At 44.8% G+C, this 144,179-nt stretch overlaps 1 protein-coding gene across 1 annotated transcript; it reads right to left on the reverse strand.

The window, feature by feature from the left end:
- Positions 1–8,559: 8,559 nt before the first annotated feature.
- Positions 8,560–66,520, reverse strand: LOC310668758 (inositol polyphosphate 5-phosphatase OCRL-like; the record flags this gene model as incomplete). Its single annotated transcript, XM_083422091.1, is given in 15 exon segments — positions 8,560–8,657; positions 8,735–8,846; positions 10,477–10,604; positions 11,306–11,390; positions 11,914–11,997; positions 27,760–27,824; positions 28,719–28,791; positions 29,295–29,430; positions 59,130–59,239; positions 61,073–61,126; positions 62,776–62,861; positions 62,864–63,002; positions 63,106–63,222; positions 63,954–64,061; positions 66,122–66,520. Coding segments are annotated over 15 exon segments (1,794 nt in total).
- Positions 66,521–144,179: the final 77,659 nt, after the last annotated feature.

A 144,179-nucleotide genomic window follows, 5' to 3' on the forward strand; every position in this document is an offset into this window, starting at 1 on the left:
ATGTTGATATTTGTGGATGCTGAGAAGGCCTTTGATAATATTTCCTGGGAATTTATGTTAAAGAATTTAGAATATATGGATATGGGTCCAGCTTTTTTGAGTGGTATAAAGGCAATATATTCGGATCAGAGAGCAAAATTAATTGTTAATAATGTTACAACAGAACATATTGCTATAACTAAGGGTACAAGACAAGGGTGTCCTTTGTCTCCGTTATTATTCATTTCGGTCCTCGAAGTCTTTTTAAGAACACTAAGAAACAATGAAAATATAAAAGGTGTGAAAGTTGGTTGTAATGAATACAAGGTTAAAGTCTTTGCCGATGACTTGGTTATAACTATAGAAGATCCTGAGCAAAGTGTTAAAGAGGTGTTAGAAGAGATAGAACAGTTTGGTAAGGTGTCCGGTTTTAAGTTAAATAGGAAAAAAACCCAAAATAATGGCCAAGAATATCGACCAAGAGATAACAGAAAGAATACAGCAACAAACAGAGATGAATGTGGTTAAGAAAGTTAAGTATTTAGGGATTATGTTAACTCCCAGGAGTATTGATCTGTTTCAAAATAATTATGTACCAATATGGAATAAAATTAAACGGGACCTAGAGGTGTGGGGAAGAATGAAGTTATCATTATGGGGAAGAATTGCAACGATAAAGATGAGTGTGTTACCAAAAATGTTGTTTTTGTTTCAAACAATTCCAATAATTAAAGGTGTGACAATATTTAAGGAATGGCAAAGAATAATATCAAGATATATCTGGCAGGGCAAGAAGCCAAGAATAAAATTTAAGATATTAACAGATGCGAAAGACAGAGGAGGCTTCGCCTTGCCAGATTTAAAGTTATATTATGAAGTTTCGTGTCTTTGCTGGGTGAAAGAATGGATAAAGTTAGAAAATACACAATTGTTGGATCTAGAAAGGTATGATAACAGATTTGGGTGGCACGCGTATTTATGGTGTGAAAAGAACAGAGTGCACAAAGGTTTTGAAAACCACATCTTTAGAGGACCGTTGATTGAAGTTTGGAACAGGTATAAAAACTTTTTAGAGTTTAAGACTCCATACTGGTTGTCACCGTTGGAGATTTTGACTGTGAAAAAGGTCAATATGTCAGGGAGATGGATTACATATGAGAATTTGATAACAAAAGAAGGAAATAAATGGAAATTAAAACCATATGAAGAAGTTAAAAAAAATGTAAATGATTGTGTAATGGTTCTAGGGGTTGCTCGTGCGTAAGTTGCCGCCACTCCTGGCTAGGTTACCTGGTTGTACCCTTCCTGTCTGGACAGCCTCAAGTTTCGTGGCTGCCTCAGTCGCTGGCAGAATCCATCAGTGGGTGTTTCTTGAACCTCTTCCAGCATAAAAACTGTTTGAGGCCCAGTCTTCTCCCACTCTCCCTGCGCGGAGGTCTTCTGCGCAGGGAGGGTGTGGGCAGTGGAGTACCCGTACTCTCTCCGCTGGTCTCCGGCGATGAGTCCTGGAGCCACCTCTCCGATTCCCCCATCTGCCCCCCTTCTCCACTGGTGTTACACTGATTTCCTTCCCCAGCGGATGGGCTACCTCTTTCCCTACTGGGACCCTCTCCGGCATCCCTCTGGAGCCTTCTCTCCGCCTCCAGCTCCGATGGCAGTTCCCTGACATCCACCTCCCCCCCCCCAGGACCCCCTCCACCCCCGGCCTGACCTTCTGATCCAACCTCGTCCCTTTCCTCGGCCGACGATGCGGGGAATCCCCTGAAGGAGCTGTCGCCATCCTCCGAGGATTCAAAACCCGCTTCCCACCCACTCTAATACCTTCCCGCGGGGTGAGCCTCCCAGTCTGATTCTTCTCCCTCGGACACCTCCTCTCCCTCCTCTTCGGAGGCAGGAAAACCCACAAAGTCCTCTTTGTCGTCTGTGGTTCCAAATTCTTCCTCCCAGAATATCGCTAGTGGTTTTGGTTTATCTGGGAACAGGCTGTGGAATTCTTCCACTAGATACCCGTCATTGACCGCCTCAGCCGGGACCCACGCGTTTTCTGACTCGGGTTCTCCCTCCCAAGCCACCAAGTACTCCACCTGGCGTCCTCGCCACCTTGAATCAAGTATTTCCGTGGCTTGGTTGTGGTGTTCCCTCTCCTCTACCTGCGGGTGGATGGTGACTCCTCCCTCCCGCCCAGAAATTCCCGCCCTTCCCTGTAGGGTGAGAGTAGGGACCTATGGAACACCGGGTGTATCTTCATGCTGTTAGGCAGTTTGAGCTTGAATGCCACAGGGTTCACCTGCTGTGTTACCTCAAAAGGTCCCAGCCTCCTTGGTTGCAACTTCTTGCACCCTCCCTTTAGGGGTAACCCTTGGGTTGACAACCACACTCGGTCTCCCACCCGTATGGCCTCCCCCTCCCGACGGTGCTTGTCGGCCTGCCTCTTGTAAACTTCCTTGGCCCGCTCCAAGTTCAGCCTGAGCTGCTGGTGCAAGCCCTCCATTTCTTCCACAAACTGCTCTGCCGCAGGTACACTCCATCCTTCCTCCCCCCTCCCCGGGAAGGCCCTGGGGTGACACCCATAATTGGCCATGAACGGGCTCATTCCCATGGATACATGTTAAGTGTTATTGTACGCAAATTCAGCCAGCGCTAGTTTCTCTACCCAATCGTTCTGCCTCTCGCTGACGTAGCAGCGTAGGTATTGCTGGAGTATACTGTTTGCTCTTTCCGCTTGCCCGTTGGTTTCTGGGTGTCGCGCCGTCGAGAACCCCACCTCGACCTGCAGCAAGCTCATGAGCTTCCTCCAGAACCGGGAAGTAAATTGTTTCCCGCGATCAGAGAAGACTCTCGAGGGAGCCCCATGCAGCCTGAAGATGTGCTCCACAAACAACCTGGCTGTCTCCTCTGCCGTCACCGCATGTGAGCAAGCTATGAAATGGCACATCTGCATCAGTAGATTGACGACTACCATGACTGCTGTTTTCCCCCTTGACTTGGGCAAATCTGTCATAAAATCAATGGACACAACCTCCCAGGGTCTTCCCGGCGTGGGTAAGGGTTCCAGTAACCCTGCGGGGGCAGCCCTCTCCCCCTTGGCCCTTTAGCAGCGGTCGCACCCCCGTACATATTCTCGTACATCTTCCCTTACCCTTGGCCACCAGAACTGCCTGGTGACGAGCAGCATAGTTTTGTGTTGTCGAAAGTGCCCCACTGTTGGGTTGTCGTGGAGTTGTTTGAGGACCTTTCCCCTCAAGGTCTCCCCCGGTACATACAGCGCCCCCTTGTAGTACAGCAGCCCTTCCTTTTCCTCAAACCCTCCATGGTTTTCCCTTCCGTCCCAGAGTTCCCTGATTTTAGTTTGAGCGAACACGTGGTTTCTAGTAAGCCCGCCCAGTTCTCGTTGCCCAACCAACGCTCCCCCACACACCCATCGGTCCTCGGGGATCACGTGTCGTATCTCCGGCGGTCCCTCTCCTTCCATGTACTCCGGCTTCCGGGAGAGCGCATCTGCTCTTACGTTTTCTTCTCCTGGTACGTATCGGATCTCGAAGGAAAACTTGGAGAACTCCTGTGCCCATCGAATCTGTCTCTGGTTGAGTACTCGCGCGGTCCTCCAGTATTCTAATTTCTTGTGATCAGTACAAACCTGGATCTTGTGCTGCGCCCCTATTAACAGATGTCTCCATCGGCGAAACGCCGCATAGATCGCAAGCAGTTCACGGTCATACACGGTATAGTTTTGCTCCGACTTGCTCAGCTTCCTCGAGAAAAAGGTACACGGCCTCCAGCCCTGCTTGGCTCCTGGCTGCAAAAGAAGTACCGCCCCAATGGTTCGGTCGGACGCGTCGGTCTCCAGCCTCATGGGCTTCTCCAGATCAATGTGCAGGAGCTGCTCCTCCGAAGCGAACGCCTTCTTCAGTCTTTCAAAGGATTGCTGGGCACTTTCTGTCCAAGCGAACTTCTTCTTGCTACTGAGGCAACCTGTGATGGGCGCTGTCAAGTGGGCGAAGTTCTTGATGAACTTCCTGTAGAAGTTGCTGAACCCTAGGAACCTCTGCCCGTCCTTCTTGGGGGCCTTCCACTCCAACACTGCCTGCACCTTGCTTGGGTCCATAGCTAGGCCCTTGTCTGACAACTTGTACCCCAGAAACTCGAGCTCTCCGGTGTGAAATTGGCACTTTTCCAGCTTGACCCACAACTGGTGCTTCTGCAGTCTCTTTAGCACTTCCCTGATATCTCTGACATGTTGCTCCTCATTGTCTGAATAGATTAAGACGTCGTCCAAAAAGGCTACGCAGTTCTTGTACTGCAGATGCCCCACCACGTAGGCTACCCTCTCCCCATCGTTCTCAAAGTCATTATGCTGCACTGCCAAAGCGTACTCTATTTCCGTTCGGAACGCATTGTAGTCCTGGGGTTGCCCCCAAACTTGTCTACCAGCCCCGGTACTTTCCTTGCGATGGGGGTGGGTCTGACCTGTGCATCCTGAGCCCGCCTTTCATCCAGCCTCGCCGTTAGGAGAGCTACATGCTGTTCCAAGTCTCGGTTTCTCTCTACCAGACCTTGCACTTCAGCCGCTTGCTCCTCCTTATCTCTGGCTCCCCTGGTTTGGCTCATCGTGCTGCCTCTCTGGAGCTGCGCACAAGCAACATTGGAGACTGACGGATTGCTGTAATGGTTCTAGGGGTTGCTCGTGCGTAAGTTGCCACCACTCCTGACTAGGTTACCTGGTTGAACCCTTTCTGTCTGGACAGCCTCAAGTTTCGTGGCTGCCTCAGTCGCTGGCAGAATCCATCAGTGGGCGTTTCTTGAACCTCTTCCAGCATAAAAGCTGTTTGACGCCCAGTCTCCTCCTACTCTCCCTGCGCGGAAGTCTTCTGCGCAGGGAGGGTGTGCGCAGCGGAGTACCCGTACTCTCTCCGCTGGTCTCCGGCAAAGAGTCCTGGAGCCACCTCTCCGATTCCCCCATCTGCCCCCCTTCTCCACTGGTGTTACGCTGATTTCCTTCCCCAGCGGATGGGCTGCCTCTCTCCCTACTGGGACCCTCTCCGGCATCCCTCTGGAGCCTTCTCTCCGCCTCCAGCTCCAATGGCAGTTCCCTGACAGATTGGTTGCACTATTACCAGATAAATGCAATGTTTAAAAATGAGTTGTCGGACAGAGGTTTTCAAGAAAAGATATCGAGGTTTCAACAAGAAATCTTGAATAGTGATGTTAAAATTCTGTCAAAAATGTATAAATTATTACTTGAGTGGCATACAAAAGATGAGGAAGTAAAATCGGTTATGATTCAGTGGACCAAAGATTTCGGATACAATATACAATTTGATCAATGGATAAAATTGTGGAAAGAAGGAATGAAATTCACTGCATGCACTACAATAAAAGAAAATGTAATGAAAATGATGTATAGATGGTATGTAACACCAGTGAAACTTGGTAAGATGTATAAACTCAGCAACAAATGTTGGAAATGTAAGGAAAAAGAGGGAACATTTTACCATATGTGGTGGGAATGTAAGAAAGTGAAAGGCTTCTGGGAAATGATTCATAACGAGATGAAAAAAAATGTTGAAATATACCTTTACTAAGAAACCAGAAGCATTTCTATTAGGAATATTAGGGAATGAAATTAAAAAGAATGATGTGAAATTATTTAGGTATGCAGTGACAGCAGCAAGAATTTTGATGGCCCAGAAATGGAAACAGGAAGAAATGCCGACTAGGGAAGAATGGAGAATGAAGCTGATGGAATATGCAGAGATGGACAAATTGACCGGAAAAATTCAGAACCAACGCCATCAGAGATTTATCGAGGACTGGAATAAATTTACAGAATATATCAAAAATGTATGTGAGGAGCAACTAACGCTTGTTGGCTTTCAAGAAGCTTTGTGAAAAAGATTGATTGAAATGTTGCGGATTATGTTAACACCCAGGAATATTGACCTGTATCAGAATAATTACGTACCAGAATGGAATAAAATCAAAAGGGACCTGGAGGTGTGGGGAAGAATGAAATTATCATTCTGGGGAAGAATTGCAACGATAAAGATGAGCGTGCTACCGAAACTGTTGTTTTTGTTTCAGACAATTCCAATAATCAGGGGTGTGACAATATTTAAGGAATGGCAAAGAACAATATCAAGATATATATGGCAGGGCAAGCGGCCAAGAATAAAATTTAAGATACTGACAGATGTGAAAGAAAGAGGAGGCTTTGCCCTGCCAGACTTAAAGCTGTACTATGAAGCTTCGTGTCTTTGCTGGATAAAGGAATGGATAAAATTAGAAAACACACAATTGTTGGATCTAGAAGGGTATGACAATAGATTCGGGTGGCACGCATATTTATGGTGTGAAAAGAATAGAGTGCATAGAGGTTTTGAAAACCACATCTTTAGAGGACCGCTGAATGAGGTTTGGAATAGGTATAAAAACCTTTTAGAATTCAAAACACCATACTGGTTATCACCATTGGAAATTATGAGTGTAAGAAAGGTCAATATGTCAGGGAATTGGATTACATATGAGAATTTGATGGTGAAAGAAGGTAATAAATGGAAACTAAAACCATATGAAGAAGTTAAGGAAAATGTATATGATTGGCTGCATTACCACCAGATAAATGCGATGTTTAAAAAGACAGTGTGGGAAAGAGGTTTCCAAGAAAAGCAATCGAGGTTTCAGCAGGAAATTTTGAATACTGATGTTAAAGTTCTGTCAAAAATGTATAAATTATTGCTTGAGTGGCATACGAAAGATGAGGAAGTGAAATCGGTTATGATCCAGTGGGCCAAAGATTTCGGATATAATATTCAGTTTGATCAATGGAAAAAATTGTGGGAGGAGGGAATGAAATTCACTGCATGTACTACAATAAAAGAAAACGTAATGAAAATGATGTATAGATGGTACGTAACACCAGTGAAACTTGGTAAGATGTATAAAATCTGTAATAAATGTTGGAAATGCAAAGAAAAAGAGGGAACATTTTACCACATGTGGTGGGAATGTAAAAAAGTGAAATGCTTTTGGGAAATGATTTATAATGAGATGAAGAAAATGTTGAAATATACATTTATCAAGAAACCAGAAGCATTTCTACTTGGGATAGTAGGGAATGAAATTAGTAAGAAAGATGTGAAACTGTTTAGATACGCAGTGACAGCAGCAAGAATTTTGATGGCCCAGAAATGGAAGCAGGAAGAAATGCCGACCAAGGAAGAATGGAGAATGAAATTGATGGAGTATGCAGAGATGGACAAATTGACTGGAAAAATAAGGAACCAACGTGATCAGAGATTTTCCGAGGACTGGAGTAAATTTACAGAATATATCAAAACTGAATGTGAGGAGCAACTAACGCTTGTTGGCTTTCAGGAGGCTTTGTGAAAAAGACTGATAGAAATGTTGTTTAAAAAGAAAGGTTAAGATTAAGAGATATAATGTGCAATATAAATGTAAGAAATGTGAGACGTAGTGAGAGTATGGAGAATTCTCAGATAGGCTGATGGAAGTCAAAAAAGATGTTTATGTCAAAACAAATGTTAAATCTGGAAAAAATGTTTATTGGAAAGTGAATAAAAATTATTTATTAAAAAAAAAAGAAATGTTGCTTGAAAGATATGATAAGATTAAGATCGGTAAAGTGCAATATAAATTTAAGAAATGTGAGTAGTAGTGATAATATGGAAAATTGTCAGATAGGCTGAGGGAAGTCCAAAAGATGTATATGTAAAAGGTGAATGTTAAATATGGATGGAATGTATATTGGAAACTGAATAAAAATTAATTATATAAAAAAAGAAACCAGCAAAGGCAAGTGTGGCTCCCCTCCAAACACCAGAACAATCTCTGCACAACGGTTTCCCAATAACTTAAGAGTGTGTGTGTGCACCAAGTACAGGAACCCAGGACAGAAAAGCAGAAAGACAAAGTTGCAGAACTTGGGGTCGGGTGGGGAGCCCAACCCAACCCAGCTGTACCCACTGCCTCAGCTCCCCTCCTGCTGCCCAGCCTGCGCCCCCTCCTCCTCCCTGGTCCCTTTAGGCAGTGCTTAGTGTTTCATGAAGAGTGAACACCCTAGAACTCTACTTGGCAGAATGGGGACAGACAGCTGAACTATAGAGAGCAGGCTAAGGCGTACGTGGGCCACAGTGGCTGCCCTGCCCCTTCTTGATGAGCATCAAGGCTGGGGGGACAGAGAAAGAGGTCCTGCAATCCCAGGACAGGCCAGGAATCCCTATGCCTGGTACCCACCAAGAGTAGCACATGCTCAGCTGCAGCAGAAGGGGAGAGCGTGGACTACTGCGCAGGGACTGAGAGCAGCAGTGGTGGTAGTAGGATGGGCAGGGGAATGACTGTCCTCCAACAGGGTCCCTCCCCAAGCGCCCTGAACCTGCTGCCAATGCCCTGGAACCATGTGGAAAGCCAAGTGTGCAACCGTGTCAGGAGTCAAGAGGAAAAGGTGGAAAGGGCGAAGCACAGGGAAGGGAGCTGGCACATGGCAAGATGGCAGAAGGGGAAGGGCAGGCACCAGAGAACAGAGGCTGGGCCTTGCCTCTTCCCTCCCCACTTCGTCTCCAGTCACGCTTGGCACCTTGAGCAGTCATCCGCCCCCAGCAGGAAGCCCAGGAGGAAGCCGATGGGCAGAGGCCGTAGCAGGAGGCTGGCGAAGAGGGTGGCTGCAGGGAAGCGAAAACATGAGAGGAGGCGGGAGCAGGAGGAAGGCCAGCTCCCAGCCAGGACAGGCAGGCCTTACCTAGCATGTTGCCACTGACGTTGTTGCTCTCAGAGTATTTCAGCAGTGCCCGCAGGAAAGCCACCACGAAGCGGAACACGTTCTGGTGCAACCGCGGCAACTGGCAGATCACCTGCAAGACAGGGAAGGGCAGTTTGGAGTTTCAGTGCAGAGCTTTGCGAGAGGAGGGGCATGGATCACTAGCACGGTGTCCTTGTTATGTTTGCAGGTTTAAACCTGGCATAAAAAAAAAGAATGTTTAAAATGGTAAGCGGACTAGAATTCTGCTGGGAACTTTGGGGAATAATACAACTGTAGAGTCGGAAGGGACCACGAGGGTTAACTAATCGAACCCCCTGCAATGCCTAAGGTGGGGCTCGAACTCAGGACACTGAGATGAAGAGTCTTATGCTCTACCAACTGAGATATCTTGGGGGAAGGGCCATAGCTCTGCAGTAAACCACCTGCTTTTCATGCAGAAAGTCTCAGGCTCCACCCCCAGCATCTCCCAGGAGGGTAGGGAACATCCCTTGTCTGAAATCCTGGAGAGCCACTGCTTGTCAATTTCAACAATACTGAGCTAGATGGCCCAGGGGTCTGATTCAGTATATGGCCACTTCCTGGGTTGGAAATTCAAGCGAGGTTCACTGAAACAGGTGGGCTATTGTTACAACTCCTGGTCAGAAAGCAAAAAGGCAACATGTGCGTGTTAGGATATTTCCGTTCCACCTTAAACAGGGAGCAGGCTGTTGTTTGAGTCACAGCTTGCGTACTTCCGGCTCACAGGAAGTTTCTTTTTTTTTTTTATAGCTGTTGTTTTTCTCTCTCTGCGCCTGGACATCGAAGCAGGCAGTCATGTTTTTTCCTTTGTTCTGACCAATGCTGAATAAAGTTGTAAATAATGCTCTCTTGAGTGCATCTTTTGCTGTGCGAACTCTGCAAAGGGCGTGCACCAGTCCTTGGAATGTGGAAAGCTATTTCTGAGGCTTGTGTCGCTAATTGACTGATACTGCGTTTCTATGGGAGATTGATGGATCGTCCGGAGACAGCGTGGAGGCATGATGGCCTTTGTCTCCCTGGCAGTATCCCAACAATGCACCCACCACCCCCCTCCACAACCGAGAGGGATGGTTATCAAAGGAGACATCAGCAACCTCTGCAGTTAACAAGGCTTCCCAGACCAGACTAGCCCTCCTGCCAGTGTGCCGGTTTACTGGCTTTCAGGGATGTTTTAGTGGATTTCCTGTTACTCGCGGCAACATTTGGACTAGATGACTTTGGAAATCCCTTCTGATTCTATGCTTCTGTACACACCATAGACCAGCCAGGAAGAGATGTGTTGGGTGTAGTGAAGGGTTAACCTTCTGTGCCTCGAGACTGAGGGGAAGGGCTTACCAGGGAAGTAAGCCAGGATGTGACGAAAGCAGCTTGGAATGCTGTGTGAGTTCAGTGGAAATCGAAAGCAGCAGTTTTGCTGTTGCGTAGCTGCTAGCAGAGGCAGAAACATGCAGCTTGATTCAGATGGGATTTGATTTTGTAAATACTTGTTTTTTGCGACAATAAAGTGACTTTAGAACAGAAGCAACGTCTTGGGAAGTGCTCTTGAATCACACGCGACTGCTGTGCATATTCTGCTAATTGTTTTACGACCTGCAGAGGCTCGCAGGGGGAAGCGTGCTGGACGCCGAACAATAAAGCAATAAATCTATCGGAAGAGGTTATCGGAGCAGGTCAACCGAATAAGATGGGGCTCTTGGGCCGACCTGGCGACAGAGGTGGCTGTCATGTGAGCACTCAAGGCAGCGCTGATACAGTTCATAGCAAAGGACTGGCTCTGGCACTGCCTCCAGGAAGATGAGCAGAGCTTCGGCCACCGAGTGGTCACTGCCAGCTATTGACAGCCTGGCAAGGAAAGTGTTCTGTCCTGTTACCTGCAGCCTGCCTCCTTCCCAGGCTGATCCAAAGCAAGAAGCTTGGTCCTTATACATCTGGGCCCACCTTTCAAGTTTCCCCTTTTGGTGCAAGGTGGACCTTGAACCCGCAGCCCTGAGATTAAGAGTGTCACACTCTACCAACTGAGCCACCCCACTGTAATTATCCCACACCTCCCCTCTTGATGAAGCTGCCTGCAAAGCTGATCTGCCGAGGAAATGTCCTTCTGCAGGCATGGTTTCAATCCAAACAGCAAATACTAGTGGCCAACTCCAAAAGTGCGGTCAACAAACCCTGCTTGCCAAAGAACAATTGAACGCACCCTTGAAGCTCCTTTGCAGCCATGTCTTTACCTGTCTCCACACCTGACACCACGTAAGATGCTAGATGTGGGGCCTGCGGGCCTGTCAAGATTCCCCACCTCTGCTCTATCTAGCCAGGCTGATGATTTCAAATGGGGGTTAAATCTGTTAAGCTGTTTGGATGCATGACTGGACTTTACTGTGGGCATTTCATTTTGCTGTGTCCCAGAGCCTTAAGGATGGGGTGGCCTAGGAACCTAAGCCACCAGGTATATAAAAGTGAGGTCCACTCCAGCCAAGAGCGAAAGGAAACCACCAAGCAGCCCTGCTCCCCAACAATGTCCCCCAAAGAGGATACGGATCGTCTCGGGAAGGCTGGTGTCCAGGCACTCAGTTCTCTCCTGCACCTCGTCCTGCGTGCCCGGGGTCTGGAAGAGGTCCTCCTGAAGCAGAGTATCACCCATGCGTTAGGAAGGGATGAGGTACATCCTGGATAGCATGAAGAACAATCCAGCCCTGGGGTGCATAATGTGAGGTCGAGGAATGCCACAATGGAGAGAAGCCCATCACCAAGAGAGCTGGCACAAGGGCTGAGAATTGTATCCCGCCTGCTTTCCACAGTAGCATTCCTACTACCCTTCTGATGATTTGGGGCAATGGAAGAGTGAAATCATTCCCCGCTTCTTCTAGTGGCAAGTCTCAGAGAGCCGCTTTGCAAGGGATAGACAGACAATGGTTGTGAACACTTGGGTTCTTCTGAGCCGCTCTAAGGAATACCGTATGCTGGATGTCCCACCCGCTGCCGCTCCACCAAGGTGCCACTATACTCACAGCAGGAGTTTGTAAGAGCAAGTTGGTAGCTAAGATATAAATCAATTGTGACGTTTGGAACCTGCACACCCCAAAACTGGTACTGGATTCCAGCCCACACCCATCCTTTCAATGGTACAGTCCCCCTCAGCTCACCTGGTGGCAGGCATTCTTGAAGAGGTGGTCCACCAAAGCCAGATCTCCTCGGCCGCTCAGTGGAGTCATCACCATCCTGGGGTGCTATATCCAGAAACTGCTTCTCCTGGAGGTCCAATGACAAGCGGGACTGGCATGAGAGCCTGACAGAATGTGTGCCTGTATGCATTCTTTCCTTGCTCCAGCTGGGTGGACAAGTCTTGCCCTCTGAGGCCACAACTAGGGTTGGGCGATAGCTGGCTTTCAACACAGTGATATATCACTAGCTAAACATTGCAATACACCAATATATCACGATGTCTGAAATAAGATGGAGCTATGTAGAGGCATTGGCTGGCTTCACAGTTTTCCCCGCATTGTGATTTTTGCTGCCCCCTGCAGGAGGGCAGGGGAAAGCTGAACCGGCAGAGTCCACAGGGGCTGCAGGAATCTAGAGAAGCATTGTCTGGCTTCACAGTTCCCCCCCACATGGTGTTTTTTGCATAGTACACACACACATCATGATTCGCCATATATTGCCAGGTCAGAAATTATGAAACCAGTCTCACTATCTAGACTTCAAGCTGATTTCAAAATATATCTATATTGACATATCGCCCGGCCCTAGCCACAGCAAGCATCTCAAGTGGGAAAACAAAAAACAAATTGCTCGCACCCCAAATCCAAGCTCCCCCTCCCCCTATTAATATGCAGCTAGTAATCCTCCCACTCCGGATGTGCATTCACCCAAAAGCTTACTGAATATGGAGCTGTGGACATGACGTTTGGCTAACATTTTATTTAAATTCCTGGAACCTGCCCTGGGACCTTAGGGTGACGGGCAGGAAATAAGTAACAACAACAGCAACAGAACATGGATGGGCCTTCATAGGTTGATGGGCTGCAGCCCCAGCCAGTATGATGAGATGATGGGGTCACATGTTCACCACCCCTTGTCTAGAGCACGTTGCAGAGGCAGTGGTAGAAACTGAGCAACAGCTGGAGCCCCAGCCCACGACTTTGTCTGGGCAATGCAGCACACAGCAACTGGTGAACCATGCCTCCTGCCTCCTTCCCATCTTCCTCTCCAGAAAATCTTCAGGGTGGTTAGTTCTATCTCAAGCTACCACATTCAAGAGAAAGAGAAAGAGAGGAGGGGGGAGCAAGAGAGCTTTAGGAGCACAGCAGTGGCAAGCAGCCCATCACTAAAAGGAGTTGGCAAGGATGGAGAATTTGATCCCCTCATCCCCAGGGCAGCTGTTGATTAGGACCCAGTTCATCCCCCCTCCCCCACCGCCAATGTCTTCAGAGAGAGAGAGAGAGTGTGTGTATTGGTGTGGGGAATGACACATACTGTATCAGAGTCTTAGTGCAAGAGTAGCTGGTGCATGGAACTTCTGGGTTGGCGCTTCTGGCAATGGCGGATTTCCTCCGTCTCGGAGGAATCCGCTCCCTGGAATTTAGGGTCTGACCGCCACGGCGAGGCAGAGACCCACCAGAAACCACGAGCGGAAGAAGCTCGTGGACTTGGGATTCGGCAGGTATCTTTTGCGCCTCCCCTACTCGCGGGGAGACCCGGTTTTGGGGCTCCGGAACGATGTGGGGTGAGCGGCGCGGTACATTGAATCAACCGCTTCTTTCAAGGAGTGAAGCCGCATTGCTGTTGCCAGAAAGCGCCGACTTTTCCTGCGGACATTTGGACTATAAGTAAATATTCGTAAGTAAACAGAAAATTGGACTACTAAATATCTAAATTTGGCATTTGAACGTGAAGGTCTAAACAGGAAGTCCGCCTTCCGTTTTGTAAACAGATCAAAGCAAAGACGTTGCAAGCTAAAGCCTGGGGAAAATACCCTGTAAAGTACTAAATTTTCACCATTTAAGATACTGAATACCCCCTTGGAAGCAGGAGAAGAGGGGGGAATCTTTTGTGGACGGCTTAAACCTGCGGGAGAGTGAGGGAAACGAGATAATTTACCACTGTTTCGAGCCTGGGATCGGGCTGTCAAAAAGCTTCATTCTGAGAAAATTAATAGCTGGGAATGGAATACATCCTGATGGACGGTTGAATAAGAGATATATATTTTTTTTGCATTGTCCTTGTGGTACTTAAACAGAAGAAAAGTTGAACAGTAACTTTGATCCTGGATTTTGATTTGGAATAACAAGAATAGATACAAATAGAAACTGTTGCCTATAGAGGGAGCCTCTGAAACTGTTGCAATTTGTAACTGCGAAGTGGAACTTTCCACTAAAGAATCAAGGGCTGTGAAAGAGGCGACCTTGGAAAGTTTCTGGATAAGAATGGAAAAACAAGAAGCTCTAGTGAATGCATTTGAAAAAATAAATGCTCTGTTGGAACAATTACATGAGAAGACGGACTTGACGGTAAAGAAAATGGACATTTTGGGACAAAGTGTATTGGATATGGAACAAAAAGTGAACATTTTAACAGGAACCACTCAGGATGTGACTCAGGAACCAATTTTGAAACAGCAAGTTCGGGAGAAGAAGATGGAACAAACTGTTTTGGCACCTCAAGAAACTCAAGTGGAGGCCCCGGCCCCACAGAAACAAATTGATGGACATAAGTTGAATTCTGAGGTGATGGAGTTTGAGAGTCAGAATCGGAGAGACGGTGCCCCGTTTGTACTGAAGAAGGGAAGATGGGCAGATTTTCTGATGGAGGGAGGCACTGAGGGAGAGACGGGAAAAGTGGAGTTCTTCAGTCTCAAAGGGCCTGTGGAGTATGCCCTGGAACATTTATTGGATTACAACTTTGAATATGGAGTATGGGCAAATTTGCTGAGATGGGACCAAGGAGCTGCTCAGAAGGAAGCCCTTTGAGACTTAATATTTGGCACTAAAAGACAATTGCAGATAGGACAGGGGGAAGAGTTAAGAGCCTCGGACACAAGAACACCAGGTTGATGAACTATATCGAACTGATAGAAAAGACTGACAAAATCCGACACCAGGGAGAAGAGACGGTGGAAGAAGATTGGAAATTTTTAAAACATTTTTTAGTATAATATTGTATAATTAAGGAATGTTGGGAGATGGTGGAATGAATTTATATGACTTTAGTTGAAATATGATAAGGACTTAAGATTTTAGGATTTAAGGGTTTAAGACATAAGGTTTTTTTCTTACTAGATTGAAGTATAGATAAATTTTAAGATTTTGATGGGAAGATAAGGTTAAAACAGATTAAGATAATTAAAAGATAGTAAGCAGTGAAAGATGGAAAGGATTTGCTAACCTAATGATCAACTGGAATACAAAAAGGGGAGGTGGGTGGAGGTCGAGGAAATAAGTCATTGAAGGATAGAGATGTGAAAAAAAGATGTGTTTTTAAATGTTTGTGTTTTTTCTTTGGTTGGGTGGAGGTATTGTTTTCTTTTTTAGCTTTTTGATGTATTTTTTTAATTTTCAACTTTAAATATATATATATATATATATATTTAATATATATTTTCTGTTTTTTCTTTCCCCCCCTTCTATCTTTATAACTATAAAACTTTTAATAAATATAATTAAAAAAAAAAAAAAGAGTAGCTGGTGCATGCTAAAGAACACAGGAGCCTTGCTGGGTTAGATCAGCATTTTGTTCCCAAAATGGCCAACCACATGCCCTTGGGAGTCCATAGGGACACGGGGACAATAGCACTCTGTCCATCATGTTCCCCAGAAACTGGTAATCAAAAGCATGTGGTTTGTGATAATAGTGACAAGAAATAGCCCTGACCAGTAGCCACTGATAAACATATCCTCCATGGTTCTAAATGTCTACAGCTGTCCAAATTGACAGTCACCACTGTCTCCTTGTGGCTATGATAACACACCCAAGTAGATCTGATTTCGAGAGGAGTGACATTTCCCTGAGCCACCCCAAAGCAGCCACTACTGCTTCCCAAATGCCAGTGCTCAGGTGGTAAGAGTAAGCCAGAGTGGCATAGCCTGTGCAGCAGTTGCTGAGCACAGAGACAAGGAGAAAACTGGCTCTTGGGGCCAGAGGGGGCTGGCGCCTGCATCATGAGACTGGGCTTTCTGCCTCCCGTGCTGCCAATCGCAAGCGGACCCAGAGTCAAGCAGCGCAAAATCAGTTACAAGCAGTGATGGCAAATTCTGGTTTCGTCTCCGTTCTCCTCTGCCGAGTTCTACAAGGGCCACGTTGAGACTGTTGGTTTCTGCTTCCTCAATGCGCAGTGAATGCATGTCACTGTTGGGATACTGCCAGGGAGACAAAGTCCATCTCGACTCCACGTCGTCTCCGGACGTCCATTGATCTCCCGTAGACACGCAGTATCAGCAATTAGCGACATGAGCTCCATCAGCAGATAATGCACAGCGAAAGATGCAGTCAGGAGAGCATGATTTACAAGTTTATTCAGCGTTGATCAGAACAAAGAAAAACATGACTGCCTGCTTGAGAGTTCCGGCAGAGAGAGAGAAACGAAAGCAAAGACACAACATAAACATCCTGTGAAACAGGAAATGCGCAGGCTGTGACACAAACATCCTGCTCCCTTTTAAGGTGGAACAGAAATATCCTAACATCCTCCCCCTTTCCGTGTAACCTGTAGTACCTGTGGTTCAACCCAATTGCAACCTCTGTACATAAACCTTAAGTTGTTCTCTGTTAACAACCTTAGACAACAGATCAGCAGGAATTTCATTTCCTGGCATGTAGGACACCTGAATGAGTCCTTTCTGAATACACTCTCTTGCACCAGTGGCGTAGCGTGGGTTGTCAGCACCCGGGGCAAGGAAAGTAATTTGCGCCACCTAACTCGTGGATTTGCGCCCCCTAACCCTAACCCCCAGATGTTGTGCCCGATGCGGCCGGCACCCCCTGCACCCCCCACGCTACGCCACTGACTGCTGCCCAGATGACAGCCCCCCTCTCGGCCTCACTGATGAAGGTGTTCCAGGTGCCATCCAACCATGTTGGGGACTCCACTCGGTATTTGTGTAGTGTTTACTCCTGAGCCTTTTCTTCTCTCATAGAATCACAGAGCTGGAAGGGACCCAAGGGTCATCTAGCCCAACCCCCTCAATGCAGGAATCTTAGCTAAAGCATTCATGACAGGTGGCCAACCGACCTGTTTAAAAACCTCCAAGGAAGGAAACTCCACCACTGGGAGATCTCTCCCAAGGCAGCAGATGTTTAGGATAAGAGTTTTCTTTCTCCTAGGTGGGCTGCCTTTCCAGGTGGACAAGCTCTTCTGCCCAACCAGAGGCTACTCAGGAGCAAACCACATGGAAGTTAGGGTCAATGTGGGGGGTCGGTGCCCCCTGGGACTGGTATGGCAGGAGGGAGACAAGCGGTAGGGGGGCGCCAGAGCCAAAGAGACTCCGCAGAACCAACTCAAACTAGTTTTGCCCTTCTCCGCTGAGTTCTCCGAGGGGGAAGGAAGACGCGGGCCGGCAGGCTGTAGCCGGCCGCCGGCGCCTGTCGAACCGGAGCCCCGATCGGTCCCGAGCATCGCGCCTCCTCCTGGACGGGCCCGCTCTCCTCCCGGCTTTGCTGCTCCACCTCCTCCTCCACCTCCTCCTCCCTGCTGCTGCTGCGCGGCTCTTTTCCCTCCCGCTTCCTCGAGGGGGGCCGGCCAAACGGAGACGACGATCCCTCACCCCAACCAAGCCTCGATTGCTTGTCCCTTCCCTCTGGACTTGCACCCCCCCCCAATTTTGCGCCCGGTGCGGCTCGCACCCCTGGCACCCCCCACGCTACGCCACTGTCTTGCACAATGTAGCTTAATCTGCAAGTACTTGGCTCTTTGCTTGCAACTCTCTGAGTTCAGCAAAGCCAAACAGGATCTATTGTCTTGATACACTTGTATAGGACATTTCACAGAAACTCTGATGTCCTCAAACAGTTGCATCAACCATTCACAATCCATGAGTGAAAATGACAAAGCATTGAGTTCTGCTTCACAGGAACTTAGGTTTACTGATGTCTGCTTCTTGCACAGCCAGTCAAACAGACAGTGGTTGTACATGTAGCATACTCCAGAAGTGCTTGTACCATCCGTGGTGTCACTTCCAAAACTTGCATCTGCAAAGATTTCAAGACCTCCAGTCTTCTGACTAGTGAACCTCAGCCTGTAGTGCATAGTCCCTTTCAAATAGCGGGCTATGCGCTTCAGAGCTTTCCAATCCTGAACAGTAGGATTATTAGCATGTCTGCTAAGCAGGTTAGTGCTTACAGCTATGTCAGGTCTTGAGCATCTAGCAATGAAATTTGACTTGCCTAGAATGCATCTGTACAGTGTTGTGTCGGAAAACACTTCAGCAGTACTATCTACCTGGTAACCTGTCACCATCGGTGTGTCTGCTGGGTTTGCATCAACCAAATTCAACCTGGTTAATACATCAGCAATTTTCTGTGTTTGGTGCACCAGAAAATTACCTGCTCGGTCCCTCTCCACCTGCAGAGAAAGATAATCGGATACCTCACCAAGATCCTTCATGTCAAAGTGCTCCTTCAGCTAAGCTAGGGTGCTTTGGTACAAAGCCTGATTCTTCCAAAACATCAGAAGATCATCAACAAAACATAAACAATACAGTTTGTTTTGCCCCTCCTCCTTGACAAATACACATGGATCAGCCTTGCCCTGGTGAAAACCTAGAGAAAGCAACGTCTCAGTGAGTTTTGTGTCCCAACACCTGGCACTCTGCTTGAGACCATATAAGGATTTCCGCAGTTTACAGACCATTCCCTTCTGTATTTGCATTCCATCAGGTGGAAGCATATACAGCTCCTCCCCCAAAACCCCGTACAAAAAAGCTGTATTAATGTCATGATGGGAAACATGCAGTTTCTCCTCTGCAGCAATCTTGAGCATCAGTCGAATGCTCTCGTATTTGACGGTGGGTGAGTAGGTCTCGTGGTAATCCTGTCCTGGTACCTGTGAAAAACCTCTGGCAACCAATCTGGCTTTGTGTCTGACAACCTTGCCATTCTGGTCTGTCTTGGCCTTGAAGACCCATTTGCTGCCAACCAGTCTCATTCCTGGGACTACCGGTACCAGTTCCCAAGTTTGGTTCCTGTTCAAGGAATCAACTTCAGCCTTCATGGCATTAAGCCAAGGCTCAGCATCTTTAGAGGTTAACTCCTGAACCTCTTTGAAGCTTGAAGGTTCCCACACCTTCTCTGAGCTACTAAGAACAGCAGTTGCTGTCTTAGCAAACTCATCAGCAAATCTCTTTGGAGGTCTGCCTTTGGTCGCCCTTTCAGATCTGCGTACTAGACGCAAGTCTTCTGGACTCATCTCCTCCTTCTTAGGAGAAAAATGACCAATGGTGAACAGTGGTTCTTCCAGTTCATTGTCAGACGCATCAGATGGTCTGACTGAGGCCTTTGCGCTCTTGTAGTCTGCTGTGTCATCACTGTCACTGACACCAGCAGCAGCGCCGCCCACTGAACTGGAATCCGAACTCTGATCATCATCATCATCATCCTCAGCTTCCTCAGCTTCCTTAGCATCATCTGCTTTTTTCACATCACCTTCATCCTCCTCTGGGTAACTCTGGAAAATTCCCACATTTCCCCCCCACTTCGGATTGTACTTGTCAGAGCTGGCTCCTGGTCCCAGCTCACAGAGGACCAACGCTAGCCGGTAGTAATGTACCAAAGTCTTTATTGAAGTACAGTTTCCATTTCCAAGCCGCAGCGCCCCAGCTCTACGTCTAGGGTCTAGACCGGCGAAGCTCCATCTGAATCTCCACCCCCTGTACACCAGTTTAAGACTCTAACCTTACTCCACCTCTTCCGTCTCTCCTTCCTCCTCTGGGTCCTGCTGCCCCCCGGGGTCCCTTCCTTCCTGGACTCTTCCGACGCAGACGTTGACCCCCCTGACTCCTCCCGCTCTCTTCGGCGGGCTTTAGGACCTGGCTCCCTATCCGGGCTGCCAACTGTGCCGCCCTCCTGTACATTTGAACTTGGCGCGCGCGCGCAGCCTTCAACCTTCCTCTTGACCGTTTCCTCGCTCCCCGACGGAGGCGTGGTCAATCCTCCCTCATGTTCTCCCGCTGGCAGCGCGCCGCCTGATCCCGATGCCTGGGACTCCTCCCCCCTACTGCACTCTGGTGTGGACGCTGGTCCGGATTTCCAACTGCTGCTCTCTGAGTCCCCTCTGGCCCCTTCTTCCTGGGGTGTCCCCCTGGGCACCCCCCTTGCCCTGACCATGGGAGCCCCTTTCTGTGAATCATCCGATTCACTGGAAAGACTCAGAGACCTCGGACCGCTGTCATCGCTGACATTTCCTTCGGACTCCTCCCCCTCGCTCTCCATTTCCTCCCTATCCTGTGCCTCTGCTCCTGAACCCCTGACATCCATCCCCCCCTCGAAGCCCCCCCTTCCCCCCTCCCCTCCTTCAGGTGTGGGTGCTGTGTGCTCCGTCGTTGTGGGGGTGAATGGCGGATACAGTTCGTCCCCCTTGGCGTGCATCCAGCCGGATAAGTCCGGCTCGTCCTCCGTGCTCTCGCCGACCTCGATTTCCTCTGCTTCCATCTCTGTGCCGCCGTGCTCGAACCCAAGGTCCTCCCCCAGCACGTCCATGTCCATCTCTCCCCCGGTCACCTCTGGGGCCGTTGCCTGCCACGGACCCCCCAGCCACTTCCTGCTCCACCGCTCCTCTGGTCGATCGTCCCACCAAAAAGAGCGGTCTGAGGCAGACCCCGAGGGCGATTCCTCCGGGGAACGTGTGTCTAGTGCCGGTTCTTCGTCCGAGGTGAACCCCTGGAACGTGCTGGCTGAAAGCGTGGGTGTGAAAAGCCAGTCGTCAAAATACGCGGCTGGCATGGGCCTGTGCGGGAACAAGGCATGAAACTCTTCCTTGAGAAGAGGCTCGTCCAAGGCATAGTCCGGCACCCAACGGTTGGCGCTGGCCGGGGTACCTTCTCTGGCGAGAAAATATTCTACTCCCTCTTCCCCCCATCTCGAGTCTAAAATCTCTGTGACCTGGTTGATGGGTTCCCCTCTTGGCGACCCCCTCCTTGTGGGCGTCTCCCTATACGGGTCTGGTGCCGTGCCCTGCGCCTGAAATTTGTGAGGTGCTTTGTAGGGCGTGAGCACTGACCTATGGAACACTGGGTGCATTCTGGATCCCTCCGGAAGTGTCAACCGGAAGGCCACTGGATTGATCTGTGCCTCGACTTGGTAAGGTCCTAGCTGCTTATGTCCGAGTTTCTTCTTCGCTAACGATCTGGTCGGCACTGCCTGGGCTGCTAGCCAAACCCAGTCTCCCACCTGTATGTCTTCCCCAACCCTTCTGTGTTTGTCAGCCTGCAGTTTGTATGCGTGCTTTGCTAGTTCTAACTGCCTCCGAAGCTGTTCGTGAACTTCCTGCAATTCTGACGCTAAGGCTTCCGCTGCCTGTGGCTCCCCCTCCCCCAGTCTCTCTAATCCCGGGAAGGTTCTGGGATGCCTCCCGTTGTTGGCGAAGAACGGTGTCACCCCCGTGGACACGTGCTTCGTGTTGTTGTAGGCGAACTCAGCGAGCGGCAGGTCGTCCACCCATGTTGCCGGCTGCTGATTTGCGTAGCATCTCAGGTACTGCTGCATGATGGCGTTGACTCGCTCCGCTTGTCCGTTGGTCTGCGGGTGTCTCGCCGACGCTAGGTTGATCTTGACGTTCAGGAAACCCATCAGCTTCTGCCAGAAGTTCGAGATGAACTGTCGCCCCCGGTCGGACAAGATAGACCGTGGCAGACCATGAACCCTGAAGACGTGGTCTATGAACAGTTTGGCGGTCTGTTCCGCCGTGGCCACCTTCGCGCACGGAATGAAGTGGGCCATTTTGGTGAACATGTCCACCACCACTAGCACTGCCGTCTTGCCCCTCGAGCTGGGTAAATCCATGACAAAGTCCAGGGCCACCCTCTCCCACGGTGCGCTCGGTGTCTGCAGCGGTTCGAGCAGGCCCGCCGGAGGTTTGTGCACTGACTTGGCCCTTTGGCAGGTGTCGCACCTCGAGACGTACTCCGCGACTTCCACCCGCATCTTGGGCCACCAAAAATCTCTGGCTACTAATTCTGCCGTCTTCTCTTTGCCAAAGTGCCCGGCGGTGGGTGCGTCGTGCAACTGCTGCAGTACTTTCGCGCGGAGGTCGTCTCCCGGTACGTAGACGGCCCCTCTGCGGATGAGCAATCCGTCGCGTATCTGGAACTCGTCGTCCTTCGCCGTGCCCTTGTGCACCTCCTCCATCTTGGCTTGTGCAAAGGGGTCTTCCTGAAGCGCTCGACGGACAGCTTCCAGGTCCACGGTTGCTGAAGCGCACGCCCACGCTTCCGGTGCGAAAATGTGCTTGGCCGCTGCTGGTGCCGCCTCGTCGAGGTATTGCGGCTTTCTGGACAGTGCATCTGCCATGATGTTGTTGTCGCCTGGGATGTACTCTATCCTGAAGTCGAAATCTGCAAAGAACTCCGCCCATCGTATGTGCCGCTGGTTCAGGAACCTTGCCGTGCGCCAGTACTCCAGGTTCTTATGGTCCGTGCGAACCTGCACTGTGTGTTTGGCTCCGATGAGGAAGTGCCGCCACGCCTTGAATGCTGCATGAATGGCCAGCAACTCCCTGTCCCAGATGGTGTAGTTCTGCTCTGACTTGCTGAGCTTTCGAGAGTAGAAGGCGCACAGTCTCCAGTCCCCATGCGGGTCCTGCTGCAACAGTACTGCTCCCACGGCTCTGTCTGAGGCGTCCGTTTCAACTCTCATCGGTCTGCTGGGATTCACATGCAGTAGCTGCTCTTCGGACGAGAAGAGACGCTTGAGGTTCTGAAAGGACTGCTCCGCTTGCTCCGTCCAGATGAATTTCTTCTTCTTGGAACTGAGCGTGTCGGTAATGGCCGCTGTCTGCATCGCGAACCCCTTGATGAACTTGCGGTAAAAGTTGGCGAAACCCACAAACCGCTGGACCTCCTTCCGATTGCGCGGGCTCTTCCAGTCCAACACTGCGCGAACCTTGGCGCTGTCCATGGCGAGCCCCTTGTCCGACAACTTGTATCCCAGGAAATCTACCTCCTTCCTGTCGAACTGGCACTTTTCCAGCTTGGCGTACAGCCTATGCTCCTGCAGTCTCTGCAGAACTTCCTTGACGTCTCCCTCGTGGGTCTCCTCTGATTCCGAGAATATCAGGATGTCGTCCAGGAAGCAGACGCATTTCTTGTAGAGGAGACCCGCCAGTACGTGATGCATGAAGGCTTGAAAACAGTGAGAGCCATTTTGTAATCCAAAAGGCATGACTCTGTATTCATAGGTGCCCAGGGGCGTGAACATGGCAGTCTTCCATTCGTCGCCCTCCCGTATGCGAATCAGGTTGTACGCCCCTCGCAGGTCCAACTTCGTGAAAACGCGTCCTTTCCTCACCGTTGCGAGCAGGTCGTCTATTTTGGGCATAGGAAAGGCCGTGGGCTTGGTCTTGGAATTTAAGATCCTGAAGTCCACTACAAGCCTCTTTTGGGGCGTGTCCTTCTTCTTCACAAAGAATACAGGACTGCCCCCCACTGCCTTCGACTCCCGGATGAAACCGCGTTTCAAGTTGAGGTCTATGAACTCCCTGAGTTCTTGCAGCTCGTCTTCAGACATGGAATACAGCTTCCCGGTTGGCAGCGTCGCCCCTGGCAGGAGGTCAATCTTGCAGTCATAGGGCCTGTGGGGAGGCAGCTTGTCCGCTTCTTTCTCGCAGAAAACCTCCAAAAACGCTGCATACTTGAGTGGCACTGCTTGCAGCGTGCCTAATTGTAGCTGCTGGTCATCCTCTTCCCCTTCCGGGCTAGGCAGGATGCAATGTTCCGCACAGTAAGAGGAACCGAAGGTCAGTTGGCGCTGGTACCACGCCAAAGCTGGGCTGTGCCTGTGCAGCCAACTCATGCCCAATACTACAGGCGTGTCCGACAAGCGGGTGACATTGAAGCTGATGACTTCTCGGTGATTCCCAATTTGCATCACCATGGGAGGCGTTTGTTGCACCACTTGCCCCCCCAGCAATTCCCTGCCATCCACCGTGACAACCTGCAGAGGCAGCGTGGCTGGCAGCAGTGCTATGTTGTGCTGTTGAATAAAATCCAGTCCTATAAAGTCTGCGTTACTACCAGAGTCAATGGTGATTGGCACTTCCATAGTGAGTCCATTGGGCAGTTGGAGTGACGCTGTAAGCTGCACCACTGGTTTGGGTGGGAGGGGGTCTGTGGGCTGCAAAATTGCTGGGGATTGCTTCATTGACTTGTCTGGCTGGACCCCAGTGCCTCTTCCTCCAGCCAGACTCCGTCGTTTCCCTGTTGTGGTGCTCTCTGCTGAGTTGCGTCTGTGACTGTTGCAGAGGCTGCAGTGTGCTTGTGGAGCCTCTGGGGACACTCTTTCGCCATGTGCTGAGCACTGTCGCAGATGTAGCACTTCCTGTTCCCTCTAGGAGGCTTCGCTTTGACTGCTCCCGGTGTTAGGGCTCTGGTAGCTGACTGAGCCCTGGCACCTCCAATCTCCATCGGTTCTTCTCCCCCTCCCTGCGAGGGTGTGGATTGCGCACGCGCTGCATCTTTGGGAGAGAGGGGAGGTGCTCTGGCTGGCGCCCGTCCCCAACGTCCTTCTTCTCTGTTCCAAGGACGTTCTTCCAGACGCACCCCAATCTCCAGCGCCCTCTGGACCACTTGCTGAGTGCTCTTTGGTCTCTCCCCCCTTGCAATCTCAGCTTTCACATCCGCATTCAAGCCTTCCCAAAAAAGGTCTCTCACTGGAGCAGAATCTTTCTCCCATCCCAGCGCATGGACTAAGCCAAAAAAGCGGGCATGGTACTGCCTCACACTGGCTCTGCCTTGTTTAAGCCCGTGTATGTCTCTTCTGGCAATATCGATGTCTATCTTTGATAAAAAACACGAATCCATCGCTTTAATGAAGGCATTCGCATTTTGGAGCGCCGGATCATTATCTCTCCATAAATTCCTCAGCCACGTTTTGGCCTCCCCATGCAAATGAGACAAGATAAACCCCACTTTCTCTCGCTCATCTCTAAAGTCTTTTTCTAGCAGATCCAGCGCAAACAGCAGGTCTGCTCGGAAGTTAGGGTACTGCTGTAAACTCCCGTCGAAATGAGATACCAGGCTGCCTCCCCTTCTCCCCAGTCCAATGCCCTCGGATTTGGGTCCCGGTTGCCCCAGTGTAGAAAGCACTTCCAACCTGGCTCGGAGATCTCTGCAGGCGGCATCCATTTCCTCTTCCCTTTTCTTGGAGGCCAGTACCTCCGCGTTGAGTTGAGTCACTGCATTTCACAGTTCCGTTAGTTGCTGTTCTGTAGTCATCTTGCCTGATTTGTGTGAGCTCGCGAAGCACCACTCCTCTGCCCTCGCTGCGTCGACTCACGTTGCGAGGTTCTTGGTGCCCAAAAACTTTTTTTGGCGAGATGGAGCTTACTGTCAGAGCTGGCTCCAGGTCCCAGCTCACAGAGGACCAACGCTAGCCGGTAGTAATGTACCAAAGTCTTTATTGAAGTACAGTTTCCATTTCCAAGCCGCAGCGCCCCAGCTCTACGTCTAGGGTCTAGACCGGCGAAGCTCCATCTGAATCTCCACCCCCTGTACACCAGTTTAAGACTCTAACCTTACTCCACCTCTTCCGTCTCTCCTTCCTCCTCTGGGTCCTGCTGCCCCCCGGGGTCCCTTCCTTCCTGGACTCTTCCGACGCAGACGTTGACCCCCCTGACTCCTCCCGCTCTCTTCGGCGGGCTTTAGGACCTGGCTCCCTATCCGGGCTGCCAACTGTGCCGCCCTCCTGTACATTTGAACTTGGCGCGCGCAGCCTTCAACCTTCCTCTTGACCGTTTCCTCGCTCCCCGACGGAGGCGTGGTCAATCCTCCCTCATGTTCTCCCGCTGGCAGCGCGCCGCCTGATCCCGATGCCTGGGACTCCTCCCCCCTACTGCACTCTGGTGTGGACGCTGGTCCGGATTTCCAACTGCTGCTCTCTGAGTCCCCTCTGGCCCCTTCTTCCTGGGGTGTCCCCCTGGGCACCCCCCTTGCCCTGACCATGGGAGCCCCTTTCTGTGAATCATCCGATTCACTGGAAAGACTCAGAGACCTCGGACCGCTGTCATCGCTGACATTTCCTTCGGACTCCTCCCCCTCGCTCTCCATTTCCTCCCTATCCTGTGCCTCTGCTCCTGAACCCCTGACAGTACTCAACACTCTTTGTGAAATTAATGGACTTAGAGTGAGTCATCCATGCCCTGTATGCTCCTTTTTCGTACCCCATGAACAAACCATGTGCCCCACGCTTCCCAAGCTTGTTGCTCTGTGGGGTGTGTACCCACATGTCAGAACCAAAGATTCTCATGTGCTTGACGTTAGGTTTCTTACCAAAAATCTTCTCATAGGGGGTACAACCAATAGGTGATGACAATCTGCAATTAAAAGTGTAAACAAAAGTTGACAGAGCCTCCCCCCAAAACTTATCAGGGAGATTGGCATCATGCAACATTGTTTTCAGTCCTTGCAGCAACGTTTGATTTGCTCACTCCGCAAGCCCATTCATCCATGGCGATCTAGGCGTTGACAAGTCATGCTGGATTCCCTTCTCAGTCAGAAAAGCTTCAAAGTGCTGAGAAGTTAATTCCCCGCCTCGATCAGTAAAGAGACAGCCGATACGTTTACTGTGAACATTGTCCAACCAAGCACAGAATGCCTTGAACCTAGGAAACGCTTGCGATTTCTGCTCAAGCATAAACACATGAATGTACCGGGAAAAAGAATCAATTAGAACCATGAAGTACCTTGCTCCGCCCAAAGAGGGCGCAAGTGGACCAACCAGGTCTGCGTGGACTAGCTGGTAGGGTTTGGAAGCCTGCCTGCTAGACTCCTTGCCTTTTGGAGCAACCTTCACCTTGTTCTCTGCACAAGATACACATTTCATGTGAAACCTACAAGGTTTGATGTTCAAACCCTGAACCAATTCCGGCATCTTGGCCAGCGCCTGCCAAGACATGTGACAAAATCTTCTGTGTACTTCATGAATACATCCTGCATGAAGAACTTTGTTAATTTGTGCAACACAACAAGAATCAACATTAGACACAGCAGCACCATTGTCATCATAAGTTATACAGAACAAGCTATCCATAAACTTTGCATGCAAAATGTCCTCTTTGCCTTTCCTGATGACACAGACGCTCCTCTTGAAGGAAATCTGAAAACCACGCCAGTCAGCTGTGGGACACTGAGAAAATTGCTTGCAGCACCTGGAACATAAAGTACATCTTTGATGGCAGTGTGCAGACTTGTGAGTTTCACAGTCCCTTCTCCTGCGATCTGCAACATCCTTCCGTCAGCCAGGTGGACCTCACCATCTTGAGGTGTGAAGGAGATAAAGAGATGCTTATCTTTTGCCAGATGACGGGTGCATCCAGAATCTACAACAAATCTGGCCTTGGCCTTTGGAGCAGCTTTTCTGGCAAGCAAAACCTTGTTTTCCACCGGCGTGGGCTTAAGCTGCTTGCCCCCCTGCTCCTGGCCATCAGACTTGCCTTTAGCCTTTGGTGAAGCTGTGCCAGCAAACAAAGCCTTGTTTTCCACTGGCGTGGGCTCTTCACCCCCCTTCTGCTTCGGGCCATCTGCAGGCATCTGTCTCTGTTTACCTCTGGCCTTCCGGCTTCTGCAAGGGCGATGACCTTGGTTCTCACGAGAAACAGAGCTCTCAGCTGCCGACTCCTTGGCTCCCCCTGGAGGCTGGAATGCTGCCTGGGATAACATCACAGTCAGCTCTCCCTGCAGCTTGCAACTGGTGCCCTCGGCATCCCTGCATTCACTCGCATTCTGGGAAACAGCCAGGACTTCTGATGCAGTCAAACTCTGGGCTGGGATGACTGGCAGATGAGCTACCTTCAAAGCATTCCACATCTCACAGGCACTGGCCTTGCCAGCCAGGGTGATTAACTCTTCAGGAGCTACTGAGAGCAAAATTATCCCCATGGCTCTTGAATCCTGTGCCCTCCAATCATCTGTCACAGGGGCTGGGGGGGGGGGGGTCCTCAGTAATAGCATTCCACACACCAAGCTTCCTCATCTGGCCCTCACAGTACCCTGCCCAGGTCTGAAAGTTGTGGCCATTTAGCTTTGGGCAGTCAGCAGCTTCAGAAGCTTGGAAAAATTCCATTCCAGCTTTTCACTTGAGCCATGAGCCCTTTTCACTTCAGAGGCTTCTTATCTTGGCTGCTCATAAATCTCGAAGCCTGCTTGGCTCGACTCCCCATGCCAATTAGTCTGCCGGATATCAAAGGCACTCTGCCGCGGCAACGAAAAGACTTGACTCTTCCACACATACCTCAGCAGTCTTTCGCAGTCTTACTCTCCTGCAAGTGCCGTGAAGTGTTGTTGGAATACTGCCAGGGAGACAAAGTCCATCATGACTCCACGTCGTCTCCGGACGTCCATCGATCTCCCGTAGACACGCAGTATCAGCAATTAGCGACACGAGCTCCAGAAATAGCTTGCCACATTCCAGAGCCGTGCACACTCTATCAGCAGATAAAGCACACAGCGAAAGATGCACTCAGGAGAGCATTATTTACAAGTTTATTTCTGCGTTGATCAGAACAAAGAAAAACATGACTGCCTGCTTCAATGTCTCCGGCAGAGAGAGAGAGAAACGAAAGCAAAGACACAACAGAAACATCCTGTGAAAACAGGAAATACGCAGACTCTGTGACTCAAAGCCTGCTCCCTTTTAAGGTGGAACGGAAATATCCTAACAGCTAGATGGGCCAAGGGCTTCTTTTCCCCCTGGTCTTTTTGCAGCAAACCCTCTTTAAGGGGTTGGAGAGGATCCCATTCATCTTTACCTCCCTCCAGGGAGGGAAGGAATTCATTCTCCATCCTGTCCATCAACTGAACAATACCCTCCACAACCTTCACCTATGGGGGGGGGGGACAGAGCACATTTGTTGGGGCTATGGACTAAAGGGTGGGCATGTGTTAAGAGCAGAAATGCCTGATGCACCCCCCCCCCCCTGTTCCCAGCCCTGAAAGAGGCAAGTACTGTAACTCTGAGAGCTTCCCCAGGATGGCAGCGGCTGTGACTTCCAGACCCAATGGGCTGAAGCCAAATGCTCCAAGCCAAGTACCACAGAAGCTCCATTGCATGAATGGAGCCAACGGTTAAGGTATACAGTTCAGCCCATGTGGTCTGCCATGCCTGCAGGAGCAGCGTGTACTCAGAACAGTGGAGAATGGAAGCCTAGGGATTTAACAGAGCCAAAAGCTGCCCACTCCTTGCACCGGAAGTCATTGGCCAAGGAGGAGTTGTGTGGAAAGGGACCTGGTTGTTGGTCAGGGCCTGCCCAGATTCGAGGAGGTGCCACATAGCAGGCAACTAAAAACCCTGAATAGACGATAGCCCTGGCCAGGGCAGGTGTTACCCCTGTGAGGAAGAGGGAGCTGACGGGCTTGTGGTCACTCCTTTTCAATTCCATGTGGCTTCGGTAGCTGAGCTGATTCACGCTGCCTCCTCTCCAGAGGATTGGCTCACACCATGCTGGCACACGGCACTTCCCACTGCAAGGAGACAGGAGAGACACCAGGACTGTTGGACTGGCTGAGGCAACACACAAGGCTCACACAGTCAAACTTTGGCTCCACACACGGCCTGTGATCTTGACCACGGTCAACAGCTGGAGATGATGGGGCTTGGGAGTCCAACTTCTGAAGGGGCGGACCTTGCAGGTGTGCAGGCATTTTGCCTCATGGAGAGAGTTGTTAGGAAATCAAAAGCTGCCTTCTACCAGGTCAGAATGAATTTCTGACCTCCCCCAGTTTGGATTCCTACATTGCAGGGGGTTGGACTAGATGACACTTGTGATCCCTTCCAACCCCACAATTAATTAATTAAGTCTACTCTGGCTGGCAGCAGCTCTCTGTGGCCCAATCCTTTTTCAGGTGGAGGTGCCATAGAGTTTCAACTTGAGACTCTGCATACAAAGCATATGGCACACCACCAAATGATGATCCTTCCCAAAAGCAAGGGGCCCCGGTTTTTTTTTTAAATAAATTTTATTCAAAATTATAACAAAACATATTTTTCAAAAACATATCCTTATTTCCCCCCCATTTTTCCTCCCTCCCCCCTCCCCCCATAAAACCCATCCCCCCACCCCACCCGACTTCCCTCAGTTCCAGTCTTTGGTTTCTCCAATAATGCTATTTTCTGCATGTTACAGAGTTGTATAGATCCTCCAACTGTTTAGCTTATTATTATCAGTAAAAAAAAATGTACATGTTTATTGAAAACCTGCCAAGGAGTCCAGTTCGCTTTGTTGCATCTTCAAATACTTTGTGAAAGGTTCCCATTCATCCTTAAAGTCACAGTTATCCTTATTTCGTAGTTTATGTGTCAGTTTTGCCAGTTCTGCATAGTCCATCAATTTTTCTTGCCATGATTCTTTAGTCGGAGTTTCTTCAGTCTTCCATCCTTGTGCTACCAGAACTCTTGCGGCCGTTGTCGCATACATGAAGATGTCTTTCAACTTTTTTGGCAGGTCTTTCCCTACAATCCCCAACAAAAATGCCTCGGGTATTTTAACAAATGTTAAATGGAACATTTTCTTCAATTCATTGTATATCATTTCCCAAAATTTTTTAATTACTTTACAATCCCACCACATATGATAAAATGTTCCCTCCTTTTCCTTACACTTCCAACATCTATTTGAACTAGTTTTGTACATTTTCCCTAACTGCACTGGTGTTGTGTACCATCTATACATCATCTTCATGTAATTCTCCTTCAATAGGGAACAATCTGTAAATTTTAAGTCAGTTTTCCATAATTTAACCCAATCTTCCATCATAATGTTGTGACCTACATCTTGTGCCCATTTAATCATAACTGATTTTACGTCTTCATCTTTCGTCTCCCATTCTAATAGTATGCTATATGCGGCCTTCAGTAATTTCACTTTCCCTTCAATCACTTCCGTTTGAAACCTAGATCTAGTATAACTAAATCCTTTCTTACAGTCTTCTTTATATGTTTCATGTAATTGTCGATAATGCAACCAACTCTGAAAGTGGTCTTTGATCTCATCATAATCTCTTAATTTCCATTTTCCATCATGGTCCTTTAATAAATCAACATATGTGAGCCATTTTCCTTTCTTTCCAAGTGGTTTGAGCAGTAATGCTTCATGTGGTGAAACCCACCACGGAGTCTTTTGTTCCAATAAGTCTTTATATCTCTCCCATACTCTCATTAATGATTTCCTGATTATATGGTTGTAAAAGCTTCTATGAATCTTCCCTTTCCCGTACCATAAGTATGCATGCCAACCAAATCTGTTGTCATGTCCTTCTAGTTCTAATGCCTCTTGCTTGTCCAATCTCATCCAGTCCCTGATCCATACCAAACAAGCAGATTCGTAATACAATTTAAGGTCTGGGAGGGCAAACCTGCCTCTATCTTTTACATCTGTAAGTATTTTGTGTTTTATCCTAGGCCTCTCCCCCCCCCCCCCGATAAATCTTAAAATCTCTTTCTGCCATTTTTTAAAGCATTCATCTTTCAGGATGACTGGTATTGATTGAAAAAGAAATAGCATTTTTGGCAACACATTCATTTTAATCGCTGATATTTTTCCTAACATTGAGAGATTCATTCTGCTCCATATTTCTAAATTTCCTTTTACCTCAAGCCAAATTTTTTCATAGTTATTTTTAAATAGGTTTATATTTCTTGATGTTAACCAAATCCCTAAATATTTAACCTTTTTATGGACTTCAATCTCAATGTTTTGTTCTAATTCGGTTCTTTCTTCTTCCTTCATGTTTTTAACTAATAATTTAGTTTTATTCTTATTTAGCTTAAATCCTGCCACTTCCCCAAAATTCTGATTTTTTTCTATTACTTTAGGGAGTGAAGTTTTAGGTTCTTCCACTGTTATCACTAGATCATCTGCATACGCTTTTAACTTGAATTCACTTTTCCCAATTTTTACACCTGTAATCTCTTTATTTGCTCTTATGTATTTGGCAAGTACTTCCAAGACCAGAATAAACAATAATGGTGATAATGGGCATCCTTGTCTTGTTCCTTTTTGGATCTTACAATCATCCGTTGTCACCTGATTTATAATTAGTTTAGCTTTTTGTTCTGAATAGATTGCTGCTATTGCTTTTTAAAACTTGGGACCACTTCTGATTTGTTCTAACAACTTTATCATGAACTTCCAAGAAACATTATCGAAGGCTTTTTTAGCGTCTATAAACATCATTGCCACTTTCTTTTCATTTTTAGCCTCCAAATATTCTATTATAGTCAAAATATTCCTTATATTCTCCTTCATTTGTCTTCCTGATAGGAACCCAGCTTGGTCTTGATGTATATATTCATTTAATATTTTTTTTTAATCTGTAACGTTTAGCGAAGCTTTCTAAAAAAGAAAGTTAAAATTATGGACTGAAAGCAGATTTAATTTAAGAAGTAGATAAGAACTAAGAAATGTGTGGAAAATTGAGAAGGGAAGGAGTACCAGCCAAGTTGAGGGAAGTAAAAAAATGAGAGAATGGTTTTATAAATTGTTTGAATTGTATTAATTTGTCTTATTTGTAAACTGAATAAAAATTATATTTAAAAAAATTTTTTTTTAATCTGTTAGCTAGGATATTTGCAAATAATTTATAATCATTATTTAACAAGGAAATAGGCCTATAGTTTTTAATTTGCAGCAAATCTGCGCCTTGTTTTGGAATTACTGTTATATAGGCCTGTTTCCATGTTTCTGGGATTTCGCCTGTGTTCAGTATTTCATTCATGACATCTTTCAATGGGTTCACTAATTGTTCATTTAATATCTTATAATATTTTGCCGTAAAGCCATCCGGGCCTGGAGACTTGCCATTTTTAGAGCTATTATTATTATTATTATTATTATTATTATTATTATTATTATTATTATTATTTTTCAACACAAATGTACAATCTTATCAAATTTTTCACAAATTTAACTCTGTTTGGACTTCCTTCAGCTTCTCTGACAGTCATCCGTTTTTCCCTCTCAATTACGCATTTCTTCTGTTTTTATTGCCATTAGTCTTCCCTCCCCCTATCTATTTCTTTTTAGCAATATATCTCAACTTTCACAGTGCTTCTTGAAACCCCGCTAGCATTGTTTGAACATCACATATTATTTTCAGATATTCAACAAATTTTCCCCAGTCCTTGATGAACTTTTGGTCTCAAAGATATCTAATTTTCCCAGTTAGTTTATCCAGTTCTGCATAGTCTGTTAATTTCATTCTCCATTCTTCTATCATCGGTATTTCCTCTTGTTTCAATTTCTGGGCCAGTAGAATTCTTGCTGCTGTGACTGTGTATTGGAAAAGTTTACAGTCTTTCCTTCTTATTTCCTTTCCTGTAATCCCTAGAAGAAAGGCCTCTGCTTTTTTTACAAATGTATATTTTAACATCTTTTTCAATTCATTATATTTCACAGGGATTTCGCCTGTGTTCAGTATTTCATTCATGACATCTTTCAATGGGTTCACTAATTGTTCATTTAATATCTTATAATATTTTGCCGTAAAGCCATCCGGGCCTGGAGACTTGCCATTTTTAGAGATTATTATTATTATTATTATTATTATTATTAAAATAATTTTTATTATTTTTCAACACAAATGTACAATCTTATCATTTTTTTTTATCCCATTAAAAAACTCATTTCCTACATCCATCAACTCAAGATTTTTCAACATAAAATCCCATGCAATGTTATTGAAGGCCTGTTCTGCGTCCACAAACATTAATATAGCTTGTTTTTCATTCCTGGCAGTCAGATATTCTAAAATATTAATTATATTTCTTATGTTGTCTTTCATCTGTCTGCCTGGAAGAAAACCCGCTTGATCTTTATGAATGATTTCTCATAATATCTTTTTCATTCTATTCGCTAAAATCCCTGCAAATATTTTGTAGTCTGTATTCAGCAATGAAATAGGCCTATAGTTTTTAACTTGTGTTAAATCCGAATCCTGTTTAGGGATAAATGTAATAAATGCTTCTTTCCATGTTTCCGGGATGTCTCTTTCTTTTAAAATATTATTCATAACTTCTTTCAATGGTATCATCAACACATCTCTCAATTCTTTATAGTAGCCTGATGTAAATCCATCTGGTCCTGGAGCCTCCCCCCTCTTCAATCCCTTTATTGTCTCTTTTATCTCTTCACTGGTTATTGGGGCATTCAGTTGGTCTTTATTTTCTGTCGGGATCTTCTGCACCTTTTTTCCTTTCAAAAATTGCTCTATTTTCCTCATATTATTCCTTTCTCTGTTTTTGTATAATTGTCTATAAAAGTCCAAAAATCCTTTTCTAATTCCTTTCAGATTATCAATCTCTTCACCATTCACAGAAATTTTGTTAATAGTATTCTGCTCCTTTCTTTTTTTGATTTGCCACGCAAACCATTTACCTGATTTATTAGCGAATTCAAAGTTTTTCTGTCTTAACCTTTTGATATTCAGTTCTACTTCTTTATTTATTATCATTGCAAATTGTGTTTGCAAAGTCTTAATTTCTTGTTTTAATTTTGAGTTATTTGGTTTTTTAATTAATTTTTGCTCTTTGTCCATTATCTGTTCTAAAATTTCTTTCTTCCCTTTTTCTCTGTTCTTATTCCTCAATGAATTCTGCTGAATAAAAAAACCTCTCATCACTGCCTTGCTTGCGTCCCAAACTACACTTATTTTTGTACCTTTGTTATAATTGTCCACAAAGTATTCCATTAATTTATTTTGTGCTTTTTCTATAATTTTTTGATCATCAAGAAGATAATCATTAATTTTCCATCTAAAGGTTCTTTCCTCAAAACCTTTTAATTCCATTTTTATTGGGTTGTGATCAGAAATTACTTTTGGTTGAATCTCAATTTGTAAAACTCTTGGCGTAAGTTCATTTGAGACCCATATTTGATCTATTCTTGAGAATGATTGATTCGGTTCAGAGAAAAAAACATCCAATGGATGTCTGAGTCTCCAAATGTCAATCAAATTACAGTTCTTAACCATTGAGAAAAAAGTCTTCGGTAATTTTCCTTCTTTACTTAGTCCGTCTCTTAGTCTATCCATTTCTAATGAGACCACTCCATTCATGTCTCCCATTATTATAATTTTCTGATCCATATATTCAAATAACTTTTCTTCTAGAGCTTTGTAAAAGTCAGTCGTATTTCCATTAGGTGCATAGATCCCGACAATTATCAAACTTTCCCCTTGCCATTTGATCCGGACTGCTATAATCCTTCCTTCTTCATCTTTGAAGATTTGTTGTGATTCAATTTTACTTTTGATGTATAAAACAACCCCTCTTTTTTTCTCTTTGTCTGAAGATATAAATTCATTTCCTAGTCTTTTGTTAATCAAGATTCTTCTATGTTTTCTAGCGACGTGTGTCTATTGTAAACATATAATGTCCAGATTTTTCTTTTTCAAAAACTGTTCAATTTTATTCCGTTTTTTTTCCTCGTTCATCCCATTAATATTCCAATTTCATAATTTTAGTGCCATGATGATTTCCAATTAAATAATTTTATTATATTTTTACTTTTTCATAATCTATCTGTCTCTTCTCCTTCTTCCTCTTCTTCATCTTCCGGCTTTTTTCCATTCTCTTCTTCTTCTTCGCCCGGTTCCGATTCCTCCTTGGCTCCTGCTCCTTTTTCTGCTGCTTTAACTTCTCCTTCTTCTCCATCATCTGCTTTTAAATCCTTATACCTTCTCAAAAACTTCCCTGTTTCTTCTGGACTCGTCAACCTGTGCTTTTTGCTTTTGTAAAAAAATGAAATCCCCTCTGCGAATTCCCACTTAAACTCAATGTTGTTTTTCTTAAAAATCTGTACCAATGATTTGTATGGGTCTCTTCATTTCAACAATCTTATTGGTATGTCTTTGAAGATGATTACATAATTTCCTTCTATGTATAATCTTTTCTCTCTGTTCTGCAATATCAAATTTCTCATTTCGCTATCTTTAAAAGTGATTAAGCAGTCTCCTGGAAATTTTCTCGCTTTGGTTGTTCTTACTCTCATTCTGAATGCATTTTGTACTGTTTTTGCAACCTCCTCTACTGGTAATGCCATCCATTTGGCCAATTCTGATATCAGTCTCTCCTTAATATTTTCATTCTGTATCTCCGGGACGGCTCTCAACCTCAGGTTAACCTCCCTCTGTCTAAGTTCATTCATAGCAATAACGTCTTTAATTTCTTCCTGAGATTTATTTAGTTCCACCATTTCTACTTTCCTCTTCTCTTCCTCTCGCTTCACTTCCTTCAATTCTTGTTTCGTTCTCTTCAATCCTTCCTCTAGTGATTGTGTTTTTTTAGATACCTCTTTTATCTGCCCTTTGAGTTCATTAACTGTTTCATCAATTTTTTTATCCATTTTTCCAATCTTATTATCTACTGATTCTAATTTAGACTCTAAATTCTTTTCACTTTGCTTGATTTCGGCAAACATTTTCAAAATTTCTGTTTTAAAATCTGCTTCTTGTTTGGACCCTTTCCTCTCTACTGGTGTTCCCCCATCCGCCCCTTTCTTCTGCTGATGTGACATCTTTAGAAAATAATTATATCAATTTCCAATCTTTGTTTATATCAAATAGTTTATCTATTTTAAACCCAGCCATAGGGTCAAATGAACAAGGTGAAAACCAGATCAAAGCAAAATAAATCTTCTTGCCACCAATTAGGCTATTCCTCCAAATGAGTTAGACAAAACATAAACAGGATCCAAACGATATATATCTTTCTTGCCACCAATTAGGCTATCTCCAAATAAGTTGGTTTTCAAATTAATCCACGATTTCCTCTTCAAGGGAAGTGTAATTTAAAGGCAAGTCTTGCCCCACTGTCCACCCCAGGCCAAATGGTGTATATAAAAAAAAGGAAGCAAAGATATCAACACAGACCCCAGGAGAAAGAGGATTCCAAAAAAATCTTTTTCCAAAATTATATCCAGTTTTTAACACTTTCCAAAAATTATATCCAAAATATCAACATAGCCAAGTTCCAGGGACGAAGTTCACAAAAAGAAAAAAATAAATAATAATAATAATAAAAAAGAATAAGCACAGGTCACTTTCCAGTACTAAAGAGGCACAAGTCACTTTCAAATGTTATGTCCTTCATCAAAAAACGTAGAAAAGACTCAAAGAAAAAAAAGAATTTAAAAGAAAACCGTTTATCCGCTATTTTCACAATGTCACAGTTTCAACCAAATCTTAGTAATGGAGTCGGAAGCTCCCTTTCCATATGCAGTTCTTTGTTGTTTTAAAAGCGAAAGTGACCAAGCACTTCAGTCCTCTGCTTTCCCCTCCGTTACATCAAAGACCTCCAGTTTTCAAAATCGTAACTTTCTGCTCTCCCTTTTAGCTTTACTAGTCCCTTGATACTTGTAACTTCTTTTAAAAAGTTACTTCTTAAAAGAGTTCGTGGAGAGAAAGAAACAATAGCCGCTAGCGGCAACTCACTTTCCTTTTCCAGCTCTGCGTGCTGCGTTGCGTCTAAACTGACTCCAGATGACAGCTGAACTCCGTGCTTTTAACTTTGTATTCCGAATCCTTCCTTATTTATTGCCGTCAAATTTATAATCCAATTAGGTCCGAATTTCTTCTATTTGAGAATGGAGCGTTTCTCTTGCAAGCTCGGGGCTTCGCTATTTGGATATAGAAAATGGCTTCCCTTCACCCGCTGCCCCGCTCCGCCATTCTCGTTGCCCCTTTTTGTGGAGTTACCTGACGGCCGGGCGGGCTGCTCCTGGCTTCGCTGGGAACCTGTCACTCTGGATATCCCCCCCAGAGATTAAATTTGGGGGCTACTGCGCCCTGTAGGACCCCTATTTATCCAAAATAGGACGGGATTCTCCTCCCGGAGAAATCCCCGCTTGCGGCAGAATCACGCTCCACCGGAAGTCCCCCATTTTTAGAGCTTTTTATTGCATCAAGTATTTCTTGCATTGTTATCTGGGAGTTAAGAATGTCCCTTTGTTCTTCTTTTAAATATGGCATATTGCTTTTCCTAATGTACTCTTCTATGTTAAATGCTTTTTCTTTCCCTTGTCTATACAACTCAGAAAAATATTTAACAAAGCCTTCTCGTATTTCCTTCAGCTTGTCTGTCATTCTGCCATTTATGTTAATTTTATTTATGGAGTTCCTTTGTTCGCTTTTATTCAACTGCCAGGCTAACAACTTCCCCGGTTTATTTGCATGCTCAAAATATTTTTGTTTTACTCTTTTTATTTTCCAGCTGATTTTCTCATTTATGATCATTGAGTATTGGATTTGTAATGTTTTGATTGCCTGTTTTACTGCCTCTTTGTTTGCTTTGTTTGGCAGCTGTTTCTCCTTTTTCATAATTTCCTCTGTAATGGTTCTAGGGGTTGCTCGTGCTTAAATCGGTGCCAACACCTGGCTGGGTTGCCTGAGTGAACCTTTCTTGTCCGGACAGCCACTCACCCGTGGCTGTCTCAATCGCTGGCAGAATCCGTCAGTGGGCGTTTCTTGAACTTCTTCCAGCATAAAAGTTCTTTGACGCCTAGTCGCCGCCTACTTTCTCTGCGCGGAAGCCTTCTGCGCAGGGAGGGTGTGGGCATCGGAGGACCCGTGCTCTCCCCGCTGGTCCCCAGCAAGGAGTCTTGGAGCCACCTCACCGATTCCTCCATCTGCCCCCCTCCTCCACTGGTGCTATGCTGATTTCCTTCCCCAGAAGATGTGCTGCTTCTCTCCCTCCCGGGACGCTCTCTGGAATTCCTCTGGAGCCCTCCCTCTCCTTCTGGCTCCGATGGCAGTTCCCTGACATCCTCTAATATTTCTTTTTTCTTTTTCTCTCTCAATTTCCTTTTAAATGAATTTTGTTGTATAAAGAGTCCTCTCATTACAGCCTTGCTTGCATCCCAGACCGTCTGTAACTTTGTTATCCCTTGACTATTTATTTCAAAATAATCCATCAAGGTCTTTTTTGCTTTTTCAACAAATTTGTGATCATCTAATAAATCATCATTTAATCTTCATTTTCTCCATCTAAAAGAGATTTGGCTTTCTTTTTGTAATTCTATAATCAGGGAATTATGGTCTGAAAAGGTTCTGGGATTGATTTCGATTCTTTTGACTCTTGTTTCCAATTCTTTGGAGATCCAAGCCTCACAGAGGAAAAACCAGAAAGCCCTAGGAGCTATAGTGCTCAGTTTGGAGGGCTCACAGCTACCTTTGGTGGAGGGTCTTGAGACTGCCCAGGAGGACTACCAGGCACTAGAGAGAGTGCACCACAAGACTTCCGGTCGGATCGCGAGGTGGAAGGAGGCGAATTCCCCTCGGGAGAGGGGGATTAGCTCCAAAGAGGCATTAAAGGGGGTGTTACAAGGGCGCCGTAACCCCCCAAAACCCACTGAAAGGATATTCAGTGGTCGAGGATCCCAGCGCTGCCAGAAGAGCGATTCTCCCGGCTGCCAAGTATCCTCTTTAAGAGGAGACGAGAGCGGCGGTGTAGAAGGGCCGACAGCGGGACGCCATTGCCAGCCTCAGGGAGCGAAGCCCCGAGCCTTCCCACTGGAGCGAGCGGCTTTCCAAATCAAAGAACTCGAATTAGCAACACTAAAGAGAAGATTAAATTTGTGGATTCGGACCTAATTCGAAACAGACAAAGGAAAAAACAGGAGGTCAACTTTGTCTGGGCTCCGGAGAAAACGCAGGGACTATTTACAGAGCAGACCGAACTGTGAGTAAAAAACAAACGGAGGTGTTTTGAGCAAAAAGATCTGCTCCTCCGTGGAGTTAAAGTTTTAAATTTGGACTTATGGGGGGAGAAGATATTCTGGCTTTATTCCCTATAATTTGATGGTACTATTTTCTCTTTATTTTTGGGATTTATTTGGTTTTTGGAAAAGAACTGGGTGACGCAGCATTCTTGGCCAGATTACTTTCGTTTTCAAAAGAACTGCACAATAAGCTATATGGATTGAATTTTTATACCCATTCTCGGTATTTGGATATTTTTTCTTCTGCATGTGAGTTGGCAGAGCTTCGAGCTATATTGGATTATACTGGTCTAGACAAATGAACTAAATTTGTGCTTTTTATTTTAATTTAAGAAGAAGAAAGACCGCCCCCCCTGTTTTACTTTGTGAAGGGTGAGGAGTCGCCATCTTGTGTGACTTTAAAGTTACGGACTGATTGATTTTTGCTTTTTGGACTTGGGTTCTTCTTCTCCCCCTTTACCCCCCCCCCTTTTGGAAGTTGGTTTAAAAAGGGACAGGAGATTTTTAAAAGGGACAGGAGATTTTTGTAAACTTCGGTCTCTCCCCTTGTTGCTTATTTTCTTTTTTTTTGTGACTCTGAGAACTGGGAAGACCTTATTTTTGAGGGTGGGAGAGCTGCGGGCCATAAGGATTACAATTTTGAGGAACAGCCTTCGTATTTTTCTTTTTTTGGTTCTCCTTTTTTCGACCCCTTTTTTGGATTATAATTGGAGTGAAACTAAGTGGCGGAAGGGGGTTTAAGACTGTTGTACATCGGATAAAAATATTGGATTTGGCCAACCAAGAGGCAAGAAGAATTAAAATTTAAATTTTTTAAAAAATAAGGATTGGGAAGAATACCATCTATTTATTTTTGTGATAAATACGCTGGTTGGGCAAAATTAGAACACCCCCTACTGGCCCTTTGGAGGATATTATAGAAATAAAGACAATATATATTTGGTTGAACAGCGACAAAACGCCCCCTGGTGGATATTTACAAACTTAGAAAATGGCACACACACACAAAAGAAAGGAGAAGGAACACCAGCAGAAAGAAAAGGATGAAGACAGGAATCTGACACAAAAGGAGAACTATTAAAGATGATAATTGAACTTAAATCAGAGTTAAAATCGGAAATACATAAGAGTGAAAAAAACATTGGATCCAAGTTGGAGCAAGTGGACAAAAAAATTGACGTTACGGTGGAAAAAATAGATGAATCTATTACAGAAATTAAGGGGCAGTTGAGAGATATGATAAAAAGGACACAAAATTTAGAAGAGGGGGCAAAAAAGAACAAAAATGAGATCAAGGAATTAAAGAAGGGAGAGGAAAAGATTAGAGCAGAGGTGGCAGAAGTTAATAAAACTCAGGAAGAACTAAAGGATGCTATTTCAATGAATGAACTGAGGCAGAGGGAGAGTAATTTAAGACTTAGATGAATTCCAGAGACACAAGGGGAAGAAATAAAGGAGAAACTGATTAAAGAAATTGCGATTTGGATGGAGATGGAAGAAGAAGAAGTTGCAAAGACAGTACAGAATGCTTTCAGAATCAAAGTGAGGACAAACAAAGCGAAGAAATTCCCAGGAGACTGCTTGGTGATATTTAAAGATAGAGAGATGAGAAATTTAATTTTACAAAAAAACAGAGAGAAAAGACTGAACATTGGAGGGAATAACATAATCATCTTTAAAGATGTCCCACTACATTTGCTGAAAAAACGCAACTGTCAGGGGTTCAGGAGCAGAGGCACAGGAAAGGGAGGAAATAGAGAGCGAGGGGGAGGAGTCCGAAGGAAATGTTAGCGATGACAGCAGTCCGAGGTCTCCGAGTCTTTCCAGCGAATCGGAAGATTCACAGAAAGGGGCCCCCATGGTCAGGGCAAGGGGGGTGCCGAGGGGGACACCCCAGGAAGAAGGGGCCAGAGGGGACTCAGAGAGCAGCAGTTGGAAATCAGGATCAGCGTCCACGCCAGAGTGCAGTAGGGGGGAGGAGTCTCAGGCATCGGGATCAGGCGGCGCACTGCCAGCGGGAGGACAGGAGGCAGGATTGGCCACGCCTCCATCGGGGAGCGAGGAAACGGTCAAGAGGAAGGTTGAAGGCTGGGCGCGCACGCCAAGTTCAAATGTACAGGAGGGCGGCACAGTTGGCAGCCCGGATAGGGAGCCAGGTCCCAAAGCCCGCCGGAAAGAGCGGGAGGAGTCAGGGGGGTCAACGTCAGCGTCAGAAGAATCCAGGAAGGAAGGGACCCCGGGGGGGTAACAGGACCCAGAGGAGAAAGGAGAGACGGAAGAGGTGGAGTAAGGCTAGAGTCTTAAACTGGTGTACAGGGGGCGGAGATTCAGATGGAGCTTCGCCGATCTAATCCTAGACGTAGAGCTGGGGCGCTGCGGCTTGAAAATGGAAACTGTACTTCAATAAAGACTTTTGTACATTACTGCTGGCTAGCGTTGGTCCTCTGTGAGCTGGGACCTGGAGCCAGCTCTGACAGCAACCAATATCAAAATTTGGTGCAGGCTCTCAGGAAGAACAAAATTGAATTCAGATGGGAATTCCCAGAAGGGCTCTCCTTTGCATACAAGGGGAAGAGACATAGAATAACAAGACCAGATGAATTGGATAAATTTATGAGAAGATATAAAGAACTGGGAAGTGAAGAGACCGTACCACTCGGGGCAGGAGCAGAGGGAGAAGTTACCCAAGACTCGGAGGAAGAGAAAGAGGAGGAAGAAGAAGAGGACGAAGAAAGAAAAACAAATTAAAATTGATTATTAAATAAATAAAGTAAAAATCATCATGGCGTTAAAATTATGGACATGGAATATTAATGGGATTATCGATAAAAAAAAACGGAATAAAATTCAGCAATATTTGAAAAAGCAAAATTTGGATATTATTTGTTTGCAAGAGACACATGTAATGAGGAGACACAGAAAATTTTTAATAAATAAAAAATTAGGGAATGAATTTATTTCATCAGACAAAGTTAAAAAAAGAGGAGTGGTTCTTTACATAAAAAATAAAATAGAAGCCCAACAAATATTTAAAGATGAAGAAGGTAGAATTGTGGCAGTACAGGTCAAATGGCAAGGAGAGAAAATAATAATTGTCGGAGTGTATGCACCCAATGAAAACAAAATAGACTTCTTTAGGAATCTAGAGGAGGAACTATTTGAATACATGGATCAAAAAATTATAATAATGGGAGATATGAATGCAGTGGTCTCGATGGAAATGGACAGAACGAGAGCATCAGGGAAAGTAAAGGAAGGGAAATTACCAAAGACTTTTTTTTTCAATGGTAGAGAACTGTAATTTAATTGATATCTGGAGACTAAAACACCCAATGGAAAAACAGTTCACATATCATTCAGAAGCAAATCAATCAATGTCAAGAATAGATCAAATCTGGATAACAAATGATTTAATATCAAAAATTTTAAAGATTGAAATCCAACCCAAAGTCCTTTCGGATCATAACCCAATAAAATGTACTCTAAAAGGATTTGAAGAAAAATCCTTTCGTTGGAGAATAAATGAAAGTCTTTTTGATGACCAAAAAATAGTAGAGAATGCGAAAAAGCAGATGAGCGACTATTTTATTAACAACATGAATAAGGGAACCAAAAACAATATAGTGTGGGACGCTGGAAAAGCAGTTATGAGAGGTTTCTTTATACAACAAAATGCAATCAAAAACAGAGAGAGAAAGGGAAGAAAGAATTTTTAATGCAAATTATGGAGATTGAGAAAAAAATAATAGACAAACCAAATGATAAAAAGTTGAAAATGAATATTGTCAGGGAACTGCCATCGGCAGCACAAGAGGTGCCAAGGCTCTCTGAAGTAGAGAGAGACGTAACACCTGAAGAGGGAACCAGTAGGGGGCGAACAGGAATGTCAAGGGAAGGAGAGTCGGAGGAATGGCTCAGAGACGGTTCTAGCGAAAACAGTGGGGATGTCTCAGGTCCCCCTATAGGGACCCCCGTTCCTCGCCGGAAACTGTCACGCAGAGAGTCCAGAAGACGTGTTTCCGTTAAGGAGCTTTTATGTTGGAAACGTTTCCGAAAGCAACCACTTTCGGATTCTGCTAGCGACTGACGCAGCCATGCTGGAGGGGCTCCGTCACAGGCAGAGGTTTGAGAAACTGTTCAAACTCTGAGGGATTTGCAGTTTACACACAAGCAGCTCTTCATCCCATCACAGCAATCTGAAAGTCACCGACAGCTAGCTTGTGCCAGGGAGAGGCATCATGAGCGAACCAGCCGGAACTGGAGGGGCAGCTGGAGGAGGTCCAAGCCTGGAGGAAAGGTACAGGGCGTTGGAAATCCAGCTTGCCTTGCAGACGGCGAGGCTGGAAGAGAGGAGGGCTCAGGATGCAGAAAGGGGAAAGGAGAAAGCCACCCCACTCAACAGAAAGATGCCAGGATTGGTGCAGAAATTTGGGGGGGACCCCAGAAAATATCATGCCTTTAGGACAGAGATGCAATACGCTCTCAATCTGCAATTTGATGACTTCCCTGATGAGGAATCGCGAGTGGCTTTTGTAATTAGCCATCTTGAATCAGGGGCGAAGGACTGGGTTAGACCCTTGATGGCAGCAAATAATGAGATCCTAAAGGACACAAGGAAGTTTTTTCGTGCCATGGACCTGATGTTTTCCAGCGACATTGAGCAGGGAGAGGTGCGAAGGCAGTTAATGGCTTGCAGACAGGGAAACAGGACTGTCCGTGAGTACTGGACTGAGTTCACTATGCTGATTCATAGATTGGGGTGGGACTTGTCTGCTGAGCCCATTTTGATGCTTTTCGAAGAAGGTCTGTCTTCGTCCTTGAAAGATGAACTTTCCCGGACCCCCAGAGCGGAGTCTATGGACCAGCTGACTAAAGCCGCGCTAGCCATAGGAGCGCGCCAGGAAGCGAGGGCTTTGGAGAAGCGGGAGGGGAAAGGAGAACGTTGGAGGGAGCTCCGCATTCCAGACATTCCAGAGCAGCCTTTCCCGCCGGCAGAGCCGATGGAAGTGGGAACAGCGCGTGCGCGCGCAGTTTCAAACATCGGTGAAGGGCGGAAGAAGGAGGGAAAGGGCGGGAAGAAATGTTATCTCTGCCAACAGCCAGGACACTTTGCCAGAGTCTGTCCACGGAGAAAGGAATGGCAAGGCATGGCAGGAGCTGTTGGGGGAGAGGAGGAGGAAAGCACGGAGCAAGTAAAAGCCAACGCCTGGCTGCCGTCGGGGCACAGCAGCCAGGCTCAAAAGCAGTGAGAGTGCCCGCACCAGAACCTCCCAGACCTGCTCTAGTGATAGAGGTGTTGCTAGAGCTGCCAAACGGACATCCTCTACAGATCAAGGCCCTTCTGGATTCAGGCAGCTCCTGTAATTTCATGAGTAAGGAGTTCGCAGCTGAGCACCAGATACAAACCCTCCCCTTAAGTAAACCCCTGCAGGTAACCACGATTGACGGCAGAGAGTTGTTGGGAGGAGAAGTGAACCAACAGACAGTCCCCATGACAATGAGGGTGGCAAGGCACACCGAGCGGATAGCGTTTAATGTGGCCACCTTGGGAGGAGCTCCCATAATTTTGGGGATGAGCTGGCTGGCACTACACGATCCTCTAGTGGGCTGGCACCAGAGGGTGGTCTCCTTTGGGTCAGCGCATTGCCTAGAACACTGCAAGCAGGGAAAGGATCCAGGGGGAGCCAAGCTCACCCTAGCTGGGATGGAGGTAATGAAGCAAGGGGAGGTGCCTCCGCAATATGCAGATCTGAGCAACGTATTTAGCGAAAGGGAAGCGGACAAACTGCCGCCGCATAGACCCTTTGACTGTCAAATCAACCTACTCCCTGGGGCTCAACTCCCAGTGGGCAAGCTGTACGCCATGTCAGACAGGGAGATGCAGGAGCTGAGGGAGTTCATTGACAAAAACCTGAAGAGGGGTTTCATCAGAGAGTCCCGAGCGGTGGGGGGCAGCCCAGTGTTTTTTGTGGACAAAAAAAACACAGATAAGCCGAGGCTTGTAGTGGACTTCAGATCCCTAAATGCCGTGTCGGAACCCCTGGCTTTTCCTATGCCCCGAATTGATGACATTCTGACCAGGGTAAGGAAGGGGAAGATTTTTACAAAACTGGACCTGCGGGGGGCGTACAATCTGATACGGATAAGGAAGGGGGATGAATGGAAGACCACCATGTTCACCCCTTTGGGAGCATTTGAATACCTCGTAATGCCCTTCGGTCTCCAAGCCGGCTCCGCATGTTTTCAAAGTTTTATCAACCACGTCTTGGGACCTTTGCTCTACAAGAATTGTGTGGCCTTTTTGGATGACGTGTTGGTGTATTCGGAAGATGAAGAGCAGCATGTGAGAGACGTGAGAGAAGTGTTGGGCCGGCTGCAAGCCAATCAGCTGTGGGTGAAACTGGAGAAGTGCCAGTTTCATGCCAAGGAGGTGGAATTCCTGGGGTACCGCTTGTCAGACAAAGGATTGGCCATGGACCCAGGCAAGGTCCAGGCGGTGCTGGAATGGAAGACACCGAAGACCAAGAAGGATGTGCAAAGGTTCCTGGGGTTTGGGAACTTTTATCGGAAGTTCATCAAGAATTTTGCACACTTGACAGCGCCCATCACCGACTGCCTCAGTAGCAAGAAGAAATTTGTTTGGACGGCGGAGGCGGAGAGAGCTTTTGAAGAACTGAAAAGGGCTTTCGCTTCGGAAGAACAACTTCTGCATGTGGACCTACAGAAGCCCATGAGAGTGGAGACAGACGCGTCAGACAGAGCGGTGGGGGCGGTGCTTCTTCAGCCGGGAAGAAACACGTCGGAGTGGAGACCGTGTGCCTTTTTCTCGAGGAAGCTGAATAAGTCCGAGCGGAACTACACGGTGTATGACAGGGAACTACTCGCCATTCACGAAGCGTTCCGGAGGTGGAGACATTTATTGATTGGGGCACAACACAAGGTGCAAGTGTGCACCGACCACAAGAATTTGGAGTATTGGAGGACAGCTCGAGTACTCAACCAACGACAAGTGAGATGGGCACAGGAATTTTCCAAATTCCACTTCGAGATTTGTTATGTACCAGGCCCAGAGAACGTCAGGGCGGACGCTCTCTCACGCAAACCAGAGTACTTGGAGGGGGAGGGGGCAATCGAAGAAAGACATGTCATTCCCGAGGACCGCTGGGTGTGTGGGGCGGCGCTGGTGGGGAGACGAGAACTGGTAGAAGAAACGGAAAATGACGAATATGCCCAAAATAAGCTCAGAGGTCTCAGGGGAGAGGGTGAGAGCCCGGAGGGTTTTGAAGAAAGAAATGGGGCATTGTATTACAAAGGGGCACTGTATATACCAGAAGGTGAATTGAGAGGGAGGGTACTCAAGCAGTTGCATGATAGTCCCATGGCGGGACATTTTGGACAACACAAGACCATGTGGATGGTCACCAGGGAATTTTGGTGGCCCAAGGTGAGGGAAGATGTAAAGGAGTATGTAAGAGGGTGTGACCAATGCCAGAGGGCCAAGGGGGAAAGAAGGGCGCCGGCAGGGTTATTAGAACCACTACCCACGCCAGAACGGCCTTGGGAGGCGGTATCAATAGATTTTATGACGGATCTGCCCAAATCCAAAGGGAAAACGGCCATCATGGTAGTAGTGGACCTGTTGACTAAGATGTGCCACTTTGTAGCATGTTCACATGCAGTCACAGCGGAAGAAACGGCGAAGTTGTTTGTAGAACACATCTTCCGGCTGCATGGCGCCCCCTTGAGGGTTATCTCAGACCGCGGGAAACAATTTACTTCCAGGTTCTGGAGGAAGCTCATGAGCTTGCTGCACGTGGAAGTCAATTTCTCGACGGCCCGGCACCCTGAAACCAACGGGCAGGCGGAAAGAGCAAATAGCATCCTCCAACAATATCTGAGGTGTTATGTCAATGACAGAGAGAATGATTGGGTCGAAAAGCTGGCGCTGGCAGAATTTGCCTACAACAATGCGGAGCATGTGTCCACAGGGATGAGCCCCTTTTTGGCCAATTACGGGTGTCACCCCAGGGCATTCCCGGGGGAGGGAGGCGAGAGATGGAGCGTCCCAGCGGCCGAACATTTTGTAGAAGAGATGGAAGCGATCCATCGTCAGCTTCAGCTCAACTTAGAAAGGGCCAAGGCACAATATAAGAAGCAGGCAGACAAGAACAGGAGGGAAGGTGAAACAGTAAGGGTGGGGGATCAGGTGTGGTTGTCCACCCAAGGGTTGCCGTTCAAAGGGGGTTGTAAGAAATTAAGACCCAAGAGATTGGGACCCTTTGAGGTCATTCAGCAGGTCAACCCAGTGGCTTTCAAACTCCGGTTACCCAACCACATGAAATTGCACCCAGTGTTCCACAGGTCGTTACTGTCACCGTACAAGGGGGGAGGTGAAGGGGAGTACAACAGGGGACCAGTCTTGGAAGAGAGGGAGAGCAGTAACCATGTAGCGGAAATCCTCGATTCCAGGTGGAAGGGCAATCAGGTGGAGTATTTAGTGGCGTGGGAAGGGGAACCGGAGTCGGAAAACACTTGGGTGACAGCAGAGGAGGTCAATGACGAGGTTTTAACAGAAACGTTCCACCAAAGATTCCCGAGGAAACCACAGCCGGTAGCAAGGTTTAGGAGGGAGTATTTCGGCACCACAGACGAGGAAGAGGAACTGGAAGGATTCGCGGAGTCGGAGTTGGAAGAAGGAACGGACTCAGACGACGAGGAGTACCGAGAGACTAGGAACCGCAACAAGTGGAGAAAGGTGTTTGAAACTTCAGACGATGAGGAAGGTTCTTTCCGGGGTTTTGCCTCCTCCCAACCCGAAGGGGAGGAGACGGGAGGGGGTGAAGGGGGCCCTGGAGGGGAGGTGGATGTCAGGGAACTGCCATCGGCAGCACAAGAGGTGCCAAGGCTCTCTGAAGTAGAGAGAGACGTAACACCTGAAGAGGGAACCAGTAGGGGGCGAACAGGAATGTCAAGGGAAGGAGAGTCGGAGGAATGGCTCAGAGACGGTTCTAGCGAAAACAGTGGGGATGTCTCAGGTCCCCCTATAGGGACCCCCGTTCCTCGCCGGAAACTGTCACGCAGAGAGTCCAGAAGACGTGTTTCCGTTAAGGAGCTTTTATGTTGGAAACGTTTCCGAAAGCAACCACTTTCGGATTCTGCTAGCGACTGACGCAGCCATGCTGGAGGGGCTCCGTCACAGGCAGAGGTTTGAGAAACTGTTCAAACTCTGAGGGATTTGCAGTTTACACACAAGCAGCTCTTCATCCCATCACAAATATAAAAACTTTACAAACGCAATTCTCTATGATAATAAATAAGGAAGTGGAATGGAACATCAAAATGATGAGACAAAGGAATTTTGAACACGCAAATAAGTCAGGGAAACTGTTGGCATGGCAAATTAAGAAAAGGAAAGAACAGAACATGGTACATAAGATTGTGGTTGATGACAAAGAAATAGATGATCCGAAGGGAATAAGGAAAGGATTTGTAGACTTTTATAGACAATTATATAAAAAGAAGGAGAAATACAACCTTAAGAAAATAGAGGAATATTTGAACGAGAAAGGGGTGCAGAAAATTCCGACAAAAGAGAAAAGCAAACTAAATGAGATGATTGAACAAAAGGAAATTGAAAAAGCAATTAAAGAGTTAAAAAGTGGGAAAACGCCAGGCCCGGATGGATTCAGTGCAAGATTTTATAAAGAAATGAAAGATATCATAATTTCACCACTGAAGTAATGAATGATATATTATTGAGAAATGAGATACCAGAAACTTGGAAAGAGGCATATATTACTTTAATTCCCAAACAAGATTCAGATTTAACCCAAGTTAAGAATTACAGGCCGATTTCGCTTTTAAATAATGATTATAAATTATTTGCTAATATATTGGCAAATAGAATGAAAAAATTGTTAATGGAGTTGATACATGAAGACCAAGCAGGCTTTCTTCCTGGCAGGCAAATGAAAGACAATATTAGGAACATAATCAATGTTTTGGAATATTTGAATGACAGGATTGATAAGCAAGCAATGTTAATATTTGTGGACACGGAAAAAGCCTTTGATAATATTTCTTGGGAATTTATGTTAAAAAACTTTGAAATGATGGACATTGGACAAAACCTATTGAATGGGATAGGGTCAATATATAAAGACCAAAGAGCAAAATTAATAGTTAACAACGTGGTGACAGAAAGTATAAAAATAACGAAGGGTACTAGACAAGGATGTCCGCTTTCACCACTGTTATTCATCACGGTCCTGGAAGTTTTGTTAAGAGCGATAAGAAATAACCAACAGATAAAAGGGATAACGTTAGGAAACAAGCAGTATAAGACTAAAGCATTTGCCGATGACCTGGTTTTAACTCTGGAAAATTCGACGGACACTACAAGGGAAGTTTGGAAGGAAATAGAGCAATTTGGACAATTGGCGGGTTTCCGCCTAAACAAAAAAAAAGACAAAAATGATGTGCAGAAACATGGACTTAAAAGTTATTGAGGAAGTGCAGCAACAGTTAGAAATAGAAGTGGTTAAGAAAGTTAAATACCTGGGAGTTTGGTTAACCCCAAGAGGTATAGATTTATACCAAAATAATTATATTCCAACATGGAGTAAGATTAAAAAAGCCTTAGAGGTGTGGGGAAGAATGAAATTTTCATTTTGGGGTAGAATCGCAATAATTAAAATGAATGTGCTACCAAAGATGTTATTTCTGTTTCAAACCATCCCAGTAATCAGGGGGGCAGCGATTTTTAAAAATTGGCAAAGAGAAATTTCAAGGTTCATATGGCAGGGTAAGAAGCCGAGAATAAAGTTTAAGATATTGACTGATGCGAAAGAAAGAGGAGGCTTCGCCCTGCCGGACCTGAAATTATACTATGAAGCATCCTGCCTCTGCTGGTTAAAGGAATGGATAAAATTGGAAAATACTGATTTGTTGGATTTGGAAGGATTTGACAATAGATTTGGGTGGCATGCGTATCTATGGTATGATAAAAAGCGAGTACATAGAGGGTTTGGAAACCACACCATAAGAGGCTCATTGATAGAAGTCTGGGAAAGATATAAAAATCTGTTGGAGGCAAAAACACCATGGTGGTTGTCACCATTGGAGGTATTATGTGTGAAAAAGACGAATATAAGTGGGGAATGGGTAACATACAGAGAACTAATAAGGAAAATAGACGGTAAATGGACGTTGAAGCCATATGAAGAAGTGAAAAGATATGTGAATGACTGGCTGCACTATTACCAAATTAATGAAATGTTTAGAAAAGAGCTTAAGTTAAATGGTTTTGCGGAGAAAGAGTCGAAATTCCAGAAAGAAATAATAAACAGTGACTATAAAATTTTGGCTAAAATGTACAACATATTGTTAGAATGGCACACAAAAGATGAAGAGATAAAATCAGTTATGATTGACTGGGCGAAAGACTTTGGATATAACATATATATGGAGGATTGTGAGAAATTGTGGAGAGAAGGATTAAGATTTACTGCTTGTACAACTATAAAAGAAAATGTGATGAAAATGATGTATCGATGGTACTTAACACCAGTGAAATTAGCTAAGATGTACAAGGGATGTAACAAATGTTGGAAATGTAAAGATAAAGAAGGTACATTTTATCATATGTGGTGGGAATGTAAGAAAATTAAAAATTATTGGGAAATGATATATAATGAATTGAAGAAAATGTTTAAATATACATTTGTTAAGAAGCCAGAAGCATTCCTGCTAGGTATTGTGAGAAATGAGATAAACAAGAAAGATAGGAAATTATTTTTGTACGCAGTAACAGCAGCGAGAATATTGTTAGCCCAGAAATGGAAACAAGAAGAACTACCAACACTGGAAGAATGGAGAATGAAAATGATGGACTTTGCAGAACTGGATAGAATGACAGGAAGAATCAGGAATTGACGAGATCAGAGATTTATTGAAGAATGGGAAAAATTCTCAGAATACATGCATAACTTAAGTGAAAAACAAATAACGCTTGTAACGTTCAGAGAAGCTTTATAAAAATGAAAGTTAAAATTATGGATTGAATGCAGATTTAATTTAAGAAGTAGATATGAACTAAGAAATGTGTGGAAAATTGAGAAGGGAAGGAGTACCAGCCAAGTTGAGGGAAGTCAAAAAATGAGAGAATGGTTTTATAAATTGTTTGAATTGTATTAATTTGTCTTATTTGTCAACTGAATAAAAATTATATTTTTTTTAAAAAAAGAGAGAGTGCACCACAGGACCACAGCTGGGGCAAAGATCCACACCACCAGAAGCTTGTTTGAGCTGAAGCTGTGTCCTGGTGATAGCATCAGACAGCATGTGACTAAGATGCTCTCTGTTTTCAACAAGCTGAGACTGTTGCAAGTCAACTTTACAGAGGAACTGAAAGTTTATATTTTGCTCAGCTCTTTGGACAAAAGTTATGACAATTTGTGTCTAACTTTGAAATCGATGAATCCAGCAGATCTTACGCTGCAGTATGTGACTGGTCATTTGTGTGACGAGGAGGAACGCCGTCTCAGAGAGGGCCGAGCTGGCACAGGGTGCCCTGCCGGTAACAGAGGGGGGGGCCAAGCCAGAAGGCACAGTTCAGGCTTTTTCCACTTGTTGTTGTTTTGTCTGCGAGTCTGTTGACCATCTGCGTCGGTCCTGTCCGAGGAGAGCCAGAGAGGCCGGGCAGGATGTCTCCAAGGTCGCTTCCCATGGCAGTCAGCCAAGTCCTCGTGGCAGCCAACCAGGTTTCCATGGCAGCCAGTCTAGGTGAGGAGGTCAGCGTGGGAATGCGAAGGGAGGACGTGACAGAGGAAGTGAGAAGGACGGTTCTTCTTATCACCTAGCTGCCTCCATGGCAACGCTGAGGGACAACTCCAGTGAGGGCAGCATGCTGCGTTGGGTCATCAACTCAGGAGCCAGTCATCACCTGATGCCATCGCCATCTAGTGGCGAAATGTGGAACTGCAGGGCTGTTTCAACTGGGAAAACAGTCTCTCTTGCTGATGGGTCACAGAGACAATTAACCACTGTTGGAAATGTGTTTGTTTCTTTTTTTACAGGCAGAGCTGGAAGTCTACGTTGTGCCAGGAATGAAGTGTTGTCTTTTATCTGTATCTGCTCTTGTAAAGGAGGGTTATAAGGTTTGCTTTGAAAATAATGTCTGTTCTATTTCCAGGGGTGGGAAACAACTGGTCAATGTTGCATGTCAGAACAACCTCTTTGTTCTGGAGACACCCTAATGGTGTTCTGGAGGGTAAGGGGGACGCTGAGACAGCACAGGCAGAATCTGGACAGTTCAAGTCCAGAACCAAGCATTTGGACATACGTTTCCAGAATGTATGTCAGAGTGTCCACGCAGGTTGGATACGGCTCAAGTATTGTTCGAGCCGGGAGAACCTAGCTGATGGGTTTACCAAACCCTTGACCTTCCAGCGACATGGGGAGTTCTGTGAAGGGTTGTGTTTGGGGTGAGTTATACTCACAGTTTCCCTCAGGATGCGAGATGAGAGGGGGTGTGAGGAGAATCAGAACTTACAGGGTTAAACAGTTCTGTGTGACGTCTCACATTCTGAGGCGTGGTTTGGTTCACATACGGGAATCTTTCTTTGTGTGTGAGTTTCCTTTCGTTTTTGGCTGAGAGGCGAGAAGGATGTCTGCTCTCTCGCCGGGACTGATTTATGATGTTTTTCTTCACAATTAAAGGCTGTTAGAGATTAGCAAGAAGCCTGTGTTCAGTCTGATTTATTATCCACACACGAGGCAACACTTTCTACCGCTGCTAAGAACTCTGCTAAGAGCTTCAAAGAGCTCAAGTTTTCTATCGGCACGAGCGTCCAAAGGCACAGGGGAAGAGTGCCGGGCACCATCTTATCGCACAATACCAACCAAGATCACTTTCTCTCCCTGGATTTTAATTTGTATTTTTAAAATTCTGCCTTTTTCATCCTTCTGAATCAATTTGGGTTCAAGTGCAGGATTAATATAAAAAAAACCTCCTCTCTTTTTTGTTTTATCTGATGAGATGAAATCCATACCTAATTTTTTGTTAATTAAGACCCTTTTATGCTTTTTTTGCAATATGTGTCTCTTGAAGACAGATTATATCCAATTTCTGTTTTGCTATTACATGTTCAATGCGATGTCGTCGGGTTCGAGAGTTTAGACCGTTAACATTCCAACTCGGTAATTTAAGATTGGCCATTTCCAGAGTCAGTTACAATATCTGTTTTCCCTGAAGCCGCCTCTTCCAGTGCAAGTTGTTCTAAGGCTTTCTTTTGCTCAGATCAGGGGTCTCCCCTGTCTTGTTTGGGGTCTAGGTCTCTCCTATTTTTCTCCAGGAATTCTCTTGCCTGAAATTCTGATGTCAGCTTATATCTCTTCTTCATGTATGTAAAAGAAATACCCTCAGGAACTTCCCATTTGTATCTGATGTCGGCTCTCCTAAGAGCCGTTGTCAAAAACCGGTATTTTGTTCTTCTTAATCTCAATTTCAGAGGGATTTCTCTAAAGATGTCTACTTTCTGTCCAGCAACCACGAGATCGTTTTCAAAGCTATTCTGAAGGATTGCGTCCTTCACTTTTTTTGTCACTAATGTTAACAAAATGTCTCCTGGACGGTTCCGTTCTCTGCTCTGAAACAATTTAATTCTAAAACAGCTTTCAACTGAACCATCCAGCCAATCTGTACTTTCCCCCATCCACTCTGAGATTATCTGTGTCACATATGTCTCTAGGACTGGCTCAGAGGCAGAGTCTGGTAAACCTCTGATCCTGATCGTCCTGGCCTGTTCTCGTAGCTGCAAAAGTAAAAACTGATCCTCCAAATCACTCTGTTTCTCTTGAACCCCTTGTACCAATCCTAACATCCCTTTTTGTTCCTCCCTTACTTCTGTGACCTCCTCTCTTAATTTTTCCAATTTATCTACTTTTGACTCCAAGCTGCTAACCTTGTCTCCCAATATCCCAAATTGTTCCTTTAAAACCTTGTTTGAGTTCTCAATATCTCTGTGTACCGTATTTTTCGCCCTATAGGACGCACTTTTTCCCCTCCAAAAATGAAGGGGAAATGTGTGTGCGTCCTATGGGGCGAATGCAGGCTTTCGCTGAAGCCTGGAGAGCAAGAGGGGTCGGTGCGCACCGACCCCTCTCGCTCTCCAGGCTTCAGGACAGCCCCACCCCCAGCCCCACAAGCTCGGGGGAGAGCAGGGAGGCGGAACGCCGCCATCCCATTGTCCCCAGACCTGGTTTGGAGGCTGGTGGGGGGAGAAGCCTGCTCCTCCCCGTCACCAGCCCCGCAAACTCGGGGGAGAGTGGGAGAGACGCAGCGCACCTTTCCCACTGTCCTCCGAATTGGTTAAAAGGCTGGCGGGGGGAGAAGCCTGCTCCTCCCCATCGCCAGCCCCGCAAACTCGGGGGAGAGTGGGAGAGACGCAGCGCGCCTTTCCCACTGTCCTCCGAATTGGTTAAAAGGCTGGCGGGGGGAGAAGCCTGCTCCTCCCCATCGCCAGCCCCGCAAACTCGGGGGAGAGTGGGAGAGACGCAGCGCGCCTTTCCCACTGTCCCCCGACTTGGTTAGAAGGCTGGCGGGGGGAGAAGCCTGCTCCTCCCCGTCGCCAGCCCCGCAAACTCGGGGGAGAGTGGGAGAGACGCAGCGCGCCTTTCCCACTGTCCTCCGAATTGGTTAAAAGGCTGGCGGGGGGAGAAGCCTGCTCCTCCCCATCGCCAGCCCCGCAAACTCGGGGGAGAGTGGGAGAGACGCAGCGCGCCTTTCCCACTGTCCCCCGACTTGGTTAGAAGGCTGGCGGGGGGAGAAACCTGCTCCTCCCCGTCGCCAGCCCCGCAAACTCGGGGGAGAGTGGGAGAGACGCAGCGCGCCTTTCCCACTGTCCTCCGAATTGGTTAAAAGGCTGGCGGGGGGAGAAGCCTGCTCCTCCCCATCGCCAGCCCCGCAAACTCGGGGGAGAGTGGGAGAGACGCAGCGCGCCTTTCCCACTGTCCCCCGACTTGGTTAGAAGGCTGGCGGGGGGAGAAGCCTGCTCCTCCCCGTCGCCAGCCCCGCAAACTCGGGGGAGAGTGGGAGAGACGCAGCGCGCCTTTCCCACTGTCCTCCGAATTGGTTAAAAGGCTGGCGGGGGGAGAAGCCTGCTCCTCCCCATCGCCAGCCCTGCAAACTCGGGGGAGAGTGGGAGAGACGCAGCGCGCCTTTCCCACTGTCCCCCGACTTGGTTAGAAGGCTGGCGGGGGGAGAAGCCTGCTCCTCCCCGTCGCCAGCCCCGCAAACTCGGGGGAGAGTGGGAGAGACGCAGCGCGCCTTTCCCACTGTCCTCCGAATTGGTTAAAAGGCTGGCGGGGGGAGAAGCCTGCTCCTCCCCATCGCCAGCCCCGCAAACTCGGGGGAGAGTGGGAGAGACGCAGCGCGCCTTTCCCACTGTCCTCCGAATTGCTTAAAAGGCTGGCGGGGGGAGAAGCCTGCTCCTCCCCATCGCCAGCCCCGCAAACTCGGGGGAGAGTGGGAGAGACGCAGCGCGCCTTTCCCACTCTCCCCCGACTTGGTTAAAAGGCTGGCGGGGGGAGAAGCCTGCTCCTCCCCATCGCCAGCCCCGCAAACTCGGGGGACAGCGGGAGAGGCGCGGCGCACCTTTCCTGCTGTCCCCCGACTTGGTTAGAAGGCTGGCGGGGGGAGAAGCCTGCTTCTCCCCGCCTCCAGCCACACAACCTCGGGGGACAGCTTCCCGCCCCAGCCCCGCACCTGGGGGGGAAATAAATTTTTTTTCTTTATTTCCCCCCCAAAAAACTAGGTGCGTCCTATGGGCCGGTGCGCCTTATGGGGCGAAAAATACGGTACTTGTTCCTTCAATGATAAATTAGATTTTTCCATGTCACTACGGACCTGTTGCATAAATTCTTGCATTGATTTCAACATCTCTTTCCTAAATTCTAAAAGCTGCAGTGCAAAAGGGTCTTGCTGTTCTTTGTCGCCTTTTCCCCCGTTATTACCCTGTACACTGGCCCGTCTTGCAGCTGCAGCAGCAACCGAAGCTGCTGTTTTCCGTGTTGTTATTCTGTCTGGCCCCGACATTTCTTATCAATTGGTTCCCAGTGTTATATGAGTTGTTCAAGGTCACACCTGCCAGCTCTGTTCAGCCGTACAGCTACCCCCGCCTCCCAGCCTTCTCCCAGTTTCTCTTTCCATTTTGTCAAATATCTCTCACCCTTTCACATTCACTTTTATCCCCTAAACAAAGGAAGATATAAAAAAAAGAAAATGAAAAAAGAGGGGAAACTTTCAATAAGACCTCTAACATAAAATATATAAATATACAATACAATATTTAACAATAAGGGGGGAGCCAATTAGTTAATATTCCAACAACAAGGGAGGTAAACTTAAAAAAAAAATATTAGGTCAGTCCGATTTCCAATTTCCAATATTTTCTTGGAACAAAAGGAAATGCACAAAGCAAATAAAAAAGATCCAGCAAGGGAGAGATTTTTCCTTTAATTATACTTATCTACTTATAGTCTCTCAAATGGTGGTGATTTGCAGTATTTCCAAAACTTATAGGTCCTTTTAGTTCGATCTTATTTTAGTCCCATGACCGTAGTCTTGTTTTCCAAGTCGTAAATTCACAGGCAATTAAAGTTCCAATTCGCAAGCAGCTGAGGCTTTGTTTAACAACTCTTATTTGGAGAGCTCTCCGACTTCCTTTTGGGGTACTTTAGAACACTTGGGAAGCTGTTCCAGGCTCTTTTCCACTTTTACTTTGGAGGTTGCCCCCCAAATATTCAAGAGTTCCCTGCAGGCTTCCTGTCTTTACGGCCCCCTTCTTCTTTAGCTCCTCCAAATTTTTATAAAGTTTGCTTAAACCTCCAGCTGTGTAGATTTCCACTTATATCTCATTGAGTAACTGGACACAGTTAAAATTGCAAGCCATTAGAATGTAACAATCCAGTCAGATTTAGCTATAGCAATTCTCCGTAGTAGTAAACAAAGTCGAGTCCCATTCACAGAAAGAATCCCTTGCAGAGCCTGTCCTCAAAGATTGGAGACTGACTTCCTCTTTTATCTCCGTCTCGCCAAATTGAAGTTTTATGGTCTAATTGCGCCTTTAAATTGTTTTATTGGCTTTACCTCTAATTAGGAAGGTCTGCTGCTTCTTGGGTGTCGGAATGTAGCTTTGGCAGGGGCCGCGATGGTGCCTTGAAGCGTCCTCAAGCCTCTCCCCTTTCCTCCCGTGTGCTAAACAGGCACCGGGGGGGGGGGGGCGGGGGCGAGAAATTTCACTCTGCAGGAACCCTTGGGTCCCCACACTCCTGTGGGGGGTTTTTGGGGGTGTGCTGAGCTCTGCCGCTGCCCTCAAAAGCCTTTCTGCCAGCTCCGTGTCGCAGCCGACACTTAGCACACCGACATTCCTTTCCGCAGCAGCCGGAAGTCATGGGGCCCCGTTATTCTTGTTCAGACACTATTTTTTCAGTGATCCAAAAGACCCTTTCTGGCACCTGAAATGCTGCCCAAAGGAGCCTGCCGTTTTCCGGCTTCGTCACCACATGTTCCGCCTGTCCTTTTGATTTCCCCATTACCACAGCAAGAGCAATTAAACTAGCAGGCCTAGGTGGCTTCTGACAGTTGTCAAGAACCACAATAATATGCCAAATCCTGGATGGTGAGGCTCAATGGCTACTAGCCATAATGGCCACAGAACATACTCCACCAACAGAAGCAGTATGGCTTGGAAGAGGGGAGCGTGCTGTTGCACCCAGGTCCTGTTTGTGGGCTCCCCGAGAGGCATCTCATTGGCCAATGTGAGAAGAGGATGCTGGGCCAGATAGACCAATGGTCTGATCCAGCAGGGCTGCTCTCATGTTCTTCTGCCCTGGCAGACTTATCTTGAGAGAGCACCAAGTCTCATTCCCAGACTTCCTTGACACAAAGAGGATTCTCATTCAGCCTGCTGCACCTTTCAAGGAACTGCAACACCGCTTATCCACACCACGAAACAGAGGATGCTGGTTATCAGGACAAATGTGGGGAAAAGGAGCCAAAACATTTCCAGAGCAGGGATGGCTTGAGGAAGACAACATATCACAGCCTTGCATTTCACAACTCGCCTAGCAGCCTTTGGCAACCCGGAATTCCATGCAAGCAAAGTGAGCAGGTGAAGGAGAGCTGGATCTTTCTCTTCCTCCGTGGCTTGGTGTCCATTCTGGCTGCAGAGGAAAGGAAGTCCGTCCAGCCCTCAACTCTAGCCCTCCTCCAACAGCTGGCTTAGCAGAAAGCCATGTCTAAAATATATTTTTTACTAGCCTGCTCAGGAGGATGGAAATGCAGGACACTACTAGCATCTCAGCAGACTAAGAAAAACAAACAAGCCTTGCAGAAGAATGATTGAGAGGACTTACTTACAAAGGCTGAACTATCAAGCAGGCGCTTACCTGGAGTCCCAGCGATCTGTTTTAGAGTCAAATTTGTACGTCGGGATGAACTTGATCTCTCCCTCTGTGAAATCAGCAAAAGCTGTCTTTTGGGTATGCTGAATGTTTAGCTAAAGCCAAAAAGAAATCGCTTATCAGCAGAGAAGCAAAAGACCCCCTGTTGCCTGACAATGGAGTCTATTAACAGCCACTGTTGTGCTGGAAGACCAAGGTGAAGTATTAGTAGGTTAAAGGTAAAGGTAAAGGGACCCCTGAGCATTAGGTCCAGTCGTGACCGGTTCTGGGGTTGCGGCGCTTATCTCGCGTTATTGGCTGAGGGAGCCGGCGTACAGCTTCCGGGTCATGTGGCCAGCATGACTAAGCCGCTTCTGGTGAACCAGAGCAGTACACAGAAACAGTGTTTACCTTCCCGCCGGAGCGGTACCTATTTATCTACTTGGACGTGCTTTCGAACTGCTAGGTTGGCAGGAGCAGGGACCGAGCAACGGGAGCTCACCCCGTCACGGGGATTCGAACCGCCGACCTTCTGATCGTCAAGCCCTAGGCTCTGTGGTTTAACCCACAGCGCCACCCGCGTCCCTACTAGTAGGTTAGCCAGGTGTAAAAAAAGGGGTATACCTGCTGAAATCCTATCCTATACCCAATTATTAAAGGTACAGGATGCTTGTGTATTTTTGCCCCATGTCATCTTAAATTACTTTGCTGCATCACACGACAGGAAAATCCTCTAACTCAGGAGTAGCAGACACGTGGCCCTCACAATGCTGCAGAACTACAATTCCCATCATCCCTGATTACTGGCCATGATGGCTGGAGCCAACAGGAACTGCAGCTCAGTAACATCTGGCAGACCACAGGTTAGCCATACCTCCAATAGACAATGTTATATGTACCAATAATCCATACAAACTGTTAACAACCACCAGAATACACCCCTGACACTATGAGCAACTGCAAAACCATCCTTTTGCATCCTACGTTGGCTCCCAGTATGTTTCTGAGCACAATTCTGAGTGTTGGTGCGAACCTTTAAAGCCCTAAATGGCCTCAGCCCTGAAACAGTGTCTCCATCCCCATTGTTCAGCCCAGGCATCAGGGTCCAGCACCGAGGGCCTTCTGGCGGTTTCCTCACTGTGAGAAGCGAAGTTACATGGAACCGGGCAGAGGGCCTTCTGAGTAGTGGCACCTGCCCTGTGGGACACCCTCCCGTCAGATGTCAAGGAGATAAGTAACTATACAACCTTTAGGGAAGTTTTTAATGTTTTATGATGGTTTTGCATATGTTGGAAGTCTGAGGCTGCCCCCCCCCTTGCCTTCCTTGCAGCATCCTTCTCAAAGGGCTAAGGCATGACTACGCTCACAGAGTTTAAATCCACCATAAGGTGCAGCAATCAGGCCTCTGTTTCAACACAAAATACCAATGATCCTTATGCCAAGTGGGAGAAAGGTCGTCAACATTATGAACACACAAACCTTGGAGAGAAAAATGTAAATCAAAAAGCACCAGCAATTTAATTGGACTTAATGGAAGTATCTGCTGATAAGAACATGTGAGCAACGCAGATTTTCCAGACAGATGCAAAACCTAGAGCAGGAAACCGTAGACCTTTAGATATTGCTGGACAGCAGCTATGCTGGGGCTGATGGGAGTCCAACAACATCTGGAGCGTGTGCTGAGCTAGGAAAGCCCTCTAACTGGGAAATTGCAGAGCAGTCCTACTTATTCCAAGGCAACCCTCCAATTTAATTGGGACTTGCTTCTAATTCAGGTTGCACAAACCTGCAACCTTAAAAAGCATTTGTAGAAGTCGCAGTCATCCTATGTTCTTTGCTCCTAACTGTCTGAAAGTGGTTTCTCTAGCCTAGGCTGGGGTATCCCAGACAAAGGAAATAAACAGGGCAATATCCTAAACCACCACATATAACACAAAGATGTCTCTCACCTGGTCGTAGGTCAGAAGTCTCTGAAGCTCATTTTTAGTGATCAGATGACAATGCTGGAAAAAAGCAAAGAAACCACAGCTACAGACTAGCTCACGGGTCGGGGGTCGGGGGGCAGCCTGCTGCCACTTCCTGCAATATGTAGTAAGACTGATAACTAGGATTGGGCAGTATGATCATATTAGGCTAGTGCTCTGTGAACTAGACTGGCTCTTGAACTGCTTCCAGGCATAATTCAGAGCATCCCATTTGGCCTTTCAAGTGTTTCAAGGTTTGGGAAAAGGGTACCAGAAGAAGGCCCACTTATTTTTGCACTGCCTCTCCACTGACTAGAATCTTTAGCAGGGGCAGCCCTTTCCCAGGGAACTCCTGCTCTTTCAATTATGGCAGGGCCTTTTCAGTCATGGCACCCGACCTTTCAGAAGAATCTCCCAAAGAGGTTCACCTGGCCCCTGCTTTGATGTCCTTTCAGCAAAGACTTTTAGAATTTCCCCTTGTTTCTTGAATTCATGGGCAGGGCGCTTGTGGCCCTCCAAACCCTGCTGTAGTACACAGGAACATAGGAAGCTACCTTATATTGAGGCAGACCATTGACCCATCAAGCTCAGGACTGACTACATGGACTGGCAGCAACTTTCAGGCAGAGATCATGCCCAGCCCAATCTGCACACACTGGTGACTGAGCCTGGAACCTTCTCCATGCAAAATGGCCGCTCTGCTTTTGCGTTACTGCCCTTAACAAACTGCAACTTCCACCCCGATCACTGGAGAAGTTGCCCACATTTGCTATAATCTAATCTAATACATCTCTGCCACTCGGTTTATGTTGCTCTCTTTAGATCCGCTGCTATTAAGGTACTGTTTAAATGCTTTAAATTATCTTGAGGTGCATTTCTGATTATTATTTTAAATAAGCCACTCTGGGGAAGAAATCCCCACAATAAACAGAAATTAATGAATGAAGCCCAGCACTCGTTTCCACAGATGTTTAGTATCTGCCTGCCCTGAATGAAGCAGGAGCCTACAGTGCTGGGCACTTCTGGCTGCTCTACTAGAAACCTTAGTGGTGCAGCTGCAGCAGCAGGGATTGCCGACACTGCACCCTCCTGGTGTTGCTGAAGTGGAACTCTCATGAGCCCCAGTCAGCAAGGCCAATTCTTAGCGATTATGGGAATTTTGGTCTATCAACATTTGGAGAGAACTATGCTGCCTGCCATAAAGAAGGCTGATCACCAAAGAATGGATGCTTTTGAATTCTGGTGCTGGAGGAGACTCTTGAGAGTCCCATGGACTGCAAGAAGATCAAACCTCTCCATTCTGAAGGAAATCAGCCCTGAGTGCTCACTGGAAGGACAGATCGTGAAGCTGAGGTTCCCATACTTTGGCCACCTCATGAGAAGAGAAGACTCCCTGGAAAAGACTCTGATGTTGGGAAAGATGGAGGGCACAAAGAGAAGGGGACGACAGAGGACAAGATGGCTGGACCGTGTTCTCGAAGCTACCAGCATGAGTTTGACCAAACTGCGGGAGGCAGTGGAAGACAGGAGTGCCTGGCGTGCTCTGGTCCATGGGGTCACGAAGAGGCAGACACGACTAAACGACTAAACAACAACAAATGCTGCCTACCCTGAGCTACACACAGGCAGGAAAGTTACAGAAACATGACTCAATTTGCTTCTCCAGATAGCGGAGACCAACAAGTTACATCAGTCAAGGCTCTCTCCCTCCAAGCCCTTGAAACGTATTCGTGTTTCATGATTGTCAGGTGCGGCAGACCCTGGTCAGGGGCAGGAAGCTCATCTGGGCACAGATATCCTTGTAATCCTGGTTTCGGCGCTCAAAGTCTTCCACGTGGGCAGCAAGTTGGGAATTGACCATGCAGAAGCTGGTATTGTTGAAGACAAACCTCACGGCCACACACCCCTTGTTACCCTGCAGGGGCGGAGCAAAGATGCCTGTTAGTGAGCAAGTAGGAAAGAGGGGGAAACTGGTTGGCAGATAGACAGACAGAAAGATAGACGTTGGGTCTACTCACCATCTTCCCCATGATGCCTGTGCCCACTGTCTCCCTCATCACTTCCTTGATGCGGCTGAGCTGGTCCTTCCTGACAAAGATGAGCAACATCATTCCGACTAGACGCACCAGCTGCACCTAGAAGATGCAGGGTACTGGGATGTCTACCAGCTCTGTTCATTGCTTGCTGTACTGGGCCGGCTGGATGCAGATAGGAGTGGCAGGTGGCACCAACTGGGGATCCCCCAAGGGAAGAAGGCTCAGAGCCAGGGAACTGGTGGGGGGACGACGACACTGAGTCGTCCGAAGGAGAAGAGGGAGCAGACTGTGAGCAAGAGGAGGTGTTGGAAACTGAAGAGCCAGGAGGGCAGGAAGATTCTGTGGCAAACAGCAGCCCAGAATCCGAGGCAGAAGTGGAGGCTGGAGGCGGGGGTCAAGAGGCAGAGATCAGGCGGCGGCTGAAGAAGCCAGGGGGTCTCCCCATCCTGCTGCGATCAGCTCCCCTCCCTGCTGGTCTCCCAGAACACAGAGAAATTAAGAGGAGGGAGCAAAGACAGGCAAGGTGTCAGAGTCTCAGGTTCCTTGGGAAGGACCAGGGGGAGGAGGAGACTTAAGAGAGTGGTGGGAGGGTAGCAACCTTCAGCCTTCACAACTACCTCACTGGGGCAAGACCTGTTGGGAAAGGTTTCTGTGAGCACTAGGCCTGCACAGTTTTGGTTTCTTTGAATAAAGAATTTTGGCTTCTTTTGAGTAAAACACCACTGACACCAGGTGTTTTTTCTTGCTGACCTCCTCCTCCTCCTCCTCCTCCTCACTCCAGCTCCTGACAGCTGTCTGGCTGCTGAAGAAATGGGTGGGGTTGGACTTACTTTCTTGTACTTGGATTTGGAACGCAAAGCCTTTTCCACAGCTGTCAGCCACTCTTGCTCCTTTGTCGAGTCCAAGCAGAAGAAAGCCTCTGTGCTCAGGTCCAGCTCCTGGAACCGAATGCCCAAGTGCCAAAGAGAAGGATGTGGAACTGCAGGAAGAGGACTCCAATCGGAACAGACGTGCTGGTTAAATATGCAAAGACAACAGGAGTGTGCAAGGGCAGGCAAGATCAGGACCAAGAACAAACAAGTAATACCAGCCACTTCTTCCTCAGCTTAGCTATTCGGGGCCCCAAAGGAGCTTTGCTAATGAAAGAAAAAAAGCTTTTTCCTTGTATTTTTTAAGATGTGTCAGCCAGCCTGATATCTAAGCACTATCCCAGTAGCCACAGGCAACCAGAAATTCTTTGAAGGCAAGTGAGTTGGTGGATCTCTCCCTTCTTCCTTCACCTGGCAACCTGGTTTCCAGGCTGGCTTTCCGGGAGCAGAAAACCACCTCTCAGATCTGCTGTGCCAAGCTTGTTTGCTAGAAGATTACCCCGTAACACCCTTGTCCTCTTTGCAAACCTCCTAAATGGCTAGCCTTCTGTGTTTCCATGCTGGCCATGAAGGAATGGGCATTCCCAACTCTGAAAACAGCACAGAAATACAGCCTGTCTAGTAAAGGGGTAAAAAGAGCCAGCTAAACAGCCTCTGTAAAACACTAGCATCTGAAGCTGCTAACCACATACTGATAAACATATCATAAAAGCAGACATGAAAAACAAATGGCCACTGGGTACTACTAACAGTGGGACGTGGGTGGCGCTGTGGGTTAAACCACAGAGCCTAGCCACCTGCAGTGGCTGTTAATAGACTCCATTGTCAGACAACAGGGGGTCTTTTGCTTCTCTGCTGATAACTGATTTCTTTTTTGCTTTAGCTAAACATTCAGTGTACCCAAAAGACAGCTTTTGCTGATTTCACAGAGGGAGAGATCAAGTTCAAATTTGACTCTAAAACAGATCGCTGGGACTCCAGGTAAGCGCCTGCTTGATAGTTCAGCCTTTGTAAGTAAGTCCTCTCAATCATTCTTCTGCAAGGCTTGTTTGTTTTTCCTAGTCTGCTGAGATGCTAGTAGTGTCCTGCCTTTCCATCCTCTTGAGCAGGCTAGTAAAAAAATATATTTTAAACAACAACAATATATTTAAGCAACCACACTACCTGGGGTGTACAAGCCATCCATATCTTTCTGGTATAATTCCTCTGTGTGTTCTTGCCACCTCTTCTTGATGTCTTCTGCTTCTGTTAGATCCTTTCCACCTTTGTCCTTTATTATCGTAATCTTTGTATGAAATGTTCCTTTCATAGCTCCAGTTTTCTTGAACAGATCTCTGGTTCTTCCCATTCTGCTGTTTTGCTCTATTTCTTTGCAGTGCTCGTATAAGAAGGCCCTGTTGTCTCTCCTTGCTATTTTTTGGAAATCTGCATTCAATTTCCTGTATCTTTCACTATCTCCCTCACATTTTGCTTGCCTTCTCCAAGTCCACCTTTCCTTTTGAAGCAAAATTGTTCAGTTTCTGTTAATTGATTCTCATGAAAACTTACAGATTCTGGCTTCACACAATGAACTCAAGGCAGTGTCAATTTACTCTTGGCAGAAAGCCAAGGTCTGCTTGACCTAGAAACTACTTACTCTGATTGGTTAACGACCAGCACTCAACTCTGTTATCTAGGAATGCTAGCACAGTTTGGTGTGTTAGGTGTGTTAGGAGTAGGAGTGCTGTGTATGGTTAAGAGAGAGAGAAAGAAAGGATTTATTTTGCTTTGTTTTTGTATGCAGAAACTCTGCTGGTTTCTTTTCCTTTTTAATAAATCCTGTAAATAGTTATTCTGAGTCTAGCTGACTAGTCATTTCCACCTCAACTAGCTTCTTCGCTGTGCAGGAAAACTCTGCTACGTTTGGGCTAAAGCCATTAGAGCTATGCCTGACACTTCAAAGTTCCATGAAAAATGTCCTTGAAATGGGGGAGAAATGCCCTGCATGAAGTCTTGGGTTTGCAGTTTGGGGAGAGGGAAGACTGTCTGCGGCGCTGGGGAGCGGGCAGGCTGGCGAGGCCCCCTAGATCTAGAGGCCCTAGGCTTCAGCCTACTTAGCCTATACATAAATCCGGCCCTGCCTATGTCACAGTGACCACAGGCCCATCGATCACGTGCAAGGCATTCTGCGTGTTGGGAAGGAGCCTCCTGTTCTGGGCCAGGGGGAAGAGTGACTCCGCCAGATGGTTGAAAGGGGAGGAATGCCCATCCTCATCTGCTGCAGCAGAAGACTGGGTGGTGGGGTCGAAGCTGATCCTGTGGAGCACGTGAGGAGTCAAGGCTTCCCGCATGAAGGCCTCGCTTCCCCTAGAAGTCCCTGCCTCCTGGTCTGTGTTCGCTTTCTTCTTCAGATACAGCGCCAGCATGTTCTGGATGGTGCACCTGCTTTCGGGGGAGAGCTTGTAGAACTGGTCCACACTAGAAGAATAGTCATGAGATGGGTGAGACTCCTGCAAGGCGTCCCCAAAGTCAGGGGAACATAAGCACATTTGAAGAGCCTTGCTGGGTCAGGCCAAGGCCCATGCAGTCCGGCATCCTGTTGGCATGTAGTTGGTCCACCACAATTGCAAGATTGTTGCATCCTTCAGGAATGGTGTGTCCAGCTCCATCTGAGTCATCATCCAGGCACGCTGTGGAGCTGCTTGGATGAGAGATGGGCATCTTCGGCCAGTCAGGGGTGAAGAGCTGGCAAGATCCCCTGTACTGAGCAGAAAAGCAAACTCTTTGGCCTCCGAGATCTCTCCCAACTCTCAGCAGCCCTCACTGTGAGCCATACTAGAGGAATTTTGTCCTGCTTTTGCTGAGCTACAACACAGGAGCGCACCCCCAGGGGGCCATGATGTGGTAACCCTGGCGAAGCATTGCAGAGCAACTGAGAAAGCAGAATGATGTTTGCGTGGACAGTCCATTAGAAAGCTGCACTATTATTGCATCGATAGCACATTGCAGAATACGGCCCCCCTCCACGCAAAAACATCCATCTGGCAGGACAGTAGCTTTCATTATGGAGGTTGTGGTTTTACATCTTCCTATCTATCTTTCTATCTATCTATCTATCTATCTATCTATCTATCTATCTATCTATCTATCTATTCCTTCCTTCCTTCCTTCCTTCCTTCCTTCCTTCCTTCCTTCCTTTCTTTCTTACTTTCTTACTTACTTTCTTACTTACTTTCTTTCTTTCTTCCTTTCTTCCTTCCTTTCTTCCTTTCTTTCTTCCTTTCTTTCATCCTTTCTTCCTTCCTTCCTTCCTTCCTTCCTTCCTTCCTTTCTTTCTTACTTTCTTACTTACTTTCTTTCTTTCTTTCTTCCTTCCTTTCTTCCTTCCTTTCTTCCTTTCTTTCTTCCTTTCTTCCTTCCTTCCTTCCTTCCTTCCTTCCTTCCTTCCTTTCTTACTTACTTAAAATTTATACACTACCAGATGGTAAGAAACATCAAAGCCGTTTATAGAAAGATAAAACCATAAAATCAGGAAAAACCTACAGTACATTAAATGCTGAAAAAGTGAATACCAGAATAGATCAGAACTCACTCCCAAGGTAAGGGGAAGAGACATGGCTAAGATGGCAGGACAGCTTACTCTATGGTGTTAACCCCTTCATGCACTAATTAGACTGAAGCATGTTGGTTATATGAGACTGGTTATCCCACACAACATGCTCTCACGCAACCCATGCCCTCTAACTGAAAACCCATTTCCTGGACAATATCAACATTGTGTTTTGTGCCTGTGAACTGCACAGTGAATATTTTTATTAGAAAAGAAAACAGCCCGGTGTTTCAGCTTCTCAGAGTTGTTTTATTCAGTGCGCTGCTACAGCTTGTCACACCCAAATCCTCCAAAGGAATCTGCCAAAGTGCTTTTCCAGGCAAAAGGGGGCAGAGGGAGAGAAACCATGAGGTTGCATGAGGCTGTCTCTTTGTGTTTTGCTGGTGCCAAGCCGCCAGCCAGCCAGAGGTAGGCAACCAACTGGCTTCAGGGGCAAGCTCCTTTGCGAAGCCAGGCTAACTTCATCAAATGCAATGGCAGAGTGACCATTCGGCCCGTGTTCTGCTTCGCTGTGAAATGGTGTGCACACCGCACACGTAAAGCACATCTCCCATCCACACCCAAAAAGTCCTGGGAACAATGGTTTGTTAAGGGTGCTGGGAATCGTAGCACTGTGAAAGGAAAACTAAGGTTCTTAGGATGCTTTGGAGGGGGTGGAATGTGGAATACACAGCGGCCACATGGACGGACGGACACCCACCCACCCACACCCTAGCATAGCTTCAACTTTTAGCACAAAAAGTCTTCAGCCTGATGTCATGCAACCCTTTGCCAGGGGCAACTTATCATTTTATTGATTTTCCATAACAAACAATTAAAAAGGCGGACAATCTTGCAAAGGAGTGTTGCCATTTAAACTGCTGGTGTGACGTAGGAACCCGAACAAAGAGAAGGAACCAACTACCCAGAGTCTGCTTCCGATTGCCCTTGTTCTCCACCTCCCTCTATGCTAATCAGCCGCAAACAAGAGTTCAGATTTGAAAGCCTTGTTATCACCTCATTCCCTTCAATTAGACAGCTGCTCTGGCAGATGGCATCAGTTCCTTCCCGCTCCCAATATTCCTGCTCCTAACCTGGTTAGCCATAGCCCGGAAGCTGAATCTCAGGGGAACGCCTTTGGGCTGGGAAGGACTCATCTTTTCTGGGCCTCTTCTCCTCCTCAGGAAGGGGTGCTTGGCTCCTGGCCTGTGAAATGCACTCAAAATGTAAAGATGCCTTCTTTCTGTTAGGATATTTCCATTCCACCTTAAAAGGGAGCAGGATGTTTGTGTCACGGACTGCGCATTTCCTGTTTCACAGGATGTTTATGTTGTGTCTTTGCTTTCGTTTCTTTCTCTCTCTATGCCGGAACACTGAAGCAGGCAGTCATGTTTTTCTTTGTTCTGATCAATGCAGAAATAAACTTGTAAATAATGCTCTCCTGAGTGCATCTTTCACTGTGCATTATCTGCTGATAAGAGTGTGCACGGCTCTGGAATGTGGCAAGCTATTTCGGGAGCTCGTGTCGCTAATTGCTGATACTGCATGTCTACGGGAGATCAATGGACGTCCGGAGACGACGTGGAGTCATGATGGACTTTGTCTCCCTGGCAGTATCCCAACAACAGGTTTCGGGCCCAGATTCACGGCACTTACAGGAGAGTAAGACTGCAAAAAAGACTGTGAAGGTATGTGGGGGGAAAGCGAAAGTGAGGCTTTTCGTTGCCGCGGCAGAGTCTCTTTGAACTCCGGCAGCTTAATTGGTCTGGGAGGCGCGCCAGGGAATTCGAGATTTATGAGCAGCCTAGATAAGAAGCCTCTGAAGTGAAGAAGGCTCACGGCTCAAGTGAATAGCTGAGATGGATCTTTTACAATCCTCAGAAGCTGCTCCGTCTCCACCAAAGCTAACTGGCCGCAACTGTCAGACCTGGGCAAGGTACTGTGAGGGCCAGATGAGGAAGCTTGGTGTGTGGAATGCTATTACTGAGGACCCCCAAGCCCCTGTGACAGATGATTGGAGGGCACAGGATTCAAGAGCCATGGGGATAATTTTGCTCTCAGTAGCTCCTGAAGAGTTAATCACCCTGGCTGGCAAGGCCAGTGCCCGTGAGATGTGGAATGCTTTGAAGGTAGCTCATCTGCCAGCCGTCCCAGCCCAGAGTTTGACTGGGTCGGAGGTCCTGGCTGTTTCCCGGAATGCAAGTCAATGCAGGGATGCCGAGGGCACCGGTTGCAAGCTGCAGGGGGAGCTAACTGTGATGTCATCCCAGGCAGCATTCCAACCTCCGGGGGAGCCAAGGAGTCGGCAGCTGAGAGCTCTGTTTCTCGTGAGAACCAAGGTCATCGCCTTTGCAGAGGCCGGAAGGCCAGAGGTAAACAGAGACAGATGCCTGCAGATGGCCCGAAGCAGAAGGGGGGTGAAGAGCCCACGCCAGTGGAAAACAAGGCTTTGTTTGCTGGCACAGCTTCACCAAAGGCTAAAGGCAAGTCTGATGGCCAGGAGCAGGGGGGCAAGCAGCTTAAGCCCACGCCGGTGGAAAACAAGGTTTTGCTTGCCAGAAAAGCTGCTCCAAAGGCCAAGGCCAGATTTGTTGTCGAGTCTGGTGCCAGCCGCTATTTGGCAAAAGACCGGCATCTGTTTATTTATTTATTTATTTTAGAATATTTTATTAAGATTTTCACAAAATAACAGAAAAAACAAAAAAAAGGAAAAAATACAAAAGATAAAAAACAATTAAAAACAAATCAATCTTTCAAAACATATCTTACATTTGCTTCTTTCTCGGACCTCCCCACACCTCCCCTCTTTGTATTCCAAGTCAGTTTATTTATCCAGCAAATCCTTTCCCTCTTTACCTTTATCTTAATCTTGATCTTAATATATTATAGCTTTAACTTTCCACCTGTTATCATTCCATTTTTGCATATTCTTACATAACATTATTGCTAAAAAACCCTTAACCTCAATCCAACATCATTCTAACATTCATTAATTTTGCAATATTTCTGTAGATAGTCTTTAAATTTCTTCCAATCTTCTTCCACCAGCTCTCCTCCCTGGTCTCGGATTCTGCCGGTCATTTCCGCCAATTCCATATAGTCCATCACCTTCATCTGCCATTCTTCCAGAGTGGGTAGTTCTTGTGTCTTCCAATACTTCGCGATGAGTATTCTTGCTGCTGTTGTAGCATACATAAAGAAAGTTCTGTCCTTCTTTAACACCAATTGGCCAACCATGCCCAGGAGAAAGGCCTCTGGTTTCTTCTGGAAGGTATATTTAAATACCTTTTTCATTTCATTATATATCATCTCCCAAAAGGCCTTAATCCTTGGGCACGTCCACCAAAGGTGAAAGAATGTACCTTCAGTTTCTTTACATTTCCAGCATTTATTATCGGGCAAGTGATAGATTTTTGCAAGCTTGACTGGTGTCATGTACCACCTGTATATCATTTTCATAATATTCTCTCTTAAGGCATTACATGCCGTAAACTTCGTACCTGTGGTCCATAACTGTTCCCAGTCAGCCATCATAATGTTATGTCCAACATCTTGTGCCCATTTAATCATAGCTGATTTTACTGTTTCATCCTGAGTATTCCATTTCAGCAGCAAGTTATACATTTTTGACAAGATCTTAGTTTTGGGTTCTAACAATTCTGTTTTCAGTTTTGATTTTTCCACCTGGAAGCCAATTTTCTTGTCCAATTTATATGCCTCCATTATCTGATAATAATGAAGCCAATCTCGCACTTTGTTTTTTAGCTTCTCAAAACTCTGCAATTTCAATTTGTCTCCCTCTTGTTCCAAAATTTCCCAATATTTCGGCCATTTGGCCTCCATATTGAGCTTTTTCACAGCCTTTGCTTCCATCGGTGACAACCACCTTGGGGTTTTATTTTCAAGTAGGTCTTTATACCTTATCCAGACATTAAACAATGCTTTCCTGACAATATCATTTTTAAATGTTTTATGCACTTTAACCTTTTCATACCATAAATATGCATGCCATCCAAAAGCATTATTAAAACCTTCTAAGTCCAAAATGTCTGTGTTTTCAAGAAGCAGCCATTCTTTCAACCAGCAGAAAGCTGCTGATTCATAGTAAAGTTTAAGGTCTGGCAGAGCAAATCCACCTCTTTCCTTTGCATCTGTTAATATTTTAAATTTTATTCTTGGCTTCTTGCCCTGCCAGACAAATCTAGAAATATCTTTCTGCCACTTCTTGAAACAATCCATTTTATCAATGACTTGCAATGTTTGGAACAAGTATAACATTCTAGGCAATGCATTCATTTTTATCACTGCAATACGACCTAACAAAGAAAGCTTCAATTTTGACCAGATTTCCAAATCTTTTTTCACCTCCATCCAACATTTTTCATTAATCCCCAAGTATTTCACTTTCTTAACCACTGTTAAACCTGTCTCATTCTGTTTTTTTTATATAATATTTTATTAAGATTTTCACAGAATAACAGAAAAAGCAAAAGAAAAAAAAAGAAAAAGATACAAAAAATAAAAATCAGTTAAAAACAAATCAATCTTTCAAAACATATCTTACATTTGCTTGTTTCTCGGACCTCCCCACACCTCCCCTCTTTGTATTCCAAATCAGTTTATTTATTCAGCAAATCCTTTCCCTCTTTACCTTTATCTTAATCTTGATCTTAGTATATTATAAAAACCTGTCTCATTCTGAAACCTCTCTCTCTCTATTCCTGTTAAATTCTTTTCCAATACCTTTGTTTTTGACTTATTCAACTTAAATCCTGCCACTTGACCAAATTCTTCAATCAGTTCTAAAACTCTTTTAGTACTAGGTTCTGGCTCCTGCAATGTCAAAACTAAGTCATCTGCAAATGCTCTTAATTTATATTGTCTGGCTCCGACCTGTATCCCTTTAACCAATTGGTCCCTTCTAATCATATTCAAAAGGACCTCCAGGACCGATATAAAGAGCAATGGGGAGATTGGGCAACCTTGTCGTGTTCCTTTTTCTATCCTGAATTCCTCCGTCACAACATTGTTAACAATTAATTTAGCTTTTTGTTCAGAGTAAATTGCACCTATACCATTTTCAAACTCTTGGCCTATCCCCATCCCCTGGAGATTCTTCTTCATAAAACTCCAAGAAATATTGTCAAAGGCTTTCTCCGCATCCACAAAAATTAAAACTGCCTTAGTATTAATATTCTCTTGTAGTAGTTCCAAAATATTGATTATGTTTCTCATATTGTCAGATAAGTGCCTACCTGGGAGAAAGCCTGCTTGGTCTTTATGAATCTCTTCTACTAAAACTGTTTTTAGTCTTTTAGCCAAAATATCTGCAAAAAATTTATAATCCACATTTAACAATGATATAGGGCGGTAGTTCTTGAGCTGTGTCTTTTCAGTCTCTGTTTTCGGTATAAGTGTTATGTACGCTTCCTTCCACGACTCTGGTGCCCTTCTCCCTTCCAATATTTCATTACAGACTTCCTTCAAAGGTTGTACCAACCTTTCAAAGATTTGTAATATCTGGAAGTCAATCCATCCGGCCCTGGAGATTTACCTAGTTGCATATTCTGAATGGCACTTTCCACCTCTTGTTCAGTTATTTTATAGTTCAACCCCAGTTTGTTTTCTTGAGAGATTCTTTGTAGTCCATTTATTTTCAAAAATTGATCTATATGCGTCTCTTTCTGCGGCCGTTGTGTATATAATTGTTTAAAATACCTCTGAAAACATTTTCTAATCTCGGCTGGATTTTGTATAATCTTTCCATCCACTTCTAAATTGGTAATGGTATTTAATTTTTGTCTTTTTCTCATTTGCCAGGCTAACAATTTCCCACATTTATTAGCCGACTCAAATGTCTTTTGTCTCATTTGTCTAATTTTCCATTCTATCTCTTGATTTATTATTTGCATGTATTGTACTTGGTATAATTTTATTTCTCTCAGAATTTCTTGTGACTTTGGTTTTACTCTCAATCTCTTCTCACTTTCCTTTATTTTCTCCAAAATTTTGTCTTTCTTTTCATTTTGAGTTCTCCTCTTCAATGCATTTTCTTGTATCAGAAATCTTCTCATAACGGCTTTACTTGCGTCCCAGATTACTCTTTTTTCAATTGAAGTATTCATATTTATCTCACAGTAATCTCTCAAGGTTTTTTGGGCCTTCTTAGTTACTTCTTCATCTCTAAATAAGTTGTCATTCATCCTCCATCTGAAGGAGCCAATTGGTGTTAAGTTCATCTCCATTTTCACGGCATTATGGTCGGAGCAAGTTTTGGGGCAGATTTCCACTTTTTTTGTCTTTGGTGCCATACCTCTAGTTATCCATATTTGGTCATTTCTTGTCCATGTCATTTTGGCTTCAGAGAAGAAGGTTCCCTCTCTTTCCAAGGGGTTCTTCGTTCTCCAAATATCTAGTAAGTCCAGATTATCTGTCAATTCAAAAAAGGTTTTCGGTAGTCTGCCATCTTTAGTAACTACCTGTCTTTGTGCCTTATCCATGTTTGTAGAAACCACTCCATTCATATCTCCCATCAAAATCACATTGTAGTCCAAGTAGTCTGTCAATATGTCATGCAACTTCTTAAAAAATTCAGATTTCCCCTCATTTGGTGCATACATCCCTACTATCAAAAATTTCTCTCCATGAATTTGAATTTCAACTGCCACAAATCTTCCTTGATCATCTTTAAAAATAAATTTCGGTGATAGGCTCTCCTTTACATAAATCACCACTCCTCTTTTTTTAACTCTGTCTGATGAGATAAACTCCTGGCCCAATCTTTTATTAATCAATAATTTTCTGTGTAGCCTTATCACGTGGGTTTCCTGCAAGCAAATCAAGTCCAATTGTTCCTTTTTTAGCAAATGAAAAATCTGTTTCCTTTTCTGAGGAGAATGTAGACCATTACAATTCCAACTTAATAGTTGCAGAGACATGTTGTAGTTACTTTGCTTCTCCTCCAACTGCACCTAGTGCTTCTTCCTCCTCTGTCGGTGGTGCCACCTTCTCCAAGTTGTCTAAACCAAAAAGTATTCTTGCCTTGTCTATTATTCCTCTTCCCGGGATTCGTTGCTCTTTTCCAAGCCCTTTCTGTAGGTCTTCACCGTAATCCTTTAGGAATCTGTCTTTATCGTCTACTGATCTTATTTTAATCTTTTTTCCTTTAAAGCTGAAAGATAGGCCTTGGGGGAATTCCCACCTGAAAATAATGTTATTGCTTCTCAGCAGGGCAACCAAATCTCCGTAGTTGGCTCTAAGTTCCAAGAGATATTTTGGAATATCCTTGAATATCTCCACTCTTGACTGGTGTATTTTCAGGGCCTTCTGGAAATGCAGACCCAAGATTCTATCTCTCTCCTCTTTTGATCTGAGAGTGATCAGACAGTCTCTCACTTTGTTCTTCTTTCCTCCTCTTCCAGGCCTGAATGCACTCACAATCTTAAATTCTTCCTTCTCCAGATCTATATCCCAAAAGTCTGCAAATTCCTGCATAAGAAAATCACTTAGTTTATCTTTCTCAAGTTCAGGTACAGCCCTGATCCTCAGATTTGTTTGTTTCTCCTTCAGTTCAATCATAGACAACATCAACCTATGGTCTACCAATTGTCTATGTATCGGTGGTATTTCTTCTCTTGTAGCCACTGCTATCTCTTTAGCTTCCTCAGCCGTCTTTCGAATCGTGGCAGATTCCTGTAATAATTTCTGTATAGTCTCAGTATTAGTAGTAACCTTCTGACCCAAATTGTTAATACTTGCAGTATTTTGATCAATTTTACCTGATGCTTCCACCACTCGTTTATTTGTTTCAGCTACTTCTATAGTCAAATTTTTCAAAGATTCCTGAAAATTATCCAGGGATTCTTGGACTCTAACTAGTCCCGCAGCTAAAACTTCTTCAGTTGACATGCCTTTTGATTTAGTTTGTGGTGGAGCACCCCCTGATGGGCCAGATGCTGAGGCTCTTCTTTGATGGCCAATATCTGGACGAAAAGATTTGCCAGACCTCGTTGTTTTTTCCTGAGGCAATTCTAGTTTTTCTTTCCCATCTGCCATAACACACACACTAGATAAAACTCAAGGTCAGTCCCACGGCTGAAGTTTGTTTAAACAGTGGAAATTTCCCCTGGCCCTGTTGATGTTAACAGTTTCCAACCTCCACTAGGGGGACACAGTATCAGTAAATTTATTACCTTAATAAAAGTATCCTTTTCTTTCCCTTTTGTCCCCCTTTCTTCCAAAATAAACAGTTGTATCAATTTTCCCTTAGTCCCAGTTACTTTTGTATCCAACCAGAAACACTGTGTCTTTCCTTGCGGAGCTAGCTGTCAAAAAGATACTTTAGCGCTTTTCGCAATACGGCATGCTATTTTCCCTTGGCAGCCCGTTCCCAGGTTTTTAAGCGGTGGTTTTATGCTTTATCTTCTTTTCTGCAGGCAAATATAACGTTCAACTTTCCCCCCCTCCTCTCCTGCAACCGGGGGGGGGGGGATCTCTTGTTTGACGTTGGATTTTAAAGTCCTTTTAAAACGTCTTTTAAAGTTCTAGCTCTCAGTCTCTTTGCTTTGATCTAGATACAAAGGCGGAAGGCGGACTTCCTTTTTGCACCTTACCGCTTCAGTTCCCAATTAGTCCTTTTACTTCTTTATCTCCAATCTCCAATCTTCCCCTACTCACGGGTAGTTACTTTAATCCAAATTTTCACAAGAAGAAGTCAGCGCTCTCTGATAACAGTTGTGCGGCTTCGCTCCGAAGAAGCAGTCGACTCTCAGCACCGCGCCACACACCCCGCCTCACTCCAGAGCCCGTAACTGGGTTCCTTCGTCGAGTTGGGGGGGCACAAAGGGTGCCCGCCGAGTCCCACGTTCGCAAGCTTCACCCGCCTGCGATTTAAGGGGTCCCCGCTTCGCCACAGCAGATCAGGCCCGATTTCTTCGGAGCTCTTCCCTCCGGAGATCAGAGGGATTCCGCCATTACCGATGGCGTAGACCCGGAAGTCAAGACCGGCATCTGTTTATCTCCTTCACACCTCAAGATGGTGAGATCCACCTGGCTGACAGAAAGACGTTACAGATGGCAGGAGAAGGGACTGTGAAACTGGCGAGTCTGCACACTACTTGTTGTGTCAAATGTTGATTCTTGTTGTGTTGCACAAGTTCTTCATGCAGGATGTATTCATGAAGCACACAGAAGATTTTGTCACATGTCTTGGCAGGCGCTGGCCAAGATGCCAGGATTGGTTGAGGGTTTGAACATCAAACCCTGTAGGTTTCACATGAAATGTGTATCTTGTGCAGAGAACAAGGTGAAGGTTGCTCCAAAAGGCAAGGAGTCTAGCAGGCAGGCTTCCAAACCCTACCAGCTTGTTCACGTGGACCTGGTAGGTCCACTTGCGCCCTCTTTGGGTGGAGCAAGGTACTTCATGGTTCTAATTGATTCTTTTTCCCGGTACATTCATGTGTTTATGCTTGAGCAGAAATCGCAAGCGTTTCCTAGGTTCAAGGCATTCTGTGCTTGGTTGGAGAATGTTCACAGTAAACGTATCGGCTGTCTCTTTACTGATCGAGGCAGGGAATTCACTTCTCAGCAGTTTGAAGCTTTCCTGACTGAGAAGGGAATCCAGCATGACTTGTCAACGCCTAGATCGCCATGGATGAATGGGCTTGCGGAGCGAGCAAATCAAACATTGCTTCAAGGACTGAAAACATTGTTGCATGATGCCAATCTCCCTGATAAGTTTTGGGGGGAGGCTCTGTCAACTTTTGTTTACACTTTTAATTGCAGACTGTCATCACCTATTGGTTGTACCCCCTATGAGAAGATTTTTGGTAAGAAACCTAACGTCAAGCACATGAGAATCTTTGGTTCTGACATGTGGGTACACAGCCCACAGAGCAACAAGCTTGGGAAGCGTGGGGCACATGGTTTGTTCATGGGGTACGAAAAAGGAGCATACAGGGTATGGATAACTGACTCTAAGTCCATTAAGTTCACAAAGAGTGTTGAGTACAATCCTAAGTGGGGGGAAATGTGGGAATTTTCCAGAGTTACCCAGAGGAAGATGAAGGTGATGTGAAAAAGGCAGATAATGTTGAGGAAGCTGAGGAAGCTGAGGAGGATGATGATGATCAGAGTTCGGATTCCAGCTCAGTGGGCGGCGCTGCTGCTGATGTCAGCGATAGTGATGACACAGCAGACTACAAAAGCGCGAAGGCCTCAGTCAGACCATCTGATGCGTCTGACAATGAACTGGAAGAACCACTGTTCATCATTGGTCACTTTTCTCCTAAGAAGGAGGAGATGAGTCCAGAAGACTTGCGCCTAGTACACAGATCTGAAAGGGCGACCAAAGGCAGACCTCCAAAGAGATTTGCTGATGAGTTTGCTAAGACAGCAACTGCTGTTCTTAGTAGCTCAGAGAAGGTGTGGGAACCTTCAAGCTTCAAAGAGGTTCAGGAGTTAACCTCTAAAGATGCTGAGCCTTGGCTTAATGCCATGAAGGCTGAAGTTGATTCCTTGAATAGGAACCAAACTTGGGAGTTGGTACCGGTAGTCCCAGGAATGAGACTGGTTGGCAGCAAATGGGTCTTCAAGGCCAAGACAGACCAGAATGGCAAGGTTGTCAGACACAAAGCCAGATTGGTTGCCAGAGGTTTTTCACAGGTAGCAGGACAGGATTACCACGAGACCTACTCACCCACCGTCAAATATGAGAGCATTCGACTGATGCTCAAGATTGCTGCGGAGGAGAAACTGCATGTTTCCCATCATGACATTAATACAGCTTTTTTGTACAGGATTTTGGGGGAGGAGCTGTATATGCTTCCACCTGATGGAATGCAGATACAGAAGGGAATGGTCTGTAAACTGTGGAAATCCTTATATGGTCTCAAGCAGAGTGCCAGGTGTTGGAACACAAAACTCACTGAGACATTGCTTTCTCTAGGTTTTCACCAGGGCAAAGCTGATCCGTGTGTGTTTGTCAAGGAGGAGGGGCAAAACAAACTGTATTGTTTATGTTTTGTTGATGATCTTCTGATGTTTTGGAAGAATCAGGCTTTGTACCAAAGCACCCTAGCTCAGCTGAAGGAGCACTTTGACATGAAGGATCTTGGTGAGGTATCCAACTATCTTTCTCTGCAGGTGGAGAGGAACCAAGCAGATAATTTTCTGGTACACCAAACACAGAAAATTGCTGATGTATTAACCAGGTTGAATTTGGTTGATGCAAACCCAGCAGACACACCGATGGTGACAGGTTACCAGGTAGATAGTACTGCTGAAGCGTTTTCTGACACAACGCTGTACAGATGCATTCTAGGCAAGTTGAATTTCATTGCTAGATGCTCAAGACCTGACACAGCTGTAAGCACTAACCTGCTTAGCAGACATGCTAACAATCCTACTGTTCAGGATTGGAAAGCTCTGAAGCGCATAGCCCGCTATTTGAAAGGGACTATGCACTACAGGCTGAGGTTCATCAGTCAGAAGACTGGAGGTCTTGAAATGTCCTATGGAAGTGTTTCAAGACAATAGATCCTGTTTGGCTTTGCTGAACTCAGAGAGTTGCAAGCAAAGAACCAAGTACTTGCAGATTAAGCTACATCGTGCAAGAGAGTGTATTCAGAAAGGACTCATTCGGGTGTCCTACATGGCAGGAAATGAAATTCCTGCTGATCTGTTGTCTAAGGTTGTTAACAGAGAACAAGTTAAGGTTTATGTACAGAGGTTGCAATTGGGTTGAACCACAGGTACTACAGGTTACACGGAAAGGGGGAGGATGTTAGGATATTTCTGTTCCACCTTAAAAGGGAGCAGGATGTTTGTGTCACAGCCTGCGTATTTCCTGTTTCACAGGATGTTTATGTTGTGTCTTTGCTTTCGTTTCTCTCTCTCTCTATGCCAGAACACTGAAGCAGGCAGTCATGTTTTTCTTTGTTCTGATCAACGCAGAAATAAACTTGTAAATAATGCTCTCCTGAGTGCATCTTTTGCTGTGCATTATCTGCTGATAAGAGCGTGCACAGCTCTGGAATGTGGCAAGCTATTTCTGGAGCTCGTGTCGCTAATTGCTGATACTGCGTGTCTACGGGAGATCGATGGACGTCTGGAGACGATGTGGAGTCATGATGGACTTTGTCTCCCTGGCAGTATCCCAACACTTTCCAGGGAGCCAAGGAAGAAGGGTGGAATTTGAAATACCTCCAAACCTTCCCACATCAGAGATGCAGGAGTTGCGTCACCTCCAACTACCTCAGGGATGAAGCAGCTACGAAAAACGAAACATCCCACCTGGACACGGTTTCTGAGAGAGCAACAGCAGAGGACCCAGACTCTGGCAAGATGAGCAATTGCCCAGGGGATTCTGGCCAGTCCGTGAGGGCAGACAGGGGATGGCTGTGGTGGCCGCCAGCCCCTTCCCACTCCATCTCAGATACAGAACGCATTTGCTCTGCCACTCCTTGGCTCTGGCGCCACCTACTGTTGGCCTCCTTGCATTCCACCCTCCCAGTCCCAATGAGCACCATCCACCCCTGGTCCAGAGGCGCAGAGCAGTAGTTAGGTGATCTTGCGCCCCGGCAGAACCGCCCAGATTGCGCCCCCTAGCCAAGGACAAGTTAGCTCTTCTTTCCTCCGCTCGTCCAACACCCCCCCCCCGCACGCATTCAATTCACCCTGGAAGTACAAGTATCGAAAAGTAAAATGTTAGAGGTTTCCCCCCACCCCATAGCAATATAATTGGATTCAGCTAGCTGGTCAGTCTACTTTGGGTTTCACTCCTGGCTCCTAGTTAAATTAATACTGCATCAGAAACCTCCCAAGCAGATATCCAAACTTCTTTTGCATTTCTCCAGTTGTTAATGAGATGTCTCTTCTAGTCCAGGGGAGTCTTTTGATCTTCTTCCAGGAAACCAAGAGACAAAAGCCTTGATTTTCCCTTTTTTCTTTTTTCCAGTCATTTCCACACAGTTAGTCATTATTAGAGTTCTTAAAACCTTATTATATCAACAAATGCAAAATATTTAGTCTCCCTTGCTTTCCTGCTGACCTTCAGCTTAAACACAAACTGCTCTGGAGTGAGAAAACCCCATCACACTCAAAAAGCCCAGCTGGAGGGACCTGGAAGTGTGTGGGGAAGAGCAATTTTGTAGTGGGTTTGTTGCACAGGAGCACCAAGTTCACTAACTGGCTGATTCAGATTGAATCCCATTCAAAAAGAGTGCAATGGTGTGTGTTTCAGCCAGCCATCCGGCTGCTGCAACTATTCCCTGGGTGCCACCACACTCGTGTCTGTGTGTTTGGAAGGGAATGGGAGCTATGCTCCCCCCGGAGACACTCCACACCTTCTTCCTTAGCTGTGTTGCTCAACAGTTGAGGCAACCTTCACAGTTCTGGGATGCCGAGGAAGCGAACCAATAGTCACGTTCATCTGTACTGGCTCAGTATGACCTATTCTGACAGATGCTGCCTTTCATATTCACGCCCAAGAGCCTTTCCGCTCCAGAGATCTGGAGCTGAACCCGGGATCAGCATGCCAAGGCTGGAGTAAGAAAGAGCCCTTGCCAGTTGGCCACGTTGGGCGCCAGCCTGGAGAGTGGAAGCCGGGGGTTCGAGGGACACCGTGCTGCTCCTGAATCCCGCTTCCCCTGGGACGCGTTTCCCATCCTGCAGCGGCTGGGGTGGGAGCGCTCCCCACCCCCCTTTCCAGACCCCATTCTCCTCGTTCTTCTTCTTCATGCCTCGGGTGTTTTCCTGAGTGTATCTTCAGAACAACCCTCTGTGAGGGAGGCTAAGCGGGCCCAAGGACTGGCCCAAGAACTGGCCCAAGGTAGCTCAGCCAAGTTGCCAAGGCCAGCATTTAAGACCGTGCATCCTTTCCCCTCAGATGAGAAAGCCGGGATGAGTCATGCTAGCAGCCTGTGGCCTTGATGGGCTTTGAGGCAGCCCAGCCCCCTTGTCTGCAAGCAGGCTGCCTCCTGGGAGGATCAGCACTTTTCTGACGGGACAGAAGCGCACGACTTCCCCGTCCCACTTGCCACCCGCCCCAGTCTTTCTCCGGCGGCTCAGTTTAGTGCGCCAAGCGACTCATCCCAGGTGGGAATTCGGGTGGCGCTGCTTGCAGAAAGAGAAGCGGCTGGCGCTGGCAGAAACTCCCATTGTTCTTCTCAGGTAGGACTTCTGGGATCCAGACGAACGTTTTACCAAAAAGTATGGCTTGACTACTGATTTCCCATTTAAAAGATGGCAAAAAGACCTAAGTGTGGTGAAAAAAACCACAAATTACATTTAAAGTTCTGCAAGATACAAAGGAAAGCTTGTGTTTTAAATTTGTATTTGACAGATTGGTGATTGGTGCGGTTAACGGAATGGGGATATTGAGAAAGAAGAGACTTGGAATTAGAAGGTTAGGATTTAAGGTAAGGTTACCAGATTTTTTTTCAAAGAATCTGGGGACATTTCCCCCCCCCCCCCAAAGAGAAACAAATGTTATTTTTAAAAAATAATTTTTTTAAAAAAATAAGAAGTAATATCTTCTATTCTTGCTCTCCTCTGTCGCGTGGCCATCCTCTGGGCCCCAGCCTGATCTCTTGGAGTGCTATCTGCCATGGAGTAGGCTTGGGTTGGGCCTGGTCTCGGCCCCGTGTCCTTGCCCTCCTGGTGCTCTCTTACCTCTCTTCCTCAGCGGCAGCAGCACGGCAAGGTCGGGGCTCCCCTCTTTCTTCTCCTTCCTCTTTCTCTCTCTTCCTTCTCCTTCTCCTTTCCTCCTTCTCCCTGGGTTGGCTCCGGGGTTTTTACTGTAGCCGGGTGTGGCTTCCGCCTCGATTTGGGACCTGGGGGGGGGGTGTCAGTGGTTCCCCCAGTTGACGCACCGGGCATCCCTGCTTCCCCCTCGGCAGTGGCAGCGGTAGCGGCAGTCTCAGCAGCCCGGAGCCATCCTGGTAGTGCACTTGGCTCTGGCTGGATTCAGGAGCTGCTCATTGCCGTGGCACCCGCCATTTTGCCTCACCGGAAGTCCCCATATGATGTGTCTTGTGCCGTTGAACCAATCACGCAACATTCCTTCCCTACTAATAAATCTACAACACTTAAAATATAAATCTGGGGGCCTTATATGAAATCCGGGGACATTCCGGGGACGGATTTTGTTGCGGACAGATTTGTAAATCCGGGGACTGTCCCCGGGAGACGGGGAAATCTGGTAATCATTCTGTAATAGGGCTTCTCCTGCTTTTGCCAGTATTTCAGCCTTCTCAGCCTCCTTAAAGAAGGCGTTCAGATTCGATGTGCCGTGCCGTGCACCCCACGTCGCTCCGGAGCCCTGAAACCGGGGTCTCCCCGCGAGTAGGGGGGCACTCAAGGCACGAGCCGAACCCCAAGCCCACGGTCTTCCTCCGACCGTGGTTTTTAACAGGTCTCCGCCTCGCCGTGGCGGTTAGACCCTTCTTTCCAGGGAGCGGTCTCCTCCACAGCGGAGGAAATCCGCCATTAGCCAGCCGCGTCAACCCGGAAGCCCACAGGAGGCTGTTTTCAGGATCGCTGTTTTCAGGGAGTGAAGCCGCATAGCTGTTGCCAGTAAGCGCCGACTTTTCCTGTGGACATTTGGACTTAAATAAACTTAGTAGGTAACAGAATTGGACTACAAATTACTTGAATTTGGCATTTGAACGTGAAGTTATAAACAGGAAGCCCACCTTCCGTTCTGTAGAAAGATTAAAGCAAAGCCGCTATAAACCGGAGCTTTTGAAATGCGCTTTGCAAAGTGAAGAATTTTACCATCTAAGCTTTTTGGACCCCCCCTCGGAAGCAGGGGAAGAGGGGGAGTTTCTTTTGATGGTTTTTTCGAGCCCTGCAGGACAGTAAAAATTGACTTAATTCACTGCCGTCTCGGACCCTGGGACCAGGTTGTCAGCCTGTACAATTTAAAAATAACAACAACGGAGGAATGGACTATGTTTTAATGGAAAGAGGATCAGAGACATATATTTTTTGGCATTGACTTGTGGGTTTTGAAAGAAAAAAGGAGCGGAACGGCAAACTTTTGTAACTGAAGTGAATGGAAAATAACCAGAGTAAACTGTTGCTAAAAGTTTCTAAATGTTGCCTGTTTGGGTACTGGGACTGCTACATCATTACAGTGGATGGAAAATTCCGACCAGATGGTAGACAAGAGGATTTGAAGTGACCTTGAGGGGCAGCAGATAATACTGGGAAAATAAGCTTGAAGACATGGCTGAAAGAATAACAGTTCTACTGAATGACATTTTAAACAAAGTGAGTATTTTTGAACAGAGTGTTTCTGATCTGAGGAAGAATGTATTGACTTTGGTACAGAATGGGAACAACCTAACAAGTGAGGGTCGAGAAAAGGAACCAAATTTACAAAGTCAAGTACTGGAGAAGAGGATGAAGCAATCAAAACCGGATCTGATTTTGCAAGAGGATTTTCATGTGGAAGCCTCAGTAATAGAGCCTCAAATTAAATTTGAGTCTGAGGATACTGAGGCTGAAAGGCAGAGGTGGAAAGGCAGTGGCCCTCGTGGACTGAGTGATGCAAGATGGATGATTAATATGCTGGTGACATTGCGGGAAAGTTTGAAAGGATGGACAATTGTAACCCCAAAGAGACTGTGGAGTACGCTTGGAATATTTTTTGGCTTATGAACTGAAATATGAAGTTTGGGTAAGCGTGCAGATGAGAATTAAAGAAGACGTTGGGAAAGAAGCTCTTTGGGACTTAACTTTAGGCCGGAAAAGAAATTTGCAGGCAGTCCAGGGAGACGATTTGAGAGCCTCGGACATAAGGGAACTGGGTTAGGGAATTAATTCTGACAGAAAAGACTGATAAAACTGGTAAAAAAGACTGACAGCACCCGACACCAGGGGGATGAGATGGTGGGGAAAATTGGGAATTTTTAAAAATAGTATTTGTATAATATGGTATGATTAAGAATAATTGGGAGATGGTGGAATGACTTTATTTGGCTTTAGTGGAAACAACATAAAGATAAAAGATATTAAGATATAACGGTATATGATTTAAAAGTATAAGATTTAAGGTTTTTTGTGTTTTTCCCCCCTCTTTTTCTTTTCTTTTTAATTAGGGAATTGGAGTTTAGATAATTTCTTTTTAGATGCTTACTTAAATTGTGATGTTGATAAGAGAATAAGATATAAATGGATTAAGGTAAATAAGTGAGTAAGCAGTAAAAGACGGAAAGAATTTGCTGACCTGATTAATAATTGGAATACAGAAGGGGAGGTGGGAGGAGGCCGAGGAAATAAGTTATTTGAAAATAGATGTTGAAGGATGGAGATTTATTCTTTTCTTGAATGTTTTTGCTTTTTGCTTTTCTTTTTTTTGTGTTGGTGGGGAGGGTGTGGGATTTTTATTACTTTTGTTTGTGTATATTTTGGTTTTTCCCTCTTCTTCTTTTTTTCCTTTTTTTATCTCATTGTATTTGAATCTTTTGTTTTTGTAATTTCGTGGTTTTTGGAAAAATCAATAAATATTATTTAAAAAAAAAAAAAAAGGCGTTCAGAAGCACTTGTATGTCTGGCCATATGGGATTGTGAGTGTAGAAGGTGGCGCAGTCTGGATGAGTCCCTCTGTCCTGCTCTTTGGTCACTGTGACCGAGCACCATTTTGGGCCGATCAGGATCTATGGGGAAGGGGATCCACCCAGAAGTTGTGGAGGGAACGGGAAGAGAAGCTTGGTCAAGAGACTGGCTCATGTCAGAAGGAGGCCTGACTGCATCCTTGGCGAAGCCCAGGGCAGGGCAGGAAGGCAGCATTGCCCAGCGGGAAGGCATTCGGAGGCAAATCATCAGCAAGGAGTAGAAAATCCCCTCCCCTTCCATCAAGAATACTGAAGAATCTCTAGTCGGCCTTCAGGTGAGTTCAGCATCCCAGGTCTCTGGGGTGTTCCTGTCCATTACAAACCTAACTTGAGGCTCCATCAACTGAGCCCCTACACTCCTTGCGTACATGAAAGGGGCACAGAAAGGATGGGAGGCAGCCTTTTCCTGGAGCCGTCTTACCTGCAGCAGTTCACTCGCTGGCTGCTGACCCTTTTCCTCCATCACCTGGATGATCCTCTCAAGAGAGGAGAGTTTCCTGCAGAGTCTGGCCAGCTGCTCATCCCTTCTCCCTGCAATCTCCTTCTCCACCTCTTCCACATGATTCAGCAGACGCTTTTCTTCTTCTTCTTCCAGAAACTGGCGCAGTTGTCTCAACTTCTCCACAGTCTTCAGCCTCTCCGGTTCTGAGGAGGTCTGAGTGAGGAAGATGGTCAGCCTTCAAAACATCAGCAAGAGAATTAGGATTTGAATTGAACTGCTTCCACCCTCTCAGCTCACAAGTCCTCAGGCTTCTCCTTGACTGCTTTTCACATAATAAACAAGAATGGGAAATAAACTCCATTTAGCTGCATTCAAAGGTGAACTTACCTAATTCGCAATTCTTGGAAAAATATGGAGACGACAACAGCAATCCTTTGAAATTCACACCTCTGAATTTTTCAAGGTTGACCCAGCCAGGTAATGTTCACAAAAAATGTATTTGTGAGGGTAAAGCACGTATCAAAATATTTATACGAGAAGGTAGCCACCCTAGCATTTGATTCATTTTCAGAATAATAAATAAATAACAAACCAATATGGAAAAAGGAGAAATGGGGAGAAGTTGAAATTTCCCCATCCCTCCTCAGTCCTGACTTGCTTCTTGAAGTGCTTGTTCCCTCACTAGTAACAAGAGTGACACTTCCAAGGAGGTCTTTGCTTTCCTTGTCCAGGTCTGCTTGATAGGCCAGAATTTCCTGTGGAAATTAGAAAGTGTTTCCGGAGGTATTTTAAACAACTATATACACAGGAGAAGCAGAAAGAAATGGACATTGATAAATTTTTGAATATTAATGGACTACAAAAAATCTCCCAGGAAAATAAGTTAATGTTGAATCACAAAATTACGGTACAGGAAGTAGAAGGGGCCATTCAGAATATGCAACTGGGTAAATCTCCAGGACCAGACGGAATGACTTCAAGATATTATAGATCTCTGAAAGAATGGTTAATACAACCTTTAAAGGAAGTCTGTAACGAAATACTGGAGGGGAAAAGGGCACCGGAGTCGTGGAAGGAAGCCTATATTACACTTATACTGAAAACAGAGATGGAAAAGACACAGCTTAAGAACTACCGCCCCATATCATTGCTTAATGTGGATTACAAAATTTTTGCTAAAAGATTAAAAAAGGTGTTAGTAGAAGAAATTCATAAATATCAAGCGGGCTTTCTCCCAGGCAGACACCTGTCTGACAATACGAGGAACATAATTAATATCTTAGAAAAATTACAAGTGAAGATTAATACCAAAGCAGTTTTTATATTTGTGGATGCGGAGAAAGCCTTTGACAACATTTCTTGGAGTTTTATGAAGAAGAATTTACAGGGGATGGGGGTTGGTCAAGGTTTTGGAAATGGTATAGGTGCAATTTATTCAGAACAGAAGGCTAAATTAATTGTGAATAATGTAGTGACGGAAGAATTTAAGATTGAGAAAGGAACACGACAAGGGTGCCCAATCTCTCCATTGCTTTTTATATCGGTCCTGGAGGTTTTGTTAAACATGATTAGAAGGGACCAATTGGTTAAAGGTATACAAGTGGGAGCTAAACAGTATAAATTGAAAGCATTTGCTGATGATTTGGTATTGACTTTACAGGAGCCAGAATCTAGTACTAAAAGAGTTTTGGAATTGATTCAAGGTTTTGGTCAGGTAGCAGGTTTTAAGTTAAAGAAGATGAAAACTAAGGTTTTAGAGAAAAATTTAACTGTGATGGAGAGAGAAAAGTTTCAGAAGGAGACAGGATTAATACTGGTTAAGAAAGTGAAATATTTGGGGGTTAACATGACTGCTAAAAACGTGAACTTATTCAAGGATAACTATGAAAAATGTTGGACTGAAGTGAAAAAGGATTTAGAAATATGGTCAAACTTGAAACTATCATTGCTAGGCCGAATTGCTGTTATAAAGATGAATGTATTGCCAAGGATGCTGTTTTTGTTCCAAACATTGCAAATTTTGGACAAAATGGACTGTTTCAAGAAGTGGCAGAGAGATATCTCTAAAAAAATATGGCCTTTAAAAACCATATTGTTAGGAAAGCATTGTTTAATGTCTGGATAAGATATAAGGACTTGTTAGAAAATAAAACCCCAAGATGGCTGTCAGCAATGGAAGCGAAGGCACTGAAAAAACTTAATATGGAGGCCAAATGGCCGAAGTATTGGGAAATTCTGGAACAAGAGGGAGACAGGTTAAAATTGCAGAGCTTTGAAAAATTAAAAAATAGAGTGCGAGATTGGCTCCATTATTACCAAATAATGGAGACATATAATCTGGACAAAAAACTAGGCTTCCAGGTGGAAAAATCAAAATTAGAAACAGAATTGTTAGACCCCAAAGTTAAGAACTTGTCAAGAATGTATAACTTGCTGTTGAAATGGAGTACTCAAGATGAAATCTGCTATGATTAAATGGGCACAAGATGTTGGACATAACATTATGATGGCTGACTGGGAACAGTTATGGACCACAGGTATGAAGTTTACCGCATGTAATGCCTTAAAAGAGAATTTAATGAAAATGATTTACAGGTGGTACATAACACCAGTCAAGCTTGCAAAAATCTATCATTTGCCCGATAATAAATGTTGGAAATGTAATGAGACTGAAGGTACTTTCTTTCACCTTTGGTGGACGTGCCCAAGGATTAAGGATTAAGGGACTTCCGGGTTGAGCGCCAGCGATCATGGCGGCCCCCTGCTGAGCACCGGAGGGGGAGCTCCGAAAAAAACAGGGTTCTACCGCTACGCCGACGCGGTGAACCCCTGAAAACGTAGGCGGAGGAAGCCTACGTCCGTGGGACTCGGCGGGCACCAACAGCGATCCCCTAAAACGTTTCTGGGGCTCAGGAAGAGCTCCAGAGTGTGGAGGGGGTAACGCGGTGCTGAGAGTCAATCGCTTCTTTTTCGGAGAGACGTCGCACAGCCGTGATCGGAGGAGCGCTCAACTTCTTCTTGGGACAAATTGGATTATAAAAGAACTTTCCGTGAGTAGGAGGATTACAAATTTTAAAAGGAAAAGAAACAAATTAAGGAACTTTTGGATTTGGCAAAAGTTAAAAAAGCAAACTAAATTAGAACCGAAGCGGTAAGGTTTAACCAGGAAGTCAGCCTTCCGCTCTGTATATAGCTGGAAACAAAGACTTTTGTGTGCCAAACCTTTAAAAGTGCTTTTGAAGAAACGGAATCTGGCGTTTTGATAAGGATTTTCTCCCCCCCTAAGTGGCAGGGGAAAGGGGGGGAAGGACTGGAAACTATATTGCCTGCGTAAGAAAGAGCTGACTGTGGGGGAAACACCGCCCGGCGCGCCCGGCTCTGATCTGTCAATCTGAAAATACAGGGTAAAGGAGGGACTGCGGAGAGAGACCCTTAGATTTTAAGCTCTGCAAACTGGATTATACTGTTAAAAACTGTGACTGTTTAAGTCTTGTTACTGGGAGGAATTAGTTGCGAAGTTGCTGGGAAGGAGAAAGAGAAGACGGGAGACATTGTTCCCAGGGGCTATTGTATCCCCCTGGTGGACATAAGGATTGTTACAAAGACTGATACAAAGAAACAGAAAGCAATTGGGAACTTTCCACTGTTTGGCTTTAAAATCTGATAGCTTGCTGCAGCTGGCAGCTGGGAGAGTGACTGGGGACTTTCCACTGTTTTGACTTCAAGTCTGACAGCTAGCCTTAGCTGGGAGTGACCTTGAAATAAGCTGGTGTGGTATGGCAAGTGATAAGGGAAAACTAGACCAGCTGCAGGAGAAGATCTGGGAAAACCTTTTACTCAGGAAGAAGAGCCTCTATACCAGACCCAATTGGAGGTGCATCTGTACAACCCAAACCAAAAGCTATGTCTTCAACCGAGGACCTTTTTAATACAGGATTTGCAAAAATTCAAGAATCATTAAATAAATTGACAGAGGAGGTTGCAAAAACAAACAAAAAGGTGTCAGAGACATCTTCTAAAATAGATCAAAATACAGCTTGTATTAAACAAAATACAGATTTAATTCAGCAATTATTGCAAGAATCATTAAAAACAAAGAAAATTGCAGAAGAAGCAAAGGCAGCTGCAGAGGCTACAGAAGAAAAAATACCACCGATCAACAGGCAACTTGAGGACTATAGAACAAGATTTTCCATGCTTGAATTAAAAGATAAACAAACGAATCTCAGGATCAGATCCTTGCCAGAAATTGAGAAAGAAGGTCTTAAGGAATTTCTTGTACAGGAATTTGCAGATTTCTGGAATCTGGATCTGGATAAAGAAGAAATTAAAATAGTAAGTGCTTTTCGACTGGGCAAAACAAGCAGGAGAATCAAGACAAGAGACTGTTTGGTCACCTTTGGATCTAAAGAGGAGAGAGATAAAATTTTGGGGCTACATTTCCAAAGGCCTTTGGAAGTTGGTGAATCAAGAGTGGAACTGTTCAGGGACATTCCCAAACATCTCTTAGACCTCAGATCTAGCTACAGAGACTTGGTCACACAGCTGAGAAAGAACAACATCATCTTTAGGTGGGAGTTCCCTGAAGGGCTTTCGTTTAGTATAAAAGGAAGGAAAATAAAAATAAAATCAGTGGAAGACAAAGACAGATTTTTAAAGGACTACGAGGAGGACTTACAGAAGGAATCCTTTAAAGACCAAGACCCATCTGATACACAAGAGAGAAAAAGGAGAGATATAGCTAAAGAAATCTTGGATTTGGACAAGACGACACCACCGGGACCAGAAGAGAAAGAAGACACATTGGGAGCTACTGGAGGAACATAGCAGACTAATTTCAAGATGTCTCTGTAACTATTAAGCTGGAACTGCAACGGTCTAAATGTGGTTTCTAAGAGAAAATCAATTTTTCACATTCTAAAAAAAGAACAATTGGACTTGATTCTTGATTTGTTTACAGGAAACACATGTAACTAGGCTCCATAGAAAAATCCTAATTAATAAAAGATTAGGTCAAGAGTTTATTTCATCGGACAAAGTTAAAAAAAGAGGAGTGGTGGTATATGCAAAAGAGAGCCTAGTACCAAAATTAATTTTTAAAGATGAACAAGGAAGATATTTGGCAATTGAAATTCAACACCATGGACAGAAATATCTGATTGTTGGCGTATACGCACCGAACGAAGGAAAATCGGAATTTTTCAAAAAGTTGCATGAGACATTGATGGACTATTTGGAGTACAATGTGATCTTGATGGGAGATATGAATGGAGTTGTTTCTACAAATATGGACAAGGCACAATGGCAGGTAGTCACCAAAGATGGGAGACTACCGAAAACCTTTTTTGAACTGACTGATAACCTGGACTTGGTGGATATCTGGAGAACTAAAAATCCTTTAGGAAGAGAAGGAACCTTCTTTTCTGAAGCCAAAAAGACATGGACAAGAATTGACCAAATCTGGATCACAAGAGGACTGGCACCAAAGACAAAAAAAGTAGAAATCTGCCCAAAGACTTACTCCGACCATAATGCTGTAAAGATGGTAATGAACTTACAACCAACTGGTTCTTTCAGATGGAGGATGAATGACTCCCTGTTTAGAGATGAGGAAATAACCAAGAAGGCCCAGAAAACTCTGAAAGACTATTTTGAGATAAATTTAAACACTACGGTGGAAAAAAGAACTGTATGGGACGCAAGTAAAGCTGTTATGAGAGGATTTTTGATACAACAGAACGCACTCAAGAAGAGATTACAACAGGAAAAAAGAGAAAAGATATTGGAAAAGATTAAGGAAGGTGAAAAAAGACTGAGATCAAATCCAAAATCACAACAAATCTTGAGAGAGATAAAGTTATATCAAGTACAATATATGCAAATGATAAATCAAGAGATTGAATGGAAGGTCAGACAAATGAGACAAAGAACCTTTGAATCAGCAAACAAATGTGGAAGTTATTGGCATGGCAAATAAAGAAGAGACAGAAAATGAATACAATAACAAATTTAGAAGAGGAAGGAAGAATTATTCAGAACCCAGTGGAAATTAGGAGTGCCTTTCAAAGATACTTTAAACAGCTTTATTCACAACAACCACAGAAGGAAGCAGATATGGAGGAATTCTTGAAAGAAAATGGGCTACCGGAAATATCTCAAGAAAGTAAATTCAAATTGAGCTGCAGGATAACAGAACAAGAGGTAGAGAGCGCCATCCAAAATATGAAACTTGGCAAGTCCCCAGGACCTGATGGGTTGACGGCAAGATATTATAAATCAATGAAAGACTGGCTAATTCAACCCTTGAAGGATATATGTAATGACATATTACAGGGGGAAAGGACACCAGAAACGTGGAAAGAAGCTTTTGTGACTCTCATACCAAAGACAGAATCGGAAAAACACCAACTTAAGAACTATCGGCCTATATCATTACTTAATGTGGATTATAAAATTTTTGCTGACATCTTGGCTAGAAGATTAAAGAGGGTTTTAGTGGAGGAGATTCACAAGGACCAAGCAGGCTTTCTCCCAGGAAGGCACCTATCTGATAATGTAAGGAACATAATTGACATTTTGGAACTTTTACAGGAAAGAATAAACACAAAAGCAGCTTTGGTATTTGTGGACGCGGAGAAAGCCTTTGATAACATTTCTTGGGGTTTTATGAAAAAGAATCTCCATAGTATGGGGGTAGGCCAAGAGTTCGAAAATGGTATAGGTGCAATCTATTCTGAACAAAAAGCAAAATTAATTGTCAACAATGTTTTGACTGAAGAGTTCAGAATAGAAAAAGGAACACGACAAGGTTGTCCTATTTCCCCTCTGCTTTTTATATCGGTCCTGGAGGTGTTGCTGAATATGATTAGAAAGGACCAGATGGTAAGAGGGATACAGGTCGGACTTAAACAATTTAAATTAAGAGCATTTGCAGATGACTTGGTTTTGACATTGCAGGAGCCAGAGTCCAGTGTGAAGAGGGTTTTAGAACTGATTCAAGAGTTTGGTCGATTAGCAGGTTTTAAACTCAACAAAACAAAAACTAAGGTTTTGACAAAGAATCTAACAGAAAAAGAGAAAGAAAGGTTTCAGAATGAGACAGGTTTGACAGTGGTGAAAAAAGTGAAATATCTGGGAATTATTATGACTTCAAAAAATGGGAACTTATATAAGGATAACTACGAAAAATGTTGGACCGAGATAAAAAAAGATCTAGATATATGGTCTAATCTAAAACTCTCACTGTTAGGTCGTATTGCTGTGATAAAGATGAATGTATTGCCAAAAATGTTATTTTTGTTCCAGACACTGCAGATTATTGATAAAATGGACTGTTTCAAGAAGTGGCAGAAAGATATATCCAGATTTGTCTGGCAGGGCAAAAAGCCAAGAATAAAATTTAAAATACTAACAGATGCAAAGGAAAGAGGAGGCTTTGCCCTGCCAGACTTGAAACTTTACTATGAAGCAGCAGCTTTTTGCTGGCTGAAAGAATGGCTACTTCTTGAAAACACAGATATACTGGACTTAGAAGGATTCAATAATGCGTTTGGGTGGCATGCTTACTTATGGTATGACAAGGTTAAAGTTCACAGAATGTTTAAGATTCACATTGTCAGGAAAGCATTGCTTAATGTATGGATTAGATATAAGGATTTCTTTGAAAACAAGACTCCAAGGTGGTTATCTCCGATGGAAGCAAAAGCAGTCAAAAAACTCAATATGGAGGCCAATTGGCCAAAATATTGGGAGATACTAGAACAAGATGGAGATAAATTGAAACTGCAGAGTTTTGACAAATTAAAAAGTAAAGTCCGTGATTGGCTCCATTATTATCAGATAATGGAGGCATATAAATTGGATAGAAAAATTGGCTTCCAGGTGGAAAAATCAAAATTGGAAACAGAATTGCTAGAACCCAAAACTAAGATATTGTCAAGAATGTATAATCTGCTGCTGAAATGGAATACACAGGATGAGGAAGTGAAATCAGTAATGATTAAATGGGCACAAGATGTGGGTCACAACATAATGCTAGCCGACTGGGAACGGTTATGGACCACTGGGTTAAAGTTTACGGCATGTAATGCCTTAAGAGAAAACATTATGAAAATGATATACAGATGGTACATAACACCAGTCAAACTAGCAAAAATTTATCATATGCCTGATAACAAATGTTGGAAATGTAAAGAAACTGAAGGTACCTTTTTTCACCTTCGGTGGACATGCCCAAGGATTAAGACCTTTTGGGAGATGATCTATAATGAACTGAAGAAAGTGTTTAAATACACATTCCCGAAGAAACCGGAGGCCTTTCCCCTGGGCATGGTCAATCAAGACGTACGTATGAAAGACAGGACATTTTTTATGTACGCCACAACAGCAGCAAGAATACTTATTGCAAAGTATTGGAAGACACAAGAATTACCCACGCTGGAGGAATGGCAGATGAAAGTCATGGACTACATGGAATCCGCAGAAATGACTGGCAGAATCAGAGACCAGGGAGAAGAGACGGTGGAGGAAGATTGGAAGAAATTTAAAGACTATCTACAGAAACACTACAAGATTAATGAATGTTAAAATAACATCAGATTGAATGTATAAGGCTATTGGAGTAAAACTTTAAAGATTAGAAGACCCAACATCTTAAATTCTAAGCATTGAATAAGCTATATTAAGACATTCAAATCAAGAAAGGAGGTTAAACATGACAGAGGGAAGGGATTTGTTGTTTAATTGTATGAATTGGAATACAGGGAAGGGAGACTCGGGGAAGTCAGAGAAACAAGTTAATGCAAGATCAATATGAAGATAAGATTGTTTTTATTTCTGTTGTCTGTAGTATGTTATGTTTGTGTAATTCTGTATGTTTTTGGTGTATTGTTCGTTGTTTTTGTTTTGCTTTGTCGTTTTGTATGTAAAATCGAATAAAATATTTATATATATATAAAAAAAAGACTTTCTGGGAGATGATATATAATGAAATGAAAAAGGTATTTAAATATACCTTCCTGAAGAAACCAGAGGCCTTTCTCCTGGGCATGGTCGGCCAATTGGTGCCAAGGAAGGATAGAACTTTTTTTATGTACACCACAACAGCAGCAAGAATACTTATCGCAAAGTATTGGAAGACACAAGATCTACCCACCTGGGAAGAATGGCAGATGAAGCTGATGGACTACATGGAATTGGCGGAAATGACTGGCAGAATCCGAGACCAGGGAGAAGAGTTGGTGGAAGAAGATTGGGTGAATGTTAGAAGAATGCTGGAATGAAGTTATATGGTTTTAGCAGAAATGTTATAAAGAATTAAGCAAAAACTGATTGTTGAGGGGTTAAAGTGAAAAATTTAAAGTTAGATTGTGTTAAGATAAATTTCAGAACAAAAAATTGAGAAAGATGGAAAGGATTTGCTGAAATAGCTAATTGAACTAGAATACAAAAAAGGGAGGTGTGAGGAAGTCGATGAAACTAGTAAATGAAAGGTAAAGTTATGGAAACATTGGATGTGTTTTTAAATTTGTTTTGTTTTTCTTGTTTTTCTTGTTGTTTAGATGTATTGTTTTATCTGGTTTTTTTTTTTACATATATATATATATATTTCTTTTTACTACTTTTTGATGTACAGTGGTACCTCGCAAGACGAATGCCTCGGAAGACGAAAAACTCGCAAGACGAAAGAGTTTTTCGTTTTCTGAGTTGCTTCGCAAGACGGATTTCCCTATGGGCTTGCTTCGCAAGACGAAACGTCTTGCGCCTTTTTTTTTAAACCGCCAATGCATTCCTATGGGAAACCGTCAATACACAGCGGTGCTTCGCAAGACGAAAAAACTCGTAGAACAAAAAAAAACTCGCAGAACGAATTAATTTCGTCTTGCGAGGCACCACTGTATTGCTTGTTAAATTCTTTATTGTCTTGTTTGTTTCTCTTTTTCATTTTCTTACTTTTTTCTTTTCTGTAACTATTAAATTTTAATAAATATTATTTTTTTAAAAAAAGATAGGCCAGAATTTCCCCTCTCTCTTTCCTCCAAATCTCCAGGCGGCGACAGATCTCTCCCTGACAAGAAAAGGGAAAATTCAGCTTTGAGTGAGACACAAAGAGAGGAGATGAATATTATACTGGCTTCTTGGGTCCAGTGGCCTTGCTATAATAGCAAAGTAATTTACTGGAGGAAATAAAAGTACAGAGGTTTTCAACCTTTTTGGGTCCACGGCTCCCTGGACCAACTCCCTTCTTTCTGCGGCACCCCTGTGGGGCTCAGGAGACCAGTTAGGTCCCCCCTTGCTTGCCCAGCTTGCCTCCCCTCCCCCTTTCTCCAACAGCCTCCCTTGTGGAGTGCTCTCTCAGCCTCCTCTCCTCTCCCCTCTCCTTAGGAGTCCTCCTCTTGGTCTCTGAGCTGCCCCCGCTGCCTCCCAGGGGCCTGGGACTTGCCTGTCCATTCCCAACAGCAAGGCCCCCTCGCCAGTTGGCTTGCTTCCTCTGAGGCTGCCTCAGCTCCTGGCAGCCCACACCCCCTGGCCAGCCCCAGAGGCACCATTCTCTGGGGGAGAACAGCTGGGCAAGCCTTGGGGAGGCAGAGATGGCATCTGAGGAGGGAGGGAAGGAAAGAGGGACAGAGGCAAGTGTCTCCCGCGGCACCCCTGACCATCATTCAAGGCACCCCAGCTGCCACAGCACACTGCTTGAAAACCACTGCAGAACTGGGATGGGAAAGGTTTCTAGAAGAAGAAGAAGAGGAGTTTGGATTTGATATCCCGCCTTTCACTCCCTTTAAGGAGTCTCAAAGCGGCTAACATTCTCCTTTCCCTTCCTCCCCCACAACAAACACTCTGTGAGGTGAGTGGGGCTGAGAGACTTCAAAGAAGCGTGACTGGCCCAAGGTCACCCAGCAGCTGCATGTGGAGGAGCGGAGACGCGAACCCGGTTCCCCAGATTATGAGACTACCGCTCTTAACCACTACACCACACTGGCTCTCCAACTAACTGGTCTGGAGAAGAGGAAAGGCAGCCATGCTTGCTCCTTTGTCTTCTCCGAGGAGACTTCCAGCCTGACTTCTTATCTTGAGGCCCCAGCGAGAAGTGGGAAGAGGAGGAGGAGAAGGAAGCATCCCCAGAAGAAGTGTGCTCCCCACCAGTAGGTGCTTCCACCCCCCACCCCCCACTCCTAAATCTGCTTCCAACAGATACTCGGGAGGGGGGCATCCTGCACCATCTGGTGAATTCCTGGTGCTAGGAGAATTAGAAGGTCTAAGATATAAACACATACATAAATACCGTAAGTAGTTCTCATCACAAAAGTATATGCAGGTAAACCCATGAACAGCCAGGTAAACCCATCAACAGGTTTTCTGCCAGACAGGAGTCTGTTGTAGGCCGCCACTTCTGTGATGTATGTATGATGTATGGAGGGGTGGTCTTGGGCTCCAGGGTGGACAATTTCAAATGTCTATATAAGGACTTGGTTTGGGGTCTCCTCCTCCCTCCTGCTTGGGGGGGGGGGTGAGCACCCTGTTGCAACAGGTAATAAAGATCTGGCTTACTAGCTGCTTTGCTTCTCAATATTCTCTGGTTGGCCTCTGTTATTTTCTCCTACCGATAGAGAAGCTACAAAAGGACTCTATATGGGCTCTGAGGTACCCCAGAAGGGAAAAGGAGCCATTTTTTCCTTACAACACTGCCCCCCAGTCCAGTCCCCACCCCCTTGCAGCTGACCCCTTGCTGCTCTCTGCTTGGCAGGGTATTGAGGAGGCATCCTGCTAGCCAAAGGAGACATGTGCAATTCACATTTGTAGTGTTCTAAATATGTACAAAACAAAACAACCTTGCTGGGGGGTGTGGATGAGGTTAACCCTTTCTCTCCCTGCCATGGTCCCAACCCAAATCTTTGAAGCTGCTGTATTTCAAGGGAAAATCCCTTGGCACCCCGGCAGAGAGAAAGACTTCAACTCCCTTCTCCCAGCCATCCCAGCAGCCCTCAGGCTTCCCCTTGGCTGCTTCTAAGGTAATAAACAACCACCAATTAGACTTCCGGGTTGGCGCTTCTGGATAATGGCGGATTTCCTCCGTTTCGGAGGAACCCGCTCTCTGGAAACAAGGGTCTGACCGCCACGGCGAGGCGGAGACCCGCAAAAAACCACGGTCGGAAGAAGACCGTGGGCTTGGGATTCAGCACGTACCTTTTGCGCCTCCCCTACTCGCGGAGAGACCCGGTTTCGGGGCTCCGGAGCGAAGTGGGGTGAGTGCCGCGGTACATCGAATCGACCGCTACTTTCAGGGAGTGAAGCCGCACAGCTGTTACCAGAAAGCGCCGACTTTTCCTGTGGACATTTGGACTTTAAGTAAATTTTCGTAAGTAAACTGAATTGGATTACCAAATACTTGGATTTGGCACTTGAACATGAAGGTTTAAACAGGAAGTCCACCTTCCGTTTTGTAAAAAGATTAAAGCAAAGCCGCTGTAAGCTGAAGCCTACGAAAAGTACTCTGTAAAGTATTAATTTTCACCATTTAAGATATTGAACACCCCCTCGGAAACAGGGGAAGAGGGGGGGAATTATTTTGTGGACGACTGAAACCTGCAGGGAGCTTCAGAAACTGTTGCGACTGTGACATTTCTGAGGCGGAAAATTCCACTACATGGAGGCTGTGAATTAAGCGGCCTTGAAGAACTGAAAGATAACACTGGAAAAACAAGAAGCTCCTGGGAACATGACTGATAGAATAACAGCTCTGTTGGAACAAGTGACAAAGACAGTGGGTACTCTTGAACAGAGTATCTCTGGTTTGAACCAAAATGTTTCTGATTTGGTGCAGAAAATGAGTAATTCAACAGGTGCTGCTCGGGATGTGGAGCCAACTTCGAAAGGGCAAGTATTAGAGAAGAGGATGGGACAACCAAAACCTGCTTTGTCTTTGCAAGATGAAATCCATGTGGAAGCCATAGCATCAGTGTTTCAAATTGATGGACATAAATTGAAGTTTGAGGTTATGGACGTTGAAAGACAGATCTGGAGAGGCAGTGCCCCACTTGGACTGAGCAAGGCAAGATGGATGGATTTTTTTGCTGGAGGGTGGCACTGAGGGAAAGCTTGGAAAAATGGATTTCCGTAACCTCAAAGAGACTGCGGAGTATGTCTTGGAATACCTTCAGGATTATAAATTTGAACATGGAGCTTGGGCAAGCATGTTGAAATTGAGTAAAGGAGCCGTTGAGAAAAAAGTCCTTTGGGATTTAATTTTAGGTTTGGAAAGAAACTTGCAGGCAGACCAGGGAGAAGAGTTAAGAGCCTCGGACATAAGAGCAGCAGGTTGAGGGAATCAATGGAAATGATAGAAAAAGACTGATAATTAGTAGAAAAGACTGATAAAATCCGAAACCAGGGGGAAGAGATGGTGGGGAAAAATTGGGAATTTTCTAAAACAGCATTTAGTATAAAATTGCATAATTAAGGAATGTTGGGAGATGGTGGAATGAACTTATTGGACTTTAGTGGAAATATGATAAGGACTTGTGACATTAGGATTAAAGGGTATAAGACTTAAGGGTTTTTTCTTTTCTCTCTTTATTAGATTGGCGTCCCCATTGGGAAGGAACAAGACAGGAAAAGGAATCAAATGGGAGAGGTATTTTTAAGGCCCCACTTTTCACATGGTGTCCTGTTGTGTGGTCGGAAAGTACTCTTTATTGTTTGATTTGGGTTAATGTCAGAATAAAAGCGAGTTCCTTCAAAATAACACATTCCTTTTTATCTTACCAATTTCTCATATTGTAAGAAGCGGAAGAAGAAACCATCGAGAGCATTCATATTTTCCTTCTGATCAATGTAGGTAGGGGAAAGTCGAAAGCTTCCTTGGAATTCCTCAGCCCCAGCCAGCATTGCCAATGGGCAGGATGATGAGAATTGTAGTTCAGCAACGTCTGGAGGGCCAGAGGTTACCCTCACCTGTTTCATCGGTTAGTGTGCTAAGATCTGGGCACAAGCCCAATTCAGCTGACGGTACGTAACAAGGGCTTGCTTTACACAAAACATGAGAGCTAATACACTATTCTGCTCCAATATACAAAACAGCCCCTTCTCTAGAGAAAGCTCAAGAAAATACAAACTTCGGGGTTTGTTGTTGTTGTTTAGTCGATCAGTCGTGTCCGACTCTTCGTGACCCCATGGACCAGAGCACGCCAGGCACTTCTGTCTTCCACTGCCACCCGCAGTTTGGTCAGATTCATGTTTGTAGCTTTGAGAACACTGTCTAACCATCTTGTCCTCTGTCGTCCTCTTCTCCTTGTGCCCTCCATCTTTCCCAACATCAGGGTCTTTTCCAGTGAGTCTTCTCTTCTCATATTGAGTGTAGCACCTTAACAGCATCATCTTTTAAAATTTTAAATAGTTCAGCTGGAATACCATCACTTCCACTGGCCTTGTTATTTGCAATGCTTTCTAAGGCCCATTTGACTTCACTCTCCAGGATGTCTGGCTCAAGGTCAGCAACCACACTACCTGGGGTGTATGAGACATCCATATCTTTCTCGTATAGTTCCTCTGTGTATTCTTGCCACCTCTTCTTGATGTCTTCTGCTTCTGTTAGGTCCTTACCACTTTTGTCCTTTATTATGGTAATTTTTGAACGAAATGTTCCTTTCATATCTCCAATTTTCTTGAACAGATCTCTGGTTCTTCCCATTCTGTTGTTTTCCTCTATTTCTTTGCATTGCTCATTTAAGAAGGCCTTCTTGTCTCTCCTTGCTATTTTTTGGAATTCTGCATTCAATTTCCTGTATCTTTCTCTATCTCCCTCGCATTTTGCTTGCCTTCTCTCCTCCGCTATTTGTAAGGCCTCATTGGACAGCCACTTTGCTTTCTTGCATTTCCTTTTCATTGGGATGGTTTTCGTTGCTGCCTCCTATATAATGTTCCGAGCCTCCATCCATAGTTCTTCAGGCACTCTGTCCAGCAATTCTAAATCCTTAAACCTGTTCCTCACTTCCACTGTGTATTCATAAGGGATTTGGTTTAGATTGTATCTTACTGGCCCAGTGGTTTTTCCTACTTTCTTCAGTTTAAGCTTGAATTTTGCTATAAGAAGCTGATGATCTGAGCCACAGTCAGCTCCAGGTCTTGTTTTTGCTGACTGTCTAGAGCTTCGCCATCTTTGGCTGCAGAGAATATAATCAATCTGATTTCGATGTTGCCCATCTGGTGATGTCCATGTGTAGAGTCGTCTCTTGTGTTGTTGGAAAAGAGTGTTTGTGATGACCAGCTTGTTCTCTTGACAGAACTCTATTAGCCTTTGCCCTGCTTCGTTTTGAATTCCAAGACCAAATTTGCCAGTTGTTCCTTTTATCTCTTGATTCCCTACTTTAGCATTCCAATCCCCTATAATGAGAAGAACATCCTTCTTTGGTGTCACTTCTATAAGCTGTTGTAAGTCTTCATAGAATTGGTCAATTTCAGTTTCTTCAGCACCAGTAGTTGGTGCATAAACTTGGATTACTGTGATGTTAAAAGGTCTGCCTTGGATTCGTATCGAGATCATTCTATCATTTTTGAGAATGCATCCCAGTACAGCTTTCGCCACTCTTTTGTTGACTATGAGGGCCACTCCATTTCTTTTACGGGTTTCTTGCCCACAGTAGTAGATATGATAGTCATCCAAACTGAATTCGCCCATTCCCGTCCATTTTAGTTCGCTGATGCCCAGGATGTCAATGTTTATTCTTGCCATCTCATTTTTGACCACATCCAACTTACCAAGGTTCATGGTTCTTACATTCCAGGTTCCTATGCAATATTTTTCTTTACAGCATTGGACTTTCCTTTCGCTTCCATGCATATCCGCAACTGAGCGTCCTTTCGGCTTTGGCCCAGCCGCTTCATCAGCTCTGGATCTACTTGTACTTGTCCTCCGCTCTTCCCCAGTAGCATGTTGGACGCCTTCCGACCTGAGGGGCTCATCTTCCAGCGTCATAACTTTTATATACCTGTTGTCTTTGTCCATGGAGTTTTCTTGGCAGGGATACTGGAGTGGCTTGCCGATTCCTGCTCCAGGTGGATCACGTTTGGTCAAAACTCTCCACTATGACCTGTTCATCTTGGGTGCCCTGCTCGGCATAGTTCATAGCTTCTCTGAGTTCTTCAAGCCCCTTCGCCACGGCAAGGCAGTGATCCATGAAGGGGTCGGGGTTTGTAGATGGTTGTAAAGGTTGCTGAAAGGTTTCCAGTTCACTAGTTGGAAACAGCTTCCAGGCTAGGCAGGACCAAGGTTGCTGTGTAACTGTTCCTGTCTGCCTGCTTGCCATCGTGCATATTTGTAAACCATTTCTGCCAAAATATATACATCTGCAATAGTAGTTTCTGGAAGCAGACCCTGCAAGAGTGCACACTCCATGAAGTCCATATGAAGAGTGTTACGGAATGGAGGGGGGGCATATGAACAAGTCTTACTCCCGAGTAAGAGACGTAGCACCCGAGGTGATGACCTCAAGGGAACACTGCCACACTAGGACTCCCCTCGCCCCATCACAACGTTGCACCAAGCACCACACAAAAGTCCAAAACCCTGAGAAGAAAGCGCCATTTCTGACCCCGTATCCCGATGCTATACACGATCAATGTATTTTATGAATGAACAATGAATTTGAATGAGGATGCGCTCTAGCCAATCAGATGGCGTTGAATGTAGCCCTTCAGCCAATCGCAGCAATGCCATGGCTCTGCAGAGGCAGCTCAGCTCCAGCTGTTTTGCACGCTCCACTGAGCGCTGACAAGGCGATGACAGCTCCCGCTGCGAGAACAACGGACTGAGTCAATCGAAACCTCGTTACCCTGTTAATGCAATCAAAACTAGATGTTGTTTAGCTGTGTCCGACTCTTCGTGACCCCATGGACCAGAGCACGCCAGGCCCTCCTGTCTTCCACTGCCTCCCGCAGTTTGGTCAAACTCATGCTGGTAGCTTCGAGAACACTGTCCCACCATCTCGTCCTCTGTCGTCCCCTTCTCCTTGCGCCCTCCATCTTTCCCAGCATCAGGGTCTTTTCCAGGGAGTCTTCTCTTCTCATGAGGTGGCCAAAGTCTTGAAGCCTCAGCTTCAGGATCTGTCCTTCCAGTGAGCACTCAGGGCTGATTTCCTTCAGAATGGATAGGTTTGATCTTCTTGCAGTCCATGGGACTCTCAAGAGTCTCCTCCAGCACCATAATTCAAAAGCATCAATTCTTCGGCGATCAGCCTTCTTTATGGTCCAGCTAGATACAATGTAGCAATGTCAGGCCAGGCCACTTCCGAAAAGAACTGTCTGTATTAAAAAAGCCTAAAAACGCTTGGAAATTCATAGAAAATCACTGTTTACACTGATTCTCTTCATTCCTCCGCCAGTCTGCTTCGTTGGCCAAGGACTTGGGAACCCCTCGGTCCCCGACAGAATTCCCCAAGCGGGAGGTCACCTACTCACAGGAAGGTATTTTACCCGTAGGTGACAATCGCTGGGCAAAAGCTCTCCTCCGGGCTTACCCAGGCGGCAGACTATGCAAACCAAAGTTCTATTGTCCTCTTGCAGTAGGTGCTTAGAATGTACTTGGGTGTCGAGACCCCGCAGCCCCCCCTTGTTGGAAATAACTCACACAAGGACATGGATATTAGGTTTATGTTACTGGGCAAATTTTGGCCACAACTTTATTGAAATTAAAGAATGTGAGCGGTATTGGCTTAGGCATTGATTGGACCTGACTATATCTGACTCCTGCCCATTGTGCAGGAAGTCCCAGTAAGGGTAAGCCACCGGTAGGGGGAGCCCTGTCGATGCGAACCAACTCAAGCTCCCCCTGGTGTTCCCGTCAGGGTCGTGTCAAGGCCTTAGCCCCCCCCCCCAGCCCGGCTTCAGACTGGATCAACACCCCCGTATTCCTTTAACGGAATACCCTTAAGCATGGAGGGGCAGGTGGCGGCCACACCTCCCCCCCCCACAAGGTCAAACAATGCCTAACCACAGCCCTAACAAAGTTGTGACGATTGCTACGAGGTAGGCGAAAACCAAGTGTCCAGTGCCAATTTGCCAAGTGGAAAAATTCCTACCAGGCCCCTCGGACAACCAAGGCGACCAACCAAAGTCCAATAGCCTAACCTGCAAAATAGGGAGGGAGGGAGGGCAGGTGATTGAGGAAGCGAGCCAAAGAGGAAGTTCTCTGGGGGTTGGCTGGCCGGGCTCTGACGTGGCCGGGATCCCATAGGCAACGGGGGACAGAGTCCCCCGCCCCTGGTGGGGAGTGGGTGGCCACGTGGTCCACCGCAACTCCTCCCCACCGGGAAGTGGAGCGGATTTCCCAAGACATATCCTGTATTTGCATGTTACCCCAACACATTCCTCCTATGTTAATCATGTATAACCCTCCCCTTTTCTGATGGAGTGGTGATGTTTAGCGAACTGTCTGCTGGGATAAGATAGGAACTTTTAAAAGTCCTTGTCACCCCGTTTTCGGGGTTCAATTCCTCTCGGAACCTGTTGCACGATAAACTTTGGTCTCCGCTATTTGCTCCGCTTGGTGGCTGGACTCCTTCTTTGTTCCGCAGGGACCCACGGGCTCCGAGCAGCCTCCCACCTGGATTTTTCCGTAACAACAGAAACTCGACTAACCCTCTTGGGAGAAGAAAGGTGGCTTTTGCTCCCACTGCAATGTTGTAATCTAAATAAGCACATCTTCCTACAAGTGAATAGTAGCCACCTATCTGGGGGGAAATAAAGTGGTATGCTGAGAGACATGGTTACGGTGGAGAGGAAATCTGTGTTCCACAATCCGAACATCCCGAGAGAAACCAGATGGCAGCTTTTTTTTTACTGTGTCCACAGAACTCAATGAAAGCCAACCAATGGTTTGGGTCAGGTTAAGTAGAAGCATGTTGAAATCTGCAGATGGCACAAAGTTCAGCGGCAGTAAATCAGAAACAGGGGCAGTTCTTAAACAGCTGAAGAGAAGGGGATAAACTTCAACTGAGCATCCAAGTATTAACATCCTGACGGTAAGGACCTTACCCAACCCTAGTCACATGTAAACACCATTTTAAAGTATGGCTTGAGGAGCTAAAAGATGAATAGGAGTACCCATTCTGAAGCACATCATATTGTAAACAATGCAGTTCAGTACTAACACTCAGATATGCACCAGCTTTATTCCCAGTTCGTGATCCAGCAAGAGACAAACGTACTGGAGCTGATTTACATGTATTGTTCTTCTTTGCTGGATTGGGGCATAAGCACTGAGCCCTATCTTTCTTCTTACCTTTATTCAAACGGGTCAAGGCTTCTTCAATGGAAAGTCGGTCATCTTCTGTCTCTTCTGGTTTGTTTACTACCAGTAGCCAACAAAGCTTGTTCTGGCACCTTAAAATTCTCGTGTCTCTTCATTATTTTCCAGGAAAGAAACACAAGACAAGGTCAGCTTTTTCCCCCTTTTCTTTTGCTAGTATTTTCCTGTCCTCCGATAATCAAGTTTGGTGCAGAAAAGGAATGGAGAGCTTTGTTGTTGTTGTTGTTGTTGTTGTTGTTGTTTAGTCGTGTCCGACTCTTTGTGACCCCCTGGACCAGAGCACGCCAGGCACTCCTGTCTTCCACTGCCTCCCGCAGTTTGGTCAAACTCATGCTGGCAGCTTCGAGAACACTGTCCAACCATCTCGTCCTCTGTCATCCCCTTCTTCTAGTGCCCTCCATCTTTCCCAGCATCAGGGTCTTTTATAATTCCTCATAGTAATCGCATGTGAGCACTACATCTCTGGATATTTGCACTCCTACATAGGCTGAGCCTGGGACCTGGCTCAGGAACAAAGTCTTTGTCATTACAAAAGACTGGCCAGGCTCCCCAGGGTACCCAATCAAGTGAGCACTAACAGGTAACCTGCCAGACAGGAGGTAAACAATGCACTCAGATGTCTGTTGTAGACCGCTCTTTTTGTGATGTAGGTACAATGTATCTGGGGGGTGGTCGTGAGCTGCACCCTTTCTGTGATGTAGGTATGATGTTTCTGGGGGTGGTCTTGGACTCCAGGGCAGGCAATTTAAAATGTCTATATAAGGGCAGGCACATCTTTGTTCGGAGTCCTCCTCCTTCTCCCTCCTTTAAAAACAAAACTCTGATTAGTAAGAGTTTGGGGAATTAAAAATTGGTTTGTTCTGGGGGCGCTGAAGCTGTGTTCTGGCTTGAAAAGCCAGTGAGACCACTGGGCCATCTAGTTCTGTATGGTCTGCCACAGCCAGCAGCTGCTCTCCAGGATTTCAGAGCTCTGTTTCCCATGCATGGATTGAAACTGCCGCTTTTTGCATCATGTGCCTCTCCCAGTGGGCCACCCAGAGCCATTTCCTGTATAGCATTCTACATCCCATGTAGTCCTGCTTCTTCCAGCTCAATTCAGTTCATTCTGCAACTGTGCAAGTTAGGCCGCATCTGCTTTATACATTCAAAGCACCATCATGCCCCTTGACATTCTAACAGTTGCATCTTTGTATTCAATCCCTTCAGCACCTTGGACAGCAGTCTCTCAAGGCTCAGCCACAGTTACCTTGTGCCCCATGCTTCCGAGGCACAGGTCCGTGCTTTAAAGGCACTGTGTCCGAGTGTTTTGTTGTCCCAGGGCTTTCTAATTGTGACTCATTTTCAGCATCCCTTTCCAGGGCAGCTTTATTTATTTCATGTCTTTAATAAGTCCTCAGAGGAAATAATGGAGAAAAAAATCTCAAAAGAGCTAGCAGCTTGGTTAGACCTAGAAGAAGCAGAAGTAGCACAAAAAATAGAAAAAGCATCCAGAGTCAAATCTAATGTAGCAAAAGCAAATAACTGGCTGGCGGACTGTTTAGTCTCTTTTAATTCTTTTAATTCTATGGATTTCAGAAATAGAATTTTACAAGCTAGTAACAAGAAGAAATTCCAATCGGAAGGAAATGATATTATTGTCCACAAGATTATCCCAAATCGGTTGATAAAAAAGAGAGAAGCTTACAGACCTCTGGCCAAAGCACTAAAGGCAAAGGCAGTGGAATAAAGGTGGGAGTACCCTGAAGGCATCTCCTTTTTCTTTAAAGGGAAACGTAGAAAGTGCTTGTCGGCACTAGACGCGGACAAATTCTGGAGGAAGTATCGGAAAGAGCTCGGAGGGAAAAGGCAATTGTTGGGAGAATCAGAGGAAATTGATCAAACAGTTGAGAGTTAGGAGACAGGTCTAAGAAGGGAATTTATTAAACATAGACTGAGACCTTGAATGTGTAATTTTTTAATTTTTAGTTCATTAAACGCGTTGACGTATCATAAGAAATAAAGTATGGATTATAAATTTATTACTTGGAACGTAAATGGTCTAAATGAAAAATCAAAAAGGAACAAGGTGGAACATATTCTGGTTAAGCAAAAATATGATTTAATCTGTCTGCAAGAAACCCATGTAGCGGAAAAACATAAAAGAGTATTAATAAATAAAAGATTGGGGCTTGAGTTTATTACATCAAGTAAAGAAAAAAAGAGAGGGGTGGTAATCTATGTAAAACCTCAGCTGGAGCCACAACTGCTTTACAATGATGAAAAAGGTTGAACAGTGATTATAGAGGTTAAGATCAATAATGAAAAAAGTGATAGTTATTGGAATTTATGCACCAAATGAAAGAAAATCTGAATTCTATCAATTCCTGGAAGAAAAAGTCATAGACTATTTAGGGGAAAAAATTATATTATTAGCAGATTTTAATGGAGTAGTCAATCCAAGCATGGACAGAACAATAAAGAAGAAAGAAAAGAGGCAGAACAAACTCCCAACTACATTTTTCCAATTAATAGAACTCCTGAATTTGTTTGACGCTTGGAGGTTTAAGAATCCAACAAAGAAAGAATTTACACATTATTCAGAGCCACATAAATCGGCGGGACGAATCGACACGATCTGGACAACAAAGGATTTATTAAATAATATTACAAAAGCAGAAATTCATCCAAGGACAATTTCAGATCACAGCGCAGTCTGGGTTAACTTTAAAGAAAAAGAAGAAAAGGTTAAAAGGTGGCAACTTAATGAGAGTATGCTAAACGATGAAAAAACTGTACAGAAGGCCAAGCAAATCTTAGAAGAACATTTTAGGTTCAACTTAAATCAAGGAGTAGATCTAGAGACGGTTTGGGATGCGGGTAAAGCCATGATAAGAGGCTTCTTTATCCAACAAAACACATTCCAAAGGAAAATAAAGGAGAAGAAGAAAATAGAGATATGGGAGGAAATTAGAAAAAAGGAAAGGATCCTTTCCCAAAAACCAGATGATGAACTAATTAAGCAAAGTATAAAAATTTTACAGACGCAATTCTCCATGATAATAAATGAAGAGATAGAATGGAAGATAAAATGGTTGAGACATAGAAACTTTGAGTTTGCAAATAAACCTGGCAAACTTTTGGCCTGGCAATTAAAGAAGAAAAAGGAAGATAGAATTATCAATAAAATTAAAATTGAAGACAAATGGATTCAAGAACCGAAGGAAATTAGTAAAAACTTTGCTAGTTTTCTCGGAAAACTATATAAAGAAGGTCCAGAGTCTCTAGAAAAAATAATTGATTATTTGGGCAAAAATAAACTACCAATAATACCTAAGGAAAAAACTGAAATCTTGAACTCACCAATAACAGGTATGGAGGTGCAACAAGCTATACAGAGATCAAAATTAGGAAAGACACCGGGCCTAATTACTATAAAAAGTTAGAACAAGCATTATTTCTTCCCATGAAAGACCTAATGAATAATATTTTGGCAAATGGAAAGCTACCCAAAACCTGGAAGGATAGCTTTATTACTCTTATCTACAACCAGGGAACAGATGCCTCAAACATGGCCAATTACAGACCCATTGCACTGTTAAATAATGATTACAAGATATTTGCAGACATTCTTGCAAATAGATTAAAAATGGTGCTGAAAGAGATAATTCATAAAGATCAAACTGGATTTCTTCCCGGACGATTTATGCAATCCAATATTAGATGTGTGATTAATGTATTAGAATATTTGGATATTAAAATTGACAAACCAGCAGCTATTATGTTGGTGGACGCTGAAAAAGCTTTTGATAATGTGTCCTGGAAGTTTATGAAAAAATTAATGGAAGAAATTGAACTGGGAGAAAATATTTGTAAAGGAATAAATGCCATCTATACAGAACAATATGCAAAACTGATCATCAACGGAAGAATTACTGAGGAGTGCAAAATAAACAAGGGAACCAGACAGGGCTGCCCACTGTCACCACTGATATTTATCTTGGTGATGGAAGTCTTGAACAATCAGATAAGAAAGGATCAGCTTGTTAAAGGCATCACTCTGGGAAACAAAACATATAAAATTAAAGCTTTTGAGGACGATTTACTTGTTATGACTGAAAACCCTAAAGAAAGTCTGAAAAGAGTGCTGGAATTGATTAAAGATTTTGGAGAAGTGGCAGGCTTTAAGCTGAATATAACGAAAACAAAAATGCTTGTTAAAAATGTAACCACAGAAGAAAAGGACGATTTAGAAAAAATATTGGGCCTGAAAATCTCCTCAAAAGCGAAATACCTGGGTATTTGGATCACCCCCAAGAACATAAATTTATTTCAGGATAATTACACCAAAACTTGGTTAGAGATTAGAAAAAACCTGTCTTCCACTGCCTCCCGCAGTTTGGTCAGACTCATGTTTGTAGCTTCGAGAACACTGTCCAACCATCTCGTCCTCTGTCATCCCCTTCTCCTTGTGCCCTCCATCTTTCCCAACATCAGGGTCTTTTCCAGGGAGTCTTCTCTTCTCATGAGGTGGCCAAAGTATTGGAGCCTCAGCTTCACGATCTGTCCTTCCAGTGAGCACTCAGGGCTAATTTCCTTAAGAATGGATGCATTTGATCTGCTTGCAGTCCATGGGACTCTCAAGAGTCTCCTCCAGCACCATAATTCAAAAGCATCAATTCTTCGGCGATCAGCCTTCTTTATGGTCCAGCTCTCGATTCCATACATTACTACCGGGAAAACCATGGCTTTAACTATACGGACCTTTGTTGGCAAGGTGATGTCTCTGCTTTTTAAGATGCTGTCTAGGTTTGCCATCGCTTTTCTCCCAAGGAGCAGGCGTCTTTTAATTTCGTGACTGCTGTCGCCATCTGCAGTGATCATGCAGCCCAAGAAAGTAAAATCTCTCACTGCCTCCATTTCTTCCCCTTCTATTTGCCAGGAGGTGATGGGACCAGTGGCCATGATCTTCGTTTTTTTGATGTTGAGCTTCAGACCATATTTTGCGCTCTCCTCTTTCACCCTCATTAAAAGGTTCTTTAATTCCTCCTCACTTTCTGCCATCAAGGCTGTGTCATCTGCATATCTGAGGTTGTTGATATTTCTTCCGGCGATCTTAATTCCGGTTTGGAATTCATCCAGCCCAGCCTTTTGCATGATGAATTCTGCATATAAGTTAAGTAAGCAGGGAGAGAATATACAGCCTTGCCGTACTCCTTTCTCAATTTTGAACCAATCCGTTGTTCCATATCCAGTTCTAACTGTAGCTTCTTGTCCCACATAGAGATTTCTCAGGAGACAGATGAGGTGATCAGGTACTCCCATTTCTTTAAGAACTTGCCATAGTTTGCTGTGGTCGACACAATCAAAGGCTTTTGCATAGTCAATGAAGCAGAAGTAGATGTCTTTCTGGAACTCTCTAGCTTTCTCCATAATCCAGCACATGTTTGCAATTTGGTCCCTGGTTCCTCTGCCCCTTCAAAATCCAGCTTGCACTTCTTTGAGTTCTCAGTCCACATACTGCTTAAGCCTGCCTTGTAGAATTTTAAGCATAACCTTGCTAGCATGTGAAATGAGTGCAATTGTGCGGTAGTTGGAGCATTCTTTGGCACTTGGATGTAGACTGATCTTCTCCAATCTACTGGCCACTGCTGAGTTTTCCAAATTTGCTGGCATATTGAGTGTAGCACCTTCATGGATCACTGCCTTGCTGTGGCGAAGGGGCTTGAGTAACTCAGAGAAGCTATGAGCTATGCCGTGCAGGGCCACCCAAGATGGACAGGTCATAGTGGAGAGTTTTGACCAAACGTGATCCAACTGGAGCAGGAACCGGCAAGCCACTCCAGTATCTCTGCCAAGAAAACTCCATGGACAAAGGCAACTTTTTGCAATAGAAATCAGTTAATGGGCTTTTGATGGACTGAGTCCATTGTTCTCTCAGCCGGCGGCCACTCAGGTGCTCAGTCAAGTTGGCGAAGCTCCGCTGCTCTGCAGAACGGAAACAGGCAGCGGTACAAGAAAGTTTCTGTCCACTAGAGGCCGCTATCCGCTATTGGCTAGCTGTCCAAATCAGATGCTTTTGATTGGGCTATACGCAGCAGTATGTAAATACAGAGTTCATGCCCAAGTCCCCGTTCATATTGATACGGTTTCATACTGTATCAATATACTGGGATTGCCCCTGCTCTGAGAAGATATACAGTGGTACCTCGGAAGTCAAACGGAATCCATTCCAGAAGTCTGTTTGACTTCCAAAACATTCAGAAACCAAGGCGCGGCTTCCGATTGGCTGCAGGAGCTTCCTGCACTCAATCCGAAGCCGCGGAAGCCCCGTCCGACATTTGGGCTCCAAAGAACATTCACAAACCGGAACACTCACTTCCGGGTTTGTGGCGTTCGGGAGCCAAAACATTCGAGTCGCAAGGCGTTTGGGATCCAAGGTACGACTGTATTGGTACGGCGCCCCCACAGGTAACATGGGGGGGGGGGAGGAGAACGATAGGAGGGGATCGGAGAGACAGGGAAGCCCAGAAGGAACGCCCCACCTAGCCCAGGTCCGACCCCAAGACAATATCACCAGCGGCTGGAGCAAAAGAGCAGAGGAACCGCGCACCGGGGACCGGCTGGGGGCTAGAAGAACGCGGTGTGGACCCTCCCCTGCCAGTGCAGGGGGGCACAGCAAAAACCATGCTTTATTTTATTAAGTTTATTTTCAGTCCATTTCTTATCAGTATTTTAAAACCCTATGAACCCAGGTAGGCAGCTTGAACCATTGGAGCCCATTTTCGGACTTCCGGGTTAGCGCCATCGGCGAGGGAGGAATTTCTCCGACAAGGAGGAATCCGCTCCTCAGAAATCGGGTCTGGCTGCCGCGGCGAAGGCAGAGACCCTTCAGAAATCACAGGCGGGTGAAGCCTGTGAGCCTGGGATTCGGCGGGCACCATTAGTGCCCACCCAAAACGCAAGGGACCCTCTTTTTTCAGGGGTGATCCCTACCGGAGTGGGGGTGAGTGGCGCGGTGCTGTGAATCGACCGCTACTTCTGTGGAGTGAAGCCGCTAAACCTTCGCCGGAGAGCGCTGAATTTTTCTTGGAAATTTGGGACATTAAACAACAACCCGTGAGTAAAGTGGAATTTGGAACTTTTTAAAGGAGAAAATTTATTGAATTAGGCTACAAATGGGGGAGGTTAGAAACAGGAAGTCCGCCTTCCCCCTTTTGTAAATAGACGGAAGCAAAGAGACTGAGCTAAAGCCTTGGAGATTTAATAGCAAAATACATACTTCTAGTATTGAAAATAGTAATCCCCCCCTTGGGAGCAGGAGAAGAGAGGGGGGGCTTCTTTTGTGACTGAATTGACCTGCAAAGAGGCAAGGGAAGGGCTAAAAGCTCCATCATTCAGACCCTGGAACCGGGCTGCCATTGGAATGCACACTGGCTGTATTGGAAACGTTCACTGACAGCTACTTAAATAAGAGTGATACATTGTTTTAACCTGTCTTTCTCTGCTACAAAAAGGGCAAGGGACTATAAACAATTGCAAAACTAATTCTACTGTTGCAGCTAAGTTCAAAAAATAATAATAAAGGGATATCTTGACTCAATATATTTAATTAGTAACTTTGTCCCTCTAGAGGAAATTTTAGAAACTGCTACAAGTGCTATAAGTACTGGAATTTTCCAACTGTATGTTTTGACTTTGGGACTGTGAGATCTAACCTTGAGCTGTGGAATTGTTATGGCAGATGGGAAAGAAAAAATAAATATTTCAACAACAAGGTCTGGGAAACTGTGGCCGCGAAGAGCCTCGGCATCTGGGCCCTCTACTCCACCTGTCCCATCTCAACCCAAACTAAAAGAAATGGCAACAGATGAAGCTGTGGCTATTGCATTAAAGAAGATAAATGACTCATTGGAACAACTTACCAAAAAAGCAGATGATGCAAACAAAAAAGTAGATGAGACAAACAGAAAAGTGGGTGAGACAAACAAGGAAGTAGATGACGCAAATAGGAAAATTGACAAGAATACAGAAAGATTGATTAATTTGGAGCAAAAAGCCAATAGCAACACAGAATCTATTGAAAAATTGATTAAAGAATTTAATTTGACACGACAGACTGCAGAGGAGGCCAAGGGAAAAGCTGCTGTTGTGGAAGCTAAATTAGCCCAATTGGAAACAGAAAGTGTTCCAGACCTGCTGAGACAACTTGAGGATCATAAGTTGAAACTTTCTATGATCGAGCTCAAGGAAAAACAGGTTAATCTGAGGATCAGAACAGTACCTGAGGTGGAAAAGGATAATCTGGCAGACTTCCTCACGCAGGAATTTGTAGAATTTTGGGAGCTGAAACAAGAGGAATTTAGAATCGTGAGGGCCTTCAGGCTTGGAAGAGGAGGAAAGAAAGAGAAGAATAGAGTAAGAGACTGTTTGATTACCTTCAGAACCAAAGAAGAAAGAGATATAATCCTAAACCGGCACTACCAGAAGACCTTAATAATAAAGCAGTCAAGAGTGGAAATATTTAAAGATATTCCGAAATATCTTTTGGATCTTAGATATAACTACGGTGGATTGGCTGCTTTGTTGAGAAGGAACCAAATTATTTTTAGGTGGGAATTTCCTCAAGGTTTATCCTTCACCTTTAAAGGAAGGAAGATAAAAATAAGATCAGAAGAAGACAAAGATAAGTTTCTGAATAAACACGAGGAAGATCTGCAGAAGGAACTTGGAAAAGAGCCAAAAGTGACAAACAGAGGATCACCAGATAGAGAATCAGAGCAAAGAGCATTTGATCCAAAAAGAGGAATTCTGGATGTTGCAACACTAAACTTTGGATTGGACTTAACGAACACACCACCGACGGAAGAAGAGCAAGCACTTGGCGCAGTTGGAGGGAAATCAAAGTAATTACACAATGACATTGCAAATATTAAGCTGGAACATTAATGGCGTTAACTCCCCGGAAAAAAGGAGGAGGGTCTTTCACCTACTTAAAAAAGAACAATTGGACTTGATTTGTCTGCAAGAAACACCTGTGACAAGGTTGCACAGGAAGATATTAATTAACAAAAGATTGGGCCAAGAATTTATTTCATCAGATAAAGTTAAAAAAAGAGGAGTAGTCCTATATGCAAAAGAGAGTTTATCACCGAAATTTATGTTTAAAGATGAACAAGGAAGAATTGTTGCAATCGAAATTCAATCACAGGGAGAGAAATTTTTGATAGTAGGCATTTATGCACCAAACGAAGGAAAATCGGAATTTTTAAAGAAGTTACATGAGACCCTAATGGACTATATGGAATATAATATGATCTTGATGGGAGACATGAATGGAGTAGTGTCTACAAATATGGACAAGGCACAGAGACAGGTAATCACCAAGGATGGTAGACTACCAAAAACTTTTTTTGATATGACTGAAAATATGGATTTAGTTGACATCTGGAGAACAAAGAATCCTTTAGGAAGAGAGGGAACCTCTCCATGACATGGACAAGAATTGACCAAATCTGGGTAACTAGAGGACTGGCACCGAAGACTAATAAAGTAGAAATCAGCCCTAAAACCTGCTCTGACCATAATGCTGTGAAGATGGAAATGAAATTGACACCAACTGGTTCCTTTAGATGGAGAATGAATGACGCCCTGTTTTGAAGTGAGGAAGTGACTAAGAAGGCCCAAAAAACTCTGAGAGACTATTTTGAGATAAACATGAATACTACAGTGGAAAAAAGAGTAATTTGGGATGCAAGTAAGGCAGTCATGAGAGGTTTTTTGATACAACAGAATGCAATTAAGAAAAGAACACAAAATAAGAAAAAAGATAGAATCCTGGAAAAAATAAAGGAAGGAGAGAAAAAACTGAGGGTGAAACCAAACTCGCAAGAGATTCTGAAAGAGATAAAGTTATACCAAGTACAATATATGAAAATGATGAATGAGGAAATAGAATGGAAGATTAGACAGATGAGACAAAAGACATTTGAATCGGCAAATAAGTGTGGGAAGCTTCTGGCATGGCAATTGAAAAAAAGACAAAAACTCAACACAGTTACGAATTTGGAAGTGGAAGGAAAGAATATACAGAATCCAGTGGAAATTAGAAAGTGCTTCCAGAGGTATTTTAAACAACTGTATACACAGGAGAAGCAGAAAGAAATGGACATTGATAGATTTCTGGAAGTTAATGGACTACAAAAAATCTCTCAGGAAAATAAGTTAATGTTGAACCATAAAATTAAAGAGCAGGAAGTAGAAGGGGCCATACAGAATATGCAATTGGGTAAATCTCCAGGACTGGATGGACTGACTTCAAGATATTACAGATCTTTGAAAGAATGGTTAATACAACCTTTAAAGGAAGTCTGCAATGAAATATTGGAGGGGGAAAAGGCACCGGAGTCATGGAAAGAGGCCTATATCACACTTATACCAAAAACAGAGACTGAAAAGACACAACTTAAGAATTACCGCCCCATATCACTGCTTAATGTGGATTACAAAATTTTTGCAGACATATTGGCTAAAAGACTAAAAAAGGTATTAGCAGAGGTAATTCATAAAGATCAAGCGGGCTTTCTCCCAGGCAGACACTTGAAGGACAATACGAGGAACATAATTAACATTATTGAAAAATTACAGGAGAATATAAATACTAAAGCAGTTCTGATATTTGTTGATGCGGAGAAAGCCTTTGACAATATTTCTTGGAGTTTTATGAAAAAAACCTTACAGGGGATGGGGGTCGGTGAAAGCTTTGGAAACAGTATAGGTGCAATCTATACAGAACAAAAGGCCAAATTAATTGTGAACAATGTGGTGACGGAAGAATTTAAGATTGAGAAAGGAACATGACAAGGGTGCCCAATCTCTCCATTGCTCTTTATATCGGTCCTGGAGGTTTTGCTGAATATGATAAGAAGGGACCAGCAGGTTGAAGGGTTACAGGTGGGGGCTAAACAGTACAAATTGAAAGCATTTGCTGATGACTTGGTATTAACTTTACAGGAGCCTGAGACTACTACTAAAAGAGCACTGAAATTAATCCAAGATTTTGGTCAAGTAGCAGGTTTTAAGTTAAATAAAATGAAAACAAAAGTGCTGGAAAAAAATTTAACTGCAATGGAGAGAGATAAGTTCCAGAAGGAGACAGGACTATCATTGGTTAAGAAAGTGAAATATTTGGGGGTTAACATGCCTTCTAAGAAGGTGAACTTATTTAAAGATAACTATGAAAAATGCTGCTCTGAAGTGAAAAAGGATTTAGAAATATGGTCAAACTTGAAACTATCATTGCTAGGCCGAATTGCTGTTATAAAGATGAATGTATTGCCAAGGATGCTGTTTTTGTTCCAAACATTGCAAATTTTGGACAAAATGGACTGTTTCAAGAAGTGGCAGAGAGATATCTCTAAATTCGTGTGGCAGGGCAAGAAGCCTCGAATAAAATTTAAGATATTAACAGATGCTAAAGAAAGAGGTGGATTTGCCCTGCCAGACCTTAAACTTTATTATGAATCAGCCGCCTTTTGCTGGCTGAAAGAATGGATGCTTCTTGAAAACACTGATGTTCTGGATTTGGAAGGTTTCAATAATGTATTTGGTTGGCATGCATATCTGTGGTATGATAAGGTCAAGGTCCATAGGGCCTTCAAGAACCATATTGTTAGGAAAGCACTGTTTAATGTTTGGATAAGGTACAAGGATCTGCTAGAAAGTAAAACCCCAAGATGGTTGTCACCAATGGAAGCGAAAGCATTGAAAAAACTCAATATGGAGGCCAAGTGGCCGAAATATTGGGAAATCTTGGAGCAAGAGGGAGACAGCCTAAAACTGCAGAGTTTTGAAAAATTAAAAAATAGAGTGAGAGATTGGCTCCATTATTATCAAATAATGGAGGCATATAAATTGGACAAAAAATTAGGCTTCCAGGTGGAAAAATCAAAGTTGGAAACAGAATTGTTAGAACCCAAAGTTAAAAATTTGTCAAGAATGTATAACTTGCTGTTGAAATGGAATACTCAAGATGAAACGGTGAAATCTGCTATGATCAAATGGGCACAAGATGTTGGGCATAACATTATGATGGCTGACTGGGAATAGTTATGGACCACAGGTATGAAGTTTACGGCATGTAATGCCTTAAAGGAGAATTTAATGAAAATGATTTACAGGTGGTACATAAGACCAGTCAAGCTGGCAAAAATCTATCATTTGCCCGATAATAAATGTTGAAAATGTAAAGAGACGGAAGGTACCTTCTTTCACCTTTGGTGGACGTGCCCAAGGATTAAGACCTTCTGGAAAATGATATATAACGAAATGAAAAAGGTATTTAAATATACCTTCCTGAAGAAACCAGAGGCCTTTCTCCTGGGCATGGTCGGCCAATTGGTGCCAAAGAAAGAACTTTTTTTATGTACGCCACAACAGCAGCAAGAATACTCATCGCAAAGTATTGGAAGACACAAGATCTACCCACCCGGGAAGAATGGCAGATGAAGCTGATGGACTATATGGAAATGGCGGAAATGACGGGCAGAATCCGAGACCAGGGAGAAGAGACGGTGAAAGAAGATTGGAAGAAATTTAAAGACTATTTACAGAAATATTGTAAAATTAATGAATGTTAGAAGAATACTGGAATGAAGTTATATGGTTTTAGCAGAAGTGTTATTAAGAATCATATAAAAATGGATTGTGAAATGGGCTAAAGTGGAAAACTTAAAGTTAAACTGTGTTAAGATAAATTATAGAATAAAAATTGAGAAAGAGGGAAAGGATTTGCTGAACCAGCTAATTTGAACTAGAATACAAAAAAGGGAGGCGTGAGGAAGTCGAGGAAACAAGCAAATGAAAGATAAAGATATGAAAGTTGGATGTGTTTTTAAATGTTTTTTTTCTTGTTGTTTGGTTGTATTGTTCTTTCTTTCTACTTTCGATGTATTGTTTGTTAATTTTTTACTATTTTTCCTTTCCTCCCCCCTTTGTTACCCTTTTTCTTTCTGTAACTTTTAAATATCTAATAAGTATTACTTGAAAAAATAAAACATTGGAGCCCATTTCCTGGAACCGCCGCCTCAGCCCCGATCTAGGGACCCGACACCAAGCCCTGGGGGTCCCACAGGAGAATTCAAACAACTGCCCCTTTTTCTTGTTCCCTTCTCTCTCTCTCTCTCTCTCTCTCTCTCTCTCTCCTCCTTCTTCTTTAGTTATACACACAACCCTCCCTTTTCTATTAATACATTATTACTCATTACTCATATATTTATATTCACTTCTTACTCATTTACTCATTTTCATTATTATTACTCATTTTTTCTTTTTTCTTTTTTTAAAAGTTTTTTTCTAAATTTCTCATTAAAGAATTCTATATATATATATCTACTTTTCCATCCCCACTCCCCCCCTTTTTCTATTTATTTATTACAATGGCTTTTTCCCCCCTTCTCTTTTCTGAACATACAAACAAACCATTTTCAATAGGAATTTTTGTGTTTCTTTCTTTCTTCTTTTTCTCTCTATCTCTTTCCTCTCTTCCTTATCTTTTCTTTTTCATCTTGTCTTTTGTCTCACACTATAACTTGAATCACCACAGTGACTTTTGATTTTTAAATAGAATTCCATTAGCCTTTACATTTTTAACTTTTGACTCTTGTCTGCAAACTCCCAACCCCACCTCCCCACCTTAACACTGGGAGGGCCATGTCCCCGGAATTTGAGAAGACAGGATTCTCAAAAATACCTCTTCCTTGCAGCTCCTGGAGTATTGCTGGCAACGGCTGGAGTTTCTCTTCAAGCTCCTGGACCTTCATAGGCACTGCTTGATCATCCTTAAGTACTGTTTCCGCCCCCGTCTTAGGGCTATTGGGTGCCTTCTTCAGTATTTCAACATCCTGGAGAGGACAGACACTTCCTGCTAGACATTTACTCCAGACATTTACAGAAGGCACAGAGGCACTGGTTGAAGAAGTTGGGAATGAGCAGACAGTGCTATTACTGAGAAGGAGCTCCACCCCAGGGTGCTAAAGAGCTCTTTCCCTAGCCTGCAGGTGCCAGAAGGCCAAGCGCTGGTGTTGCAGTGGTGGTACTTCAGAGGAGTATGAGAAAAGGCTGCTCTGGATTCTGGGTATATAAATGGCCTTGCCTGAAGCTTTGGATTGTGCTCTGCATTAGCAGAGAGGCTCTACTTAGTTGCAAATGAAGCACATTTCAGTTATTACAGAAAACAGTATGCTTGTTCAGGAACTCTGTGAACTAGACAGCTGCTGTTTTAAACTGGCCCTTTTTCTGGCAGGTTAAACGATTAAAGTTGACTTGATTAACTTCATCCGCCAACTACCCTTCTAAGCAACCAGAGCATTTACAAATAAAAGGATCTCCAACCGTGCACTATCCCTATCTGCAAGCAAGCTCTCCCACAAAGTGTTCCATGAGACACATGAGCCAAATAGCCGAGGAGACAGTTTTTTAGCTGCCTGTCATTCATACACTTTATACTGAAAGGATTTCAGCGGCAGATGCTCTTTTTCTGTATGGAGGGTGGGGGTTTCCAAAGGGGCACTATTCAGACCTGCATTCATGGCTTATGAGTCGTAGCCGTGTGACAACTGCACATCATGCTGATGTGTTTAAGGGGTGATGTTGCACTTCCAGGTAGAAGAGCTTGTTGGCATTATATTAGGCTCTGTGTCAATTGACTTTGTGACATGATTGTGGGATGTAAACACAGGAGCAGTCAATGACAACATTCCTAGAGTGTACATGTTAGAACATGGGGAGGGATGTCTGTCTAGCAAGCAGGTAAACTTCCTGGGGACAGACTTTCTCTGCATGTGACCAGAGGTGGGTGTGGCCTCACCTGTGCAGGTAAATGATAAAAGCACAGGGCAGGCAGCCATATCTCTCTCTCTGCCATCTTCCTTCGATGAGGAAACATCTAAGCATGCCCTCTTGGCTCTCAGCCAAGAGAGGAGATAAGGACTATCTTGCTACAAGATAGATTCTAAGTGTATGTAACCTTTTTTAAGCTGTCTGCCTTCTGGGATCATATTGTGAACAGAACGTGAGTAAACTCTTTTATACTTTTATAAAGACTGTGTCGTGTCTTGTATTTTAAGAGGGAACAAAGGGGAAATTACCAGAGTAATTATTATAGAGGTTCTAGCGAACCTGTGCAGACGTTAACGTTGCGAACTTAAAGGGGAATGTCATAAACTCTGCTGATATTTTGGGAACTTGTTAGCACAAGTTGGATTAGGATATAATCTCACAATATATCCTCTCCTGCACCCCAGAACATTCCCACAATGATGGGGGGGGGGAGTTATTATTTTTAGAGTACTTAAAGGTAAAGGTACCCCTGCCCGTACGGGCCAGTCTTGACAGACTCTAGGGTTGTGCGCTCATCTCACTCTAGAGGCCGGGAGCCAGCCTCAGACACTTCCGGTTCACGTATTTTAGAGTATTTACCTGCAACCTATTATGTGGGAATCTCAAGGTACTTTACAACTAGGTCAGAAAATAGGCAAACATTGAAATGCAGCAGAATAAACAGGCCTCCAGTAAAAAAAAATCCTTCAAAGCCCATATTGGCTGGCAGCAGCATCCCCCCAAATCCATGATGGATAAGCACTTTCCCCACATGGAGCAGAATTGCACCCATGTTGGCAAAGGCCTCCTTTCTAGAAGGGGGAGCAGAGGCTGCCCCCACCCACTGCTCTCTTCTCCCAGGCATCTGAAGAGACAAACGGCTCCCCTTCTCTACCTGTGTGCCACAAGCCTGAATTGCAAGACAGTTCCCACTTTGGGGCAACAGGGAACAAACATGCAGAGGACGAGTTCTGAGGCTCCCCCAACAAAGCCATTTCCCTGGGCCCACCTGCCAGCCTGCTGCTGGCTGGCTGCCCACCCACAGGAAAACGGCACGATTCTCCCCACCAACAGGACATAACAAGAAGACGGGGACGATAACATAGGACTTCCTAACTTGTGAGTTCTGATGAGCCGCTGCTGCTTCCCCAGTTTAAAGGATGGCGGCTCAGGTGAGCCATTAAGCTAGAAGGAGGAAAAGGACCGACCCCGGGATGGGCTGTCTGCCTCCCTTTTGCCTTCCACCTCACGACATCCTTCCCCAGCCTGGTGCACTCCAGGTGTTCTGGGGCTCCATCTCTCACCAGGCCCAGGCGGTCTGGCCAGGGGTCAGGGATGGGGGCAGTTGTCCAAAGCAGCTGGAGAGACTCAAGGAGGGCATTGCAGCCTCAAAGCCCTTTCCCTACCTCTCAATCTGGACTTACCTGGCCTTGCCCCTGGCCGCCTTTAGCCAGATCAGCTGTGCTCGGAGCTGGGACAGACCCCTCTGGAGACTTAGAGGCAGAGGAAACAGCCTGGGTCCCCTGGAGAGCACTCTCAAAGGAGATGCCCTCAAAGGTGATCACACTTTTCCTTCTCCCAGACTGCAGGCTAGAGAACGTCGCTGCAAGCTGGTGACCCGTTCCCTGGGTGGTGCGCTGGGAAGAAGAAACCTCATCCAGAGATGGGAGGGAAGCACCTCGGCCAGTGCCATGGGGCCTTTATTCGGAAAGCTGCTCAGGGACCTGCAATGGAGCACTGCCCAAGGAGGAGGAAATGTGGGAGGCCTGCTGGGAAGGCTGCTGGGACCCCGGTGCTTCCTGGCTAAGGGAAGCAGCTCTTCCAGTGGTATCTCTGGGAACAGAGGGCATCGAAGTGAGCTGGCAATGAGAAGGCTCAGCCAGGTGGGAGCCGGAGGACTCTGGGGTCGCACCCAGGGATTCGTTGGGCGAACTTTTCTTCTCCATTCTGTGGATACGAAGGCAAGTCTTCTGACCACTGTACCAGCTGGTTTCAAAGGCTATTTTTTTATGAAAGCTTGAAAAACAAAGAAAACACAATATACAGAAATCAGTGTCAGATATCAAGCATTTTGAAAACATAAAAATGAAAAGAAACAGAAGACGAAAAGCTTTCTTCTTTGTTGCAAAGTAATTCCCAAGAATAAGCCCAGAGTAGGTAGGCCTTTTTACTCCTGGGGAAATCACTGGCAATTTCATGCCAAATGCAGCAGAGGGAAGAGGCACAGGAGCTGCTATGAAACAGACAATCCTCAAATCACAGCTGTTTGATACAGGGATGGAATCAATCCTTTTGCTTCAGTAAAAACCTCAAGGGTCGTAGGTTGTGGTGAAATGAACTGGATGGTGTTATGAAGGATCTAAAAATGAAACACCATTTTTTTATTTGAAAACTGTTGAATGATCTTTACCTATCCTGGGAACAGTACACCACAGTGGTGGGCAGTTCCACAGACCCTCCTCCTCTGCTCAAAATGCATACAGACCCATCTTTGCACGGGGAAGATCCAGACAAAAGGAGTCTGTTTTCACAGTACCCACAGAGGGGCTTACACGGCTCCATCCTCTTGCCGCCCCCATCCCCCGATCTCTGTTTCACTCCAGAAGGTGTCTCAGACCTGGGTGGAGCAGCCACAAATGACAGGCCAAGAGACAAGGTCCTGCCCAGATTCAGGCTTCCTCATGATTGTGTGGAATCTGTACACGTTTCTGTTGGCGCTTCCACTACTGATTTATCTGTACAGGATCGGACTTCATTTCAGCGAACAACATCCTTCCTCTTCCCCCTCCCTCTTAGCTTTAAACTCCACAAAATTAGCCTATGGCTAGGATGCTATTTATCAAAGTCTGTGTCCATTAAGATATGGTCAGATACAAGTATGCTTTCCCCCTTGTTATACAATTATTATTTTTAAAATTGCATTCAACCATTTACTATTTAAACAGCTTATACACCACTTGACTATAATCATCTCTGAAGTGACACACGAGAAATACATTGCAGAAAAAGTTAACATTGATGACATCAGACTTCCGTTAAAAAGACCTGCTGGAATAAAAAAAGGATTCGGTAGGTGCTGGGTGCTCTGCCTGATGCTCTCAACTGACAAGACGTAGGTGTGGTTGAATCAAATGGGAACAGTGACCACAGTGCTATCAGATTCAACATACACAGTATGGAAGTGGACAATTGCTAAGGAAATCCAGAACAGTCACATTTGACTTCAACAACAACAACAACAACAACAACAATAATAATAATAATACATTTTATTTGTATCCCGCTCTCCCCAGCCAAAGCCAGGCTCAGAGCGGCTAACATCATATAAATAAGACAATATGCATAATACAATATACAATATGCAAATAAAATAACATTCAACATTCAGTAAAATAATATAAAATAATATTAAATATCAGCATTTCAAAATTAAACAGAAATCCACTCAACAATTACAATAAGTAATTTCTAAACTCCAATCAATAAAACAACAGCAAACCACAGTGCACAACATAATACAATACAAAATAAGAAGCAGAGACTGGAGGGTGGGGCAAGGCAGGTGGAAGGAGGCCTTGCCTGATGGAGTCTCGCCCTCACAGTTCTTCCTCCAGGCACAGCTTCCTTATGAGGAGACCCAGGACCAGGGGGTGGGGCAAGGCAGGTGGAAGGAGGCCTTGCCTGATGAAGTCTCTCCCCTCACAGTTCTTCCTCCAGGCACAGCTTCCTTATGAAGAATCCCAGGTCCAGGGGGTGGGGCAAGGCAGGTGGAAGGAGGCCTTGCCTGATGGGGTCTCTCCCCTTGCAGTTCTTCCTCCAGGCACAGCTTCCTTATGAGGAGACCCAGGTCCAGGGGATGGGGCAAGGCAGGTGGAAGGAGGCCTCAAAAGAGGAGACTTCCTCAAAATGAGGGATTGGGTAAAAAGGAAGTTGAAGGGAGAAAGTCAAGGATGGTGAGCCCTTCTGTGCTCCAGAGGGCCTGGGTGGCCTCATTCCCCTCTTGTTCTGAGCACTGCAGAGGGAGGCAAACATGTCCTTCCTGGGGGCTGTTCCTGGAGGGCAGCAGGAGGAGGGGGCTGCTGCAGCTGCCTCCTTTGGGGGCATGGCTCACCTTGCCTGCTCCTGCCCTCCTCCAATACTCACAACCTTACCTGCCTCAGCCATCCATGGGGGCTTGAGAGTGTGTGAGCAGACTTTGTCATGGGAGGAGGCAGGCCTTGTAGAGGAGGAATGCTGGGGGCAGGCATTCAAACTCAGCCCTGAAGCTCACTGGGTGACCCTGGGCCAGGCACTCACTCTCAGCCTAACCTACCTCAAAGGGTTGTTGTGAGGATAAAATGGGGGGGGGGGGGGAGAACTCTGCACACCAACTTGACCTCCTTGCAGGAAATGGGGGCTATAAATGTAATTGTGTTATTTGTTTTTTTTTACAATAATATTTATTAGATTTTCCACAAATACAGAAATTACAACAAAAGAATCAAACACAACAAAATAAAAAGAGGGAAAAGGGGGAAAAAGACAAAAACCCAAAAATGCATGAAAAAAGAAAACAGAGAAGAAACCAACACCCTCCCTCCACCCCTCCCACCAACACAAAAAAGGGGGGGAGAACAAAAAACAAAAACATTCAAAAAGAATAAATTTCCATTTTCCAAATTCCATTTTTCAATAACTTATTTCCTCGGCCTCCTCCCACCTCCCTTTTTGTATTCCAGTTATTAATCAGGTCAGCAAATTCTTTCCATCTTTCACTGCTTACTCACTTATTTACCTTAATCCATTTAAACCTTATTCTCTTGTCAGCATCACAAAATAAGTAAGCATCTAAAAAGAAATTATCCAAACTCCAATTCACTAGATAAGAGAGAAAAAAAGAAAAGAAAAAACCTTAAATCTTATATTCTTAAATCCTAATATCATTTACCCTTATATCCTAATATCTTAAATCTTTATGTTATTTCCACTAAAGCCAAATAGAACCATTCCATCATCTCCCAAAGGTTCTTAATCATTCCATATTATTCTAAATACTATTTTTAAAAGTTCCCAATTTTTCCCACCATCTCCTCCCCCTGGTTTCGGATTCTGCCAGTCTTTTTTACAAATTTTATTAGTCTTTCCTGTCAACGAATTAATTCCCTCAACCCGGTTCCCTTATGTCCGAGGCTCTCAAGTCATCTCCCTGGACTGCCTGCAAGTTTCTTTTCCGGCCTGAAATTAAGTCCCAAAGAACTTCTTTCCCGACGTCTCCTTTAATCCTCTTCAGCACACTTGCCCAAACTTCATATTTCAGTTCATAAACCAAAAAGTATTCCACAGCGTACTCCACAGTCTCTTTGGGGTTGCAAAGATCCATCTTTCCAAACTTTCCCGCAGTGCCACCCTCCAATATATTAACCATCCATCCTGCATCACTCAGTCCACAGGGGGCACTGCCTTTCCAAGTCTGTCCTTCAGCCTCAGTAACCTCAAACTTAAATTTATCTCCATCAATTTGGGGCTCTGTTACTGAGGCTCTGTTACATAAAATTCCTCTTGCAGAAACAGAACTGGTTTTGGTTGCTTCATCCTTTTCTCTAGTGCTTGACTTTGTGAAGTTGATTCCATTTCTCGAACCACACCTGTTAAATTGTTCCCATTCTGTACCAAAGTAAATACATTTTCCTTCAGATCAGAGATGCCTTGTTCAAGAATGCTCACTTTGTTTATAACTTGATCCAACAGAGCTGTTATTCTTTCAGCCATGTTCCCAGGCTTATTTTTCCCAGTATTGTCTGCTGCCCTTCAAGGTCACTTCACAGTCTCTTATCTGCAGTCGCGGAATTTTCCATCCAATGTAACAGTCCCAATTTCCAGACATGCAACAGTTAGCAACAGTTTACTTTAGTTATTTTCCATTCACTTCAGTTACAAAAATTGCCATTCAGCTCCTTTTTTCTTTCAAAAACCACAAATCCATGCCTAGAAATATATTTCTCTGATCCTCCTTCCATAAAAGTATAGTCCATTCCTCCGTTGTTGTTATTTTTAAGTTATAAAAACTTTTTTTTTTTGACAGCCCGATCCCAAGGCTTGAGACGGCAATAAATTAAGTCAACTTTTACTGTCCTGCAGGGCTCAATAATCCATCAAAAGAATCTCCCCCTCTTCCCCTGCTTCCGAGGGGGGGTTCAGGAAACTTAAATGATAAAAATTTGTACTTTACGAAACACTTTTCAAAGGCTCCAGCTTATAGCGGCTTTGCTTTGATCTTTCTACAGAACGGAAGGTGGGCTTCCTGTTTATACCTTCACGTTCAAGTGCCAAATTCAGATATTTTTGTAGTCCAATTCTGTTTACTTACGAAGTTTATTTGAGTCCAAATGTCCACAGGAAAAGTCGTCGCTTTCTGGTAACAGCTGTGCGGCTTCACTCCCTGAAAACAGCTGTGGCGGTTAGACCCTTCTTTCCAGGGAGCGGTCTCCTCCAAAGCGGAGGAAATCCGCCATTAGCCAGCCGCGCCAACCCGGAAGCCAAATGTAATTGTGTTATTTGTACCCCACCCACCACACTGGGTTTCCCCAACCTCTCTGGGCGGCTTCCAACACATATTAAAACAACAAACATTCAAAGCCTCCCTATAAAGGGCTGCCATCCAGAGGTTTTATACTTGCTCATCTCCTTGTCACCTGTAGGGAGGGCGTTCCACAGAGAGGCTGCCACCACCAAGAAGGCCCTCCCTCTGCCTGGTTCCCTGCAACCTCGCTTCTCACGGGGAGGGAACCACCAGAAGACCCTCAGAGGAGGACCTCCGGGCTGAAGGATGAGGGTGGAAATACTCCTTCAGGTATACTGCGATGAGCTTCCTGACCTAACATTTGCCTCGCTTAACATAATTAATGAGTAAGTGAAGTTTTCCTCTTCCATTCAAGCAGTACAGGAAGTAAAAACGTGCAAAAAGGAATACTACTTCTAGAATTCCCAACTCCTGACATAAAACAGCACAAAGGTTGCCTTTTCTTGACCATCGATCACCTACGCAAAATCCCTACGCCACCCCCTATTGTGCTTCAATACAGCCCCATCGGTCAGGCTGAGGGAAACCCAGCCAGATGGGTGGGGTAGAAATACTAAAAAATTATTATTATTAAATTGTTGTAGTAATAATAATAATAATAATAATAATAATAATAATACTTTATTTATACCCAGCCACTCTGGGAGGCTTCCAAAAAAATATTAAAATACTGTGATACATCAAACATTAAAAGCTTCCATAAACAGGGCTGCCTTCAGATGTCTTCTAAAAGTCTGGTAGTTGTTCTCTTTGACATCTGGTGGGAGGGCATTCCACAGGCCTGGCGTAACTACCAAAAAGGCCCTCTGCCTGGTTCCCTGTAACTTGGCTTCTCGCAATGAGGGAACCGCCAGAAGGCCCTTGGTGCTGGACCTCAGTGTCTGGGCAGTACGATGGGGATGGAGACACTCCTTCAGATATACTGGACCGAGGCCGTTTAGGGCTTTAAAGGTCAGCACCAACACTTTGAATTGTGCTCGGAAACGTACTGGGAGCCAATGTAGGTCTTTCAAGACCGATGTTATATGGTCTCGGCGGGCGCTCCCAGTCACCAGTCTGGCTGCTGCGTTCTGGATTAGTTGTAGTTTCCGGGTCACCTTCAAAGGTAGCCCCACGTAGAGCGCATTGCTGTAGTCCAAGCGGGAGATAACCAGAGCATGTACCACTCTGGCGAGACAGTCTGCGAGTAGATAGGGTCTCAGTCTGCGTACCAGATGGAGCTGGTAAACAGCTGCCCTGGACACGGATTTGACCTATGCCTCCATGGACAGCTGTGAGTCCAAAATGACTCCCAGGCTGCGCACCTGGTCCTTCAGGGGCACAGTTACCCCTTTCAGGAAAAGGGAATCCTCCACACCTGCCTGCCTCCTGTCCCCCCAAAACAGTACTTCTGTCTTGTCAGGATTCAATCTCAATCTGTTAGCTGCCATCCATCCTCCAACCGCCTCCAGACACTCACACAGGACCGTCACTGCCTTCACTGGTTCTGATTTAAAGGAGAGGTAGAGCTGGGTATCATACTGATGAACACCCAGCCTAAACAGAAACAGAATTTGAAGGGGCAGTCTTTTCTGGAAGTGCCAAATGAAGCTACTGACCCATTTCTAAGTCCTAAAATCCACAATTTCTCTGAATACTTGAAAAACCCAGTGGTGCAGGACCGCCTAGCATGGCATCTGCTGGGGAACATTTCCTAGCACTTGGCTGGGAGCTGCTGCAGCGCTATAGTCAGGAAAGGCTTTCGGTATATCGGTAAGTCCCAACAGTTGAATAGGAACCTTCAAAAACAATGTATGTATTTGTATCTCATATGTTTTAAGCTATTTCACATGTCCACCAAGCACGAGAAAATGTCCCTTCATCTTCTTGACATTTCCAACAAACATATGGTATCTTTTCATGTATTCTAAATAACTTATCGGGAGTTAGATACCAACAATACTTATTTAAAGTCTATTTTAAGTCATAACTCAATGTCTATTTTAACTCTTTAGTCCACATATGTTACCACTATTCCAAATGTACAATATAACCAAAAAAAGAGAAAATCTTGCCCCTTTAATCATGCACTTTTTAATCTCTTCCTCTTCCATTTAGGATTTCAACAAAAGTTTGTACATTTTTGATATCACATGATGTGCTCAATTGTATCAGAAAACCCGTCTTCCACTCTTCCATACCCCAAGTCTTCATTTCCAACTAGAATCTCTCAATCAATCAATCAATCAATCATTTATTTATTTGTATGTTGCCTTTCCAAATTTCAAACTATGTGGAAGGCAGCTTACAAAAAAATTAAAATATTACATAACTGCAAACATAACAAAACTAGTCGTAAACAATGAACAAAATATCAAAAAGTACACAACGAAATTGAAAAAAAATCCACATAAATAATAAGATTCCACGTAAATCATATAATCCAAACTAAAGAGATGAAAAAATTATCATCAGCAACAGCACCCCCCCCCCCCCCGGAAAAAGAACCCATAAACAACACCCCAACCCTCTTTTATTAAGTGTAAAAGAGAAACCCCTTGTTTAAATTTTACAATCTCCCCGTTTCCACTTTAAGAACTCTCAATAGATTAACCATTTCTCTTTATCCGTCACCCTTTTGTCTATAAAAAGTGTCTTCTGGTGAAACAGAGTCTTTGCGTATAAACTAACTTTATATCTATTTTCAGATTCTTAATACGCCACACACGTCTAATACAGTGGTTCTCAAGGTGCGCATTTACTCTGACTTGATCTACCACAAATATCCAAGCCATCTAACCCTGAAATCCTAACCTTCTAATTCCAAGTCTCTTCTTTCTCAATATCCCCAGTCCGTTAACCGCACCAAGCGACAAGCTGTAAAATGCAAGTTTAAAACGCAAGCTTTCCTTTGCATCTCGCAGAACTTTAAATGTAATTCGTGGTTTTTTCACCTGTCCTCCAAACTTAGGTCAACAACAACAACAACAAATGTTTATTCGGCTTTTACGCCCATAATGAACACAACACAACAAAGCAAAACAAATCAAATAAAACAGCAGACTCGTACAAATCACAAGTAGTATAACACAGTTCACTACTCACAAGGACAGATATTTGTCATTCATAGGAAAAAATTAAGATTAAGATTAAAAATTTAAGGCACTACACTAAAATCAATATCTGATGTCATTATAAAAATTCTTATAGCTATCAATAATCGGCTAACATTCCATTCCGTCTTTTATACGAAAGGACGGCTGTTAGGAATTTAGCAACCTGTAAGGTAATATGAGGATCCACATCTTGAAGAACCCAGGCAAGCTGTAGGTCCACTGGTTTGTCAGCAATAGGCTGGGTTATGGGGTTTAGTATACTAGCACGGGCTGAACTGTACAAAGGGCAGATAAACATAACATGATGAAGAGATTCAGATGTTTTCATTTCACAGGCACACATTGAAGGGACTTGGCCCTTAGAAAATCTATGTCTCAGCACGTTTGTTGGAAAGAAGAAGAAGAAGAAGAGTTTGGATTTGATATCCCGCCTTTCACTCCCTTTAAGGAGTCTCAAAGCGGCTAACAATCTCCTTTCCCTTCCTCCCCCACAACAAACACTCTGTGAGGTGAGTGGGGCTGAGAGACTTCAGAGAAGTGTGACTAGCCCAAGGTCACCCAGCAGCTGCATGTGGAGGAGCGGAGATGCGAACCCGGTTCCCCAGATTAGGAGTCTACCGCTCTTAACCACTACACCACACATTGAACCTAGCTCTAATGAAGGCATAATGGTGAGACGCGGCCATAAGCGATGTTAAGTAGGACGGAGCACGGTAGATAGGGGTTATGCCGAGATTTAACGGTGAGCATACTCCACCACCAGCTATGAAATTTTGGTATAGCTCCGCATCATCCAGCCTTTGATTTATACACCTTTTTGCCACATTTAGATCCAGCTTGAGCAATTCAGTGGGCGAGATCTCATAGGACAGCAGTTTGGCATGGATTTTTCCTGACCACAAATTTGTGAAGTTATCTCGCCACATGCATTGAATGAGATAGTGGTCCGGGAGTTTATGCCAAAGTGATATCCAATAAATCAAAACTCTCCTCCATATAACTAACTCCACTGAGGGGATCTTCATTTCTAGGCGAATAGCCGCATTACTTACGCATGTTGGTAATTTTAGAAGTCGGCGTAAGAATTGGCTTTGAAGTGACTCTAAAGGTGAGAGGTTTGCAAAGACAGCCCATAGAGGTGCAGCATAGGCTATTGTAGCCATCACTTTAATGCTATACACTTTCAAGGCCGCAGGGATAAATAGGGCTCCCTCAGAATAGAAAAAACGGAGGAGGGGGTAGGAGGGAGGGAAACAGACGGAGTATGAGTCGCCAGGGGGAGCAAGGTCCCGCAAGGCTTGACGGACTCTGTCAGGGTCCATCAGCCCAAATCGGCTTGCCACCTAAGCAGGGTGGGGGTGGAAAGTCAATCCTGGCTTTCAGAGCGTAGTGATCAGACCATGGCACCTTAATCAAAGGAGACATCATCACATCTATACCTACGCCAAAGATCAAATCCAGCGTGTGGCCTGCTTGATGTGTGGGGCCCGAAACAAACTGGGAGAGCCCTAGTGTTGCCATGGAAGACACCAGGTCCAGAGCCTGTGAGGAGGGAGTGGCATCAGCATGGATGTTGAAGTCCCCCAATACCAATAGGTTAGGGAACTCCAAGGCCCAGCTGGCCACCGCCTCCAGCAGGTCTGACAAGGCGGCTGCTGGTGCGCTAAGTGGCCGGTACACCAGCCAGACAGCCAAGCTCACCTCAGAGCCCCACACTAGGCCAACACATTCAATGCCGGGGATCGATGGCGATGGTAGAGCCCTGAAAGAACAATCTTCCCGGATTAATAATGCCACCCCTCCCCCACGACCCACAGTCCGTGACTAGTGGAGTACGGAGAAACCCGGGGGCGCCATCTCTCGTAAGGTAACAGTATCCCCTTCGCACACCCAGGTCTCCGTCACACAAGCCAGGTCGACCCCCTGCGAGGTAAAGAAATCTCGCAGGGTGGCGGTTTTGTTGCCTATAGACCTGGCATTGCACAACACCAGTGACGGAGGTGAATAATCCTTGCTCACCCTACCCTCGTCCCTCGGGATGGGGCGCAGATTGGAAGGGGTACGAGCATATCCGTATCTCGATCCCCTTCGCCTATAACATCTGCCCTCACCGCCATACCTCCCTCGCCCCTCCACAGTAGCAATCCCAAGCCTCATACTAGCCTCCATTTACAAAATAGAAAAACAAACCAAACCAAACCAAAAACAATTATACCAAAACAAAACCAATCCCCACCCCACTCAATATCCAATTATGACCATTTGATCAAATTAAAGATAAATTGGATTGGTTACAATATTATCAGATCAATGAAATGTATAAGCTTGATAAGAAAAATGGTTTTGCAATGGAAAAAAAACAAATTGGAAACAGAGTTGTTAGATACTAATGTTAAAAACCTATCCAAAATGTATAATTTATTGTTGGAGTGGCATACAAAGGATGAACAAGTTAAATCTGTGATGATAGATTGGGCAAGAGATGTTGGACACAATATAATGTTGGAAGACTGGGAAAGGTTGTGAAAGAGAGGGGTTAAGTTTACTGTATGCACTGTATTAAAAGAAAATATTATGAAAATGATGTATAGATGGTACTTAACCCCAGTAAAACTAGCTAAGATTTACCATACGAATGACAATTTATGTTGGAAGTGTAAAGAAAAAGAAGGCACCTTTTATCATATGTGGTGGACGTGTCCCAAGGTGAAAGACTTCTGGGAAAAGATCTATAATGAGTTGAAAAAAATGTTGAAAAATACATTTATTAAAAAACCAGAGGCCTTTCTACTTGGAATAATAGGACTGGAATTGCCCAAAAAAGATGTTAGACTGTTTTTGTATGCCACTACAGCGGCACAACTTTTATTAGCCCAAAATTGGAAATCTCAAGAAATACCAACAGTTGAAGAATGGCAGATGAAGATGTTAGACTTTTTGGAGCTGGCTGACCTGACTGGAAGAATCCGCGATCAGAAAGAAGAGGAATATCAAGAAGACGGGAAGAAATTTAAAGACTATTTAGCTAAATATTGTAACATAAGATAAGTACAGTGGTACCTTAGGTCAAGTACTTAACCTGAAACTGTACTTAACCTGAAGCACCACTTTAGCTAATGGGGCCTCCCGCTGCCGCCGCACAATTTCTGTTCTCATCCTGAAGCAAAGTTCTTAACCCGAGGTACTATTTCTGGGTTAGCGGAGTCTGTAACCTGAAGTGTATGTAACCTGAGGTACCACTGTAGAAAGTATCAAATTGGTTTAGGATTAGAATAAGAATGAACTGTAAAACATTATGGATTTAAACTATTATGAAAAGAAAGGAAGATAGTATTTTGAAGGAGTTAATTTTATTAGAAGGAAGATATTGGAAAACTGTTAGAAGGTGATTCAATGAAATTCAGTTAGGGGGGATTCGAGGAAGTCAGTTAACAATGAAAAATAAATGAGGTCTTGGAAGTAATATGTGTTTATATGTTTGTCTTTTTCTTCTTTTTAGTATTGTAATGTTTTTTCTTTGTGTGTTATACCTGTTATAAATCTGGAAAATCAATTTAATTTTTTGGGGGAAAAAACAACAAAACAAAACTCACAGATCCACGGCTTCCTGGCCACTCCATGGCCCCAAAACATGGTTTTGAAGCACGGATCCTCATGGATCCTCACGCTTTTTGCATTGAGCCACCCCAAACTCATTGTCAAATCACACATCAGAGCCAGGGGCACAGCCTGCACCATGAAAAAACACAAATCCTTGGTACAGCGGGGAGGTCGGTACACCAAAAGGAATCCTGTACTGCCCCTATTGCCCAACTTCCAGAACATGCACTCAGAAAACTGGGTCTTCCCAATAGGACGCCTGGTGAAGACTAATGACTTCCTAAAAATCACTCCACCCCCCCCCCCGCCCACATGACCTGGGTTGCTGTGCGTAAGAGAAACCTGGTGGGCAAGCAGCGGCAAGGACAGGCCCATCTGCTTCATCCAACCAGGTCTCTGTATATGCAGGTATATACAGATCACAAAAACCTGGAGTACTGGAGGAAGGGTAGACTTCTTAATCAGAGACAGGTCAGATGGTCGGAATTCCTGTCAGGTTTCCACTTCAAGATAGGATATGTGCCAGGCGTGCAGAATGCAAGGGCAGACGCACTATCTAGGAAGCCAGAATATATGGAAGGGCAACAGGCTCCAACGGAGAGGTATGTGTTTGAACCTAAGCAATGGCAATGTGCAGCCACCATAGTTAGGGAGGAGGAGCTGCAGACACTCACAGAAAGGGATGAGTATGCACAAAGGAAACTGTCAGAAGTAAGGCAAAACGAAGGCAGAGAAGGGGGTTTTGAAGAAAGAGAGGGTTTACTTTATTACAAGGGGGCGCTGTATGTGCCAGATGGGGAGTTGAGAGCAAGAATTCTCAGGCAACATCATGACAATCCGACAGCGGGGCATTTTGGCCGTAATAAAACTATGTACTTGATTACCAAGGAATTCTGGTGGCCCAAAATTAAAGAGGAAGTAGCAGAGTACGTCAGGGGTTGTGCGGTTTGCCAAAGGGCAAAAGGGGAAAGGGCAGCGCCTGCAGGCTTGCTCCAGCCTTTGCCCACACCTAACAAACGTGTGAGGAGAATCAGAACTTACAGGGTTAAACAGTTCTGTGTGACGTCTCACATTCTGAGACGTGGTTTGGTTCACATACGGGAATCTTTCTTTGTGCGTGAGTTTCCTTTCGTTTTTGGCTGAGAGACGAAAGAATGTCCGCTCTCTCACCGGGACTGATTTATGATGTTTTTCTTCTCATTAAAGGCTGTTAGAGATTAGCAAGAAGCCTGCGTTCAGTCTGATTTATTTTCCACACACAAGGCAACATTTTCTACCGCTGCAGAACTCTGCTAAGAGCTTCAATAAGAGCTCAAGTGTTTTCTATTGGCACAGGCGTCCATTGGCACAGGTGAAGCATGCCGGGCGCCATCTTATATCAACAGGTTATGGGAGCTAGCCAAGCTTCGGGAGCTGTTGCCACGTCGTGCCTGTGTGTGTGGGAGAAGCCGGCTGGAGCCCCTGCCTAACGTTTGAGGCAGGGAAGCTTGCTGGGGAGGATCTCATCTTCAGGACCGGGTGCCAAGAGGAGCTACTGGTTACGTGAGTAGGCTCAGCCCGGGGGAGAAGATGGCAGATGGACAGGAGTCATTCTCAGTCCCCTTTGAAAAATTAAATGGGAGCAACTGGGAGGAGTGGTCAAGGAAGCTGAAGGCCTGGCTGGTAGCCAAGGGTCTGTGGGAGGCGACCCAAGGGCCCCCACAGCAAGCTGCAGCCGGAGCTGCAGCAGCGGTTGTTGCAGCTGTCCAAGCCTCACAGAGGAAAGACCAGAAAGCCCTAGGAGCTATAGTGCTCAGTTTGGAGGGCTCACAACCACCTTTGGTGGAGGGTCTTGAGACTGCTCAGGAGGCCTACCCGGCACTAGAGAGAGTGCACCACAGGACCACAGCTGGGGCAAAGATCCACACCACCAGAAGCTTGTTTGAGCTGAAGCTGCGTCCTGGTGATAGCATCAGACAGCATGTGACTAAGATGCTCTCTGTTTTCAACAAGCTGAGACTGTTGCAAGTCAACTTTACTGAGGAACTGAAAGTTTATATTTTGCTCAGCTCTTTGGACAAAAGTTATGACAATTTGTGTCTAACTTTGGAATCGATGAATCCAGTGGATCTTACGCTGCAGTATGTGACTGGTCATTTGTGTGACGAGGAGGAACGCCGTCTCAGAGAGGGCCGAGCTGGTGCAGGGTGCCCTGCCAGTAACAGAGGGGGGGCCAAGCCAGAAGGCAGAGTTCAGGCTTTTTCCACTCGTCGTTGTTTTGTCTGCGGGTCTGTTGACCATTTACGTAGGTCCTGCCCGAAGAGAGCCAGAGAGGCCGGGCAGGATGTCTCCAAGGTCGCTTCCAATGGCAGTCAGCCAAGTCCTCGTGGCAGCCAGCCAGGTTTCCATGGCAGCCAGTCTAGGAGAGGAGGCCAGCGTGGGAATGCGAAGGGAGGACGTGACAGAGGAAGTGAGAAGGACGGTTCTTCTTATCACCTAGCTGCCTCCATGGCAACGCTGAGGGACAACTCCAGTGAGGGCAGCATGTTGCGTTGGGTCATCGACTCAGGAGCCAGCCATACCTGATGCCATCGCCATCTAGTGGCGAAATGTGGAACTGCAGGGCTGTTTCAACTGGGAAAACAGTCACTCTTGCTGATGGGTCACAGAGACAATTAACCACTCTTGGCAATGTGTTTCTTTCTTTTTTACAGGCAGAGCTGGAAGTCTATGTTGTGCCAGGAATAAAGTGTTGTCTTTTATCTGTATCTGCTCTTGTAAAGGAGGGTTATAAGGTTTGCTTTGAAAATGATGTCTGTTCTATTTCCAGGGGTGGGAAACAACTGGTCAATGTTGCATGTCAGAACAACCTCTTTGTTCTGGAGACACCTCTGGAGGGTAAGGGGGATGCTGAGACAGCACAGGCGCAGTGTGCTAACGTTCCCACACATGATTCGTGTGCTCACTTGTGGCACAGGAGAATGTCGCATAGCTGTTGGAAATATATCCAGAAGTTGCCAGAATGCACTGAGGGTTGCAAGATGAAAGCATGTAATAATTTTTTGGATTGTAGGGCATGCAAAAGAGCAAAGATAAAAAGGTGCAGTTATCCCAGATCGGAGAGGGTAACCACAAGGCCTTTTGAGCTAGTGCATACAGACCTTTGTGAATACCGTGCCAGTGCCGAGTCTGGGTGGAGCCAGGTATGCGCTCACGCTGACAGATGATTTTTCGAGGAACGGCTGGATCTTCTCGCTGAAACAGAAAAGCGAGGTGGCACAACTGATCAAAGACTGGGTTGCGGCGGTGGAACTACAGTTTTCCACCAAGGTGCAGAGCTTTCAGAGCGACCGAGGCGGAGAGTTCACCGGGTCTGCTCTGCAGAGTTTCTTCTGCCAGAAGGGGATAAGTCACAGGTTGACGGTTGCTTTTTCTCCTCAGGAGAATGGCGTAGTGGAGCGCAGGCACAAAACGCTAGCTGAGGCAGCTGACGCTCTACTGTTTGACTCTGGTTTGCCTCAGCGCTTTTGGGCTGAAGCTTGGAAAGCTGCCAGCTTCACTTTGAACAGGTCCTATAGCTCTGTTGCAGGAGACACACCCTATTTTCTGCTGCACCGGAAGAAGCCCAAGGTGCATTTATTCCGTGTGTTTGGGTGCGAAGCTTGGGTGCTTGTGCCAAAGGCTCAACACAAGAATGGTGACCCGAGGTCCCAGAAAATGATCTTTTGTGGGTACGAGCCTGGGACAAAAGGGTGGAGGTTTGCCTATCCAGAAGGCGATCAGTCCAGGATTCTAGTCAGCAGAAGTGCTGAGTTCTGTGAGCAGAGTGGGTGGTCAAGGATCCATGCGAATCCTGACGTTCTCTCAGAGTGTCTGTCTGATTCTGCTGAGGAGGGAGAGTTAGAAGCTGAACCTGTTGATGAGGACGAGGTCTCTGACCAGGGTCAAGAACAGGGAGGGGCATCTCCACAGGTTGTTAAAAGAGAGCCCAAAAGTGAGCCTTCATCTCCCGTTAGTCAAATGCAGAAGGCCAGAAGACGCAGTAAGTCAGAGGGGGAGTCTTCTGATGTCAAGGACACACTTGCTGGCCCCAGTGGGTCAGAGGGAGCACCTGAGACAGTGCTCAGACGTTCCACACACACTACAAAGGGGGTACCACCTGAGAGGTTTGAGGTCACCAGCGTGTGGGTTGGTTTAGCGCAGTGCGAACCAGAGAGTTTTGAGGAGGTTCAACAGTTGCCTGAAGAAGAAGCCAGGAAGTGGCAAGAGGCAATGGGAAAGGAGGTGAACTCAATGAGGTCCTTAGGTGTGTTCTCCACCACAAAGCTGCCAGAGGGCAAGCAGGCCGTGAGCTGTCGTTGGGTTTACAGGATTAAGCCCACAGCGTCTGGAGAACCACAGTACAAGGCGAGGCTTGTAGCCAGAGGGTTCACGCAGAGAAGGGGGCTGCATTACACCGAAGTGCTGAACCTGTGTGAGGTGCAAGGTTTTGCCAAAGAGCTTGGTAAGAAGTTTAAGCTCAAAAACCTTGGTCCCGTTCAGGTTTATCTAGGCGTTAGGATAGACAGGTCAGAGAACAGGAGTTTCTTGCTCAGTCAGAAAGGCAAGATTGAGCAGTTGCTTGAGAAGTTCCGGATGTCTGACTGTGCAGGGGTCAGAACGCCCATGGAGACCACCTTCGTGAAGGACAGTCAGCTTGGGGAGCGTTCTGAGTTCCAAAACCCTGAGGTGTTTCAATCAGCGCTAGGGAGTCTGTTGTATCTCTCTCAGTGGAGCAGACCAGACTTAGCGTTTGCTGTGAATCTGCTCAGCAGGGAGGCTACAAAGCCCAGTGTGAATGCCTGGCAAGGCATCAAGAGAGTGTTGAGGTATTTGCAGGATACCAAAGAGTTTTGCCTCACGTTGTCAGCTGAAGGTGACGCATGGCCTACGTGCTGGAGTGACAGCGATTGGGCATCTCTTGGGGACAGGAAGTCTGTGTCTGGGCTGGTGGTAAAGTTCGGGAAATCCCTGGTTGGGTGGAAGTTCCAGAAGCAAAGTCTTATTGCACTTTCTTCCACTGAGGCTGAGTTCAGTGCGTTGTCGGATTTGTGCAGGGAGTTGGACTTCTACCGGTGCTTGTTCCAAGAGATCTGTGGGGATTGTTACTTGCCCATAACTGTTTGGGGAGACAATCAACCTTGTCTTAGGTTGGCAGATTCTGGACAGTTCAAGTCCAGAACCAAGCATTTGGACATACGTTTCCAGAATGTATGTCAGAGTGTCCAGGTAGGTTGGATACGGCTCAAGTATTGTTCGAGCCGGGAGAACCTAGCTGATGGGTTTACCAAACCCTTGACCTTCCAGCGACATGGGGATTTCTGTGAAGGGTTGTGTTCGGGGTGAGTTATACTCACAGTTTCCCTCAGGATGCGAGATGAGAGGGGGTGTGAGGAGAATCAGAACTTACAGGGTTAAACAGTTCTGTGTGACGTCTCACATTCTGAGGCGTGGTTTGGTTCACATACGGGAATCTTTCTTTGTGTGTGAGTTTCCTTTCGTTTTTGGCTGAGAGACGAAAGAATGTCCGCTCTCTCGCCGGGACTGATTTATGATGTTTTTCTTCTCATTAAAGGCTGTTAGAGATTAGCAAGAAGCCTGCGTTCAGTCTGATTTATTTTCCACACACAAGGCAACATTTTCTACCGCTGCAGAACTCTGCTAAGAGCTTCAATAAGAGCTCAAGTGTTTTCTATCGGCACAGGCGTCCATTGGCACAGGTGAAGCGTGCCGGGTGCCATCTTATATCAACAAAACCGTGGGAGGCGGTATCTATGGATTTTATCACAGACCTGCCAGTATCTCAGAGGAAAACAGTGATTCTAGTAGTAGTGGACATGTTGACGAAAATGGCGCATTTCATACCCTGTACCAAGATGCCTTCTGCACAGGAAACAGCCAAACTGTTTATAGACAACATATTCAGGTTGCATGGGATAGCCTCTAAGCTAATTACGGATAGAGGAAGTCAGTTTACTTCTCGATTCTGGAGGAAGTTAATGCAGCTGCTGGAGGTGTAAGTAAACTTCACCTCAGCTAGACATCCCCAGACGAATGGGCAATCAGAAAGGGTGAATGCTATCTTGCAGCAATACTTGAGGTGTTACAAAAGTCATCAGCAAAACGACTGGGCAGAAAAATTAAGTTTGGCTGTGACACAGGAAATTTTAAGAGAGATAAAGTTATATCAAGTTCAATATATGCAAATGATAAATCAAGAGATAGAATGGGAAATTAGACAAATGAGACAGAAGACTTTTGAATCGGCAAATAAGTTTGGGAAATTACTAGCATGGCAAATGAGGAAGAGACAAAAGTTAAACACAATCACTAATCTGGAGGTTGAAGGAAGAATTATACAGAAGCCAGCTGAAATTAGAAGCTCTTTTCAAAGGTATTTTAAACAACTATATTCACAACAACCACAGAAAGAGTTGGACATAGAGGAATTTTTGAAAGTAAATGGACTACAAAAAATCTCTCAAGAGAACAAATTAAAGCTGAGCTATAGAATAACAGAGCAAGAGGTAGAAAGTGCCATTCAGAGTATGCAACTGGGCAAATCTCCAGGGCCTGATGGATTGACTTCTAGATATTATAAGACATTGAAAGAATGGCTGATCCAGCCTTTGAAAGAAGTCTGCAATGATATACTGGAGGGGGGAAAAAGCACCAGAGTCGTGGAAAGAGGCATTCATTACACTTATACCAAAGACAGAGTCTGAAAAGACACAGCTTAAGAACTACCGCCCTATATCATTACTTAATGTGGATTACAAAATTTTTGCAGACATTTTGGCCAGAAGATTAAAGAAAGTCTTAATAGAGGAGATCCATAAGGACCAAGCAGGCTTTCTTCCGGGCAGACATTTATCTGATAACGTGAGGAATGTAATAGATATTTTGGAACTTTTACAGGAGAAAATTAACACGAAAGCAGGTTTGATATTTGTGGACGCGGAGAAAGCCTTTGACAATATCTCTTGGAGCTTTATGAAGAAGAATCTCCAGGGGATGGGGGTAGGCCAAGAATTCGAAAATGGTATAGGTGCAATCTATTCTGAACAAAAAGCTAGACTAATTGTTAATAATGTTTTAATGGAGGAATTCAGAATAGAAAAAGGAACACGACAAGGTTGCCCAATTTCCCCTCTGCTTTTTATATCGGTCCTGGAGGTTTTGCTGAACATGATTAGAAAGGACCAATTGGTTAAAGGGATACAGGTCGGAGCTAAACAATATAAATTAAGAGCATTTGCATATGACCTAGTTTTGACTTTACAGGAGCCAGAGTCTAGTACAACCAGAGTTTTAGAACTGATTCAGGAGTTTGGTCGGTTAGCAAGATTTAAACTGAATAAATCAAAAACAAAGGTTTTGGAAAAGAATTTAACAGAAATTGAGAAAGAGAGGTTTCAGAATGAAACAGGTTTGACAGTGGTTAAGAAAGTGAAGTATTTGGGGATTAACATGACAGCTAAAAATGGGAATTTATTCAAAGACAACTATGATAAATGTTGGACCGAGATAAAGAAAGATTTAGAAATATGGTCAAATTTGAAGCTTTCACTGTTAGGCCGTATTGCTGCGATAAAGATGAATGTATTGCCTAGAATGTTATTTCTATTTCAGACACTCCAAATTATTGACAAAATGGACTGTTTCAAGAAGTGGCAGAAAGACATATCCAGATTTGTCTGGCAGGGCAAAAAGCCAAGAATAAAATTTAAAATATTGACTGATGCAAAAGAAAGAGGAGGCTTTGCCCTGCCAGACCTGAAACTCTATTATGAATCAGCAGCTTTCTGCTGGTTGAAAGAATGGCTGCTTCTTGAAAACACAGACATTTTGGATTTAGAAGGATTCAATAATGTTTTCGGTTGGCATGCATAGGTTAAAGTGCAATGTCTGGAAAAGGTATAAAGATTTACTTGAAAATAAAACCCCAAGGTGGTTGTCACCAATGGAAGCAAAAGCTCTAAAAAAGCTCAATATGGAGGCCAAATGGGAAATTTTGGAGCAGGAGGCAGATAAACTAAAACTGCAGAGTTTTGAAAAACTAAAAAATAGAATCCGTGATTGGCTTCATTACCATCAGATAATGGAGGCTTATAAATTGGATAAAAAAATTGGTTTCCAGGTGGAAAAATCAAAATTGGAAACAGAATTGTTAGAACCCAAAACTAAGATCTTGTCAAAAATGTATAACTTGCTGCTGAAATGGAATACTCAAGATGAAACAGTTAAATCTGCTATGATTAAATGGGCACAAGACGTTGGCCATAACATAATGCTGGCTGACTGGGACCAGTTATGGACCACAGGTATGAAATTCACAGCACGTAATGCCTTAAGAGAGAATATTATGAAAATGATATACAGGTGGTACATGACACCAGTCAAGCTAGCAAAAATCTACCATTTGCCCGATAATAAATGTTGGAAATGTAAAGAAACGGAAGGCACATTCTTTCAACTTTGGTGGACATGCCCAAGGATTAAGACCTTCTGGGAAAAGATTTATAATGAAATGAAAAAGGTGTTTAAATATACCTTCCAGAAGAAACCAGAGGCCTTTCTCCTGGGCATGGTCGGCCGATTGGTGTTAAAGAAGGACAGAACTTTCTTTATGTATGCTACAACAGCAGCAAGAATACTTATCGCAAAGTATTGGAAGACACAAGAATTACCCACTCTGGAAGAATGGCAGATGAAGGTGATGGACTACATGGAATTGGCAAAGATGACTGGCAGAATCAGAGACCAGGGAGAAGAGACGGTGGAGGAAGATTGGAAGAAATTTAAAGACTATTTACAGAAATATTATAAAATTAATGAATGTTAGAAAGATGTTGGATGGAGGTTAAAGGGTTATTAGTAATAATGTGGTAAAGGAGAATGGAAAATTCGAAGGTTAAAAAGATGAAGAATTTAAGGTATAATACACTAAGATAAAGATAAGGATAAGACAGAGGGAAGGGATTTGCTGATTAAATATTTGAGTTGGAATACAGAGAGGGGAGGTGTGGGGAAGTCTGGGAAATAAGCGAATGTCAGTAATACTATGAAAATGGAATTGTTTTTACTTGTTCTTTTTTTCTCTTTTTATTTTTTGTATTTTTCTTTTTCTTTATCTTTCTATGTGAAAATCTTAATAAATATTATCTATCTATCTATCTATCTATCTATCTATCTATCTATCTATCTATCTATACACAGACAGTGAAACAATGCCTATTCTGTCTGCCAAAGAAAGAAGAGTGTTAAAGAGGAGGGGGGAGAGGCATCACGTGAAACTTCCACGCCTTTTCTGTTGGAGAAGGGGCGGGCATAAGCCACTCCCAGAATCTGAGCCGGAGGATTCGGATGCATGATTGTAATGTGCTGCTTGTACATATGTAAAATAAAGACTGTATATATGTATCTCTGAGTGAGCAGAGGCATTTCTTGTGAAGAGCATTCACAAGCCATCACACCATGTTACAGCTTTTATAGCTTCCCATCGAGTAGGGGTGGTTATGTTCACTGATGGATTCTCTTCAAACCAATATTTTAAAGCTTTCCTAATTTTTAACTGGATATTTGTTTGGCCCACTTCCAATTTGGGATATATGTTTCAACTCCCTGAATACGTAATTGGATGGATGCCGAAGCATGATTATTCTAATACTAGCTGCTCTTAATTTTGTTTTTCAATCAAAGAACAATTTCTTCTTCGATAAGTGTTGTGTTGGAAGAAGATGGTTATATCAAATGCTAGTCATACTTAAAGTAGACTCACTGAAATTAATGGATGTAAGTTACTGAACATGTCTTTGTTGAAAACTGTGGTTCTGTTGCACTTTAGGCTGCGTTATCTCTTTGGGCATTTGTTGTGCATTAATTTTTCAATTTCACCATGCCCCTGTCGCGAATCCTCGCGGCGTTTTTAGCAGAAACGCTCTGAGTCCCAGGTTTTTCCAGTGCAGTCTTTTTAATGTGAGCTATATACAGGTATATACAAAAACAGTCCATACAGAGTACCTGCTCCTTAAGGCAAACGAATACTCTCCACCACAGCACCACCATAACACAGCACAACCACCACACCCACTGTTAAACAGGCTTTCCTTTTAAAACAGGTGATAGCCAATCACATTAACCCCATTCCTGCTGAGTCACTCTGACCCAGCACTTTACAGAGTATTGCATCATCCTGTTGAAGCCTGCAGACTTACTCAGTATCCTGCAAATCCCAACACTCCTCCTTAAGTCAAAGGCTTGAGACCTAATAATTCTCTTAAGTCTCGAAATTTAGGAGCATCCAAACATTTTGTATACAAATCTGCCACATTACATTTTGTGTTACAGTGCTGTACCTTTAACACATTTCTTTCCAAAGCATTTTTCACATTTCCGTATCTTATAGCTATATGTTTACTCTTGCTCTTAAAGTTCTGTTGGTTAGCAAGCTGTTGTGCAGCCATGTTGTCACTTAGCACAGTGATTGGCATTTTAGAAGGTATTCCAAGTTCTTTTGTTAGGCAAGCAAACCACTCTATTTGTGACACACATTCGCTTATGGCTGAGTACTCTGCTTCACAAGTACTTGTGGCAACAAATGTTTGTTTCTGGGATTTCCACTGAACCAGGGCATTTCCAATATATATGGCATAGCCAGTGGTAGACTTTCCATTTTCTCTGTCCCCCCAACTGGCATCAGCATATGCATACACTTGCTGATCATATCCTGTATCCAGCACCAGTTTGTAATCTTTTGTGCCTTTCAGATACCTTAGGATTCTTTTAAGTGCTATCCAATCTCTCTGAGCTGGGTCTGCACTTCTTCGGCTTAACATGTGCACTGCCAATGTTATGTCGGGTCTTGTCCAACAACTTAAATATAACAGAGAACCCAACAGAGAATGAAACGCTGTTGCATTCTCACATTTTTGCCCTTCTGGTTCATTTTTGTACTGGGTAGTTATGGGAGTGTCAACCTCATTTGCCCTCTCCATTCCATATGTCTTCAGTAACTTTTCGATTTTTTCCTTCTGACTCAGAGAGTAGACACCCTCTTCATTTCTCTGAACCTCTACTCCTAAGTAATTCTGAATCTCTCCCAAATACTTCAGTTTGTATTTCTTACCTA

This window comes from Podarcis tiliguerta, assembly GCF_965153285.1.
Source record: "Podarcis tiliguerta genome assembly, chromosome: W".
In the NCBI taxonomy this organism is placed as follows: domain Eukaryota; kingdom Metazoa; phylum Chordata; class Lepidosauria; order Squamata; family Lacertidae; genus Podarcis; species Podarcis tiliguerta.